Source organism: Dendropsophus ebraccatus, chromosome 8 (genome assembly GCF_027789765.1).
Source record: "Dendropsophus ebraccatus isolate aDenEbr1 chromosome 8, aDenEbr1.pat, whole genome shotgun sequence".
In the NCBI taxonomy this organism is placed as follows: domain Eukaryota; kingdom Metazoa; phylum Chordata; class Amphibia; order Anura; family Hylidae; genus Dendropsophus; species Dendropsophus ebraccatus.
Window position 1 is genome coordinate 86,100,358 of NC_091461.1, and position 144,179 is coordinate 86,244,536.

The following is a 144,179-nucleotide window of genomic DNA, read 5'->3' on the forward strand; positions in this document are numbered from 1 at the left end:
ACTCACTTTTAATGGTTCTCTGTGTGCTCAATGCCATGCTGTGTCTGGTATAATTTTTGGAAGGCTCACTGGCTACCACTTCTACCTTGTTCACTCTGTCCTTACCGCCATGCTGTGTCAGTCTAAATTTTGAGGTGTTTCATCATATGCTACCTCTGTTTTAATGGTTCCCTGTGTTCTCACTGCCATGCTGTGTCAGGCTGAGTTTTTGGGTGGTCCATATGCCTACCTCTGTTTTAACCAGGCTGTTGCACAGAATTAGTCATAATGGTGCCATTAGGCAGCCTCAGAGGCATGCATACATGCTGCCCCTGCTGTTTCCTGTCCATTTCCGTAGTGTTTCCATAAATTTCTGAGATTGACAGGTTTTCACACGACCTTCCCTCTACCGAACTTGAGTCTCCTGCAAAAATGCTCGAGTCTCCCATTTACTTCAATGGGGTTCGTTACTCGAAACGAGCATTTTAGTACTCGCTCATCACTAGTCATGAAATCCTACTTTGGCTTCAATTCTTTGTCCATAAGAATGGGTTTCTTCCTAAACATATATTTTGGTTTGACATATCTTATAAAATGGCACAATAGTGTTTAACATGTTATCTGTGTCAACTTCCCCTTATATAAATATTTATATTGAAATTTACTTTTTTTATAGTAATTTAGTAAAACTTTAAATTACCATATTCAACTTTCAGCAAGCAGTTGTACTGATGCTCCACAATTATGTTATCAATGTAACATCCATACCAATAAATAGTACCATTGAACCTGGGGTACAAAAATAGGTTTACCAACATTATACAAAGAAAATTGCTAAAAATATGGATAATTTTGCTTCCTTGGCCATCATAGGTCTTTATTAAAAATAAAGTATGCTTTTTTGCTTGCGTCTACATCATTTGCAATGAGCTGTATGAGTTCTACTTCTCTCTATACTTTTTAACAACTTCTATGATTCTTCTTTGCAAACTGCCTTTTGTAAGGTTTCTCCCCCTGTTGTCTTTGACACTAAGTGCACATAAAGCCCATCAAGTGGCCTTATCTTTCTTTAATAGCAGCTAAATGGTAGGAAATATCTAATGAAGAGAAAGTTGCTTTACTTTGTAATCTGAAAACAAATCAAGAGTAAAAACAATCCGGTGTCTAAAGCCTCTAAAACTACTATGGGTGTGCTGGATTTTGTGCTTTAAAAATTATACAATTTCTTTTTAGCTACCACAACGCCAGGAAGCGATTTGTTCTAGCTGGCAACAAGGTGACAGCAAGACATCAGCCAAAAAGGATTTTCTGATTGCACAGCACAACCGTAGCAGGGATTATCTACAGCACAAGGAAATAAAATGTGATCCCAGTCTTGTTGGCTACAAACATGATCTACAGTGAGTACAGGCTCAAAAAAATCATTTAGGGTGCATTCACACACGTACATGTGTTTTCAGTTGGATGTTTTTAGGTTTATTTCCGCTTGTTTTGGGGTATCAATCTCACGACAAAAGACAAAACATGCAGCTGAAAACACTGTACGTATGAATGAACCTTTATAACATATGTATGTAGCAAAATGAAGATGGTAATACCAAATGGCCATTGTTTACATTCTTTGAAGTTTAAATAGAAAATGGGTCCTCACAGTTGGATAATGCATGTTTTGTCACAAAGCCCATACCATCTCTATCTAGTTTGACAATGACTTCAGTGTACTCCATTGGTTTGTATGGTCACCAAATTGAAAGAATCTTTGGGATATAGTGTTAACGTGCAGCTGACAAATTTGCAGTAACTATAAAATGCCATTATGTCATAAAGAAGCAGAATGAAAGGGAAACATTTTTCCTGGTTGTTGCATGTTATGAAGGCAGTTCTAAGTGCAACATGGCTCTTTTACCCTCTAGTCAAAGGGATATTCAGGTTTAGGAAAGGCACCACTACTTTCTTGCAAAAACAGCACCACCCAGTGCTGTCTACAGTGAGTCTATATCTCGCAAATGATACAATTTAGGAACATTTATCTAGTTTTCCTTATGACACCACCCCTTTAAGTAAAACCCTGCCAGTGACATCTACACTCAATTTAGGCACAACCCTCTCAATAGATACAGCACATACATGACTGCCTATGTGTCAGTCTTAAGCCCCTATTGCACATGGGCTAAGCTGAGGAGCAAAAGAGCCCTGTCAGCGCTCTCTTGCTCCTCGTTTCCCGCTTTCTGTCTGCTGGTGCTATTACACACGCCAGCAGTGAGCGAGTGAGCGCGAGGGGGGGGGGGGGGAGGGCGGGGAGCTGCAGGGGGGGCTGCCTGGGTGATCGCTAGATCGTCCTGGCAGCCCACAGAAGATAGCAGTGATCGTTGTTATCTTAGTCGTTTGTCTTTCAACATGTTGAAAGTCAACGACAGACAATGATCAGCCAACATTGTTCATGTTGGCTGATCATTGTCTTCTATTACACAATACAAATACAGCCGTTAATTGTTTCGTGTTATAAGGCCTTTAGAAATCTACATCCGATATTAACTGGCATATATTTTTACTATTATTATCCCCTGCTAATGGGGTTGATTATAATAAATGTGGTGTGCAGTGGACAATCCACTTGTGAAGCCCACCAATTGGTTCAAAGCTTGGCGTAAAGGTGTCAAAAAGTTGCAGACTTTTTTTTACACAAAAGAAGAATTGCCCAACCATTTGCTACCTTTTTCCATCAAGCAGCACTGTATGCTGCTTGAAAACTTCCCCCATATGTGTGTACAGTTCTGCTTGGCATAGTTTGCATGCATCATGTTCTGTGTTTTAGTTTTGACCATGTGTCAGTGAGCGTGAGCACATTACCCTACTGCCCCATTCACTTTATCCTTTCTGATCCCATGTGTTACATGGTCACAGGGGTTTTAAAAGGATATTCCACTTAAAATCTTCTCTGCATCAATAAATAGGCAACCACTAGATTTATATACGTGTAATAGCATGTAATTATCGCCTCTGCACCGTTTCTAGGCTTTCACTGGCGACCCTGTTCATGCGTGCTGAAAAGCTGCTAGATGGAATCCACTCTGTCTCACTCCTGCCTCCTTTCCCCTCCCTATAGAAATGTGGATCACATGTTCTTCACCTCTTTAGTGAGCCAGGTTATTGCTTACAACCCTGCCCACTAAAGAGACTTGTGACCACTGACATCACTGTTCCGAAATCTCACTGGGGCTTGCCTTTCCACATGTGCCCATAGCCTTAGAAAACTTCCATACCGTGCCGCTGTGAAGCAACAAAAGTAAAAGTGAGCAGTGCAGGCCACAGGGACAGACACCAGGGGAACCGTGGACAGGCAAGTACAATCTTTTTTAGTATTTATATATTAGTAACTTGGTCTTGTCCCTCCATTGCCTATCACAATCTGTCCCTGCGGCCTGCACTGCTTACTTGCCATCTTCACATACACAAGAATTTAGAAAGGAGCAACAGAGGCATCTAGAAGTGCATAGTCTTGTGCCACTATGTGACTCTTGCCTGCCTTTAACTCACTCTGCTACTGCCCCTCCTCAATCTTGTGAATTATTCTTTGAAGTGATCTGAGGTTTGGCATCGTGGTACAGCTTGGTTTCCAAATACAGAAGCACAGATATTGTCATACGAAAAAACATCTCTGCGTGAAAGACATCAGACTTTGAGGAGACACCATTATTTTATCTCACTACTACTGCTGCATGACTAATATAAAACATGACTCTATGTAGTTTACTAGGAGGAGGACCGCCCCAAGTCTTACTTCTAAAATAAAAAAAGAGGAAACTATATTCTGCAGATATAGTGCTCTAAAGCCAAAGACAGTTAAGATAACAAAGGTTAAAAATATGTGAGCTCGTTGGTCTATGGTGGAAAGTGTAATTCGAAACCATTTCCCAAACCTGCTTCTAAAGCGGAAAGTATAGAGGCGAAGGCTGCCGCTGTGGCTGATTGTACAGGGGTTGGTGGAGAAAATAATAGCCTAGGATTTGAAAATAGCAATTTGACCTCTATTAGTGAAAGCTTTGATATGTGCTTTCTGGAAAAACGGCCAAATCAAGGGGGTGAAACAATTCTGAAAAAGATATTGCAACCAGTCACTAAAGGCCCTATTACTTGGGTAGATTATCTTCTGAACTTGGACAGCTATTGCCTAGTGTAATAAAGACAACAATCAGCCGAAGAGCTAGCAATCATTTTTCAACATGTTTAAAATTCATCAGCCATAAATCGATCTGTGTATTAGGTAATACCCGGTTGACGGCCCATAGAAAATAGTAAAGATGTTATGCTTACCTCTCCACGCTCCCCTGGTGTCCTCCTGCCCTGTCTCTAAAAATTAGCCCTGTCTACAGGTCCGTTTCTGCCATGAGGCAAATTGAGTTTTTTCCTCAGGCAGCAGATTTGTTTGGCAGCAGATTTTATGGAGTGGCCATAGATTATACTGTCTGCTCCACACCACTGACTTCGTTGACTCAATAACCTGCAAATGATAACTGGCTTAGCAGTTGCTCAGTACTACAATTCCCAGAATGCTTTTCCTCAACTGTTCATTGTAATCCTCCCACTATGGCTACTCCCCTCCCCCAGCACTTCTGCTAGTTCTTTGCCCATAGCTGTTTCAGTTATCCCATTTCACTGCAGACTATTGCATTCTGAATGGTAATTCTATACTTGTACTTACTTGCATTGGCCCACAATAAGACTGCAAGCACTCTTGCAGCACACTGAGGGCTTACAGGGCCGGAATGTAAGTATACAAAACATGCAGATTTTAATTTAATGTCTTTTCACCTCTTCACCTCTACAGTAGATTGGGAACGTTTCTCACGGTAACATACTCCCTCTTGGCCTGGATATTCGGAGAAAGAGGGGCTGAAGACTGTAAAAAGCAAATAAAATAAAAAACTTATCAAGAGTTAATAAAATATATTGACTAAGATGGTAGAATTTCCAGAAGGGAAAGAGGAACAAGGCCTCTTTACAAAAATCGTCTTTGCTGAGAGACAGCACAGAATGCAGGTCAGAAAATAGCTCCTGACTCCAGGCTTAACCCCATACTTGATGAGCTGCAAAATGGTTTATTCTAGGGATAGAGTTATTATTATGATAAGATCAGGAGATTCTGTGAAATTATCTTTTGCTAATATTAGGGTGATAGCATTTCCAGAAGTTATTCTTAAAAAAAGAACTGCATTTTAGGATGGGTAAAAATAGCCGAGATCAGCTGGGCTACAATATACAATGTTGTATCCCACTAAATTTAGGTTAGTTTATACTATAGAAGCTTCTTATAACTTGTTAATTTGATGGACTTTAGTGACATTGGTTGTTATTTCCATAGGTAGTTGAGTTCTTCGTCTTGGAAAATCCTTACTTATTAAAAGGATATTGTAAGAATGAGATTTTCACAGATTGTCCCCACCACTGGGACTCTGAACAGTTAGTGGTAATCTGTGAAGAAATCCAGTAGTAAGTGTTCAGATACCACCGCATAGGAAGTTATGCAGTATACAGTATCCATTCAAATCAGTGTGTTTTCTGTGCAATAAAAAATAAATGCTTTAAGCTGGCCAAAAAATTCTGAACACGGAAACTATCCTCTATTAACAGGGATATATAAACAAATGTATTTTTTCTACATAGGGCAGCCCCTTTAAGCAGTTTTTTTTTATTGACATTGTGAAAAAAAGGTTTGTGTGGGGGTAGGAGGGACGTTTTACAACTATCGGCCATTCTTTCTGTTACCGGAAACAGGTTAACCCATTGATAAAAATTTTTTGTTTTTGTTATTTGTATAATATGAAAGTTTTCTCTGGAACCTAAAAGGTTGTGAAGTTAAAGGAGACCCCGACCCCCCGTTAGAGCCCCCTATACTCGGGAGCCTGTCACCCCGGCATGGGGGTGACAGGTCCTCTTTAAAAAATATTTCTAGTCTTAAAGGAACATAATTGTTATGGGAGCAAGATTACCGCTAAAATTAACTGCTAGATCGCCTGGGTAGTGCAAACACACAGTCAGATCGCTAATTGCATGCAGTCATCCCACCTGCACATGTCTGCATTGGGAATACTCTTATTGGCCACAACTTGGTTTTAAACTCACACTTGCACATCATTCACCAGATTATGACTAAGCGCGCATGCGCGAAACGCGTCAATCTATTCGGCCACAAAGCACCAGTTGCTCTGCTGCTTTTTAATATGATTTAATAAAGTATACAACTTTTAACTAATTCCTGGAGTGCTGGACCCACATTTTCTTCAGCATAATTGTTATGGCCCTATTACACGGAGCGATAATCTGCCCAATCAGGTGACTCGCCAGGTTATCTCTCTGTAATAAAGACAATGATCAGCCGAAGAAACCATTACTAACATGTTGAGAAATCATCGGCCCTCGGCTGTGCATTACTTTATGTATAAGCCATGGGTGGCCAAGGGCTGATGAATGTTTAAACAAAAATAATAATACACGTTATACATACCTGTCCATGCTCCCCAGTGTTCTTCTAGCTTCTCCCCGCAGCCACTGCTGGAACTTCTGAGCTAGTTTCTGAAGTGACAGGCCACTCAGCCAATCACTGGAAGCCGGTGTCCCATCTCTGCAAGTGATTGGCTCAGAAGTTCAGAAGACCAGCTCAGAAGTTCCTGCAGCAGCTGTAGGCAGAGGGCAGAAGCTAGAAGAACACCAGGGAGCCTGGACAGGTATATATAAAGCTTATTATTTTATACCTGAGGCAAGGGCTGCATGGCCATGGCTAATTGTGTCCATGCAGCCCTTGATGCGTGATAGTTGAGCCATGTAATAGGCTTTGTAAGCGAGCACTGATCTAGCTTGCTTTGGCAAATTGGCCCGTGAAATATGGCCTTTAAATATGTTTTTTTCTTACTCAAGATTCTTAGGTATCCCCAGAGTGGTAGGGCAGACAAATCTCAGTTTATTGCTGCTATAAGTGGAAGAGCTTATCTGCAAGGTAGTCTCATAATAATAGATGGAGGACAGAAACAACAAAAGAGCTATTGTTCTCTGGATCACAGAGCCAATGACAAGTGGAAAATATAAAGTAGAGAAAGAATGACTAAACAGTAACCCAGCTTTCCCAGTTTTAGCCGCAGTCTAAAAGTTTCTCAACACAGTGAACCCCAACTACCAGCCACTCTTACTTTTCATTCCTCACAGATTCTTTAAAAAATTAAAGGTGGAATCTGATTGGTTGCTAAGGGCAACTGAGACAATTCAACTTTACACCAGTTTGATAAATCTTCCCCTGTGTTACTTCCCCTATGTGTTACTTCCCCCCCCCCCAAAAATAAATAAATAAATAAATAAAAATTCTGAAAAGTACAATATGTCCTGCTAAAAAGAAGCCCTCACATAGCTCTGTCGTAAGAAAAATAAAAATATTATGGTTCTTTGGTTGCAAGGAGGAAAGCACAATTGCCAAAAATCATTCAGTGCGGATGAGTTTTTGGGTCAGCACTTCATTTGGTGCCAGAACATAGATGAGTCAGTATAATGCGGCTCCTGGATGGAGATGGGGTGCAGTGTATGATACTGACTGGTGTGATGCTCCCTGATCCTCTCGGCAATAATGTCGTCAGACTACACCCAAACTGAAGAGTGGTGCTGTTTCCCCGGCTATATCTCCTGATCACGGAGAGTCTTAGCAGCGGTACCTGCTGTATAAAGATCTTCTGACATGTTTGATGATGTGTTAAAAGTTGTTTTTAATGACAGTAACCCTTTATTAAACATAACGATACTCACAGTGTGAACTAGCTCTAAATGTGTGTTCAAACTGTTATTTCTTCCATCAGAGGTATAAGTTAAGGTACTAATGTAAAACAAATTATTCTATTTACTGCTGCTGCTTAAAACTGTGCATCTGCAGGGTTAATGGCCCCTTATGGATATGTTTGGTCTATGCCAGGAACTTTCCTGGTGTGTTCACTGATTGCAGTAAATTACCTGATGGAGCAAGTATAGGACATTCCAATATCACATGTGCTCTATGTATATACACAGCTGGGGGACAGTTTAAAAGCCACTGAAATCAGAAGCAGCAGTCTCTGGGCTGCTTGTTTACAAGACATTTCCCTCCTCTTCTGCCAGTCAGGACACACCGAGAAATTCTATACAGATGGAGTTAATGCTTTCATGCTGCCTGGTGGGTATGAGGAGAAGCTAAGCAGGCATTCCACTGCACTCCACAAAAATGTTTCCCAAAATCAGGATGGAAACTGCCAATAACTATTCCTATTTATTTTCCTTTTTTATATATTGTGGCCATATCATAGAACTATGGAGTGTGGGGGTGTTTTTTTGCTTTGATTAAATCGTGCTGCCTCTTTCCCAAGGAAGGCCACCCCCATTCATCTCCCTCCCGTCCTGTCTCTTTGTGTCTACATAAGAAGTTTTTAAGGAGCTGAAGACATCACAATGGCCTACTGTTTACTAACGTCTGCCTTTTTAAGCCAGGTTCTCCTAGCGAGTAAGTAAGTTTTACACGTATTTTTCCTATAAAACCGGTCATTTGTAATAGCAAACATGTTTGGAATGTATGTGTGTTTAGCTAGACTTTCTAAAGCGATGTGGAGGCTTGTGTTCCCGAAGTCGTACGTCATGCAGTGGGTTATATTGTGTGAACACTTTCTACTCTGTAGGCTGGCTGCCATTAAGTTTCACACATCATTAAATCGCACTTGTGATCAATGACATTGCTCCTTAATGCTCACATATCATACACAGGCCACACGTATAGAAATGTTAAAACATGAAGTAATGTGGCAGACATCTTTAGTTTTCTGAAATAAGAAAGTGCTTTAGTTCACTTAGCTAAAATCTCTCTTCTCTGTAGTCTTTCCGTCAGAGAAAAGTCATGTTACAGGATTACAGAGTTGACTTTTAATGTAGAAGCAAAGTATAATTATGTGTTTTTTATGTAAGTTTCCTTAGATACGTAAACTACACAGGTAAAAGTTATATGTGGGAGAAGCACTGTTTTGCAAGGTAAAGATGCACTCCCACCATAAAGTTTAGAAGCTCTTACAGGGTGCAGATAGAACCAGGATAAGTATATGAACAGTCTGCAGCGATCGATAAAATGCAACTGCTGATGGGTCGCAGCTAGGGCTGTAATTCCCTGATATCTGTGGACTCCACCTGGGCTCAGAAAGTCCAGGTACAGTTTGCAATTCAGAATTACAAGCTTTAGCTGTGGCCAATAACATTAAATATAAGATTGTCCTCATTCTGCGGGTCACTAGCCACCTCAATGATGTATATTGTAGTACAATTAATTTATCCACCTGTGTCTTTATTATCCGTTTATCATCTCCCTTCCAGGCCTGCCCTGGACCAGGTAACTAGCGCTTGGACTCGCTTAAACTTACAATGGGTTATGTGCCCATTTTCTCAGTTTGAGTGAAAGCATCAATTTGATTCTCATTGGAATTAATAGAGTGATTTATATGGGGATATAATGAGAGCTCACAACAAGAGCTCTCTCTATTCACAAAGTCTCCTGGCTGCTATCAGCAGACCAGTTTCTGTGCCTGCTATTTAACCACTTAAATGCTACAACACTGTCAACAACATTTAGATGGGTTGGGTGTGCATCATTGGTGGTACAGTGGCACCGATCAAGATTGTGGGGAGCCAATCCATTCTACAAGCAGCCCGAAGCCTCTTTTAGGCTTCCCTGGCTGCCTATACACAGCGATTGCTATGGGCTGGCCAAGATAATAGAACAATACAGTATATACATATTGCATTGATCCCTATAAGTAATCCAAGGGATATAGAGAGGCCTATTTATTTACAAGACGTCTCCAGGCTGCTATCAGCAGACCTATGTTTGTGCCTTCTATTTAACAATTTAAATGCCGCTGTCACAACTGACAGCTGCATTTCAATGAATCGGCTGCACGTCATTGGTGGTGAAGTGACGCAGATCAAGATTGTGGGGAGCTGATGTATTCTACAGGCAGCCTAAGACCTTTGCTGGGCCTCCAGTGCTGCCTGTACTCAGTGGTTGCTATAGGCTGGCAGCAATCGAGTGCCGAGATAGGGGATCAATGCAGCATATACAAAATATATTGAGATATAAATGCACTGCATAGAAGTCCCATAAAGGGACTAAAAAAATGTGTAAAAAAAAAATCCCATAATAAAAGTTTAAACCACCCCCCTCCCTTTTTTTTACCAAGGGAAAAAAGTAATCAAAAAGATATGTGAGTGGGGTACTGATAAAAAAAACCCCACAAAAATGAGCCATCACACAGCCCCATAGACCTCATAAAATCATTAAAGGTGTCAGAATAGACCACATTTAATCATTTTTTTTAACTCTTTAATTTTTAACTTCTTCAGGACAGCGGACACAACATTTTTGTGGTGCACAACCGCTTGTGGACCTACAGTTACATCCTCAGATGAAATGGGCACAGAAGCTGCCCTAAGGCAGCTATGCCTATGATAGGCATAAAACAATGCAATGCAAAGGAGTTCTGCAATGTATTTTGCGTGTCATCAGGCAATCAGACAGTAAAGTCCCCATTGTAGGACTGTAAAATAAAGTGAAAATGTAAAAAAGAAACCAGTAAAGATATACACACATAATTCCCATCTACCCCAATGCAAATAAAAAATATAGTGCTTAACCCCTTAAGGACCGGGCCTGAAATGGCCTTAAGGACAGGAGCAAATTTTATGAATTTGACCAGTGTCACTGTATTCATTAATAACTTTGGCATGCTATTACCTATCTGGCTGATTCTGAGACTGTTTTCTCGTGACATATTGTACTTCACATTTCTTGTAAATTGGAGTTGATACTTATAACGAATCTTTATGAAAAAATCCAAAATAGCGTGAAAAATTGTGAAAAAATGCATTTTTCCAACTTTAAAATTTTTCTGCTTATACAGAAAATGGTTATGCCACATAAATTATATATTAAATAGCATTAGCAACATGTCTACTTTATGTTGGCGGCATTTATTAAACTATATTTCATTTTTTTTAGACAATAGAAAGCTTAAAACATTAGCAGCAAATTTCCATATTTTCAGTAAAATTTCTAAATCAGATATTTTTAGGGACCTGTTCAGGTTTAGCTGGGTTCACACTATGTATATTTGAGGCTGTATTTGTGAGGCTGTATAGCAACCAAAACCAGGAGTGGATTGAAAACACAGAAAGGCTCTGTTCACATAATGTTGTAATTGAGTGGATGGCCGCCATTTAATGGCAAATATTTGCTGTTATTTTAAAACAACGGCTGTGGTATTGAAATAATGGCCGTTATTTACTGTTATATGGCGGCCATCCACTCAATTTCAACATTGTGTGAACAGATCCTTTCTGTGTTTTCAATCCACTCCTGGTTTTGGTTGCTATGAGGACCTGACATGAGGACCAAATACAGCCTGAAATATACATAGTGTGAACCCATTAAAGTGTATTTGAGGGGACTGTATGTTAGAAAGCCTCACAAAGCACCCCATTGCAGAAACTGCACCCCCCAAACTCTGAAAAAGCACATCCAGAAAGTTATTTAACCCTTTAGGGGAGTCACAGAAATAAAAGCTAATTGTGTAAGAAATTTGAAAATGTTAATTTTCTGTGCAGAGATTTAATTGTAATCCAATATTTTTCATAATTATAAACCTATTAGCAGAGAAATGCACCCCAATATTGATTTCCTCGTTTCTGCAGTTTATAGAAATACCCCATATGTGGCCCTATTGCGCTATTTGACGCAACCACAAGCCTCAGATATAAAGGAGCGCCTAATGAATTTCAATGGCTCCGTTATATTTGGTCATTTTTGACTGTACCACTTCAGGTTGGCAGAGGCTCTGCGGTGCCAAAAACCTAAAAAACATCCCTAAAGGGACACCATTTAGAAAACTACAACCCTCAAGGAATGTAACAAGGGGTGCGGTGAGCATCTGTACCCCACAGGTGCTTCACAGATTTTCCGAACAATATGGCGTGAAAAAAGACAAAAGTATTTTTTACACTAAAACGTTGTTCTAGCATTCAATTTTTCATTTTCACAAAGGGATAAAAGGAAAAAAAAAACACAAAACATGTAGCGCAGTTTCTGCCGAGTACAGAAATACCCCACATGTGGACATAAAGTGCCAAGCGGGCGCAGGACGAGCCTCCAAAGGGAAGGAGCGCCAATTGGCTTTTGGAAGCTGGATTTCACTGGAATGGATTTCAAGGGCCATGTCGCATTTACAGAGCCCTTGTGCTGCCAAGACACTGGAAACCTCCCACAAGTGACCCCATTCTGGAAACTACACCCTTCAAGGACTCTAACAAGGGGTGCAGTGAGCATATGGACCCCACTGGTGATGGGCACAAATGTGGAAAAATGTGACGTGAAAGGGAAAATTTTCATTTTTTCACTTTCACGGCACAAATGTGCCCGTCATCAAGGGGTCCATATCCTCATTGCACCCCTTGTTAGATTCCTTGAGGGGTATAGTTTCCAGAATGGGGTCACTTGTGGGGGGTTTCCAGTGTTTTGGCAGCACAAGGGCTCTGTAAATGTGACATGGCGTTCATCATCCATTCTAGCCAAATCCAACCTCTAAAAACCAAATGGCGCTCCTTCCCTTCGGAGGCTTGCCCTGCGCCCACATGGTGCTTTATGTCCACATGTGGGGTATTTACGGACACGGGGGAAATTGCTCTACACATTTTATGTTTTTTTTTCTCTTTTAACCCCTTGTGAAAATGATAAATTCAAGCCTAGACCAACATTATAGTGTAAAAAATTTCATATTTCATTTTCACGCCACATTGTTCCACATTTGTGCCCGTCACCAGTGGGGTCCATATGCTCACTACACCCCTTCTTACATTCCTTGAGGGGTGTAGTTTCCATAATGGGGTCACTTGTGGGGGGTTTGAACTGTCTTTGCAACACAGGGGCCTTTGAATGCAACATGGCCCCTCAGAATCCATTCCAGCCAAATCCAGACTCAAAAAACCAAATGGCGCACCTTCCCTTTGGAGGCTTACCCTGCACCCGCATGGCGCTTTATGTCCACATGTGGGGTATTTACGGACTCAAGGGAAATTGCTCTACACATTGTGTTTTTTTTTTCTTTTAGCCCCTTGTGAAAATGAAAAAATCAAGACAAGATCAATGGTTTAGAGTAAAAATTAAAAAAAAAATTACACTAAATGTTGGTCTAGCTTTGATTTTTTTCCATTTCCACAAGGGGTTAAAAAAGAAAATAAAAGCAAAACGTGTAGGGTAATTTCCCCTGAGTACGAAAATACCCCACATGTGGACATAATGTGCCATATGGGCACAGGGCAAGCCACCAAAGGGACAGAGCGCCATTTAGAGGCTGGAATGGAGGATGGAGGCCATGTCGCAATTACAAAGCTCCTGTGCTGCCAGGACAGTAGAAACCCCCCACAAGTGACCCCATTCTGGAAACTACACCCCATAAGGAATCTAACAAGGGGTGCAGTGAGCATATGGACCCCACTGGTAACAGGCACATATGTAGAACATGTGCCGTGAAAATAAAAAATACAATTTTTTTTCATTTTCACGTCCCAAATGTGGCCATCACCAGGGGGCCATATCCCCGCTGCCCCCCTTGTTAGATTTCTTAAGGGGTGTAGTTTCCAGAATGGTTTCTAGTGTCCTGGATGCACAGAGGCTTTCTAATTGCATCATGGCATCCTCTAATGGGAATGGCGGCCATATCTATTAAGTTGGGGAAAAGGGACAATTCTAATTTATTTGGGGGTATTAGGCCAATTATTAGTTTATAAGGTTGAAAATGACAGGTGTCCATCAAATTCAACCTGTGTTGATCCAGAGGAAGGCAAAAAACCCTCGTAAGGCAGACGACAATAGCTTCATCACTGGGAAAAAATTCCTTCCCGACTCCATAATGGCGATCAGAATAATCCCTGGATCAACGTGACCCCTGAAATAGGAATAAGGGACAGAATTTAGATAATGTGGATCTCCAATGATGTGTGGTACGCCTTGAAGCGATCCAGTATGCAGAGGCCGGGGTGATCAGGACAGGAGTCACACTGGAAAATGGTGTCCTTCCTGATCCCCCTGTTACGCCACACTCTGCACTTCTTCTGGGGTCTCCTGTTTTCCAGTGTGCAGGACGTCACCTGGAAAATGTTTTCCTGGTGCGATACGGGGTCCTTCATATCCAGAAGTGCTGGGTCCGCTCCATGGCTGCTAAATATTAGGGCTCTATTACTACTTCTGATATTTTCGGATCGTGCCGCAAGCTACAGTAGCTCGGGCAGCGAGGGACCGGAAGAGGGGGTGCTGGTATAAAAGTTTATCCAGCAGTGGGAAGATCAGTTCCCAAACAATCTTCCCACTAACTCCGAGGATGGGGGGGGAGGGGAGGGCATCTGGGGGCTGGATTCGGGTGTCCCTTCCTTCATACACTCTAAGGTTACGTGCACACTGCGGAATGGCGAAGGATAACCCTTTGTGCATTCCGCAGCTGGCACCCACCGGCGGACTGATGTGGGCGTGCGTCTCCGTCCGTGTCATAGACTCCATTCTATGCACGAGCGAATTCCGCTCTCCGTCCAACGTATTCATTCTTTGGATGGACGATGGAATCCGCCCGTGCATAGAATGGAGTCTATGACACGGACGGAGACGCGCGCCTGCATCAGTCCGCCGGTGGGTGCCAGCTGCAGAATGCACAAAGGGTTATCCTTCGCCATTCCGCAGTGTGCACGTACCCTTAATCTGTAAGTGTACCCTGAGGTACTCTCACAGAGTTTGTAGAATTTCACGCCATACCGTCATCTCTTATTGGTACGGTACTGGCGGAAAAGACGTGTCTGGGGGGCAGCGTACGCTACACTACCCCCAGATACGTCATTGGGTGATGAGGATGAGGATGAATGGAGGAACGAAGGATCCCCCCATTCATCCTCACTGGCTGTTTCGGTGTCGGAGGCAATAATAACGTATGCGTCCGATACCGAAAACACGCCGGGGGCCACTTTTATATAGGGATTGGTATATGGGGTATGTAGTGGTGAAGTGTCAAACTTTATTCAATGTAGTGAAGTGTGGTGTAATGTAGTGTTTTTTACGTGTTTTTTTACAGTAAGTATAAAAAAAAAACCTACGCCAAAAATGGTGTTGCTGATAAATGCCGCACTTATGTGCAGCACTTATCAGTAGACCAAGGCAGTAGGATATAGAAAAAAAAACCTACGCCAAAAAGGAGGAGTTGCTGATTAGCAGCGCACTTTCGTGCGATGCTGATCAACACTCAGCGGCGATAGGGTGCGGAAAATAGAAAAAAAAAAAAAACTTTTACTACATTCTGAACATCCCTATAGTGGCTGATACATGTATTACACTTATCAGCCGCCATTACACTTGACCACCATTACTTTTTACAGTAATGGCGGTCGGTGCCGTCCTCGGACAGCACCAACCGCCATCTTTTCCGGGTCATCGGGTCACCGATGGCCCGGAAAGGTTCCGATCGCCGCTATGGGCTAATCAGCCAATAGCGGCGATCGTCGGCATGGGGGGGTTAACAACCCCCCATGCCTACAGGGAGAGATAGCCTGCTATGTATTATAGCAGGCTATCTCCCCCAATCGGGACCCAGCCGGCCGCGGCGCCCTCTTAAGGGACCAGCGTACTGGTACGTCATGGGTCCTTAAGTGACAGTGATCCATGACGTACCGGTACGTCATGGGTCCTTAAGAGGTTAAAGCGCCACTGTCGTGAATTTTTTCTTTTTTTCTTGCAGAAATCAATAGTACAGGCAATTTTAAGAAAGTTTGTCATTGGGTTTATTGGCTGAAAAATGCATTTTTATCATGAAAAAGCAGTTTGAAGCTCTCCCCCCTGTCTTCATTGTTCTCCTATGGAGAGAGCTAAATAAAACACCAAAACAGGACAACAAAGAGTTAATCTGCAAATACATCACCGGCTATCTTCTCTGACAGTCAGCACTGACCTCTCTGAGCTCTGATTACAGCTGTCTCCTTGCCTGTAATCCCTTTGTTCTCAGCTCTCTGCTGTCGGCTAACTCCCTCCTCCCTCCTCCCCCTCCCCTCTCTATAGAACAGACAGGGTTGTGTCTGATGCAACAAGTCACAATTTCCTGATTTTTTGCAGTGGATGGAAAAGAGGAGGGAGGGGGGGCCTAGGAAAAGGCTTTTTAAATGCAGATAATGGCATATTTTGCTAATAAACCCAATTACAAAGTTTCTTAAAATCGCATGGACTATTGATTTCTGCAAAAAAAATAAAATAAAATAAGACAGTGACTCTTTAATGACACTGGCAATAAAACTATCACATAATTAAACCCGTCGAGCAACTGCAGAAATTTTAAAGTTAGAAAAATTTTAATTTTGCATTTATTTGAACATGGGGCATTTTCCACAAGAAAACTGTACAGATATCAGCCACAATTTACAGCTAACCTAAAGTACAATATGTCACAAAAAACCATCTCAGAATCACTAGGATAAGTTATAGCATCACAGATCTATAACCACATAAAGTGAGACAGGTCAGATTTGAAAACTGGACCCTGGTCCTTAAAGCCAAACTTAGCCTGGTCCTGAGAGGTTTAAAAGTAGTAGAATAAAATAAAAGTTATATAAAGAATATAGATAACACCTCAGTTTTATGGCAAATGGCATAGCGGTAACACCCCCCACCCCCATTTGAAAAATAGATTTTTCCTCCAGAGTTCCAGTTGGCACCAATAATTTCAAAAGAATTTTGAATTAAATTTTGTTACAGAGCCCTTGAGACTCCTCTCCATGGTGCACAGCAATTTCTCATCTTCTCCATTGTAGGGGACAGGATCAGAGCTGGGCCATTTGCTTGTAGTACTTACCGGGGACAGTACAAACTCCTCTCTGCTATGCCAAAACATAGTACTTGAGAAAGTAACCCCAACCCCCCCCCCCCCCCCCCCCCCCCCGTGATGATTTACAGTGCAGCCCTATAAATGACATGTTTGCATGTACACAGTCTAGCCTTTCTTTTACCACTTGGTGTCTCACTCTCCTCTATTTCTGTGCACAGCTGAAGGATAAAGGGTTAAGATGTGTGGTTTTTGTCCAATCAACATCTTTGGTGCCTTTAACTTCTTTGCCTATCACACTCTCACACATCACTCTTTCTAGCACTTTTTTCCACCAATAGGAGGTTAGTCACCCCCATATAGTTGGGTTCTGATGGGAGGGTCTTTAATGGATGGTGAAGAAAGAGACAGTCAGAGCAAGTGTTCCTGTTGAAGCTTATAACCAGGGGTAACTGTCACCTGGTACACCTTGCCTATGCCTGGGATAACCATCTTGAAACTAGTCAGGACTATCCAAAAAAACAAAAAGCAAATGAATAGTCAGCACTCCACTCACACTTAGACAAGAAAACAAGAATTAGGCTGCAGTGGAAAAAAGACCTTAAGCTGAAGCATCCCACTGGAACTTTCTCAACCTACTCGAGAAACCTTGAGGGTTTAGCTTCAACCAGTTGTTCAAACCTGGGAGTCGTACTACCAGACCTGACTCTCTGTGGGCTCTTCTGGCAAAAGGCGGTTTTCTTCTTCTTTAGTCTCAACCATGAGTATGAGTTTCTTTTCTACAGTAACACTACAATGTATCCCGGAAGAGTTCTGCTCTTATTAAGCAAGGCCCCTAAACCTACTGTACTCAAGCTATACTTTTCTATCTATCTTACAAGCGCCAAAGCTAAACCTTCTGTGTTGTCTGTCAAGAGAAAGGGCATTGTTCTATTCCACCATGACAAGTGCCCATTCAAAACAACAGCTCTCCCACTCCTTTCCTTTTACCATCTAGCAAACCCCGCCTATTTATGTTTGTGTGTCAGTGTGTGTGTGTGTGTGTGTGTGTGTGTGTACGTACATGTGCATGTGTGTACCTACCCTATGTAGTGTGCCTGTGTGTATGTATATGTGCATGTGTGTATCTACTGTACTGTAGTGTGCCTACTTGTGTGTGTATGTACAATTTTGTGTGTAGCTGGTGGGGCAGGGGGAGCAATCAAAAGTTTGCTGTGGGGCCCGGTCATTTCTAGTTACGCCCCTGGCATTATGTCTTCATATATATACCTTTTACGTGACTTTTCCAAATATATGTGAATTCAGGGTAATTCTTTCAAGCTTTCCTCTCACTCGACACCTACATTTTATTTTTCACTATGGTGGAACAACCAACTAATTTGTATTAGAGATGTCACTCACACTGGGAAAGATCTTGCATATATAGGCCGGGTTCACACAGCGCATAACACTGCCTGTTCTGTGACCCGGCCGTGTCACAGAACAGTCGGTGTCAGTGAAGATCATCCCAGCCGGGACTGCAGTACCGCCCAGATGATCTTCAATTGTGCTGAATTGGGATGCGGGCGCATCCGTGTGCATCTGCATCCCAATTTACCATACCCGACAATGGAGAGTGCAGCCGGAGCCTCACTCTCCATTGTGGGACCTGTCAGGCTTGTACGGCTGCTGTTCAGTCAATAGCAGCTGCACAAAACTGATATTTCAGTTTTCCGTGCGGCCACTTGGAATCCTGGCCGGAGTGTATACTATGTGTATACACCCTCTGGGATTTCCTTCAGAATGCAGTGCATGTAAGTTTTGTATTAATCATGGCCGTTGTTGCAATGGCTGTGATTAATACAAAACTCCCGTTGTGTGAACATAGCCATAGCCTGAAACAAATGACGGCCATTTTGCATTGCAGTTTAAAGAGAAATCAGTTCCAAGTTTGTGTTTTTATTAGCTACATTCTACAAGTCAGTCTTATGTAACTTATTGCTGCAAATTCAAATGGTGCAAAGCTTTCCATTCTGTCTAGAGGGAGGCCGCCTCTCCCACTAGAAGTTCACAGTGAGGATGGGAGATGCAGCCAGGAGGGTGGGTAGCTTGGTTGCCTGGGTAACCATACAACGCTGGGAATCATCCAGCAGCTTTGCAAGAGCAACCTCCACCGTCACACAGCTGCCTAGCTAGCTGACCCCCTTCCACTTACAGCAAAAGTGCATGGTTTAACATATGATTTTTGCTATGGTTTTGTCAAGAGTGTAAATCTTAATGAGGTCATATAGTATATAGCGTATATAGTTGGTGAGCACACATATATAGCTGACTTTGTATTAACCCCTTATATCCTGTAAGCAGTCCTCTAAATAACAAAGTCACTGCTGTAGAGCCAGTAAGGACGGCACCGACAAAAGGTGGAATTGTTTTTATGATAGAAATGCAATAGGCTGCAATCATCACACAATGGCTCTTTTGTTCAGAGAAACCCAGCAGAAGTCATGTTGTAGCCTTATTCCTATGGTTACACAAATGCTCGCTGGGAAGATAATCTGTCAATTGATAACTGGTCAGCATAATCGGTTTCCGTAATCTGTTAAATGCTATCATTATAATAATGATAATAATACTTTTTAAGCGCCCGGGAAAAATGTTAAATTCGTCAGACACAGAGCTTGCGTCCCTTCTTCGCCCCCTTCTTATCCCTCTGGCGGAACTGGAGTAAAAACATCTAACTTGAGGCGCCCTATGAGATAAACTATACTGGTTGAGAAGGGAATACCCCTTTTAAGCAAAGCCATACAATAATGCTCTTGGACCAAACAGATGATGGGTTTACAGGCCATGTTCACACACATTGAAAATTTAGTAGACTGCTCTCACTGTCACCCAAAGGTGCCCACATGTTTTAGAGCAGCGCTTCTCAAACTGTGAGGTGCAGCTCCCAGTCTAGTGAGGCGCAAGGTCCCTGCCTGTGTCAGCACGCAGATGGCTCAGACTCTGGCCCAGGTACATTGCAGAAGATTATAATATGGGTGATCCAGATGGCTGCCCAAACCATCCATACTAAAAATATTCTAAGCTGCAGGCAGTTCTAAGCCTGTGGTCTAGAAGTAAGTGAGATGCGCCCTGGCACAGGTAGCAGGTGGAGGTCTTCACAAATGTCCTGGGCCGAGAGTGTCCTGCAGCCGGAGGAGCCGCAGAGCATGGGAGCCGGGAAAAACAAGTGCCCAACCCTGTCTTACAGCCAGCCAGCCGGGGGGTTGGCTTTTGGTTGGCAATTGGTTGTGCAGTATTGGAGGAATGAAATATTCGTGAGGCACTATTGTGGCATTGTAAGGGGAATTAACTGTTTTTGGGGTACTATTGAGGAAATTAACTAATATATAGGGAACTATTAGGGAAGCATTTATTGCATCAATGTGGTGTTGGGTTACTACAGGTGATGCAGTATTTACAGTATTTCTGCACCTTGGTGCTGATTTGGTACTGCTTTGGGATATTATGTGCACTACATGGTGGTATCTGGCATTGCATAGTAGTATGTCTTTGTTGGTGAGGCCCCAGCATCAACATAGATCACCTGGTGAGGCCAAAAAACAAAAAGTTTGAGAAGCACTGCTTCCAGAGTTAGCCTCTGTGGTTCCCTCCATATTCTCAGACTAGAAAATGATATTCCTCACCACTGGTATTGGGCATTTTTAGCTCATGGAAGCTTTTTGAGGCCAAACTAGCTCCTGTATTGCTGACTCTCCCTGTTATTAATACTGGTGCATCTTATAGTGCTCTGCATCAATATGTGCCATAGCACTGGATCAAAACAGGGTATCGGGAACTTTGGTGGCCTGTGTCGCCCCTAACTGCTACCACTCAAAGGAAACTGTTAAACCAAAAAAGTATATATTTTAATAAAGTTATATTGCAAAGTAATAGAACTTTATTAAAACAAATTGTTACTCTCTGGCAGAGGTGTAGCTAGGCTCTCCTGTACCTGGGGCAAAGATTCAATATATATATTTTTTTATGAAGTTTAGGTGAGCGATAGTTTAGATAAGCGATTCGGTCATCTCTACCAGCAGCACTAGTGTGGTGTTCACAATATGGGATACATAATGTCATATTTACTGTGTACCTGGAATGTTCCCATTTAAAATTTTGTCCCTAAGTTCCTCAACGTAGGCGCCGATGTCTCCGCTCCCTGCTGTCTGTACCTGAGGAGGCGCCGTTGTCTCCGCTCCCTGCTGTCTGTACCTGTGAATTAGGAGGCAGCATTGTCTCCCCTCCCTGCTGTCTGTACCTGAGGAGGCGCCGTTGTGTCTGCTCCCTGCTGTCTGTACCTGTGAATTAGGAGGCGACATTGTCTCCGCTCCCTGCTGTCTGTACCTGTGGAGGCGCTGTTGTTTCCGCTCCCTGCTGTCTGTACCTGAGGAGGCTCCGTTGTCTCCGCTCCCTGCTGTCTGTACCTGTGGAGGCGCTGTTGTTTCCGCTCCCTGCTGTCTGTACATGAGGAGGCTCCGTTGTCTCCGCTCCCTGCTGTCTGTACCTGAGGAGGCGCCGTTGTCTCCGCTCCCTGCTGTCTCTACCTGTGAATTAGGAGGCAAAGCTTCCTGATCTATCTCCAGTGTGACACCCAGTGTAATGTGATTCTATGGTGCCGTCTCCTAATGCAGTAGAGTTGATCAAACCTCGGGAAATCCTAGTTTCGATTGAACTCGAACATTCACAAACCTGCCGCATTAGATTGCTGATGCCTTCCCTGTCCATGGGTAAGGAGGAGAGTACCCAGCTATTACAAAGGCTGAATCCCGGAATTCCAGGCGGTACCCGGGCTGTCTCCACCAATCTAATGCGGCAGGTTCGTGAATGTTCGAGTTCTATAGAACATAGGATTTCCCGAGGTTCGATCAACTCCACTCAGCAGCGGAGACAACAGCAGTAACACCTCCAGTAAGGTTTTCCATCACCAAATTCAAAATAGAAATAATTTAGAAAAATGACAGGTACATGTGCTTTATAGATTGGCATAGGGAACCTTGCTTCACCAGCTGTTGCAAAACTACAACTCCCATCATACATAGACAGTCAAAGCTAAAACTGTGGCTGTCCAGACATGATGGGAGTTGTAGTTCTGCAACAGCTGGAGAGCCAAGCTTCCCTAGCCCTGCAGATACTAGGTAAGGTTTATATAAATGTGATATATATTTGGATAGGGCAGTTATTAAGGGGTTAAGTATGGAATAATGTACAGCCAGACCCCTAAATAGACATTGGACCCCAACTCTCTTTTGTGCCCCCCTATCCCAGACAAGTGTCACCCTGTACCCCTCTGTCCCCCTCCCCTCCCCAGACTGTACACCCCTGATTGTCCTCCCCTTCCCACACACCTGTATCTTCTTTCTTCCTCCTCCATAGTGCAGTGTACATACAGAACCTGCGGTGACATCATAGTCACATGTCAAGGTCCTTTACCATCTCTTTTACTGTACTGTCTCCTGGCTGCTGTTTAGCCCTAATTTGCGCAAAATCGCGGTAAAAACGCAGCGATTTTGTGCAAATTATAGCTAAACAGCAGCCAGGAGTCAGTACAGTATGGAAAATACCTCTTTTGATGAAGTAAAAATCGTCCCCTGCCTCCTCACACTGACAGAGGGCGGGACACTTCAGGCTGCCTCATCCACTGTGATCCTTCTCTCTCTGCTCCCTGTGATGGCAGTTCCCCCCCCCCTGCCTCCCCTAGCTACGGCCCTGCTCTCCGAAATACCCCTTTAACCCCTTAACGACATCGGGCGTAAATTTACGCCCTCGAGCCCTGGTACTTAACGCATCAGGACATAAATTTACGCCCGATGTTTCCCCGATCGCTGTGTGTTCGCACACAGCGATCGGGGAAGATGGCCTGCTATAAATCATAGCAGGCCATCTTAGCTTCTCGGCACGGGGGGACGTTAACACCCCCCGTGCTTACGATCGCCGCTATTGGCTGATCAATTCAGATCAGCCAATAGCGGCGATCGGAACCTTTCCGGGTCATTGGTGACCCGATGACCCGGAAAAAATGGCGGTCGGTGCTGTCCGAGGACGCCACCGACCGCCATTACTGTAAAAAGTAATGGTGGTCACAGTGCCACCGGCCACTGGCACGGCGATCAGAGTCCACAAAAATAGTAAATACCTGCTCTGGACCCCTCAGCTAGGTAGCTGAGGGGTCCAGAGCAGGTATTTGTACATTACTCACCTGTCCCGGGGTCCTGATCGGCGTCTTCCGGGTTCGCGGCGTCCTCCGTCATTCCGTCGGGTCTTCGGCTATTTCCGGCGGTCCCCATCGGCTTTTTTCGGCTCCAGCCTCGTCTTTTTCCGGATTTTGCGCTCTGCTGCCCTCTAGCGGCTGATATGTGTAATACACTTATTTATCAGCAGCTACAGGGATGTTCAGAATGTAGAAAAAGTTTTTTTGTTTTTTTTTTCCAAATTTTTTTTTTCTATTTTCCGCACCCTATCGCCGCTGAGTGTTGATCAGCATCGCACGAAAGTGCGCTGCTAATCAGCAACTCCTCCTTTTTGGGTGTTTTTTTTCTATATTCTACTGCCACGGTCTGCTGATAAGTGCCGCACATAAGTGCGGCATTTATCAGCAACTCCTTTGTTGGCGTAGGGTTTTTTTTATACTTACTGTAAAAAAACACGTAAAAAACACTACATTACACCCCACTACATTGAATAAAGTTTGACACTACACCACTACATACCCCATATACCAATCCCCGTATAAAAATGGCCCCCAGGGTGTTTTCGGCATCAGAGGGATACGTTATAATTGCCTCCGACACCGAAACAGCCAGTGAGGATGAATGGGGGGATCCTTCATTCCTCCTTTCATCCTCATCATCCTCATCATCCAGTGACGTGTCTGGGGGTAGCGTAGTGTACGCTGCCCCCCAGACACGTCTTTTCCGCCAGTACCGTCCCAATAAGAGATCACGGTATGGCGTGAAATTCTACAAACTCATTCAAATTCAAAAACAAATTCTACCTCAGGGTACACTTACAGATTTAGGGTACGTGCACACTGCGGAATGGCGAAGGATAACCCTTTGTGCATTCCGCAGCTGGCACCCGCTGGTGGACTAATGCGGGCGCGTGTCTCCACCCGTGTCATAGACTCCAATCTATGCATGTGCGGATTCCATCGTCCATCCAAAGAATGAACACGTTGGACGGAAAGCGGAATCCGCCTGTGCATAGAATGAAGTCTATGACACAAATGGAGACGTGCGCCTGCATCACTCCGCCGGTCGGTGCCAGCTGTGGAATGCACGAAGGGTTATCTGCCGCGATTCCGCAGTGTACACGTACCCTTAGAGTGTATGTAGGAAGGGACACCCGAATCCAGCCCCAGATGCCCCCATATGCCCCCTCCCCCCCATCCTCGGAACAAGTGGGAAGATCGTTCGGGAACTGATCTTCCCACTGCTGGATAAAGGTTACCACCTGTATGGGGATAATTTTTATACCAGCACCCCCTCTTCCGGTCCCTCTCTGCCGAGCTACTGTAGCTTGCGGCACAATCCGAAAATATCAGAAGCAGTAACAGAGCCCTAATATTTAGCAGCCATGGAGCGGACCCAGCGCTTCTGGATATGAAGGACCCCGTATCGCACCAGGATAACATTCTCCAGGTGACGTCCCCCACACTGAAAACAGGAGACCCCAGAAGAAGTGCAGAGTGTGGCGTAACAGGGGGATCAGGAAGGACACCATTTTCCAGTGTGACACCTGTCCTGATCCCCCCGGCCTCTGTATACAGGATCGCTTCAAGGCGTACCACACCTCATTGGAGTTCTACATTGTCTAAATGCTGTCCCTTATTCCTATTTCAGGGGTCACGTTGATCCGGGGATTATTCTGATCACCATTATGGAGTCGGGAAGGAATTTTTCCCCTGTGATGAGGCTACTGTCGTCTGCCTCACGAGGGTTTTTTGCCTTCCTCTGGATTAACACAGATTGAGTTTGATTGACACCTGTCCTTTTCAACCTTATAAACTAATAATTGGCCTAATACCCCCAAATAAATTATTAATTGTCCCTTTTCCCCAGCTAAATAGATATGGCCACCATTCCCATTAGAGACTTGCCATGATGCAACTACAAAGCCTCTGTGCTGCCAGGACAGTAGAAACCCCTCACAAATGACCCCATTCTGGAAACTACACGCCATAAGGAATCGAACAAGGGGGGCAGCGGGGATATGGCCCCCTGGTGACGGCCACATTTGGGACGTGAAAATGAAAAAAATTGTATTTTTTATTTTCTCGGCACATGTTCTACGTAAGTGCCCGTCACCAGTGGGGTCCATATGCTCACTGCACCCCTTGTTAGGTTCCTTATGGGGTGTAGTTTCCAGAATGGGGTCAATTGTCGGGGGTTTCTACTGTCCTGGCAGAACAGGAGCTTTGTAATTGCGACATGGCCTCCATCCTCCATTCCAGCCTCTAAATGGCGTTCTGTCCCTTTGGTGGCTTGCCCTGTGCCCATATGGCACATTATGCCCACATGTGGGGTATTTTCGTACTCAGGGGAAACTACCCTACATGTTTTGTGTTCATTTTCTTTTTTAACCCCTTGTGGAAATGGAAAAAATCAAGGCTAGACCAACATTTAGTGTAATTTTTGTAAAATTTTTACTCTAAATCATTAATCTTGTCATGATTTTTTCATTTTCACTAGGGGCTAAAAGATAAAAAAAAAACACTAAATGTGTAGCGCAATTTCCTCTGAGTACGTAAATACACCACATGTTGACATAAAGCGCCATGCGGGTGCAGGGTAAGCCTCCGAAGGGAAGGAGCGCCATTTGGTTTTTGAAGGCTGGATTTGGATGGAATGGATTTCGAGGGGCCATGTTGCATTCAAAAGGCCCCTGTGTTGCCAAGACAGTTGAAACCCCCCACAAGTGACCCCATTATGGAAACTACACCCCTCATGGAATGTAACAAGGGGTGTAGTGAGCATATGGACCCCACTGGTGACGGGCACAAATGTGGAACAATGTGGCGTGAAAATGAAATATTACATTTTTTACACTATAATGTTGGTTTAGTCTTGAATTTATCATTTTCACAAGGGGTTAAAAGAGGGAAAAAAAAACAAAATGTGTAGAGCAATTCCCCCTGAGTCCGTAAATACCTCACATGTGGACATAAAGCGCCATGTGGGCGCAGGGCAAGCCTCCGAAGAGAAGGAGCGCCATTTGGATTTTGGAGGTTGGATTTGGTTAGAATAGATGATGAACGCCATGTCGCATTTACAGAGCCCTTGTGCTGCCAAAACACTGGAAACCCCCCACAAGTGACCCCATTCTGGAAACTACACCCCTCAAGGAATCTAACAAGGGGTGCAGTGAGGATATTGACCCCTTGATGACGGGCACATTTGTGCCATGAAATTAAAAAAATGAAAATATTCCCTTTCACGTCACATTGTTCCACATTTGTGCCCGTCACCAGTGGGGTCCATATGCTCACTGAACCCCTTGTTAGATTCCTTGAGGGGTGTAGTTTCCAGAATGGGGTCACTTGTGGGGGGTTTCCAGTGTCTTGGCAGCACGAGGGCTCTGTAAATGCGACATGGCCCTTGAAATCCTTTCCAGTGAAATTCAGCTGGTTATAAAAATAGGGGGGACCCTATGCGTTTTTTTTTTATTATTTATTTATTTAAAAAAACCCGCATAGGGTCCCCCCTATTTTTATAACCAGCCGGGTTAAAAACCAAACGACAGCAGCCTGGTAACACCAGGGTGGGAAGAGCCATTGGTTTAGGCCCTCCCCAGCCTAAATCTTACCAGCCTTCTGCCGCCCGGTCCAGGAGCGCCAATTTTGACGCTGCGGGACCACTGGAACCCGGCTCTTCCCAGTACCCCTGGTGGCATTGGGTACTGGGGTAATAATGGGGGGTTAGTGTTAGCCATTTTATACCGGCTAACACTAGGCCCCAACTTAGTAATGGATTCCGTCTATTAGACGGCTTCCACTACTAAGTCTATAAAGAAAAGAAATAAAGACAAGACACAAGTTAAAAAAATTTTTTATTCAAATAAAAACACCCCCACAAGCCTCATTGACCATTTTATAAAAAAAACAACAACAAACAACCGCTGGTCATCGACGTAGTCCACGGAATCCGACGTAATCCCCAGGATACCGATATCTGAAAAACAAAAAGGGAGAAACACACAAAAAACACACAAACAGGAGCACAACACCCATCATTGTGAGCGGTGTTGTGCTCCTTACAGTATGCAGCATCTTTACAGATCGCTGCTTACAGTCTGGCCCCCAAGGGGTTAAGGGAGGATGTATTGCATCCCCCTTAACCCCTTGGGGGCCAGACTGATGTCAGACTGCACCCATCCCAGCAAGGAAGGGGTTAAGTGACCCCCCTTCCTTGCTGGGAGGGGTGCAGTGCTGAGGAGGGGGTAGGGAGAGCTCTATACTCACCCCAATGTGTCCTCTTCGCTGGTCCGCAGCACAATGAAGTCACTGTGCTGCGGACCGGCTCTTTATATGTGCGCTCAGCGATCAGCCAATCAGCTGAGCGCACATATAATTCTAAATGTTTCTTCTAATAATGCTATTGTGATAACATAATTAGAAGAAACATTTGATGTTTTCATTAAAGTAAAGTGATGTTTAGTACAGAATGCTCTATTGCCGGCAATATGAATTAACGTCTTATGGAGCTTCCTGTACTAATTAATATTTAATTAATAAAACACATTTTCGTTGAAATAAATTCAGTTTCGTTGTTCAATAATTTAATTCTAACGAATCCATCATTGTGCAATTAAATATACTGTCAAAAAATAATTATATATATAAATATACATTTATTTATATATATATTTATTTTAACAGTATATTTAATTGCAAAATGATGGATTCGTTTAAATTTAATTATTGATCAACGAAAGGGACTTTATTACAACGAAAATGTGTTTTATTATTTTAATATATTAACCATGAGAGACATCGGCATTAGTGCAGAGGATCGCAAACCCCGGTAATAGCAATTCATGTAAACTGTTTCCCTGCTTTCCCAGATGCATTACAGAGGTGTTTGCATCACTTTCTTAATATTTTATTTGTTATTTTTAGTTGAACCAGATTTCCAAGTAAATGACCGTATGTTTTCAGCCGCATGTCTATTTTTTCCCATGGCCGTAGTTTCATCCGCACATAAAGTAGACATGTTGCTAATGCTATTTAATATATAATTTATGTGGTATAACCACTTTCTGTATAAGCAAAAAAGTTTCAAAGTCGGAAAAATGCATTTTTTCACGTTATTTGGGTTTTTTTTCATAAAGATTCGTTATGAGTATAGACTCCAATTTTCCAGAAATGTAAAGAACAATATGTTACGAGAAAACATTCTCAGAATCAGCTGGATAGGTAAAAGCATCCCAAAGTTATTAATGAATAAAGTGACACTGGTCATATTCATAAAATTTGTCTCTGTCATTAAGGCCATTTCAGGCTCTGTCCTTAAGGGGTTAATATGCAGTGTTGTACACAAAAAAAGAGATCCCCACAGCAAAAATCAATCTTGGCTCCCCTTTATGATGCTAGGTTTTACCACTGAGGACATAAGGGGACTGTTTGTTTCCTCTTTTACACCGTTCTGTAAAACTTGGGCTGATTCTACACCCCTTTTGCTAAAAATTTCACTTAGTAATGTCCTGAATAGGTTCTCTCCATCTAAAAGCAAAGGGGATGGGGCCCTGTTTCTAACATAGCAGTTGCAAGTTCTGCCTTTGTGGTATTGTGTGTACCCCTTTGCTAACGTCATCGATTCTAAAACAAATTTTTTGTCTCTCCAGGTCTTTCTTACACTCTAAACGTAACTGTTTCACCCTCCCCATGGGCACTGCACCACACAGGAGAGAATGCATCCATATGGTGCTTGGTATCTCAGAAAAGAAAGCAGAACAGCTTGCTGACAGTGCGCTGGGTCTATTCTCCAAGACCGAAAAATGAACAGACTATTGGAAGGATCACAAAACATGGCAATATACAAATTTCTGGTAACTGGAGTCAAAAGGGAGATATTGAAAATGAACGCCCAGGCAGAGGTTATCGGCTTATGTTGATTGACTTACATCCATCTGATCAAGGTAGCTACATCTGTCGTGTCCAGGAGGTAGCCTGGCACAGGGGGCGCTGGAGTGCTGTCTCTAATGGCACTGCTAGCACTAGACTGAAAGGTGAGAAAAGCTATGATATTAATAATATTTAAACATGGTTTTTATTTTCATTTTTCTAGTTTATTAAAGCCTACCTGGTCATTTAAAAGATTTTATAAACCTGCTGTGTTCTGTTAGATTAACTATTCAGAGTGGTGAAAAGGTTTCTCATTTTAACTATATGAGAGGACAGAGCCAGTCACATTGCAGGCCTACTTCTTTTTGTTATGCAATGACATAGTGCTGGACCAAATAGGCTGGCACTGTACTGGGATGATGTACACAGTACAGTACTAGATGGCACGTGATTAAAGAAGGGGTTACAAATGCACTGGTTTTGCAAGGTCCTGTGAGAGCAAAGAGAGAAAAAACAGGATCAGCAGGCGGAAAGCAAGAAAAGGGCTATACCAAACATTTAACTGTTACTGATGCTTTTGCTGACAAGGAATGGGGAGATCACACTGCAGGACTGCAAACATATGAAACGTGTAAACTGCTATTTACACAAGGGACAGCAGTCCAGAGTTTTATGGGTGGTTAGAAATGAGAAGGAAGCTTTAATTTACCTTTGAGGAACAGTTTGGGTCATGTTCAGCAGGCAGACTAGTTTACTTGCAGATACACAGCCCAAGCTTTTTTAAGCTCTCTCCCATGCTCTTCTGCATTTTCTAAAGCCTACCCCCCACTTCCTGTCTTTCATCATGCTATATCTGTTATTAGAGGTAGAATTCCATTGACAACAGGTAGTTGAAAGCAGATTTCAGAGAACTGGGACACCTGGTGGTAAAAATTTCAGAGCTGTTGTTGAAGTTGGTATGATCTGTGATCTGTGCAAAGATCATTGCAGGGAAAGAAGAGGTTAAGCTCAGAATATCATCTACTGTGTCAGGGCTGATCGATATCTTATCTACAGTATATATGGATGTAATCCTGCATGCAGTGAGGCAAGGAAGGGATCTCTACAAAGTAGAATGTCTCAGCATATTATTAGGCTTAGTGGCCAGAATGAAAACTAAGATTGTAGGATTATTTTGTAACATGCAAAGTAAAATAAGTTTAACATAAAAAAAACTTCATATGAACAACAAACCATTTTCTGATGACACGTCCTATTTAGAGTTAACCTAGGATTTCCCGAGGTTCGCTCAACTCTAGTCCTATTTAAGTAAAGGTTAGCTTTGAGTTTATCGTTAAAGTTGCATTTTTCATCATTACAATCAATGTATAGAAAGGGCACAATTAAAATTCTGTCTGATACATCAATTTACTCAATTATATGTCTTTCCATGAGGTTTAGACGTGTAATGGTTTACAAGTGGAGAGCACAAAGCACAGCAAGTGGCGTATTCTTTCCAGTCTGGAGAGCAGGAGAGGTTTTCTATAGGGATTTGCTACTGCTCTTGACTGTCCCTGCCACAGACAAAGGTGGAAGCAGAGAGCACTGTGCCAGACTGAAAAAGATACGTTGCATATTGCAGGACATACAGCAGCTGATAAGTACTAGAAGACTGGATATTTTTAAATAAAAGTGAGTTAAAAATTCCTGGCACTTTCTGATATCAGTTGATTTAAAAGAAAAAAAATTAAGGATCACTGTGGACAGTTCTTGTGTATATTAATTTTATGATGATGTAGAGTTTTGCACATATTTACATCATATTTTTTTTCCTAAATTCCTATGGAGCAAACGATATTGTGCTTGGCATTGAGATATTTGGTTTGGAATTGAATGATGGAAGAAAATCAAGGAAGTGTACAGAAGGAACTGCTACAATGTGGAGCATTAGGTCTAGCTACAATCATATCGACAATTTATAATTATTGTATACACATTTTACTTGTATTACTGTTCATGAATATATTTTTTTCTTTTTTTTTATCACAGTAACTACTTTTGCTGTATTTGAGGAAAAGCAAATCTTCACATGGGCTTTGTTTCAAGGTAATAAACTATTAATAAATCTGCCGCTTAAGTGACAGATGTTCTCATTTAAAGGCTACTTACAGGTTATATTCTGTATAGGATTAACCTGCACAGATAAGTAACTTCTTAAATACATTCTATTAGTTATTTGTGCTAGGGTTCAGTTACAGCCACTTTTTGGTTGTCACATGGCAATGGAGAGCAAGCTTGTCATCAGAACCCTCTTCCTTCCCCTATCACCTCCGCTTGGTGTTAATTAATTAGTGCTCACACCATTAGATTTTTGTATGTTTCCCGCAGTACAAGATGGCCCCCACAACACAGTCATTCACACGACTAGGAACCACCATGAGAGACTAGCTGTTGTGCTGCCTGGTTGCATGACTCCATCACTTACACAAGTGAATGGGGTCACGTTGCGACTCAGAAGCGACTGCCACCCTGCAGTCACAAAAAATCCATGAAATGAAAGTTGCGTGTCCAGGGGTTATCCAGCGCTACAAAAACATGGCCACTTTTGCCCCACTCTTGTCTCCAGATTGGGTGAGGTTTGAAACTCAGTTCCATTGAAATAAATGGAGCTTAATTACAAACCACACCTGAAATGGAGACAAGAGTGGGGCAAAAGTGGCCATGTTTTTGTAGCACTGGATAACCCCTTTAACGTGTAGCCAGCCCCAGCCTTAAGAATATTTTCTAGAATGTACCTTGTTCTAAGTGGACATTGAATCAATAAAAGATGCTGAGAGATTAAAGGCCTGAAGGAGTGTAAATACAGCTATGAATAGATAAGCAACACAATGTATTTAGTTCTTAATAGAAAGTGGAACATAGTGGCTAAAGATCTGGAATATACCTTATAAAATTAAATATATATTTGGCACATTCTTTCTGCATATGCCATAAAAAATCCTTTTTTTTTAAAAGGATTAGGATTAGTGAAATAGAGTAATACTGGTAGGAAGAGAGATAAAATGGGAAGTGGATCTAAACAAAAGGGAGTATAAAAATAACATGTATGAATTCTTTCTGCTGTACAAAGCATTATACCACTGGACTCTGGACTCATAGATTAGTGACACTTCTCTATGAGGCATTCCAATAAGAATGAAAGCTGTTATAACTACAATGATCTATTAGGATGTCCTAAAAGCTCCAATTGGTGTAATGTGTCGGTGTCCCAATACTTGTGTCCATAAAGTGTTGCTGCATTCTTAGGTATTCCATTTCAGCATAGAGATTTTCATCAAGCTGTCTAAGATATCAGAATTTAAATCTCTTTAGGTATGCAGTGACATACATATGGTGCATAACTAGTCTTATTTGGTAAGCTAGGTGACAATCCCTCTATTATATATATAGTAATAGCAACACTATGTGCTAACACCAAGCTTTCCTTTACGGTAAGGCCTTTTGGTCACAAAGATCACATTCGAAAAATTTCTGGTAAAATTTATTTTTGCGCGAGTCCCTGTGTAGCCCCAGCCTAAACAGAAAAAAACTAAGAAAAGATCAAATACATTTTTTTACAATTTGACAAAAGATGAATTCTTAAGAACACACATTTACTTTAGATGGAAATGGAACTGAGAGTTTTCTCAAAGGTAAATCTGTAAACCTGAGAGACGGGTATTATATAATTTGTAGGTTATGTTCTTATTGTTTTTTTCAGATCTTTATTTGTATGCAGTTCTGATCTGCTGTGTGGGTATCTTTAGTTTGCTCACGTTCCTCCTTATTCTTTTGTGTCAGACCATTTTTAAAGGAAAACATTCAAAAGGTGAGAAGCCGAATTTATACTTTATAGTAACCCAGTTTCACCCTGTTCATAAAAACATTCCCTTGATGGACAATCACTGTAAAGAATATGCCCTCCCCCACAACCATTTGTTGCATTGTTCGAGCTTTATGTTTCCATTGTACTATACCAAAACTAAAACAATGTGCAAAACACATATTTCCCACTCTGTACTTTCCATGTGTATTTGCAATCCAAAACCTGGAGAGTAGCATAGAGACAGAAACAGTATAATGGAAAGATTTGCATATCCTTCATGTATTGAATACACTAACATATAATAGCTGACAGAGAGAGGGGAGGATGATTGCAGCATTGCATTGCATGGCAACATATAGGTCACATAAAGGTCAGTTATTTGATGTTCATTGGGAACTAAATAAAGTATACCAAAACTGATATTTAATCATGTCCACAATTAGAATAAATTATAATCCTAAATTCTTCTTTTTTCTCTGCAGTGAAATGGGAATGTTCCGAAAGGTAAATACACACACACACACACACATATATATATATGTGTGTAAAATGCTTCTGTCATAAGCATCTACTGAACCTCTGTGCCTAATTTTAAGGGAACCTGCCACCGAGGACACAGGCGCAGAGCCCGTCCGACCCCCGGGTGCAGCCCCTAATACTTACCCTTTCCTGCAAGTCCCCCTCCTGGACCTGGTCCCGGGGCGGAGGTATCGGCGCCCGAAGCTGAGCGTGCGCTGTATGCTAATCAGCAGAGATGAGTCCGATGCCTATACAGAATGAATGGAGCCCTCATTCTTTATGGGCACTGGACTCATTTCTGCAGCGCATGCGCACCGCTTCCGATGGGGATATCTTCGTCCCGGGACCGGGTCCAGGAGGGGGACTTGCAGGAAAGGGTAAGTATCCGGGGCCCACGTCCCTGGTGGCCGAATCCCAAACAGGTTGAGGTATAGAAGTAAGGAAGTATTACAGCTTGCTGCACTTCAGGAGCTCGGGAAAGCCTCTTAGACTCTTCTTACTTTATAATAAAAGCATTTACCTATGTTCTGGAATCATAGACAGATATATGAAAGTTACCATGTGTTTCCCTGATCTAACAGTTTTATCACAGTGTCATCAATTTGGAATATGAATTGCAGCTGACAGATTCCCTTTAAATGAAAAAATTTAACATTTATGTTAATTAAGTTATACAGTAAAGTAATAATGATTTATTAAAGCAATGTATTTAAAAACCAAAACAGGTACTACTCTCTCTGTAGTGCTCCTCTGAACACAAGAAAAAGAATACAGAATTTGAGGTTAGCTGGGAAGATTAAAATGTGTCCGAAAATATTTCTTTACTGAAAGAGTAGTAGCTGCTTGGAACAAAGATCCAGAGAATGTAGTTGGTAAAGCCCCCATAACTGTATTTATACATGCCCGGGATAAACTTTTATCTATCATAATATAAAAATAAAAAGGAAATAATATAAAATAATAATTAATAATAATAATAAAATAATAAGGACAGACCATATGGACGAGGTGGTCTATTCTAGCTGAGCATGCAGGTGACTGGCGCCTCAGAGTACAAGCTGACAAATCTTTCACAGTCATGATACAATATTCATAATACAAATGTGTACTTTGATGTGTAACATTGTGTTTATTAGGGAATTTGATGGAGATCCCTTTGCTAGTAATCTCCTGTCTTCTGGACCTACAAAAAAGAAAAAAATGAAGAAAAAACAAGAAGAAATTCCTCCAGCTGTTCCTATTAAAGGTAAAAGGGTCATTAATGCACAAACTGGAACATACCAGTTGTGGACCCAGTTTGCTACCCAGCCAGTTTGAAATTGGGCCAAAGTCAATAGTGAAGTCTAAGCTTCTTTTATTTTTTATACAACTCCTGAATGTAGAAGCTGGTCTTAGGGTGAATATCAGGTGATGGGCGGGATTATACAGTTATACAGTTAAGGGGTTTGTATATCTAACAGTTCACATATCTAGTTTCAATACACCTCATCAGATAGCAGTAGATATTCTCCTTATTCCTCGCTTCATTTACATCAAGATACATCAGTAGGGCTGGGTTCACACTACGATTTTGCAATCTGTTTTTTTTTTCCCGTCCGTTTTTGCAAAAAAAAAATGGATGCATTCTTTTTTTAACATACACAAAAAATGCGGTTGACTATGTTTTTGTGTATGTTAAAAAAACTGATGCATTTTGATTCCTTTTCAAAATGGAAGTCAATGGAAAAACAGATGAAAACAGATGCACACAAATGCATCCGATTTTCCACCCTTTTTTAAATGTTTTTTGCAAAAACGGATGGAAAAAAAAAACGGATTGTAAAAAAACTTTGTGTGAACCTAGCCTTACAGTTACATCACTGCATCGCATTTCACAGTATCACATTGTTTTTTGGTTTGGTTTTCTAGGACCACTAATTAGATTAGAAGGGAACTCTCGACGGGATCTCTTACTGGTAAGTATTAAAAATGAATGTAAATAAATGCTCTTAAATAAGTCAAATCTCAGGGAAATATTATTCTTCTTTTCTATGGAAGAAAGCAACTCTCTTTTTCTAATTCTATAAAACCCCTTTAAGAGCATGGCAATGTAGCACTCTAAATTGTGGACCTGTCAGCAGCTCTTTACTGGTAAAAATAAAGGCAGTGTACAATAGGGCTTCTTACCTTGAATCTGGATATATTATTCTACTTCATTGCTCTAGCGATGTGATATAAGCTTTGGGAGATTTATGCAAATTGGGAAATAAAGGTCACAACCATTCCCCTGCACTGAAAGAGCTCAGTACAGTTTACAGAGTGGCTGTTTACATGCAGGCCTTAGGACAAAAATACATAGGGCCTTAGGACAAAAGGGGCTGAGCATTGCTGAGCTTCTGCAGCCCAGGGGAACACCCATTGGGCTTTAGCTTTTATTTTGCATAAAAGTTTACATCTTGACGTTGTAGTGACAGATTGAAATTAGAGTTATATCTTGTGATCAGAGTAAGAAGCCCTGTAGTAGACTGACATTATTTAGTCACAATTAGACACAATTGTTTTTTTTTCTTGATGTCTTGGCTGATTTGCTTGGATTCTTCCCTGAAGTAAATCGTAATTTTACTATTTAGAAAAAGAACATATGTGTGGTTTCCTAGCCCACCCACCTGTGTAGCTGAGTGCAATTTTTAAAAGCAACACTGTAGCTGGAGAACCCCTATAAATGTCTTTAGCCTAAACGTCTAAATATTGTATATACTGAATTTATAGGATTTCATTCCGTTTTCTTTTTTTTTCTTCCCATTAATTCTTAGCCAAAGCTAGTGGAGGAAGGATTAACCTATGCTGAACTGGAAATTATCAAACCTATACCTCCTATAAAGGAATCCTCAACAGGCACAGTCTATGCACAGATACTGTTTGAGAACCAAGAAAAATACCTGGAAAAGTATCTGGAAGAAAAGAATCCATGCATACGAAGCCAACAAGTTTTAGAAGGAAAACCCTTAAAGTCTGGAAACTGGAATCTTGACTAAGGAGATACAATCAGACACTTTTTTTGGATTGTAAAAGATGCTTTATATTATAGCTTTTACCAGTATTTAAGACTATAGTCACAAGGAGTATGTTTTCTCTTGAAAAACAACATTGATACAAAGATTTAGACGGCAATACTGTCCAGATGTGGAAAAGTGGAAGTGTTGAGGAGAAGATAAAATCCTAATATCAGTGTAGTGAGAACATACAATGATTGTCTGCCATGGGAGTGGTGGTGCATGGAGCAATATTACTAGCACAAACATGCATTGCAAGAATTATTAGAAAAATGTAACATCGGAAAAAGTAAAGAATGGACTAAATATGAAAAAAAATCTGGAAGCTAATGTCCCATAGTCTGTGAAGGAAGTAAAGCTGAAAAGACATTTGATATTACAACACAATAGGAACTTTGAAATACATTAACAGTTGTGTTTTAGAATGACATCAATGATTCCCAGACTTATTGAAACTCTATTGGTTGATCTAAAACATGCTGTGCATGCAAGACGACCAAGGATTATCTCTGGAATAGAAGGATTCTGCCAGGACTAGTAGTAAAAATCCTAAAGCAAGGATACAAAGTCGGCTTGCAAAAGAAACATTTGGTGGATTCTCTATTTGCCAAAGCAAATGTTATTACATACTGAATGAAGGATGCCCGAATGTACCAAATGTTAGGTTTCATGTTCTTCACAGAAGATAATCATTAATGGTGCATTAGCATTTACAGTATATCCTATCTGAAACATAAATGTAATTTTTTGCAAAAATCAGTAATACATCTGAATGTATGAAACTTTGTTGTGTTTTTTATTAGGGAAAATTGGTAGCTCACTATTGGATTTGGTTAGGCTAATCCAGAGGAGGGGGGCGGGGAGACAGAGGGTAAGGGTCCTTTTACATGGCCTGATATAGATCACTGTGCCGTTTGTGTGACCATTTAAATCTATTGCTGTCAGCCCCACATCCAGTTTACACAGAGAGAAGTGTGGCCAATAGCAATATATTTTAATGCGACACAAAAGATGAAATCAGCAGATAAGCTGGCGCTTTCCTGCTCCTCCACTGATCGCTGACACTGTTACACAGGCCAAATATGGGCCAAAGGAGCATTTCTAGCAAAGACCCTTACTGATAATGGGCCTGTGTAAAAGGCCCTTAAGACTAAGATCCCACTAGATGGAATTTTTATATAAAATGTCTGCAGCAATTTCATTTATAAAGCATGCAAATGTGAATAAAATCATTTTTACAATGGAAAAAAATACACAACTAATCAATATGGATCCAATAATTTATGAAGGGCTTATTCACAATTTCTCAAAGTTAGGATTCATATGCATTATGTTTCTATTTTTCTATTACATTCTATTTTAGCATCATTACAGAATCAGTAAAAAAAAAAAAAAAGAAAAGAAAAATTTAAGTAAAAAATTATTTAAAAATATGGTACAAATACTAACACAATACAGAACCAAATCAATGTATAAAAAAGATATGTATTGCTCATCCATATTTGGGCCATGTTCACACAACGTATGTTTTATATAAATCAAGGCCATTGTTGCAATTTGCGGGATTTATACAAAACACACGTTCTATTGGAATGAATGAAATCCCGGACGGAGCGTATACACATAGGGGGAGATTTATCAAACATGGTGTAACTGGCTCAGTTACCCATAGCAACTAATCAGATTCCACCTTTCATTTTCCAAAGAACCTGTGAGGAATGAAAAGTGGAATCTGATCTGGTTGCTAGGGGCAACTGAGCCAGTTTCTCTTTACACCATGTTTAATAAATCTCTCCCATAGTATACACTCTGGCCGTAATTCCATCCGGCCACACAGAAAATTTACATGTCAGTTTTCTGCCGCCGGTATTCACTGAATAGCGGCCGCAGAGAACCTGTCAGTACACACAATGGAGCGTGCGGTTACGGCCGCATAATCCATTGCAGCGGTGAATTCGGATGCGGTGCACACGGGTGCGCCCGCTTCTGAATTCAGCAGAAATGAAGATTATCCGGCCGATACTGCAGTATCTTCAGTAACACCGGCCGTTCTGTGATACCTCACAGTATTTTTGCTTAGTATTTTGGTCAGTATTTTGCAAAGGTCATTGTTATGAAATAATGGATGCTATTTGCCATTAAATGGCAGCCATCCACTCAATTTAAAAATTTTCCCACTGTGTGGGAACATAGCCTTAGTATGGAGAGAAATCAGAGCGGCACTCCGTGATATACAGGTGGTGCACGAGGAGGAGCGTAGTCCCAGCACAAGTCGAAATAGGAATTCCAACAACTCAGCACTTAACCATCATGTAGTTTTATTCGGTTGCATAACCATAATCGTGTGAACAATGGAACAGTAGTAATCGTGTGAACAATGGAACAACAGAACGCATTTCAGATGTATGCCTTTGTCAACTGCCTCAGGCATGATTAAGTGGTGAGTTGCCGGGATTCCTATTTCGACTGGAACATAGCCTTAGACTATGTAAGTAGTTCTTTTTCAAAGACAGCATGTGAAACTGCTTAATGGGAGTAGCCAAGTGTGACATGGTCCCAAAAAATGGTTCCAACACAATAACTGCTGTGTCTAAAAAGTAGTATACAACCTCTGCTGTTTTACAGAAGAATGGTTTATCAAATTTTAGGATGCCCTTTCTCATGAATTCATTGTGAACGTTAAACATTTTGCACATATGTGAAATATTAACTATTTTGTGTGATGTGACTATCTGTCTTTCTAGCAAAAATATTACAATTTTGAAAAAAAATCACAAATGTTGAATGTATTGACTAAAAATTACCTCACATAAACTCACAAAAATACTTTAAGGGTATATTCACACGAACGGGCTCGCAGCGAGATTCTTGCTGCGAGCCCGGCAGGTCCTGGCAGTTCCCATACACTACATACTTGCTGCGGTCTAAACGACCGCAGCGAGTATGTAATTCTGCCGCCCTTAACCCCTTCTGCTCCCTCCCGGCTCCCCCGCTGTAAGCATACATTACCTGTCCTTGCTGCACGGGTCCGGCGTCCTGCTCTCCCGTCCGGCCAATCAGTGGCTGCAGCTGGGCAACACACTAATTGGCCGGACGGGAGAGCAGGACGCCAGGACCCCGTGCAGCAAGGACAGGTAAAGTATGCTTACAGTGGGGGAGCCGGCCGGGAGCAGAAGGGGTTAAGGGCGGCAGCATTACATACTCGCTGCGGTCGTTTAGACCGCAGCAAGTATGTAGTGTATGGGAACTGCCAGGACCTGCCGGGCTCGCAGCGAGAATCTCGCTGCGAGCCCGTTCGTGTGAATATATCCTAAGAATCATTTATATAAGTAAAAGCATCCCAAAGTTATTTCTTCATAATTTAACCTGTCAGTTTTGTAAAATGGGGCTTAGTCCTTAAAGTGTCCTTGTCATTTATAAAAACTTTTGATGTACCATGCTGACTTGCCAAAAGTTTTTTGGCCGGGGTCTCAGTGCCGGCTATGTCCCCACCCTCCCACACCCCATTCCCTTTTTTTCAATGCCCTGCTCCCTCCAGGGACCTTCTGCCTATGCCACCTCCCCTCCCAGCTTCTCTCTGCCCCTGTCACATCTGCATCCTCAGTCTGTGTTCAGCAAGCAAACCGAATGTGAGACAGGGGTCACATGGTCTCTGTCTTCTGCAGAGGGAGAGCAGAGAGAGCAAGAGTGAATTGCACCGAGGCTAGTTTTCTTCACTTCCTGGATGTCAAACAACAACCAGTGCAGCAGAACTGTGCAGACATGATAATACATTATCTAGAGACAGTATTTACTGTATTTTTTTAATAGAAAAGAATTTTACATATCCAGAAATTCCCCTTCGAGGGTATTTCTAGTTACTTGGAGCCCCTGTGATCATGGGACTCTTGGTAAGAAGCAGCAAGTTGTGCATATGTGACACGTCTCATTTTTTATTGTCTAAGAAGCGTCTGAAGATAGTGAGGCATAGGGACGTCTGGTGAGCTGACAGTAATCCCTTATCCTTTTTTAACTTAGAATACTCCTTTAAAGTTTAATAAAGGTATAGTGGAAGCACAAGAATGTAAAAAAAACTTTAACTTTTGTTATGTTTTACTAATTTAGAAAAAAAAAATATTTAAAAAAGTGTATATTTATTTTTATTTTTTTTTTTTGGACCGATTAAAACTTTTGACATGTCTCTATGACATGTATAAAGTTTCCTGAAGTGACACTTTAAGCATTTTTTGTTGGCAATGTTCACATTGCAGGGTAAATCACTTTCTGCCACACTGGTAGCTGATAGGAATCCAGGAAGTGAAGAAAAATGGCCTCTGTGCCAATTCACATTGTCTCCTGCTCCCACTGCTCTCACACCTTAGGAGACAAATATTCCATGCCCCTGTCTCACATAGTATGTGTTTGCTAGGCACAGGCTGATGATGCAGACAGGGGGCAGGGCGTGATCTCACAGGAGGCTTGGCTGGATCCCCGAATCCCCTGAGTGATTTACTCACCAGAAGCAGCTACTGCAAGGACTGTGATGAACAGCTGAGGGAAAACATTGCATTCTGGAACCAGTACTACATTCTGGGAACTGCTCAACCAGGAAGTACAGAAACACAAAATGGATTTTTGGTAGTTTCGAAACTAGGATAGATAGGTAAGTAATGTGTTATACTCCTGCAGAAGTTTCATTTTTTTAACCTCTACCTGGAGTTCCCCTTTAACACACTGCGACTGTGCTCTATGTGCATGAAGCAGAGGGCAGAGGGGTTAATGCTGTTTACATTTATTGTGTTAGCCTTATTACATTTCAGCATTTATTGTTTTTTTACCATTTTTATTACATTGATTCGCCTTCACTTATTGATGTCTCCTTGGCTGCAGAGTTTGGAGCAACAAGATTGTTAGCGAAAGGATTTCTCAGTGTAGAAGTCATAAGATTTTTTAGCTTCTTCAGTTTATCCATCTGGCACTTTGCCAGACAAGGACTACACAAATCCTTCTCATTCACAAGATGAAGAGTTTTGACACTTTGGATGGTTTCCTGCTGTTCTTCCTCAGTTTTTTCTTCTGGATTCTGGATAGGGTTTCTCTTGGTGTTAAGCTTCTTCAATTTAGGCAGCTTGAGTATGCTGGGGGGCACAGTAGTAAGATGGTTATCAAAGAGGCCCACTTCCTTAAGCTCTTTTAGATTCCCTAATGAAGTTGACAACATATCAATGCTGTTTAGTCCTAGGTTAAGTTGACGTAAGTTGCTGAGTTGGCTTAGTTCTAAAGGGACACCATTGGCGGTCAATTTGTTATTGCACACATTTAGGTAAAGGAGGTTTTGTAGTTGGCCTATAGATTCTGGAAGTTTTTCTATTTGATTGCTGTGTAAGTCAAGCCATCGTAGATTCTGAAAACGATGGATCCAATCGGGAATCTTACGTATAAAATTTCGACTGAGGTCCATCTCATCTATGTCGGAAAGTTTCAACAAGCATTTCGGAATAGCAGCCATTCCCATCTTAGCAAGATCTAGTCTTCGTTTCCCATCAAATGTGATGCGGATGCAATTCTTGGCTGTTTTCAGGGTGATTTTCTTACCCTTGTTGCCTCCTTTGCCACCTTTGCCTTTTTTCATTTTTCTGAAACAAAATAACCTATTACGTTATGCCAGATATAAATACCAATGACCTAAAAAAAGGGGGAGCACTGGGCTGTGTTTTGGCAACACCAATTTTTGTGCCTAGGGCAGCCCTGACTCAGTATATAACAGGCTGCTCTAAAGGTTTTCTGACAAAAAAAACAAACACACATTTTTGCAGAATTCTGTTAACACACATAAAATCATGAAATGGATGTGGTAATGGTGTGTTCACACCTTCAAAGTTTTTTCTTTGCAATTTATGAAAACAAAGCCAGGAATTGATTTAAAAAGAGGGGAAACCTCAGTTTTTCCTTTTTAACCTGTTCTCTATTTCAGGGGTAGCCGATGCAGCCAAAGATGTGGTTAGGTTGCAGCCCAGGCACTTTCTTTGTACAGGGGCCCTCTGCAGTCTGTGTCCACCACTGCTCCTTTTATAATCTGTTCCTGGCTTTGGCTATGTTCACACAATGTTTTTTCAGCTTGGTTTAAAATTACGTCCATTATTTTGAGTCTAAAATAATGGACGTCATTTAGCTATCTGGCCTCCCTTTCGTGAAATTATGGCTGTTGGTACATTATTCTAGTTTAGGTTACTAACTAGCCTTTGGGTGTGGATTAATTGAAAAGTCTATTGAATTTAATAGTAAAAACGGAGAAAGAACAGCGACGAAAAAAAAACTGTGTGAAGACATCCGGAAATAATTGTCTTGATCATTATTTTGACGTCCGCAGTGATAACGTCCGTTATTCAATACATTGTGTGCACTGGACGTCCTTCTTTCCATTGACTTCAATGCATTGCATTGCATTCAGTAAAATCGTGGCAAAAACTCTATTTCTCTATTTTTGACGTTGTGTGAATATAGCCATAGAGAAGTTTTCCTTTTAATAGTTTTAGTGAACATAGGAAAAAACAAAGTTCAATAAAATTGGCTAAGGACCTGCTGCATGGACTGCAAACTTCATCTGTGCCCGCAGATCTAACCCAAGAGATGACTGTTCTGTTACAATGTACATCACTTCAATATCTATTTATGCCATAAGTCCCTAAGGCATACCTGTTTCTTATGCTTCTGGATAAAAAAAGCAAAGAGGTTCTGTTTCTCTGTGTCTGACTCTGTAGCTTTGTACCTAGACAATTAGGAATTTCATGTGAGATAATAGTAATGATGCAATAGTCCACTGTCCAGTCATTTATAGTGATAGATTATTTGATTGTTGCCCAGTTTTTGGTATTTTTTTTATAGTTGCAGGGGATGGGGCCATAGGAGATACAGAGTTAGGAGTGGCTTAATGTAACATAGGTAAAATCTGCCACAGCTCTCTGTGTGATGTGGCTTCTGAGCACTGGCTCAGATTAACCCTTCACAGGCAGATATTCAAACTGGAAGATTCATTTGGCAGCAGCTGTGTACTGTGAAAAGTAGGAGTGATATAGGGCTAGTTAAGGTAAATATTTTTGCAAATATGTTCATTTAGCAAACGGGCCTCCTTCTCCTGATATGCTGCTCTTTTCCTCCCATTATTCTAGATTACAGAACACCACTCTGCTCTAAAAGCGTCGGTCTGGCTGCTGTAAATAACTATAGAATATATACAGTATTTATATATATACACTCACCGGCCACTTTATTAGGTACACCTGTCCAACTGCACGTTACCACTTAATTTCTAATCAGCCAATCACATGGCGGCAACTCAGTGCATTTAGGCATGTAGACATGGTCAAGACAATCTCCTGTGAACTGTGGCATGTGCCTGTGAACGTGGCATGGTTGTTGGTGCCAGAAGGGCTGGTCTGAGTATTTCAGAAACTGCTGATCTACTGGGATTTTCACGCACAACCATCTCTAGGGCTTACAGAGAAAGGTCCGAAAAAGAAAAAACATCCAGTGAGCGGCAGTTCTGTGGGCGGAAATGCCTTGTTGATGCCAGAGGTCAGAGGAGAATGGGCAGACTGGTTCGAGCTGATAGAAAGGCAACAGTGACTCAAATAGCCAACCGTTACAACCAAGGTAGGCAGAAGAGCATCTCTGAACGCACAGTACGTCGAACTTTGAGGCAGATGGGCTACAGCAGCAGAAGACCACACCGGGTGCCACTCCTTTCAGCTAAGAACAGGAAACTGAGGCTACAATTTGCACAAGCTCATCGAAATTGGACAGTAGAAGATTGGAAAAACGTTGCCTGGTCTGATGAGTCTCGATTTCTGCTTGAACATGACAATGAGTTCACTGTACTCAAATGGCCTCCACAGTCACCAGATCTCAATCCAATAGAGCATCTTTGGGATGTGGTGAAACGGGAGATTCGCATCATGGATGTGCAGCCGACAAATCTGCGGCAACTGTGTGATGCCATCATGTCCAAAATCGTCCAATGGACCAAAATCTCTGAGGAATGCTTCCAGCACCTTGTTGTATCTATGCCACGAAGAATTGAGGCAGTTCTGAAGGCAAAAGGGGGTCCAACCCGTTACTAGCATGGTGTACCTAATAAAGTGGCCGGTGAGTGTATATTGCCATTAGATATAGTGCCGTTTCATCTATTGTTACAGACAGGGCTATAGAGTTGGAGTCGTGGAGCCGGAGTCAGACCTAGTTTTCACTGGAGTCGGAAAAAATGTACCGGCACCGACTCCAGCTATAAAAAAAAATCTTTTACCATTTTATAATTGAGTTTTCATATGAATTTTATAAATGTTCCTCATTAATATAGTTTATGTTCTATCAATCTATATCCTTTATTTATAACAACCAGAAAACCCCTCTTTCTACACATTTAGTTTCTTCAATATATCAGTAATCTGGTCTCTATTTGGCAGCTTGTTTCTGAGCTGGAGAAGTCCATTGTGTGTGTGCTGTTCTCTTCCTGGATGCTGGATGACTGTATATGAGCAGCAGTGTAATATGGAGATATCCTGTGTAATATAGAGGAGGAGAAGAAGAAGCCACAAGTAGTGTAGCAGTAGCCTCTGTCTTCAGTGTGGTGTTTTCTCTCTGAGCGAAGATTGTGTGCCTTACTTCAGTGTGCTATGGCTGCAGCTGTATGTGTGTGCTATGGCTGCAGCAGGTTGTGTGTGTACTATGGCTGCAGCGAGGTGTGTGTGTGTGTGTGTGTGTGTGCGCACGCTATGGATGCAGTAGGCTGTGTGTGTGCTATGGATGTAGCACGCTGTGTGTGTGTGCTATGGCTGCAGTAGGCTGTGTGTGTTTGTGTGTGTGTGTGTGTGTGTGTGTGTGCGCGCTATGGCTGCAGCAGGCTGTGTGTGAGCTATGGCAGCAGCAGGCTGTGTGTGTATGTGGTTGCAGCAGGCTGTGTGTGTGTGTGCTATAGCTGCAGCAGGCTGTGTGTGTATGTGTGTGTGTGTGTTATGGCTGCAGCAGGCTGTGTTTGCTATGGCAGCAGTAGGCTCTGTGTGTGTGTGTGCTATGGATGCAGCAGGCTGCGTGTGTGTTGGAAAGAGGGGCAGAAACTAAAGGGGTAGTCTGGGCATCAGTGAAAAATCCAGGGGGGACAGGGGAGCGGGATCATAATAAAGAAGTCATATTTATCCCCCCCCCCCCCCCCCCAAACTGCAATATGCTCCCAATCCTCTGATGTCACGGACCAACTCAGATCAGTGAGTGAGGCAAGACACAGCTGCAGTCACTGACTGGTTGAGTGGGTTGTTCTTGTGGGGCTGCAATGATTTAGGAATGCGGACACTGACAGAGAGCTGATAAATCTGTGCCTATGGCTAACCCCTATATATCACTATGACTGACCCTTCTATATCACTATGGCTGACCCCTCTATATCACTATGTGTGACCCCCTATACACTATGGCTGAGTCCTCTATATCACTATGTGTGACCCCTCAATATCACCCTGGCTGACCCCCTCTAGATCACTATGTGTGACCCCTCTATATCATTATGGCTGAGCCCTCTATATCACTGTGGCTGAGCCCTCTATATCATTAGGGCTGACCTCTCTATATCACTATGGCTGACCCCTCTATATCACTATGGCTGACCCCTCTATATCACTATGTGTGACTCCTCTATATCACTATGTGTGACCCCCTATATCACTATGGCTGAGTCCTGTATTTTACTATGTGTGACCCCTCTATATCACTATGGCTGACCCCCTCTAGATCACTATGTGTGACCCCTCTATATCACTATGGCTGACCCCTCTATATCACAGGGATCTGGCATTGTTAGCAGTGTGTCTTTGTGTATGGTGAATAGTTAGTTAGAAACATAGAAGATTGTTAGCAGGAAAAGACCACCTGCTCCATCTAGTCTGGTTTTGAGTTGTTCAGGACATGGAGGCTGGAGACTGGCTGCATCCACTGCACACACACAGGAGAAGCTGCTTTATAGCTTTCTGTATTCTCTCGCCCCAGGTCACCCCAAGATCACGTAGGACATTACACGGAAGCTGCTGAGCCAGTTCTACTTTACATTACTTGGACAAATAACTCCCCTGGTCTGACTGGCCATTTATGAAGGAGCAGGAGTCAGAGTGGGGATTAGGGAGTCAGTTCTGATAAGATTCAGGAGTTGGAGCTGCGGTTTACTGACTCAACAGCCTTGGTTACAGGAACTATCCTCTTTGACGTTATAGAATTCCAATAACCTATTGATGATTTTGATGTACATGTATACTGTATAAAACTGTGTGTGAATGGGATATAATATTATTCACTCACATCAAATATCTGTTGTCTCTGATTTCTGCATGCAAAGATTAAAAACAATATAAGGCTATATTCACACATCTTTTTTTGACCCTGTGTTTGGATGCCTGTCACATACGGCCCAAAAAAAAGACGGTGAGTGCCTAACAATGCTGTTAAAAATGTTTCAGTGGCCTCAGGTTAAACTATTATTTTCAATTTTAAATGGCCTTTCTTGGCTACATCAACTAACAATGCCACAGGCGATGCTTATATGTGGTGCATGCTACAGGCAGTGCTTACAGTACAAGTGGGGCATGCCACAGTCGGTGCTTATTTGTGGTGCGTGCTACAGGCGGTGCCTATATGTGGTGTGTTCCACAGGCTGTGCTTATATGTGGTGTGTCATAGGCAGTGCTTATATGTGGTGTGTCATAGGCAGTGCTTATATGTGGTGTGTTGCACAGGCAGTGCTTATATGTGGTGTGTTGCACAGGCAGTGCTTATATGTGGTGCATGCTACAGGCGGTGCTTATATGTGGTGTGTCATAGGCAGTGCTTATATGTGGTGCATGCTACAGGCTGTGCTTATATGTGGTGTGTTGCACAGGCAGTGCTTATATCTGGTGCATGCTACAGGCAGTGCTTATATGTGGTGCATGCTACAGGCAGTGCTTATATGTGGTGTGTTGCACAGGCAGTGCTTATATGTGGTGCATGCTACAGGCAGTGCTTATATGTGGTGCATGCTACAGGCTGTGCTTATATGTGGTGCATGCTACAGGCAGTGCTTATATGTGGTGTGTTGCACAGGCAGTGCTTATATGTGGTGCATGCTACAGGCGGTGCTTATATGTGGTGTGTTGCACAGGCAGTGCTTATATGTGGTGCATGCTACAGGCAGTGCTTATATGTGGTGCATGCTACAGGCTGTGCTTATATGTGGTGCATGCTACAGGCTGTGCTTATATGTGGTGTGCCATAGGCAGTGCTTATATGTGGTGCATGCCACAGGCGGTGCTTATATGTGGTGTGTCATAGGCAGTGCTTATATGTGGTGCATGCTACAGGCTGTGCTTATATGTGGTGCATGCTACAGGCAGTGCTTATATGTGGTGTGTCATAGGCAGTGCTTATATGTGGTGCATGCCACAGGCGGTGCTTATATGTGGTGTGTCATAGGCAGTGCTTATATGTGGTGTGTCATAGGCAGTGCTTATATGTGGTGTGTCACAGGCAGTGCTTATATGTGGTGCATGCTACAGGCTGTGCTTATATGTGGTGCATGCTACAGGCAGTGCTTATATGTGGTGCATGCTACAGGCAGTGCTTATATGTGGTGTGTTGCACAGGCAGTGCTTATATGTGGTGCATGCTACAGGCAGTGCTTATATGTGGTGTGTTGCACAGGCAGTGCTTATATGTGGTGCATGCTACAGGCTGTGCTTATATGTGGTGTGTCATAGGCAGTGCTTATACTGTATGTGGTGCATGCTACAGGCGGTGCTTATATGTGGTGTGTCATAGGCAGTGCTTATATGTGGTGCATGCTACAGGCTGTGCTTATATGTGGTGTGTCATAGGCAGTGCTTATACTGTATGTGGTGCATGCTACAGGCGGTGCTTATATGTGGTGTGTCATAGGCAGTGCTTATATGTGGTGCATGCTACAAGCGGTGCTTATATGTGGTGTGTTGCACAGGCAGTGCTTATATGTGATGTTTGCCACAGGTGGTGCATATTTGACTCGTAAAAATCTTTTGAATTAGCCTTTACATTGGGGCAAAGAAAGCTCATAACAGTACATCAGGGAGTCTGGGATTCTGTAGGAATATGTCAGCATACACTAATTTGCTCTATTAGTCCACACATAGTCAACCTGGTCCACTTCCCGCACATACTGTCAGGGCCGGGACAAAGGGTAGGCCAGGGTAGGCGATGGCCAAGGGGTACAGTATACATGGTCCTGTTACAGTCAGGGGTACAGTATACATGGTCCTGTTACAGTCAGGGGGTACAGTATACATGGTCCTGTTACAGTCAGGGGGTACAGTATACACGGTCCTGTTACAGTCAGGGGGTACAGTATACATGACCCCCACATACAGTATAGCCTCCTGGCTGTCCCCGCATAGCGTACAGTCTATTCTGGGGGGGGGGGGGGGGGGGGGGGGGCGCCATTTGTCTTCTCTGCCTAGGGCACCAAAACTCCTTGTCCCGGCCCTGCATACTGTATATGTTAATTCAGCAGGACTCTGGACAAAGGCACACAGGCTGCAGCATTTTTGAGCAAGCTGTTAAAAATGCTGCAAAATGAACGCATAAAATGTTGCGTGTAAACCTAGACACTAAATACTCATAAATAATAATTTATGAAAGCAAATATACAATAATAACAATAAATAAATAATAAAACAATAATATACAAGTGTCTATTGTGTCTAGCAGGTTGCACAAAATGTATCATACCGTGTGTGTGTGTGTGTGTGTGTGTGTGTGTGTGTGTTTGACAAATTTGGTCCATTTGTACCATTTTTGGTGACTCTTAAATACACCTATCCTAAAGCACTATTGATAAATGTCACCTATGTTGTGGAACTTTCACACACTGCACAGAAAGGGATTTTTACACGCGCCCACACATTTTTTGGGAAGTTTTCGTTCAAATTTTTAAGCCAAAAGTCAACATAAATAGCTGTGTGTGAAATTCTCTTATACATAATCTTTGCTTGTCCACAGGTATCAGATTTGTCCCATTCACAAGTATGGAGCACAGATTCATATACAGGAATCTCTGCATGTGCCATGTGTAAAAAATACTCCACGTTAACTATACACTATGTATACTTCGGGTGATTGTAGTAATATCACAATATTAATGTAACCTTAAAAAGTACCTGGTAGAAGTCTGCATATAGTTGTGAACCAGTGCGACGTGTTCTCTATGCTTCCTTGGATGCTTTATCTTCTTTTCTTTGCTGTTTCTGCTACTCGGTTGCTATAAACATTGTTGTTAAGAGGCTGCTGTAATAAAGGTAACACAGTGTGAATGTAAACAGACTTGAACTGACTTCCCCAAGGAGTGTAAATTGCTGGGACTCTTGATCATTTCTTCCTGTTATGTACATTTTTTTCATTATTTTATTCATATTTTTTTTTTTATTATTTCATATTTTTTTTAATGTTACTGTACAAAATATCTTTTAATGCTCAATCTAGCTGAGTGAGTCCTACAAGTCTGAACATCTATTAAACAAGAGATCTCTCTGAAGCAGGATATCTCCACTAAAGAAAAGTAGTGTATTAGTCTTTCCAGTGCTATGGTCCCTGAGGTTACAATATCAAAGTTACAATATGATAGCTTTTTGGTCAGTATTTCTGTCAATATTTTGGTCAGTATTTGAAGCCAAAATCGGGAGTGAAACTGACAGAGAAAATTATAGAAAGATTTATACAGATTCTGGGGGAGATTTATCAAACATGGTGTAAAGTGAAACTGGCTCAGTTGCCCCTAGCAACCAATCAAATTCCACCTTTCATTTTCTAAAGAGTCTGTGAGGAATGAAGTGGAATCTGATTGGTTGCTAGGGGAAACTGGGCCAGTTTCACTTTACACCATGTTTGATAAATCTCTCCCTTTGTGATTTCAGCCCATTCCTGGTTTTGGTTGAAAATATACTGAGCAAAATACTATGACCCAGATTTATCAAAGGGTGTAAAATTTAGACTGGTGGAAACTGCCCACAGCAACCAATCACACCTCAGCTTTCAGCTCTGGTAAAATGAAAGAGGAGCTGTGATTGGCTGTTGTAGGCAGTTTGCACCAGTCTAAATTTTACACTTTTTGATAAATCACCCCCTAAATGTGTCTCCTTACCTGCCCTGCATGCAGCTGGATGGCTTCTCTGTTCATACATGACTTCCTTTGGAGGAGCACACAACAATATACATCGCTGTACCTCCTCCATAGAACTTACACTGCACTCAAGCAAGGAGCGCTGCCGACCGCAAGAGGTGGCCAAGCCCTTAAATTGGTTTCACTATACTCATTATACATTGAACAGGATGTATCTTGAGACCAGAACTCTCTGAATTTCACCAGTCTGACATTTACCTTACTTATGTAACATGTTTAGATTTTGTATAGCTGTCTGGAACCAAGGGCTATTCAAAAATAAATAAGAATAATAATAATTGGTACTGAAGCCCCTAAAATGTCAACTAAAAGTAGGAAAAAATGAAGAAAAAATAAGCAGATAATGAACCACGTCTTTACATATAAAAGTAAGGAATGCCTAGCAAATGCTGTGAATCCCTTCCTATATAGAGGACATTAGCTTCTTCAGGATCCTGTACAGTAGACAGAGTGCTCCAGAAAAGTAAAATGGCCTGCCGTCATCTGGTGTGTACTGACACAGGTACAGAGCAGTACAGAACATGTAGTACCATACTGTCCTGTAGAGAGGTGCTACTAGACAGACAGACAGTGCATGCACATGTAAGTTACAAGTAAAATGCTCGCTCTGATTGGTCGGATCTTCCCTGCTGATAATTAGGACTGTGTAGCACTGAATGTGGTTTCTAATTACAATGGCCCAGGAAAGACCATTATGTAAAATACTGTAACCCGAGGCCACTGTAACATGTCACATTGTATATTTGTTCCTGTGTTTGTTCCCCTATTAGTCTAAAGAAATTGTCTAGTGTCAAACTGCAGCCCTCCAGCAAGTCTACAATTCTCATCAACTTTGGCTTTAACTGTCCAGGCATGATGGGAATTGTAGTTTTGCAACAGCTGGAGGGCAGCAAAGGTCTAGAGCAAAAGAAGTTTAAAATGGCAACAGAGAGCACCAAGAATTGAAAGAAACACAAATAATGTGCCACAAAGATGTATGGAGTTCATAATAATCAATTACATGAGCCACATAAGGCCCAAAGGGCCAACTAGCACCCCAAACAAGCTCCTTGATATAAAACTTAAAGGACAGCTCGTCACAAAAAGCTTCTGGTGCCCCAACATAATTTCCATACTTACCCTTACTGCAGAGTCTTTCGCCGTTCTAAGTTCTGCTGTTCTGCTGAGACCCCGCTGCACGCCATCTCCTGCACTTCTTGGTTTGGCTGTTCAACACTGAGGCTCCTCCATTCATTGGATCAGATAGCCTACAACAAGCTCAGCCAGTTGGAGCTGAGCAACCTGCGAGTCATCTGGCAACCTAATAGAGAGTGTCTGGTCTAACTGAGGGACATTAGTTAGGCCACCCTCCCTCTGTGAAAGATGTCATTGACACAAGATGGCGCCTGCTGAAGAACCTGTGATCAGATGCTTTTTAATACGTCCATGTGGAAAGGGGCCAGAGGGGGTATAGGAAATTGAAACACAAAATAAAGTTATATAATTTCTAATGTGTTTTAATTGGCTATAAAAAAGATTTTTGACAAAGTTGTCCTTTAACATTTATTGACTCATATAGGATAAAAAATTTGTGCAAAAAACTACATCCAGCACACCAGTCAAGTACTGCTGCCATATCTCAAGCCAAAGGACTAATGCCAGAGAATCACTACAGTAGCTGCAGACTGCTGTAGAAGTAAAAGAACAGGTGCCTGAGTGCATATTAAAAGAAACAACAGCACTGCCCCTCAGAATGGAAAGAATACACCACATCCTGCAGGACATACAGCAACTGATAAGTACTGGAGGCCTCTGTTTTTTTGAATAGAAGTTTGTATAACTTTCTACCACCAGCTGGTTTGAAAACAATTTTTCAGGTACTACACCTCACTATGGCTGTGTAACTGTGTGATAATATCAGCAGAAGGCAGACATCTTGAAACATAGACGGACGCTAAAAATGTTCATGATCATGTAACAAGACGCCGCCTTCTGCCAATATTACATCGCAGGAACTTAGTCCATGTCAGATCTGTCATGCTGCCCATGGCACCCAATCAGAACTCAGTTTTCATGCCCTGGTAATTTTAAACATGGGCTCTGATACATGAGGTACAAAAAAATCTCTAGTGTCGTTTAAAGCAAAACAAAAACAAAACACATACTCACAAAAAAGGAGAGTGTAAATGAGGCCTATTGTCTCTCTTAGTGGGACATTCTAGTAGCTGCCCTTTTCTTACTTTTTAGTTCTTCTGTGTATTTCTGATGAGACCTCTGCCATCACTTTGCCAAACATTTATTCCACTTAAGTACCAGCAGAAGAATAGTTGCTGGGTTTAAATCCGATCTGTGGTATATACGCCTTCTATTTATATATTGTTCTCCTTTGTTATTCAAATATGTTTCTTCCATTTACTCCATTTATCTCGCATATTCCAAAAATACGGCAATAACTTAATTCTTATAAAATTGTCCCAGTAGTGCATTTGTGCTAGGCAAATGAGATTCCAAACTCCGCTGGGGCAAGAAGAAATGTGAATGAATACATTCCTGTGATGTGCTGCACAGTACGGCATAGCTATATAAATGAGTGGACAAATGAAATTATTTCTACATGTATACAGCAATATTAGACAATGGTTCCAGCAATATCTGGTTATACTTATAAACAAATCCGCCATATGAATATTTACTCTACAAACTGGAGTTTTGCATAACTGCCCTCTTTTTAATAGTACATATTCATACTATGTCTCTAGCCTTGTTAAAAGCAGACACCCCCACCCATACACTTACACCCCCACACACTATTTTATATACAAAAAGACAGTATATATATATATATATATATATATATATATATATATATACATATATTCTTCCTGCCTATAAACATGCTAATAAACGTATTAATATAAAATAGTATATGGCAAATCATTTATTGTTGTCTGAATAATCTAAGCTTAAGTTTTAAGGCTGCATCTAATTTATTAAGAAACTCACATACATATTTAAAAAGGACATAAAACAATAAAGATATTACTTTCCCCAAACTGCATTATAGCGGGAGCGAGAGGCTCTGGCCTCCGCCTGCTAATATCAGCAACGCGATTTGTGAGCATAACGGCTCTGGCTGTGTATATATTACTTGTGTTTAATACAGATAATCTCTTTATAGCAATCTGATTGGGTCCCAAGAGATTAGAAGCAAAACTCATAAAGCAAAATGGGAAGGAATGGATACCCACAAAGATACAAAGGCATAAATAAAAATACTCACCTAAAAGATATGCACATGAAGGCAAATGCAATACAACAAACATATACGCAGTGAATATAGGCACATTGGGAGGATGGAAAAACAAAAATGCTTTACTATCTATAAATGTTTGTTAAAAAGATTAACCAAAAAAAAAAAAACTTGTCTGGAATCACAATGTTTTAAAGCGGTTGTCTGGGAAGTAGAAAAGGTCTTACCTGTACTTACTTCCTCCATCTGCTCGCGGCATACCTATAGACATCAGCAATATTGAGCTGTTCCACATACACCTGCCCCCATGTCATCTCACACTACTTCCAAAACAAGCAGAGGCAGGAAGTGAGTATCCCAGACAAACGTTTTGAGCTGCTCTTTTTTTCCCATTTACAAATTTCAGTGCTTTTGAATTCTGCAGAATATATGTAGTGTCAGCCTGGCCTACTGGAGGACCAGAGGATCCTCCGGTAGGCCCCAACAGCTGTGCAGCTGTGATGCAGGGCCATGCCGAGAATCCAGGACACCTGTCCCCGATTACCATGTGAGCACACAATTCAACTGACATGCAAGCAATTGATTGAGTGCAGGTATAGGGCTGTATAGCGCTGTACATGGGGAATATTTACTATATAAGCAAAGCGCAGAGGGGGTCATCTACTATATGGGTCTACACAGAGAGGGGGCCTTAGCTGTATGGGGACTGGACGTGAGAGCCATCTACTACATGGAAGCAGCACAAGGGGGGGGGGCATCCACAGGATTGGGGTTACAAATCTACTATAAAGATACTGCACAGAGGGGGAATATCTACTATATGAGGATTGCACAGAGAGCCCAGCTACTATGTGGAGACTGTACAGAGGTGGCCATCTGCTATAGGGAAATTGCACAGGGGGGTTACCTACTAAATGGGGACCACAGAGGGGGCTATCTAATGGGGCTGCACAGAGAGGTCTAATAATTTATGGAAGCTGCACTGAGGGGGATAATACTATATGGGGCATAAAGGTAGCTTAATACAATATGGGACACAGAGTTGGGCCTACCTATTATATGAGTGCACAAAGTGGGGCAATACAGATGTCGAGTTTGTAAAGAGATGAGGATGGTGCGAGACTGAGAATTCTAAAATCTTTGTCCGGAAGATTGTGCAGAGACAAGAAGTGGCTAGGAGAAGTCCTTAAGATGGTCCAGGCCGGAGGGAGAAGAAAAGAAAAATTGGGTGACTCCAATTAGGTAAGAAACCCCCTATGGTTTACTTAGAGAATACGTCCCCTGTAACTAAATGTATCTGCACTGTAGTCACATATTTGCTCTTCAGAGCCTGCGTAGTTCTGGGGCCTACCTCCATATGGGCACTATATAAGGTGATATTGGTCTGTAGCAGAGTAGTGGCATTAATCAATGCACTAAACAGGCTGCACAAAAGATCCAAGTAGCCAAGGAACGAGAGTTATCATCTTCTGAGTCTTAGCAGACAAAAATCAGCTCTGAAGATAGTGTTAGGAGGTTGTATTACCCCTGTAACTAGAGCTAAAATGTCAGCCCCATTTAGGGGGGTTTCATACACAGCTATTTTTAAAAATACGATTGCATTCTGATGCCATGTCCATCAAGTTCAACCAAGGAGGGGATGGATTCAGGGAAGAGGGATATACAAGGAGGGGATGGATGGAGGGAAGGGGGGCGGATGATGGGTAGGTTCTATACATATGCATTTATGTTATTTTGATCTAAGAACTTGTCTAAGCTTGTTTTGAAGCCCTCTACTGTTTTTGCTGTTACCAGATCCTGTGGTAGATTTATATATTTGAATAAATAAATCATATCTCCCCTTAACATCTCTACTCTACATCTGCACATCTTCTATAGACTGTACTGTACTGCAAAGCTTGGTGTCATCTGCAAAGATAGAAACATTGCTGTTAATTCCATCCTCAATATCGTTAATAAAAAAGTTAAACAGAAGGGGGTACAGTACTGACCCTTGGGGTACACCACTTTTAACCAGAACTATACAGAGTAGGAATCATTGACCACCACTCTCTGGGTACGATTATTAAGCCAGTTTTCAATCCAGTTACAGACTAAACTTTCCAAATTCATAGATCTTAACTTACCCACCAGACGCCCATGAGGGACTGTGTAAAATGCTTTTGCAAAATCTAGGTACACTCTATCTACACAGCTGCCCCCCCCCCCTATCCAGGCTTCTACTCACCTCTTCATAGAAACATATCAGGTTGGTTTGACAGCTTCTATCCTTAGTAAAACCATGATGGTTATGACTTATAATACTATAACCCCCTATATATTTCTGGATGTAGTCCATTATAAGCCACTCAAATAGTTTCCCCACAATGGACGTTAAGCTTACGGGTCTGTAGTTACCTGGGGAAGTCCTAGAGCCCTTATTGAAGATTGGCACTACATTTGTCAATTACAGAACTGAGTTCAGAACTCTGGTGTGTAATCCATCAGGCCCTGGAGCTTTGGTTACAGTGAGTTTATTTAATTTATCTTGTAACATACTGCATGCTCAAAAGGGGTAGTGTCAGGCCACCTCAGCTATTCAGCAGCTGTATCGTTGTCTTGCCTCTGCCGCTGAGTGACTGAGCGAGCCTGACACATCATGTCTCTAGTCCTGTTTAAGACAAGGAAGCGCACAGACACTGGAGAAAGCGAATGCGGGAGCCAGGGAGGTAATTGGATATTATTTCTTTCATTCCCCCCCCCCACACACACACACACAGCATTCTGAAAAAAAAGGGGTCCTGGCCGGAGAGCCCCCCCCCCCCCCAGCCTTCATTTACTACCATTTCTTTCTTTTTTAGATACCAGTATCTTGAGGACTATGTTGGATTCGTTGGACTACGTCGATGACGTAGCAGATTTTTTTTTTATGAAATGGTCAACCAGGGGTGTGTGGTGTTTTTGTTTTTTATAAAAAATATTTACCAATTCTGTGGTTGTCTTGTGTTTTTTTCTTTGCTTTACAGACTTAGCAGTGGAAGCCATCAGTGTGTGCAGCAATGTGTGTTTCAACCGCCAGATGGCTGAATGCCAAACTCTTATGCTCCAGAGTCTAATGAAGTGGACAAGTGGGATTTGATTGACAGCTGGATACATGCTGCCACACTCTCCCCCAGATGTATCTTGGGATCACATTGGATCTCAGCAGTGAGAAGATCAGTGCAATCGCCATGCGCCCCTGCTCTGACGTTCGTTTTGGCGTCTGCCTTTGCCAGCCCCTTGACAAAGGCAGGTGCTGAAATGATCATCAGGGCAGGGGCGCGTGGCAATCCAGGGGATACTGTTATATATATCACTGTTTGACACTTGGGTAATCCATCTTTCTGTGTATTTTTTCACTTAGTCCTTTGCATGGTACACTGGTCATTGTATACAAACTTGGGATTAACATTTAACCCCTTAAGGACAGAGCCCAAAATTACCTTAAGGATCGCACCAATTTTCAGTTTTGCATTTCGTTTTTCCTCCTTGTCTTCTAAGAACTATAACTTTTTCCATCTACAGGGCCATGTGAGGGCTTGTTTTTTCATGAAGAGGTTTACCATAAAATTAATGATGAAACCCCCAAAATACCATGTATGGGGTAAAACTGGGGGGAAAAGAATACAAATTTGCTAATTTTTTTTTTTTGGGGGGGGGGAGGGGGGTTTGTGTTTACGGAATGCACTTTACGATAGAACCAACATGATAACTTTATTCTATTGGTTAGTGTGAACACAACGATATGCAGTTTATATAGCTTTTCTAGTGTTTTACTGTTAGCAGTGTAAGCCGTGTGTGCGGCATTGTGTGTTCCAACCAAGCAGGAATAATATTGCTTTATTTTAATAGATTGGACAATTACACACACAACGTTATATAAATACTTTATTTATTTATTTATTTATTTTTATTTATAAAATGGGAAAGGGCTGTGGCATGTTTTTTTTTAAACTTTTTTACATTTTTAATTTTACACTTTTTAAGTCCCCCAGGGGACTTTAACATTTTTACATTACATTTCTAACACTGATCATTGCTATGCCATAGCATAGCATTATACAGTGTTTATGTGGCAGACTCGATGCACTGATCGCCATCTGACTGCCGGGAAGAAGGTAAGAGACCTCCAGCAGTCACTTAGAACGATTGAGTCCCCCCATTACACTGCGGGGGTCTCGATCGGACATGGACATGAGTACAGCTCCAGTAACTGATGTTTAACTGCAGGGGTTAATGGCGGGCCGCCGCACAATCACGGCAGCCTATCATTAACATTGGGGACCTGGCTGCTGATAGCAGCCGATCCCCACATGCTATGAAGAAAGCTCAATTCCTGAGCTCACTTCATAGCACCACCGGACCTACTGGCGTACTGGTATGTAATGTGTCCTCAAATGACAGGCTCCCTTGACATACCGCATAGGTCCTTAAGGGGTTAAATACATTCTATTCTATATTATACAATTATTTAAATTATACAATTATTTAATTAAAGTTTAAAGCCTAACATTAATAGCAGCAAAACTGCCCATCACCTGATTGCTGAAATAAGCTAAAGCAGGGGTGGGAAACGTCCGGCCCGCAAGGTCCTACGGTCCACCCCTGGCCCACCAGCTAATCATAAAATGCGCCTGCTCACTTTTTCACCATGCTCCTTAGCAGTCAGGGAGCCCGGTGTGGGGGTGGGCAGGCACAAAGCGGTTGTCACGCACCGCAAGGCCACATCCCCTCTCAATCCCTCCACACCCACACCAGCAACTAGCCTCCTTGCCATCGGCCACACAGTGAGTCCAGCAGATATAGGTCCGAAGGGAAAGCATGGGGGAACTCAGGAGCGGGAGTGCGGATTATTCAGAGGCACAGCTGTGGCAGCATTACTCTGTGCCCCTGGCTGTAATGCTGCCACATGTGCCCCTGGCTGTAATACTTCCACATGTGCTCCTGGCTGTAATGCTGCCACATGTGCTCCTGGCTGTAATGCTGCCACATGTGCCCCTGTATATAATGATTCCACATGTACCCCTGGCTGTAATGCTTCCATACGTGCCCCTGGCTGTAATGCTGCCCCATGTGCCCCTGTATATACTGCTGTCTTATGTGCTCCTGTATATAATGCAATAATTGCAAAGAGTCTACTGCATACCCAATGAGTAGCAACATCATCAGTACCAGCCCACGTAAAACGCATCACCAAGGAAAAGCATTTACAGCCATCCCATGAAAGAAGCAGTTCACAAAAAATTATTATTGCCCCCTCCCCGGTAGGATTACTGGCTACCACCTGCACAGCACTACATCGCAACATTGGGACATTTCCCCTTTCTGTGGGTGGCGGGTCCTACCACTATTCGGGAGAGTTACTATACCGCTCTGACCACCTGTGACTACACTAACCCAAGGGACCCTGCAGCAACCCAACAGGACTCCGACCACAGGGGAAGGTACAACTGGCTTTACACTATAGAAGCAGGCATGATATCACACCTGTGTGCCCACCAGGCACTGGCGTCACGTGAGAAAACCCTAAAGGTCCAGCTGTATCTCTGACATCCACCTCAAGAAGTGGTGTCACAATTCCACCTAGGAAGTGACCGGCCATCCCACCGCTATAACATCATCTGGGGGCTCACCACGAACAGGATTGCAGGCCTTGTTGATATTTATTGTCGCTGCCTAAAAACACTGTGTATGGTGTGCGTTTTACTGCTGAAACTTTGTACCCCATACTGCACTGCCTATTCCCATGAAGATAATCACTGCCTTACAGCGCTTATAAAAGTGGGGGAGCCACTAAGGGTCTTTACACCTGGTTTGGTAGATGTTCTATTTACAAAATGAATGTGCTGCCCAGAATGCTATATCTCCTTCAGACCTTTCCGATTAAAATCCCTAACCACTTTTTTCGCCTTATCTCCAAGGACTTGACCAGGTTTATTTGGGCAGGGAAGGCGTCCAGAATCTCACGCACTCTCCTGTTCATACCGAAACACAGAGTTGGCATAGGGCTACTGAATGTCAGAGCCTACTATGAGGCCTCTGTACTACAGAGAGTCTTGGATTGGCACAGAAATGCCAATCTTAAACAATGGGTCCGCTTAGAACAAACTTTCACCACAGTGCCTCTTAAGTCTCTACCTTGGATCCACCTTGCGCTTCTGGGGAACTTATCCCGCCATCCATCTATAGGCCCAACTTTAGACACCTGCCAACGAGTGTTTCCTAGTGCGGATGTGTTCCCTAGACCTTCCCTGCTCTTTCCAGTTTTGGGAAACCCTCAGTTTGACCCAGGACTGTCGGGACCATTTAGGGCGTGGTGGACTGCAGGGAAATACAGAGCGCAGGAGTTTCTTCACAATGACAGGTGGCTTACCACTCAGGAACTATTAGAGGTGAGGGAACCGGTTGTTCTGGGTGCCTGGCAAGTTCGACAACTGTCACACTTTTTGAGGGCTCTTCCAACACCGTCAGGGTTCGCTCGCACCTTGAGGCTATGTTCACACTACGTAAAACTACGGTCGTAGTTCTCGCCGCAGAACTACAGCCGTAGTTTTGAGGGGTGGAACATAGCCTTATTTTCAATAGGATCCCAGCCTGAGCGTACACACATCGTGCACGCTCTGGCCGGGATCCCATGCGGCGCTGGCAAAAACTGACATGTCAGTTCATACAGTGAAGCAAGCGGCTCCGGCCGCTTGCTTCACTGTGGGCTATGGGAAGCCCTGATGCGAGTGCACGCTGATGCGCCCGCATCAGAGCTACGCAGCCGGAAAGATCACCTGCGTAGCTCTGATGCCGTCAAGGAACGGCCGGGTGTTCACGTTGTGTGAACATAGCCTTACGCCTTTTGAAACGATCTGCATGGGATCTGACCCACTGCGACATTCCCTCTCCGTATTCTACTCTATTCTTGCTTCCCCCCTGAGGATTTCCGCCCTCCCTTTGTAGCTAAGTGGGAAGAGGATCTGAATATTTCACTCACGGATAAACAATTAGAAAGGCTGTTCCAATTCGCGCATAAATCCTCTATTGCTAGCAAATTCCAGGGGGGGGGGGGGGATACAAATTGTTAGCTAGATGGTACTATGTTCTCGTCAGATTGCATAGGATTTTCCCGGGGGTGCCCTCTGTCTGCTGGCGTTGTGGAGTGGAAGAGGGCACGTTGCTCCACGTTTTTTGGTCATGCCCAGTGCTACGCCCCTTCTGGGAGGGAGTTCTTAATGCCATCAGCAACAACTTGCAATTTCAAAATCCTAACACTCCTGCTTTCATTCTATTACACCTGTCAAATATCCCTATTAAACGATACAAAAAATCCATACTAAAATTTTTGCTAGAGCCTGCATTCCAGCTCGCTGGAAGTCAAGTGTCCCGCCTACAGTGGGTCATTGGATTGGAAAGGTGGAGGACATACAGAGGTTGGAGAAATTTGCCTTTGCTTAGACGGTCTGGACTGTCTTCAAGGGGTCTCCCGAATACAAGCGACTCCTAGTCATTTAAGGATTTTGGTGGATGGTCCGGGTGCCCTGATCCCTTCTCTTCCCCCTCCCTAACTCCCCCCCCCCTTTTTTATGCTGTTTTTTTGTTGTTTTGTTTGTTTCCGTTTCTCCTTTCTTCTCTTCTCTCTAAAAACAAAAAAGTTTGAAGGCCACATCTGTTTAGTAGCTTTTGCTATCAATACGTTGATGCGTATTTGTTGTTGGTGGTAACTGTAACTATGTGTGCTGCGGTTGATAAATTTTCTTTCCCTTTTTTCTGCACCTTTCAGTCTGTTACCACCTGACTGATTTCGTATAATAAAATCTGATAAATAAAGAATAAAAAAAAAAAAAAAGTGGGGGAGCCATCTTTATCATCTGGAAAAGCAACTGCGCCATCACTACCAAGAAAGCCCGCCAAAATGAGGAAACCGCTGGGAAGACTGCCTAAAAGCATGCCAAAAGCTCAACACCGCCCCCTTGTGGAACCACGCAGCACAGAGTTGTTTCCGGGAGGACCCCTGATGGTGAGACACCTCCTCTCCTCTACTTCTAGAGTGGCCATGATACTGGAGGCTGACGCCCATGTATGTCCCCTGCGCTCCACCGGAAGTGATGACTCGAAAGTGGTGAATCGAAAGCAGCAGGTCTATGACACGGCTACTAAAGCCATTGCAAAGATTGTCGGAGCCCTTGCCAGCTGGTCAGCCACCTCCACTGACAAGCAGCTGGACACTGCCACACCATCTTCCACTCCGGCCCAGCCGCTACAATGACCGGTTACACAGCCGACGGCTTGGGTTGCTATACCCGGAGGTGAGATTGACTTCTTTGCCATCTGAGACCCCAACCAAGACAGTGACCAGCAGAGCCGAAGGGCCGAAACCTTTCTGAGGCGGGACCGCCTCCACAGCCACAGCAGCAGGTGCAGGCTCACAAAAGCAAAGCCCAGCAACTCCTGGACGTGCTAAGAGACATTGGTCTGGCTAAGTAGCCACCCACCAGCACATTCTGGTCTAGTGACGCAGCTACCAGAAAAGTCACTGCATCAGAGCTGGAGAGAAAACTGATCAGGGGCTATGATAAACCCCGTCTTGGTGAAAAGCCCCTGGAGAGACGGAGAGCCACTGTGCTAACTTTAGACAAAGATAAGAGATATGGACATGTCCAGGACTCCTATACTGGTGAGGAGAGTCGTCGGGCCGTATACGAGTGAGTTGTCGGGCCGTAAAGCGGTCATACTTGCCTGGTACCCGCCAAAACTTGAAAGAGGGTGAAATCGTGGAATACACTCCTTATACTTTTGATTGATTCAAATGGGCTGGCGTGAGCACCAGACCAAAACAATATGTCCAGGAACCATACAAACCCACGGCATCACAGAAGTCAAATGAGACCTGGGAACAGTACCACCACAAGAAAGCCCTGGAGGAATAAGTTTTTGTGGCTACAACCACTGTCTCTAAACCTCCACCATTTCCTAAACCAGATGTCAGGCGGAATACCGCTACTGCAACCATTGCTGTCCCTCCTGCAGCAGCTGTTACAGAGGTCATTCAGCAACGTGTTACAAATTCAGCCTCAAGTCACCTACAACGCTGCTGTGACCACAGCTCCAGCACCAGTGACAACCACAGCCTTAACTATGATGGATCAGTGTGTCTGCTGTAAAAGATTTGGATCCAGACATCTGCTTCTGGCTCAGCCCACGAAGAAGTCTACTAAACTGGTTACTCAATGCTCTCTAACCTTCTAAAAGGGTGTCCCCCAAAAGGGACACTGAAGAGGACAATATGCTGTCCCTTGTGCAGTTTGGCTGAGCTGCTCTGTTAAGCCATGTTGAATCCTACAACGTTCCTGTGTGTCCCCAGTTTGCAACATCCCTATTGATGATCTTGTACCCGGCCTAGCCGAGATCCCCTTTCCCTATTTTCCCTTTCTTGTGAGGAAGGTGCCTCACTATTGCTCTCGTTACTGAAAAAGGGACTGACGCATCACAGCACTACTCAGAGTGCATATGAACAGATGCATCCAGTTCACCAAAAGAGTTTTATGGAAAGTTTTATGTGTATATATGCTCTTAAAAGTATTTTTGCTGTAACTATGCTTAATAGCCCACGCTGTGCCTTTATTAACGTTCAGCCTTTTCCTCAAGGTGTTAAGCCATGGATGGCTTTTCTCAAGTGGGGGAGTATGTGGTGTCCCACTGTGGGTGTTGCTATTCTTTACACCCCTCGTAAAAGTCTGTACTTGTCTGTGATTTTGCTATAGCTGTCTTGTTACTGAAGATGACCACGAGATGTCGCTATAGTGTGTAACTTAGGTCTAGAAACTGCACGGCTGAAGTAAACTAATGGGTTATTGTTTGTGTATGTACCAGATTCTGTTGTCCAGTAGGATTTCTCCTTTCTTCTGCCCTATTCTCTCTTTTCTATCCTGTTTCTTTGTTGCACTCTTTCCACCCAACCACAACACAGCACACGCGCTGTTTAGGAAGTTAGTCCCTTGGGTGAGGGGGAGTCTTAGCTGAGCTTTAGAGAAGAAAGGACGCAGCTCAGATAGCTCTTCTCAGTGATTCTACCTAGGCCCTGGCCCTCTGCCAGGTCCCCTCTACAAGTTAGTTCTCAGTCAGTGCCCCGCATGGGTAGGACGCAGAACAGACAGCTTACACAACTCTTTTCCTTGAAGCACCAAACACGCTGTATGATGCACTGCTAAGCCCTTCAGGAGAGGACTAGCCTACAGATAACCTCAACCCACGCCGAGGACTAGGAGTCAGTACAGTGCAGGACAGTCTCCGAAGAAAAATCAAAGAGCTAGGAACTGATCTGGGTGGAGCAAGTCAATGAACTCCATCTCGCAGCGCGGGTGTACTTAGGAACTCTAACCATTCCGCTTATCCCTGGTAACAGGGTCTGGGGCCTGTGTCACCCATCAGTACGGTTCAGCCAAAGCTAGTGGGCAAAAGGCAGTGTGAAGACTATAGGAAAGGTCAAAACACAGGCACAGGTTATTTCTTCTTTTTCTTCTTCTTATACAAGTATTCTTCTAAGCACTCCAACCTCCCGGCAGAGCACATTACTAATTGGGTTGAGACTCTCACGGCACCCTCCTCTCTACTACCTCCTTCTGGTAGTAGAGAGGAGGTTGGTTCTATGTATGTGTATTTATTGGAACTGTATCAAGTGTACCCGAAAATTCGTAGTATTACCTACTGCACATTTACAAAGAGTAAAACAAGTCAACGTTATTACTGGGTCTGATTACTGGATCACCTGCACAGCACTACACCGCAACCTTGGGACATTTCCCCTTCCTGTGGGTGGCGGGTCCTACCACTATTCGGGAGGGTTACTATACCGCTCTGACCACCTGTGACATAATCCCAAGGGACCCTGCAGCAACCCGATAGGAAACCGACCACAGGGGAGAAGGGTACAACCGGATTTACACTATAAAAGCAGGCATGCCATCACACCTGTGTGCCCACCAGGAACTGGCGTCACGTGACAAAACCCTAATGTTCCGGCTGTATCTCGGCCACCCACCTCAAGAAGTGGTGTCACATTCCACCTAGCAAGTGACTGGCCGTCCCACCGCTATAACATCATCCGGGGGCTCACTACATCAGCACATACAGTGCAGCTCCCTGCATATAGAATACATCTTCCTCCTCTACAGACCTGGACCCTGATCCCTGCTCTGCATGAAAGGCAAGTGAAAAGGTGTATGTGTGTGTCATGTGAACATTGTGCATGTGTGATATGTGTATATTGGGTGCACTGTATGTCATACATGTGTGTGTTGTATGTGTGGATAGGTGAGTGTGTTAGTTTTTATTTTTATCATCAAAATGTCACCAGCCGTGTGCCTGTATTCTGCCATATATACTGATAACCTGCCATTTGCCTGTGTACTGCCATCATGTGACCTGCTATGTGCCTGTATACTGCCATATTATGACCTGCTATGTGGCTGCATAGGACATACTTGGCTGCAAAGTAGGGAAGTATCTGGCAACATGCGATCATATCCGGCTACAAGAGGCAAAACTAGCTGCAGAGGATATATCCTGCAGTTGACATACCTGGCATCAATAAACATATCTGACTGCAGAGATCATGCCTAGCAAAAAGAGACATATCTAGCTTCAAGCAGCATCCCTGGCTAGGGACATATCTGGTACGCAAGAGGCATGTTTATCTACCGGTGGCATATCTGGCTCCATGGGACATACCTAATTGCAGGGGCATATCTAGCTACAGGCAGCATATCTTGGTAAAGTGGGCATACTTGGCTGTATGGGTCATACCTGGCTGCAGGGGGTTATATCTGGTTGCAAGAGGCATACTTAGCTACTGGCATATCTGGCTACAGGGTGGGTGGGCATTATTACTGGCCACAGGGAACATAATTATTGGGAAAATGGGCTTCATTTTTGTTTAAAGGGGGCATTATTTGACACTACATTACATTATTACTGGGTTCTACAGATCAGATAATGCTGAAGTTGGTTTCTTATTCAGCAGTTTCCTATTAACAGGATTTTTCTTATAGAAAATTTATATAAATAATAAATTACCCTGAAGAAAATGTGATTGAAAATGGCCCAATGGTTGGCATACAAATGGGCTTAAATTGTGATTTAAAAGAAAAGTTGACTTTGGGTCCCTGATGTTACACTGCCATCACACAGAGAGAGGTGCCCTGCAACCCACCTAGAAGAGTCCAGCTTGGCCCAAAGTGGTTCTGGGTGTAAAAAAACTGGCATCAAAGTGGGCAGACTGGTATTTTTTCCTTAGTTGAATAAATAACTGTTTTCAAAGGGTTAAATGAGTTTGGGCCACTGATCTCACACTGCGTACACACAAAGAGGGATGCCAAAAATCATTTAACCCTTTGAAAACACAAGTTTATTCAACTCACCCACTATAATGCCAGTTCTGGGTGTGATGCAGGGCATCTCTTTCTGTATGCTGGCAGTGTGACCTCAGTGGCCCAAAGTAAATTTTATTTTTAAATGAAAATTTTGTGTTTTCACTTAGCCCATTTTTTTGCCACCACTGGGTACTTTTGGCCATTTTCAACTGCATTCTCTTCAGGGCACTTCACTTAAAGGTAAGTTATAATTGTAAGAAAAATGGCTAAAAAATGAAAAAGAAAAATCCTGTGAAAAACAAAACAAACTTCAGCATCGTCCAGATCAGTCACATTGTTATTGGGGGATCTGATCTGGGAATCACCTGCTGACAGACACTTTATAAAGAGCCTATGGCTGCAGTGTGATATTGGCCTTATTAAGGCAATGTTTATAATCAATCACATCTTTGGGGGTACTGGGCTCGAGCATCTCTTCACATGGGGGTACTTGGCTTGAAAAGGTTGAGAAACACTGGGCTAGAATATACCCCCAGTCCAGAATATACCCGGGCTTAAGTGGTCTAGGCTAGATTATACCTCAGGGTACATTTTGGGCTAGGCCAATCCACACCCCCTCAGGCCCTATTATACCCCCATGAAATCAGTAGCATTGAGTGATATTCACATGGGTTACTTAATTTTTCAACATTTTATTGCGGATTCAGCTTTGTCTTCTAAGTTAAGTGAGAAGCTAACTGTTTCCACCGCCTGTGCCTTTTTTCAATTTTAGCGCTGGGAAGAGGTGAGGGTTTTTTTTTCAGTTTTTATGCAAAATCCTACCCTAGGGTAGTTTTTTTAAGTTGTTTTAGGCAGAAATTGTGCAATAAATTGTACATGATTTATCAAGGCACTTGCATCTAATGATGATTTTTGCACAATCATAAAAATCATAAACTCATTCTGGAGCTGTGATATAAGATTATTTTTATGTCATGTCAGAATAATCTCATTGATTTCTTTGATTATGTCCCAAAGTGTTGGATGAAGGTGGTGCGTTGGATATTGCCTATCTGGACTTCAGTTCCCCATAAAGAGCTGATAGAGAAGTTAGATATTTCCAAAATAGCAATATGACTGCAGCACTCCGAAATAGTGAAGAAATGATGTTTATTGGTTCATGTATAACACAGCTGTGTTATCCATGAACCAATAAACCACCATTTCTTCACTATTCCGGAGTGCTGCAGTCATATTGCTATTTTGGAAATATCTATCTTACACCGGTGGACCGACGTGTGACAGCTGGCACCCGTCTTTATTATTCAAGAGTGCTGCGGTTTTGTCTTATATGATAGAGAAGTTAGAAATAAATTGGACTATCCATAGATAGTTCAGTGGATTTGTTGTTGGCTAAAGGATAGATATCAGCGGGTTGTTAATGGTGTACATTCCATGCAGAGACTGGTTACAAGTGGTGGCCACAAGGATCTGTTCCGGGTGTTATTCTTTTTAATATGTTTGTAAGTGACATAAGAGAAGGTCCATATTAGGACATAGTCAGAAGTCAGAGTGAAGAATCATTTTTACACAAGTCTAACACCTGACCGCTGATTAGGACATAGTCAGAAGTCAAAGTCAAGAATCATTTTGACACGAGTGTGACACTTGACTCTGAGTATTTACAATTAACTTTTGATAACTGACTTCTGATAACTAACTTCTGATTGTCAGGGCCCCAGGGAACAAAGACACAGGACAAGTGGTCCCTATGGCTAACTCCCCCCCACGCTGTCCCTACTTACTGGCAGTGTAGGTTCTAAGTGACCGTCCGCAACTGGGCGTCAGTCCCTGCACTCAAATAAGTGCAAAACACAAACAATGTACAATGACAGTAGACAAGGCAAAGTCACACAGAAGGACAGGACCAAGAAGGCAGCGAGGAACAGAGGACCAAACCAATGGAGGAGGAAATCCAGAGATGCAACAAGGTAAACAGAGCACCAAAAGCCAGAGATAGTAGCAAGATAAACTAAGGACTAAGCAAGGTAAACTGAGGACTAAGCGAGGCACACTGAACCAAAAGACAAAGAAAGGCAAGAAACAAGCAAAGGGATCAGGAAACCAGGAATACAGACAATATGACAAAGGCTGGATCTAGCTGACAGACAAGCTGCACAAAACTATCAAGAGCACAGAGTGAACGGAGAGACCAAGCTATAAGGGAACAGAAGTCCCGGACTCCAAGCTGATAGGTAGAGCAGGAGAAACACACAAGAGAATCACAAAAAGCCAGAAGTGAAGAGACCTGTCAATCACAACACAGCAGAGACAATTAGTGAACAGACCACAGCAAGGAAAGTGCAAGGAGAACTGAGAAAACATGGACCAGATCACAGAAGACATAAGCAAAGAACAGAACAAAACCAGGCACGGACTTAATGCCAAAAGCGCAGTATTTGGCACAGAGGTCGGATCTTCACCGCAGAGGGTGGCACTGATGTCTTTTCAGGCACCATCATGACACTGACTACTGACTTTGACTACTGACAACTGACTTTTGACTCCTGACTACTTATACCTGACTTCTGATCAAATAATGTGTGATATCTGATCTCTGAAATGTCAGTAGTTAAGTATTACAAGTCCCTATTCAGTTTGAGTTTCACTTTCACTTTAATTGCTAGGCAGCCTCTAGCTTGCATTATTCAGGTAACAAAAACGAAGTGATATCTGATCTCTGACTTGTCATAAGTGAGAAGTCATAAGTGAGAAGTCCTGTCTCACTTTTTAATTGCATACAGAGCTGAGTTTTGAAACATTGTATTTGTTTCAGTTTTGCAAATAGCTCTCCTATTGCTGACCTGGAGCAGAAGCACTGACTGAATGTGTAGAGCCCTGAAGCTTCCCTGCATGGAAAATAAAAGTCTGTGCAGGGCCAGAGCCATTTGAGACTGGGGGCCGCACGGCGCCGGTCCCAGTGATTGCATACTAGAGCTCAGTGCATACTGACACCAATGCTCTGTCTGCAGCTGCGGGGATCATGCTGCCAGGGATGGGATGTGTGCAGCTGGACCTGCTGCTCCACAGCTGGATGCTGCTGGCCGTAAAATTTGCTTATCACTTAGTTTTAAAGTAAATCACTGTGACCATCGCCCCATGTGGTCCTCAGTCTCCCATGACAGTAAAAACATCCCTGCACAGACACTTATTCTTCATGCAGGGAAGCTTCAAGGCTCCACACATTTAGTCAGAGCTTCTGCTCCAGGTCAGCAATAGGTCAGCTGTTTGCAAAACTAAAACAAATACAATGTTTCAAAACTCAGCTCTGCAATGAACAAGTGAGACAGGACTTCTCACTTATGACTTCTCACTTAAGTCAGAGATCAGAAATCACTTTATTTTCTCTCCTAAATACTGCAAGCTAGGGGCTGCCTAGCAATTGAAGTGAAAGTGAAACTCAAACTGAATAGGGACTTGTTAACTACTGACATTTCAGAGATCAGATATCACACATTATTTGATCAGAAATCAGGTATAAGTAGCCAGGAGTCACAAGTCAGTTGTCAGGTGTCAATGGTCAGTAGTCAGAAGTCAGTAGTCAAAGTCAGAAGTCAGACGTCAGTAGTCAAAGTCAGAAGTCAGTAGTCAGTTATCAGAAGTTAGAGCCAAGTGTCACACTTGTGTCAAAATGATTCTTCTACCTTCTGACTATGTCCTAATCAGGGGTCAGGTGTCAGACTTGTGTAAAAATGATTCTTCACTCTGACTTCTGACTATGTCCTAATATGGACACTGTAGGTAGGTAAGGTTTGTCTGTTTGCTGATGACACAAAAGTGTGCAATAGAGTTAATATTCCTGTATGTGTCAATATTATGGAAAATTATTTAGCTTTACTAGCTATGCAGTCTAAACAATCGAAACTGCAGTTTAATGTTTCCAAATGACAAATAATGCACTCAGGGAGGAGGAATCTTCTATCCAAGTATCCTATTGGCAGTTCTATGTAGGTAAAGACTTAAGAAGAGAAGGATTTAGGGGTAGTGATATCTGACTAGTAATGAGTGAACATCCCGATGTTCGGTTTGGATCCCGAACATTATCGGTTCGTGTTCGCTGAACATTCACAAACAAATATTGAGCATATAGTAGACGTGTACGTTTTGGTCTACGCACATCCGTACAGATTATCAGGTGCAAAGTGTAAAGTACAGCGGAGCAATTACAAGGATGCTGGATTCTGTCACCCTCCCTACACTGACAATTTCACAATGTTCTAAGCCCTACTCAGCCAGCTCGCCCTCCCTACACTGACTACCACTGCTGCTTAGCTAAATTCAGATTCTGTCCCTGCTCCTTTCACTCTTCCTACTGAACGGCACAAGACTCAGGAAAGCGTTTTTCTAGCATGTACGTAACGTACACAATGGCACTAATCGTACAGCCAATCACAGTGCCAGTAGTGAACATGGCTACTACATTACCTGATGTGCCCTTCCTTCGCCACCTGTTTATTGGCTCTTTCAAATTGGTGGGAGAAAACTTACGCAGTTGCGTGCATTGCAAGATAAGTGTTCCCATGTTTGAATATGTTCATTATGACCAAATTGTTCGTGATCGGCGAGCAAGAACAATTAGTGTCAGGTTCATAAGAACATTTACAAACATGTTCGCTCATCACAATTTCTGACAGCCTTACAAATGAGTTAGCAGTTCAACCAGGCAGTAGGAAAAGCTTATCGTATGCTGGGCTGTATAGCTAGAGGTATAACCAGTAGGAAGAGGGAGATTGTGATCCCGCTGTATAGCGCTCTGGTGAGACCATATCTGGAATACTGTGTCCAGTTCTGGAGACCTCACCTACAAAAAGATATTAATAAAATAGAACAGGTCCAAAGACGGGCTACAAAAATAGTTAAAAGTGTGAGGCATAAAACATATCAGGAAAGACTTAAAGTGTCACTGTCATATAGCTTTCAAAATGTAAATCAACAGTATATGTGATATAAAGCAAGTTCGCAATATACATTCATTTTTATTCATATTTTTATTTTTAATGCTTTAAAACAAAGCTATACTTACCAAAAATCCAGGTCCAGTCTCCTGAAGGCAGCTTTTTAGTCTTGTTTTAGTCTAGTTTTAGCTGATTGGTAAAAAAGAGATCAAATACAGTAATCCCTCAACTTACAATGGCCTCAAGATACAATATTTTCAACATACAATGGTCCTTTCTGGCCTATCATAACTTGAGACCAGACTCAACATACAATTCTACAGACAGTCAGGATCTGCAGCACATGTAAATAACTAGACGATCAACCAATGAAATTGGCCATTTTACTGATAAAACCCCAGTATTAGTATTACTTCATGACTTGGGAGACACTATACTTTCTGTGTATAGACTCTTTGAAGAAAAAATAAATAAAGGCCAGAACACAGGAAGTGCCGTGTGTTCCGTGATAACTAAAAAAAAATATATGAATGAAATGTAAATTTCAAACTTGCTTTATATCACATCTACTGTTGATTTAAGTTTTATAAGGCATAATGACAGTGACACTTAAAGCAAAAAAAAAAAAAAAAACTTAAAGAAAATGCAAGAATTTTTTACATAACACCACACATCTACATTCTCTGTTAATAGGATATGTTAATTTATACATCTGCTTCATGGAACTAGTTGGAAATGACTGTTTATGGTGACAATCAATGTAAATGTAATCTCTGCCTGACGGAAATCTGTTTCACTGGGCAGAAATGTATTAGCTATTCTTTAGTAACATTTGTTATTGATATTCCTGTCGTGTATGGCAAAAATGCTCTGTAATTGATAAAGTAGGTGTTGATAACATGAAAAAAAGTTAATTTTATCCCTGGAACCACCTAAAACATGGAGGAAAGTCACAGTCAAAAAAAACTTTAGATCCTTCCCTATCTCTACACAGGCTGAAGCACAAGTTGCAGATCTAATGTGGTCACTATAAGGCTATGTTCACACAAAAAATTTTAAAGTCAAAATTATGGCCATATTTTTGATAATTACAGCTACAGATAATGATCATGCTCTTTAATTATGGTTGTAATTATCAAAGTACAGTCGTATTTTTTTTACCTTAAAAACATTGAGTGAACATAGGTTTTTATAGTAACACATTTTCAGGCTAATTCATTACATACTACAACACTTTAATGAGCTGTATGTATCAAAGGTATGCAGACAAAGGCAAAGTTTGCACATTGTAAAAATAAGTGCAAATAACGGGCGTTACTTGCCCTAATTTTTACATTGTGGGAACATAGCCAAAAAGTGATTCAGAGCAGAATTCATGCTTTTTAGTTGCTAAGAACAACTTCTCATCTGCACAAGATTTACATGGGAGACCAAATGCATAGGATTTTACTAAAAGTCATCCTAAAACCAAACAAAAAACACTGATAAATTAGAAAAACATACTATAAGGAATTAGAATAAGAAGCTCCAATTCTGACAATGTAGGAGACATACATACATATGTTAATGCTACTTACTATTCCAGAGACAAATAGAATTATTGGAAGCAAAAAAAAAAAAAAAAACAGAGCTCACAGTTATATTCTTAATCACTCACAATGAGACATTTATTTTGCAGCGCTGACAGTAACTATCGTTTATCCATTGCTTTACTGTTAATATTTAGTGATATATTATATTTTGCCTACTGGTTCCAGATTAAACAAAGTGACCAACCTTGCATACATATAGTATATGTGCACTGGCTCTTGTTTGCTTCTATCACTATCTCACAACATAATTGTTCAAGATAATTACATCGCTTAATCCTATCTAAACTCCATTATCGCAATCCTGCACAGCCCAGTTCCAGAAAAGCTCCTATTAATCCCATAATTAAGAAGAGCACAGTACTCCAGGGCCATGCTCGTACGTTCATTCCTTTCTCCCTAAGCGAGCAATCCAGCTGCCCATCTCCAGAGTTTCCCAGTCTTTCCTCGCTCCAGCTAATTAGTAGCTGCCTGGGTGCTCCTGCATCTCCTTATTAATCCCGAGTCCCATAAACAAACAGCAAGAGGAGATTCTGCTGAAGCGGCATGCAATTTAAAAAGCAATAATACACAAATCCAATTTCAAACACAATAGTTTCAGCGTCATGTCAGACCCAGTAACTATCACAGCCCTGAAATTCAATTGCAAGGCTTCTTTCCCAGCAGCAAGCTAAGATTAAATATATTTCTTCTCAATTTAACAATTTGCTGACCCTAAATTAGAGCAGTTTTCAAATACACTTATATATTTTTAGTAGGTGCTTATATGTACATTTAATTTATATGTTTGTATGTGAAAATATGTAAAATATAAATACGCTACAGATATAATAACCATGCTTGGACGTAAGGCTTGTGTTTTCCTGTGGAGAAACTTGAGGCTTAATTTTAACATACTTAACAAAATTTGTAATTTCTCATTAAAAAAAGAAAAAAGAAAAAAAGAAACAAATTAAGGCTATCCTCCCACATAGTTGCTCAATATTTTGCAACCAAAACCAGGAGTGGATTGAAAACACAGAAAGGCTATGTTCACACACTGTTGAAATTTAGTGGATGGCCGCCATTTAATGTCAAATAATTGTCGTTATTTTAAAACAACGGTCGTTGTTTTGAAATAACCTAAGTGAAAAGGATTTACACATACTCTTTGTGGGGCAGGTTTTGATTTAGTCTGCCATTACCAGTGTTGGTACTTCCACTGCTCCCTTTACTCAGTGCCCCGCTAACCATTGCCATTCAGCTGTTGGTCCTCTTCTTTTTCACGTGTTAGCTCCCTGCCCATCTACCTAGGTCTCTGGCTGTGTGTGTGTGTGTGTTTTCTTTAACCTCTTGTTATGACTTTGCATACCTCGGTTCGAAAAGATTTTAAACTAATACAGTGGTGCCTTGGATTACGAGCATAATTCGTTCTGGGACCATGCTTGTAATCCCAATCCACTCTTAAACCAAAGCAAATTTTCCTATAAGAAATAATTGAAATGCAGACAATTGGTTCCACACCCCAAAAATAATGATTTTTTTATTCTGAATAACATGTAAAACAAATGAAACAAACATTTAGAAACAGCAGAATATGTGATATTATAAGTTACTGTACAGTAATGGAAAGGATGGGAAACACAAGGGCGGAGAGAGACTGTAGGGAGCATGAATGAATGAGCAGGACAGATGTGGGCACAGTATAGCAGCACTCTCTGTCTGGGGAGAGAGGGGTTACAGCTATGAAGAGATTACCCCCACAGTCCTGTCCCCTAATGCAAGCCCCAGCCTGAAGTGGATCTGCTATGATTTGGAAGGTGAGGGAGACTTCCTGGGTCCGAGTACAGTGCTGTAGACCCCGCTATGCAGACCATGCCCCTCCCCCACTCCCCCTCCCACCCAGTACAGGGAGCTCTTAAATCAAAGCAATGCTCTTAAACCAAGTTACAATTTTGAAAAACTGTGCTCTTCTTGCAAAACGCTCTTAATCCAAGTTACTCTTAAACCAAGGTACCACTGTATGTGACTGCGGGATTTTAGTAAGAAAGAAAACATTAAACAGGTCAACACAAGTACTATAAACACATATATAAATCCTGGTGTGAAACTGGCCTTAAAGGGGTTATCCATCGCTACAAAAACATGGCCACTTTTCCCCTACTGTTGTCTCCAGTTTGGGTGGGGTTTTGAAACTCAGTTCCATTGAATTAAATGGAGCTTAATTGCAAACTGCACCTGAACTGGAGACAACAGTAGGGGGAAAAGTGGCCATGTTTTTGTAGCACTGGATAACCCCTTTAAAGGAAATCTATCAACTAAAATTTACGTTCCGTTCCACGGACACTGTTAGATATCAATTAGGTGAAGGAGACACATGATATATTTAATATTTCTGTCTGTTCTTCCATTATGAGGAAAAATGCTTTTATTCTCTGGTATAAAGTGTTACAGGGGATTTCTAAAGCTGCTGAAATGCTGCAAGCTAGATAGTCTCCTCACTCCCCTTCCCAAGGAGGGATTTCAACCCTAAACACTCTTCACCAGAGAATAAAAGCATTTTTCTGTTATGGAAGCACAGACAAATATATAACAATGTACCTTAACCTCACAGATATGTAACAGTAGCAGCATTTCGGAACATGAATTACAGCTGACTACTCACTAATATTTAGGGGAGGAACATAGACCAGCAAATTCTTAATAATTGTACTTTGCATTAAGTTTACCTTGCACTGAATATTTTGTTCTCTTTCCTTTTTTTAACAAAATAGTAAACTCTCTATACCTCGGGAACAGGGTAGGGCATAGCAAGACCACGTGTCTACTTTAACGGCCAAAAAGCAGTGATTATACTTTCCCTATAATATGCTCAATAAAAACATACACTCTAAAATAAAAAGCTTTACAACTTACTTTACCAATAAGGATATATTTACTAGTAAAGATTTTATTTTAATTAATTGATCTTAAAGGGGAACTCCGGATAAGAAAAACTTGTTTTCTATTAAAAGTACATTAAAAGTTTTATAGATGTTTCTATATAATGTATTACTGTACCTGTACAATTCTGCCACACTGGTAGCTGATAGAAATCCAGGAAGGGAAGAAATACTGTATGGCCAATCCACATTGTCTCCTGCTCCCTCTGCTATCCCCCCTTAGGAGACAAATATTACATGCCTCTGTCTCACATTGTGTATGTTTGCTAGGCACAGGCTGATGATGCAGAGAGGGGGCAGGGCGGGATTCACCATCTCACACTGGCCAGAAGCAGGTGTTTGAACTTCACTGTGCAAAAGTCTACAGAGAAATTAGGGCTATGATCACACATGTTGGGGTATCATTGCAGTACTGCAGCATCTGCACAAAAATTATGCGGTAACACAAATAGATAATGCTAAACAGCAGAGAGGATAAGAGCCGGTACTGCCAATCCCACCTGCACAAAAAACAAGGTATAAACAGTATATCCTATGTAAGATAGTATCGGATAAACTCCTTATTGTTGGAATCAACTTCAAAGATAAAAGATGCTGCAATGTGTGAACACAGCCTAGATGTTCTGCAACAGCTTTGGGCGGGGAATAGGGAGGGTGGGGGTCTGTGATGGGACAGCTGACGGAAAGCATTGCATTCTGGAACCTGTAGTACTGAGTACATCTGCTCAACCAGAAAATACAGAAACACAAAACAGAACAAACCCCCCCCAAAACAAATGGATTTTTGGTAGTTTCAAAACTGGGATAGATAGGCAAGTATTGTTATATGCTTCTGCAGAAGTTTCATTTTTTTTTTTTACCTCTACCCGAAGTTTCCCTTTAAAAGCTACAGCATATGCACCCAATAGCATTATACAATGAGAAAATACGTATTTAACACACTACCATGTTTTTCCACCTGTAAAGAATGGAGAGGCCTGTATTTTTTTATCGTAGATACACCAAGTGTGAGACAGAATCTATTTTGAAAAATTCCAGATAATCACAGTGTATGATTTTTAAATAATAATTTGCATTTTATTACATAAAATAAGTATTTATATATTCTGACTCTCACAGACCGGTTAGTTTTTCTTTAAGAAGCTCTGCACTTATTACCTGTATATAAAAAACACTGTCTACCCACTCAATCAATCAATCATACTCCAACCTCTCTATCATGGCTAAGACCAAAAAGCTGTCTAAGGAAACCAAGGATATAATTGTAGACCTGCACAAGCCTGACATAGGCTACAGGACAATAGGCAAACAGCCTGGTGAGAATGCAACAACTGTTGGTGTAATTATTAGAAAATTGAAGAAACACAAGATAACTGTCAATCTTGGAAGATATTACCTTGTGGGGTAAGAATGATTCTGAAACAAGTCAGGAATCAGCTCAGAAGTACACAGTAAGAACTGGTCAATGACATGAAAAGATCTGAAGAAATCCTGCAGGGCATGCAAAGGTCTTTCTGCTCAAGCCAGCACATGTCCAAGCCCGAATGAAGTTTTCCAATGGCCATCTGGATGATCCAGAGAAGGCAGGTGGTCAGATGACACCAAAATAGAACTTTTTGGTATAAACTCCACTTGCCATGTTTAGAAGAAGGATGAGTACAACCCCAAGAACACAGTCCCAACTACTCAATCAAACTCAACTCAACTTAAGTCAAAAACTACAGGAAACATCTGGTAAAGTTTACAGACAAAGGTTTCTGTACCAAATATTAAGTTACGTTTTTCTATTGTACTTATTTTACTTCCACAATAAAATGTTTAAAAATCAAACAATGTGATTTTCTGGAGAGAGTCTGTCTCTCACAGTTGAAGTTTACCTATGAAAAAATTGCACACCTCTATATTCCTTGTATGTGGAAAAAACTTGCTAAATCAGTAGTGTATCAAATACTTATTTTCCCTACTTTAACTTTAAACAAATATAATGCTGGACTCCAAATCATAAAAAGTCATCTTTACTATGGCATAGTATCCAAAAACAGGTATATTAGAAAAGCAGTCATATAAAAAAAAAAAACAAGGTGGGTGTCTTAGACACATACCCCAATATATATATATGTATATACTATCGTTCAAAAGTTTGGGGTCACATAGAAATGTCGTAATTTTTGAAGGAAAAGCACTGTACTTTTCAATGAAGATAACTTTAAACTAGTCCTAACTTTAAACAAATACAACCTATACATTGCTAATGTGGTAAATGACTATTCTAGCTGCAAGTGTCTGGTTTTTGGTGCAATATCTACATAGGTGTATAGAGGCCACAGTACAATGTGTTTGCTCATTGGCTCAGAAGGCTAATTGATGATTAGAAAACCCTTGTGCAATCATGTTCACACATCTGAAAACAGTCTAGCTCGTTACAGAAGCTACAAAACTGACCTTCCTTTGAGCAGATTGTGTTTCTGGAGCATCACATTTGTGGGGTCAATGAAACGCTCAAAATGGCCAGAAAAAGAGAACTTTCATCTGAAACTCGAAAGTCTATTCTTGTTCTTAGAAATTAAGGCTATTCCATGCGAGAAATTGCTAAGAAATTGAAGATTTCCTACAACGGTGTGTACTACTCTCTTCAGAGGACAGCACAAACAGGCTCTAACCAGAGTAGAAAAAGAAGTGGAAGGCCGCGTTGCACAACTAAGCAAGAAGATAAGCACATTAGAGTCTCTAGTTTGAGAAACAGACGCCTCACAGGTCCCCAACTGGCATCTTCATTAAATAGTACCCGCAAAACACCAGTGTCAACATCTACAGTGAAGAGACGGCTGCGGGATTTTGGGCTTCAGGGCAGAGTGGCAAAGAAAAAGCCATATCTGAGACTGGCCAATAAAAGAAAAAGATTAAGATGGGCAAAAGAACACAGACATTGGACAGAGGAAGACTGGAAAAAAGTGTTGTGGACGGATGAGTCCAAGTTTGAGGTGTTTGGATCACAAAGAAGAACGTTTGTGAGACGCAGAACAAATGGAAAGATGCTGGAAGAATGCCTGACGCCATCTGTTAAGTATGGTGGATGTAATGTAATGGTCTGGGGTTGCTTTGGTGCTGGTAAGGTGGGAGATTTGTACACGGTAAAAGGGATTCTGAATAAGGAAGGCTATCACTCAATTTTGCAACGCCATGCCATACCCAGTGAACAGCGCTTGATTGGAGCCAATTTCATCCTACAACAGGACAATGACCCTAAACACACCTCCAAATTGTGCAAGAACTATTTACAGCAGAAGCAGGCAGCTGGTATTCTATCGGTAATGGAGTGACCAGCGCAGTCACCAGATCTGAACCCCATTGAGCTGTTGTGGGAGCAGCTTGACCTTATGGTACGCCAGAAGTGCCCATCCAACCAATCCAACTTGTGGGAGCTGCTTCTAGAAGCGTGGGGTGCAATTTCTCCAGCTTACCTCAACAGATTAATAGCTAGAATGCCAAAGGTGTGCAATGCTGGAAATGCTGCAAAAGGAGGATTCTTTGATGAAAGCAAAGTTTGATGTAAAAACAATGTTATTTCAAATACAAATCATTATTTCTAACCTTGTCAATGTCATTTCACAACGTATGGTGGTGAATAAGTGTGACTTTTCATGGAAAATACAAAATTGTTTGGGTGACCTCAAATCGTACTATACTCATAAGAGCAAAGAAATTTAGCCATATGGATTCTATATATCTTAATACAGTTAATGCAAACACAGTGCATAAAATAAAGTGAGTGCGAAATAAAGTGAAAGCTGAGTGCGAAAAAAATATTCCTAAAATGCAAAAGAAAACAAACAAATAAAGATAATACATGATAGTACTTAACCACTTCATGCTGCAGCTAGTTTGGGCCTTAATGACCAGGCTAATTTTTCAAAATCTGACCTGTCTCACTTTATGCTCTTATAGCTCAGTGATGCTTTAACGTATGCTAGCGATTCTGAGACTGTTTTTTCGTCACATATGGCACTTTATTTCAAACTATTTTATTATTTTTTCCACATATAGTAAATCACACCACAAGAAAGAGGACACTTCACATTTCGTGTCCGTACAGAAAAGAATCACATGTAACACTCATAGATGCCCTACATAGATCGGTATGGTAGTGAGAAAGGACACCGTATTCAGCTTACAAAATATAAGGCACTATAGTCATATGTTCCAACTATGCTTCTATGAAAACAAAATAACCCCGCCCCCCCCGAACTCCCCCCACCCCCCCTTCCACAGATGCAGGTACCTAAAACAAAAAGACGAAAACAGATGTTTTACGGTTGGTATTGCGCACAATCGAGTATCAGACTACTACATTTTCAAACGGCCTAATGTTCCAGCAATATCAGAAGTCAGGTACCATTTGGTCCCCCTAAACACCTTCATCAGATCCTTAATTTCCCCATCCGTATAAAAGAGCTCGATAAAACGTCTCCATTTCTTAAAAATTTTTACCGTGCTCTTCTCCTTAAGGGTTTCACACTCCACCCTGTCCAGAAACAGAAAGTGTTTCATCTGTGAGAGGACCTCTGCCATGGAAGGCATGACTGGCTGAAGCCATGCCCTCAATATACACCTTTTGGCCACTAGCAGGAGTGCGTGGAGGGCCAATGGAATACGCATAGAGTCCGAAGCCGAATGGAAGAGAAGAAGCTGTGGCAACATAGGTAGCTCCAATTTCCATTTGGCCCGTATTAACTTCACCAGTTGAGACCAAAAGTTACAAGTATGGGGGCAAGACCATATGCCATGAGTTAGGTCTGTTTTTGGCTGATGGCATTTAGGGCAGGCCAGAAGCCTGTCTGGGGCTAAGGGATGAGGAGGAATATTAAAACCATAGATGGCTCTATGCAACAGCCTATATTGCGATTCTCTCCACCTTTCACTGGGTATCGCCTGGCGTACCGTGGCCCAGCCCGATAAAAATTTTTGGGGTAGATCAATATCATCAAATATAGTGGCCCATTTATTGAACATATTTTCACTCAATGAGTCATTAGATCTGTCCCCTAATTTATGGTATAAATATGACAGAGCTGAGTTCGAAGGCGGAACAGTAATCATCGCGTCCATCTCAGTCAGTCTGGTTAAAGGTGCTAGATTTTTCAGCCGCGAGGTCAAAAACCCCAACAACTGAGAATAGGCTAGGAACTGAGATGGAGGCAACGAAAACCTCCCACAGAATTCCGGGAAAGTGAGGAGTCTGCTTCCCTGGTGGTGAAACAGCTGCTGTACGGTAGGGATGCCAGCATCTCTCCACTTTTGGAACATCGGGTTGTTTCTCCCCTGAGGGAATTCTGGGTGACCCCATGGGGAAAGATACCTGGAAAGTGATTGGGGTAGGCCGTATAATTTCCGCACTATTTTCCATGTTGCTATAGTATCTTTTAAAAACAAGTTATGCTTGACCTCTGGGGGTAGGGCGGCATATTTAGTATGAAGTAAGGCTGACAAAGACCAAGGAGATGCCAATCCCGCCTCCAGAGCCCAATTGGAATAAAAGTTTGACCCCTGGATCCAATCTATACAGTGTCTTAGAAGACACGCTACATTGTATCTTCTTAGGTCAGGAAAATTTATTCCCCCCTTACCCCGGGGTAATTGGAGCTTGGCCATTGCTATTCTAGGCCTTTTCCCAGACCATATATACCTGGAGAAGGCGGACTGCAGCCTGGCTATATCCTCGTGGCGTAACAGCAGTGGGATGGTTTGGAGCGGATATAATAATTTCGAGAAACTGAACATGCGTATCAGGTGGCATTTGCCCAGAAATGATAGTGGCAGTTGTTCCCAACGTCTCAACTCAGAAAGGATTTTGTGAATCAATGGGGGGTAATTTAGATGGTAAAGTGTTTCTGGGGTACGGCCAATGTGTATGCCTAGGTATTTGATTGGTTTGGAGGTGACTTTTATCGGTGTATCATGAGGTAATTGGGAGAGTAGGGATTGCGAGGCCGAAAGGTCCAGCAACTCACTTTTGGACAAGTTCACCTTAAACCCCGAGTAACTGCCAAACTGGTTTAGCATATCATAGAAGATCGGTAAGTCATTCACTGGAGAGGCCAGGAACAGCATCAGATCATCAGCAAATGCTGTTAATTTAGTAGTTACTCGGCCCACCCTGATGCCTTGGACCTTACTATTCTCTACCCACCGGAGGAAAGGTTCCAATGATATATTGAACAGCAAGGGAGACAAAGGGCACCCCTGACGTGTACCCCTCTGTAAAGGGAAAGGTGTAGATAAAAACCCTGAAGTATGTACCCTGGCCTGGGGTTCAGAGTATAAGCCCCTCAAGAATGTCCTAAATGTCCCCGTGAAACCCATGCGGTCCAATACCGTTCCCAGCCATCCCCAGCCCACACTGTCAAACGCTTTTTCGGCATCCAATGTGAGGAGGGCTGGGGAGGGGTGGGAGGCCGGCTTATTCCGTATATTATCCAGCACAGCCAGAACCTTCCTTATATTAGCAACCGCCGACCTCCCCTGAACAAAGCCAACCTGGGACGGAGTGATTAAATGCGGTAAAAGAGTAGCAAGTCTGTCCGCCAACAATTTTGACACTAGCTTTAAGTCCACATTGATCAGGGAGATCGGGCGGTATGCTGTCGGACATTTAAGGTCCTTCCCTGGTTTCGGGAGCACCCTAATGTAGGCTGTGTTAACTTCCCCTGGGATCCTCTCACCCGCTAGATAGCCGTTATATAATGTTGTAAGGCTGGGTGTAATTTGGTCAAGGAGTGCCTTAAAGAATTCTCCCGTATATCCATCCGGGCCGGGGGCCTTATTGTTTGGTAGTTTTTATGGCACTTTATGTTAGTGGCAAAATTTGGTCACTACTTTGTGCGTTTTTGTGAAAAACATCAAAATATCATGAAAAATAAAAAAAAATAGCATTTTATGAACTTTGAAATTCTCTGCTTCTAAAAAAAGAACGTCGTAGCACATAAATTAGTTACTAAGTCACATTACCAATATGTCTTCTTTATTCTGGCATAATTTGGTAAACATATTTTACTTTTTTAGGGTGTTATGGGGCTTAGAAATTTATCAGCAAATTATCACATTTTCGTGAAAGTTTCCAAAACTGATTTTTTTAGGGACCAGTTCTTTTTTTAAATGGATTTAGAAGTCTGGTATCCTGAAAACCCCCATAAGTGACCCCATTTTGGAAACTACACACCTTAAAGAATTAATCTAGGGGTATAATGAGCATTTTAACCCTACAGGGGCTGGAGGAAAGTATTCACAATTAGGCAGTAAAAAAATGGAAAATTAAAATTTTCCAATAATATATACGTTTAGATTAAAATTTCTCATTTTCAAAAGGAACATGAGAGAAAATTGGTAACGCAGGTTCTCTTGAGTACAACGGTACCCCATATGTGGGCGTAAACCACTGTATGGGCACACAGCGGGGCTCAGAAGGAAGGGAGCGCCAATTAGCTTTTCCAATGCAGATTTTGCTGAAGAAGTTTCTGAGCGCCAGGTGCGTTTGTAGTGCCCCTGTAGTGTCAGCAGAGAGAAAAAACCCCAAAAGTCACCCCATTTTGGAAAGTGCACCCCTCAAAGAATTCATCTTGGTGTGTGGTGACCATTTTGACCCCACAGGTATTACAGGAAAGTATTCAAAAGAAGACAGTAAAAATAAAAAACTCGAATTCTTTCAATAATATGTTCGTTTAGTTTGAAATTTCTCAATTTCACGAGGAACAAGAGGAAAAAAGTACCCCAAAATTGGTAACGCAGGTTCTCCTGAGTGAAAAGGTACCTCATATGTGGGCATAAACCACTGCATGGGCACACAGGAGGGCTCAGAAGGAAAAGAGCGCCAATTAGCTTTTTCAATGCAGATTTTGCTGAAGAAGTTTCCGAGCGCCAGGTGCATTTGCAGTGCCCCTGTAGTGTCTGCAGAGTAAAATCTCCCAATAAGTCACTCCATTTTGGAAAGTACACCCCTCAAAGAATTCATTTTGGGGTGTGGTGAGCGTTTTGACCCGACAGGTATTAGAGGAAAGTATTCAAAAGTAGACAGTAAAAATGAAAAACTCGAATTTTTCCAATAATATGTTCCTTTAGTTTGAAATTTCACAATATTACGAGGAACAGGAGAGAAATGTCACCCCAATATATGTAACGCAGGTTCTCCTGAGTAGAACGGTACCCCATATGTGGGCATAAACCACTGCATGGGCACACAGCCGGGCTCAGAAGGGAAGGAGCGCCAATTAGCATTTTCAGTGCAGATTTTTCTGAAGAAGTTTCTGAGCACCAGGTGCGTTTGCAGAGCCCCTGTAGTGTCAGCAGCAGGGGCGTAACTACCACTATAGCAGCCATAGCGGCTGCTATAGGGCCCGCCGCATCAGGGGGCCCCATGGCCTGCTCCTGCAATACACTGGGCCCCCTGAGCCGTCATCATTTGCAGCACCGGGTGGCCCTGCTGGTCTCCTGGGTTTTGCAAATGTACCTTTAACTGCAAGCACTCCTGACCAGAGCTAGCAGTTATGTAGTTATGACTTCACTTGACCGTTTAGTGGTCAGTTGGGGGGGGGGGGGCAATCAATCAAAAGTTTGCTATGGGGCCCAGCCATTTCTAGTTACGCCCCTGGTCAGCAGAATAGATTCCCCCCAAAAGTCACCCCATTTTGGAAAGTGCACCCCTCAAAGAATTCATATTGGGGTGTGGTGACCATTTTTACCCCACAGGTAGTAGAGGAAAGTATTCAAAATTGGCCAGTAAAAATGAAAAACTCGAATTTTTCTAATAATATGTTGGTTTAGTTTGAAATTTCTCAATTTGACGAGGAACAGGAGAGAAAACGTACCCCAAAATCTGTAACACAGGTTCTTCTGAGTAAAACGGTACCTCATATGTGGGCATAAACCACTGTATGGGCACACAGCAGGGCTCAGAAGGGAAGGAGCGCCAATTTACTGGAGCAAAACCGCAGCTAATGGTTATTAGAATAGCGCAGTTACTAAAATAAAATTTAAAAAAATGAGATTACAGGTAATGTGGGGTGGTTACGGACAGTCTGGGGTGGTTATGGGCAACCTGAGGTAGTTACAGGTAATCTGGGGTGGTTACGGACAACATGGGGTGGTCACGGGCAACCTGCTGTGGTTACGGCAACCTGGGGTGGTTACAGGCAACGTGGGGTGGTTACGGGCAACGTGTGGTGGTTATGGGCAACGTGTGGTGGTTACGGGCAACCTGCAGTGCTTACAGACAATCTGGGGTGGTTACAGGCAATGTGGGGTGGTTACGGGCAATGTGGGGTGGTTACGGATAAACTGAAGTGCTTATAGGTAATCTCGGGTGGGTACCTGTAATCTGGCATGGTTACCGCAATCTGGAGGGAGGCATTGGCAATTTGGGGTGGTCATTGGCAACGTGCGGTGGTCAGAGGTAACCTGCGGTGGTCAGAGGCAACCTGCGGTGGTCAGAGGCGACGTGGCGTGGTCAGAGGCGACGTGGCGTGGTCAGAGGCGACGTGCTGTGGTCACGGGCAACCTGCTGTGGTTACGGCAACGTGGGGTGGTTACAGGCAACGTGGGGTGGTTACAGGCAATGTGGGGTGGTTACGGGCAACGTGGGCTGGTTACGGGCAACCTGCTGTGCTTACAGACAATCTGGGGTGGTTACGGGCAACGTGGGGTGGTTACGGGCAACGTGGGGTGGTTACGGGCAACCTGCAGTGCTTACAGACAATCTGGGGTGGATATAGGCAACGTGGGGTGGTTACGGGCAACCTGCAGTGCTTACAGACAATCTGGGGTGGTTACGGGCAACGTGGGGTGGTTATGGGCAACCTGCAGTGCTTACAGACAATCTGGGGTGGATACGGGCAACATGGGGTGGTTACGGCAACCTGCAGTGCTTACAGACAATCTGGTTTGTTGGCAATGTGGGTCGGTTACGGGCAATGTGGGGTGGTTACGGATAAACTGAAGTTCTTATAGGCAATCTGGGGTGGGTACCTGTAATCTGGCATGGGCACCGCAATCTGGAGGGGGTCATTGGCAATTTGGGGTGGTCAGAGGCGCCGTGGCGTGGTCAGAGGCGCCGTGGCGTGGTCAGAGGCGACGTGTGGTGGTCAGAGGCAACGTGCGGTGGTCAGAGGCAAGGTGCGGTGGTCAGAGGCATCGTGGCGTGGTCAGAGGCAACGTGCGGTGGTTACGTGCAATTTGGGGGGGTTACATGTAATCTGGCGTGATTACGGGGAACCTTGGGGGGTTATGTGCAACCTGGAAGGGTTACAGACAATCTGGGATTGTTACTGATAAACTGAAGTGCTTATAGGTAATCTGGGGTGGGTACATGTAATTTGAGGTGGTTACGGGCAATCTGGAGGGGGTCACTGGCAATTTGGGGTGGTTACGGGCAATGTGCGGTGGTTACGGGCAATGTGCGGTGGTTACAGGCAACGTGCGGTGGTTACGGGCAATGTGCGGTGGTTACGGGCAACGTGCAGTGGTTACGGGCAACGTGCAGTGGTTACGGGCAACGTGCGGTGGTTACGGCTGCTGATCGCTTGTACCGGGACCCCACAGGGGGGTCCCCGAACACTGCCCCATGCTCTCCGCTAGGGGGTTAGTTATCGGGGCACTAGGGGGGTCTGATCTAGGGTCTGATGGACACTTATTTCAGATGAAAGGCGGCGGCACCGGTAATCTCCTTTACCGACGGCCGCCGCTATAACTTTAATAGCGGCGATCGTCGGTAAGGGGGGGCGGGGCGTTCCCCACACACTGCCCCAACCCCTCAGCTACCTCCGGTAGCTGGGGGGATGGGGTGGGGGCCTCCCGGCCCCGCTATCTTATTCTCTGCCATCGCCGTAAAAAGCTGATGGCAGCAGAATAAGGACCCTTAGTGACCGCCGTAAAAAGCCGTATCGGCGGTCACTAAGGGGTTAAGGTTTTAGTTAAGAGGCAAATAATTCCAATGTGGATTGCTTCCGCCCATGGTTTCACAGGCTACGACACTGGACAAAATTCCCCTAGACTGAAACGTTGGCAATATCTTCTACAGTGTTTCTTTAGCAAGAAAGAAGTCTTTATCACCCCAATGTGTTACATAAATATACAGTTATGGTATCCTGACATGAAATCTGTTAAAGATTCACAAATCACAAGCCTAGAAAAAACTGAGCCAAAAGAAAGGGAGTGATTGCATGTGAAAAGAGAGTGAAATGAAAACTATAGTGCTTATTATAATAATTATCTTTCATATATTTTCAACATTTTGCATTCATTTTATGTGTGCAAGAGGAAAATTATACAGGCTACCTAACAGCAAATGTGCAGTATAATTAGGCTGCGTTCACACTACGTATATTTCAGTCAGTATTGCAACCAAAACCAGGAGTGGATTAAAAACACAGAAAGGATCTGTTCACATAATGTTGAAATTGAGTGGATGGCCGCCATATAACGGTAAATAACTGCCATTATTTCAATATAACAGCCGTTGTTCTAAAATAACAGCAAATATTTGCCATTAAATGGCCATCCACTCAATTTCAACATTGTGTGAACAGAGCCTTTCTGTGTTTTTAATCCACTCCTGGTTTTGGTTGCAATACTCACTGAAATATACTGACTGAAATATACGTAGTGTGAACGCAGCCTAATTATACTGCACATGTACTGTTAGGTAGCCTGTATAATTTTCCTCTTGCACACATAAAATGAATGCAAAATGTTGAAAATATATAATATAATATCAGTATATGTAGTATAATATACGTAGTGTGAACGCAGCCTAAGAGGCAACTCATATCTCTAAGGAGAAAACATTTCTACATCATCGTAGACTCTCATGGTGAATTGACAAAACTGCAGGGTCATTACAACAATTTGCCCTTTTCAGGGTGCCTTCACATTGTTTTTTGTTTGTTTGTTTTTTTTGGGGGGGGGGCACCACAAAAATGGCTTTTTTTAACCATATATGTGAATATGTTGTTTTGTGTTTTTAACTCTTTTAACTCTAAATCCCTACACACACACACACACACACACACACACTTGCTTGTGCAGGCGCAGGCACCAGACCCAGCACACAGAGTTTTCTGTGGGCCAGGTCGCTGGGGGCAGAGGGGGGCGTGCAGGCAAAGTGGAGAACAAACAGTCTGGTCCCCAGGGGGTTAACATAACCTGTAGGCCAGACTGTACTCCATTAGAGGGGTGAGCTGGGGAGGGTTAACTTACCCTCTGGTTGTCTCTCGGTCTTCAATCAATCATAGGCTGCAGGCATATATATTGCTGCAAGGGAATATACCTGGCTGCTCTCATAACAGTGTGGTACTTGACTTAAAAAAAAGGTTGGGAAACACAGTTGTAGATGGTAAACACGGCAAAATAAAATTGTACCCCAAAGCAGGCCCTAATACAGCTAAGTTGCCAAAAAAAAGTTCTTGTTTCAATAGTTCCATATGCTGCTTATGTAATGCACATATGTGCATTGTTCTCTAAAGCAAAATACACATATATTGCCAAATTGATGCTATGACTAATATAATATAATGTAAACCAGACAATTCCTTTATAGTACAACATTACATGACTAATGCAAACATCATTCCTACATGTAAGGAAACATATTAGAAGAGATAAGTTGAATATCCCTTTTAAAATTAGACTGGATTACATCTTCCACTTTTACGGATTTGTCTCAGATTATAACATATATATGTGTTTATTCCAGACAAAACTGAGCTGCAATACTGGATACATAGACAAAAGAGAGGGGGGGGGGATGTTTTTGAAGGGAAAAAAAAAATCTTCTTTTTACTTCTTTTTGCATTCTTCTTTTTACTAATTCTGGAGAAATCCCTTTAAGAATCTGTCCCCATATGTCTTATGAACATAATAGATCATTCTGCATTATATATCAATGCCTATTATTCTGCACTGATTTATGAAATAAATAATTCTAATAAATTATACAAGTTAATATATTTATATAAACTAGTTCACTGTATGATTTCACATTCTACAAACAAATAAAAAATAGAAACTAGAAAATCCAAATAGCTATATAGACATCTGAAATTTGTAGTATTGAATATTGACTATTGTAAAGTTACAAGCTACAGGGAGTGTTGTGATGTCACAGATGACATCACAAACAGAGAAGTATACAGTATGACATCACAAAGAGAGCAGTGTATACATGGCAACACAGAACAGGGCAGGGTCATTTCACTACTTTGACTCCTTGCTGGAAGGACTATACAAGAAGTACAGTGTCAATTGGCTCCTTTCCTCTGACCCCATTCAGAAAGTTTTATGGAAATTGTAAAACAATAATGAAGAAACCAACCATCATGACAAAGGCCATTAGTTTTTTCAGGTCAGCGGCCCTTAAAAAACAGTAGAGGCTGCGTCATCATCCATGATGCAGAGGTGAAGAAACAAAGGTAAGAGACTTTGGGTGGCATTTATTAAGTTCAGCGTTTTTTATGCCGGACTTATAAATGCCCCCGCAGCTCCGGCGCTACGGAGATTTATGTAGAGGCGGACTGCCTCTACATAAATCCTGTGCGCGCCGGTGCGCACCGCCGAAAACCTACGCCAGCTAAGGACTGGAGTAGGTTTTCGGCGTACATTTGGGCGGAACGGATGGTAAATCGCGCGGACTCTGAGTCTGCGCCCTCCGTTCCGCCCACTACACGCCCCCTTTCCGCCCCCCCCCCCCCCCGGCGTACTCGGCGGAAAGTGCCGATTTGCGAATATTTTATTCGCAAATCGGCCATTTGCGAATTAAAAAAATACGCAAATCGGCACTTTCCGCCGAAAATCATCCGTTCGCCGGATGATACATGTGGCCCTTTGACTCCACTTACAACACTGCAGAAAGTGGAGATGTTACTGCTGATGAGAAGAGAACACATCTTGCACATGAGGGGCTCACACCTCAACGCCAAAATAGACCCTGGGTTGATGATGCTGCAGACCCATTCCTTTTCCACCTGTCACCTACTGTTAAAAGGAGAGGCTAGACAGAGCCATGGAAGTTGAGCCCTCTTTAACTATTAAGACACTTAAAATGTAGGAGAAGAAAATGGTGCAGCCTCATGAAGATATCATGAAGGCATCTAGCAAAGTTTCTATAGCCACTCTACAAAGAAAAGCACCAAACTCCAAAGACAGTTAGCCTGGTACATTTCCACCAGCCAAAAGAGCTGTGCCAGAAGCTTTTATGATCTATCTGCTAGAGATGTAGGATGCCTGGCGCTGGGAACACCACAAGTGGAGAGGCCTGGTTCCTGAGAACAGCAGAACATGAACCACCTGTCTCCAGAGCTTTTATCTATTCTGAAGAGCACAGGCTTTAGCAGCATGCTGGACAATGACATCATCAACATGGTACAGGAGCTCCTTCACAAAGTCTCTGGACTTTGATGGCCTACAGCCTGTTGCCACTCTCTTTGTGCCAGGGTACAATATAGTAAGGAAAGCTGTACAAATCCACTACGATGCAGAATGCACTGGCTGACAACCTGCTTAAAAAATGGTGACATCCTGGTGGCTGACAGCATCAATACCAACAATCTGTCTCTATCTATCTGTGAGCAGATAAATAATACCTATGGCAATGTGATCTATGAACCCCTGAAACACCTAAAATTTCTTAATGTAGGTTAGCAGAGAAACAGCTAAGACTGTGGGGTATACGCTATAGCGTTTGCCTTTGAGCTACTGGCAGATGATGGTGACCCTACAGCAGGGGCGTAACTACCACTGTAGCAGCCATAGCGGCTGCTATGGGGCCCATTGTATCAGGGGGGCCCATGGCCTGCTCCTGCAAAAGACTGGGCCCATTGAGCTGTTATAATTTAAAGCACAAGTTAGCCGAGCAGGCCTCCCGGAATCTTTTAACCGAAAGCCCTGCAGTTATGACTACACCTCACAGCTTAGTGGTCAGTCGGGAGGGGGCCCAATCAAAAGTTTGCTATGGGGCCCAGCCACTTCTAGTTACGCCACTGCTCTACAGCAATGTACCATCATGAGATGATGAGAGATCATTTAATATCATGTCTGCAGAGCGGCAGGTTCAACGGATTTCCTAAAATAGGGCAAAGAATGACTCCATGGGGGACATTTATGAAGTCTGGCGTTTTTTACACTGGGCTTACAAATGTCCCCGCAGCTCCGGAGCTCAGGGGATGTATGTAGATCACACAGAGCCTGTCCCTGCAAAAATTTTTAAACCTACGCCAGCTCCAATGTCATATTCTGGTCTGAGGATATTAAACAGTTTAGGGTTGAGATTTTCCAGGATGGTGTAACCCATCCCCCACCCTTCCCCTAAACAAGGTAATTAATAAACATATTGAAAAGGAGTGGACCAAATACTTCCCCATGTGGTACCCACTTGTAACTGCGAACCAATTTGAGTATGTTCCATCAACCACCCTCTGAGCTCAAAATTCCAGAAAAATATGGTATAAAGTTCATCTGTATAGGATTATATAGTGTTTTCTTTTTATTTTAGATAAAGAGGTGTGTTCTACCTTGAACACCTGTCGGGTCTCTATAAGTAGCATGGTTCTAAATACAACACAGATAAGAGGAATATAATGACCAGTAGTGGCAAGGAGTATATTGTGTAGGTGGATTATATGTAATATTCTGATGCTCCATGTTCCATCATAACCTGTTATATTTTGTGTAGAGCGGGGGTGTTGCTGTGTCCCCACAATACATATGAGATGCAGCTGGAGGTGACAAATCTACTACAAGCCAATGACATGTTGGCCACCATGTCAAGATAAACTGTCAAAATGAACTGAAAGAGGCAGATTCCGGGCTTGGTCTCCATCTTAAGAAATGGAAGTGTTAGGATGCGAGTCGTGCGGCCGGCTTCCAGCGCTGCCGAGGCGTGGCTCGGCTGATAGAGACACTGACGGCATCCTTAGTGATAAGCAGGGCCAGTTGCTAGGGGCACACTAACAGCGTCCCAAGCAGCCGGCCTGCTGTTGTAGTGCTGCGGCGCTTTCTTTTGATGTAGCAGTGGCCGGGGTTTCCCCTCCCCTGGCTGATCGGCATAAGGTGTCAGCCAGGGAAGTACTGATACTCTTTCCCCTATAAATTTCCTCCCCTGACATTATTCCTTTGCCTGATATAGAGCCTAGTTCCTAGTGCCTTGATCTAGCGTTACCTGACCTTTGTATTCTGTGGATTCTGACCTTTGGCTTTCGTGACCTCGACCCCTCTTCTGGATTCTGATTTTGTACTTTACATAATAAGCAAGTTTATTATTTAGACGCAATCAACTACAGACATTATTCTATATGGTGTGTGCCGGCCAATTTCCCGTTGACTTTAATGGAGCACATTTTTATATTGAAAATACGGCAGTATTTTAACCTTGAAATTATGGTCCTATGTTACCTTTATTTTACAGTGTGTGAACATGCCTAAAAATGTGTAAAAATTCAATAAACGTAAAATAATAAAAAAAAGTAAATATTATTATCATCTTCTGAATGGTAAAACCAACTTGTTATATATAATTTATGGTTAATGCCATAGAAAATCGAATGTACCCAAAATTGTATATATTGTAAAAAGGAAACAATAAGAATTGGGCATAAATTTTGTGTCACCATTAACCCAGAGAATATTGTATTACTTTGGGTATATTCACACATACTGTATACAATGCAGATTGTATACTATGTAGATCAATAGAAATAGCTGAACACAACATACAATCAGCAGCATATAGAGTACATATAATCATACCCATATACTCTAGATCACTCAGAACCACAGGTGGTACACAGAGCAGGTAGAGGGGGTGCATATGAGAGTAAAAAAAAAAAAAAAAACTTGTTTTTGGCACCGTCACTCTTTACTTCACCTACCTTAGTTTCCCCAGCAGCTGCGGCTTCCTAATGGGCAGTGATTGGTCCTTAGTGAAATCTCCAAGCCTGCCCTCCTCCAGCTCCCCCCCACCTCCTTAACTCTTTCCTGGTACAGTGCCCACCACACAGTGTCTGACTGCTGGCTTCATGGGGAAATATTTGGAGACATACCCAACTACAAAAGGGACATATATATGGCGAAAAAGGGACACATCTGGCTGCAAAGGGGACATATATATGGCTGCAAGGGGATATGTGGTGTGGTACACCCCGGAGTGGAGGCGACACGGACGGTCACTTGCCAAATGGTGACGTGTGACGCCAAGTCTATGGTGGTTGGCCGAGATACAGCTGGGCCCAGTGATATTTTGTTGTGACGCCAGTGCCGGTTGGGCACACAGGTATGAGGGCACACCTGCTTTTAGTTTAAAGGGCTGGTTGCACCTTTTTCCCTTGTGGACAGTGACCTGCTGGGTTGTTGCAGGGTACCTTGGGCTGTTGTCACGGTGGTCCGGAGTGGAGAAGTGACCCACAGAAAGGGGAGATGACGCGTGTGCTGTGTTGGTGCTGGATGTTCGTGTGCTGTGTTGGTGCTGGATGAGGAATCACAGAGTCTCTTTGTTATAAATCAAATCTGTTTTACTCTGAAAATACTTGTGTGCAGCAGGTCATACAGCTTTACATTGATATAAGACTTTACACTTCATAGGTTGGGATCCAGAACTGTAGTGAGTGGATAGGGAGTAATACAGTCGTGTGGACCCAGTTGCGTGCTGAGAGGTATATAGAAGAATGAGAAGAGTAGAGAGGAGGATGTCATGAGAGTCCCAACCCAAGTAGTACTGTGCTCTACCGAGATGTTGGAGGTAGGGGTAGAAGAATACTTGAGATGAAAGAGAGAATACTTGTGCCTGTGTTTTGACTCTTGGTTTTTCACACCACCTATTGCCCAAGAAGTGTTGGGTGACACAAGCCCCAGACCTTGTTACCTGGGATGAGCGGAATGCTGAGGGTTCCCTGCTTACACCCACGCTGCGAGATAGAGTTCATAGGTTTCTAGTAACTTTGCTCTATCTGGATCAGTTCCTAGCCTTGCTTTGTGGATACTGTCCTGCATTGTGACTCTCCTTGTCCACGGCAGGGTTGAGATGATCTCTGACTTGTCCTCTCTAGTGAAGGGTTTAACACTGCATAGTGTTAAGTAAAGTTACTTGAGAGGAAAAGATTAGCTTCATGTGCCTGAGTCTGCTTCTAGACTGCACACTGAGACTGGGAACCTGGCAGAGGGCCAGGGCTCAACTGGACTGCTACATAGAGCGTGCTCTACAGAATCCAGCGACAAAAGACCTCTACACTTCCTCTACCCATGTAACTTCCTATCTACAGCCCCTGTAAGGTGTGCTGTGAATGGGTGAAGAGTGCATATGTAAGAAGTAAAGAGAGAAATGATAGGACAGAAGAAGAAAACATGCTTCTTGGTCTACAGATCATGTGACATACAAACAAACGATAACCCTTTCAATACTACAGCTGTGCATCACCACTTACATACAAAAAGTACAGGCTTTTATGAAGGGTGTAACTACTAGCAACACCCGTGGTGGGAAACCACAGATATACCTGCCCGCAAAGGAGTATATATATATATATATATATATATATATATATATATATATAGTTGCAAGAGGATATACCTGCCTGCAAAGGATTATATATGGCTGCAAGAGTATATACCCGGTTGCAAGGGTACATATCTTCTGGCTGCATTGTGACATATCTGGATACATGTGGCATACCTGGCTAAGGGGGCAAATCTGGCTACAGGAAGCACTGTATCTAGCTACAGTGTAGGTATTATTACTGGACACAGGGGGCTTTTTTGGGGAGAAAGGGGACATTATTAATGGCCACTGAGGGCATTGTTACTGGGAAAGGAGATTTATTATTGGGGAAGGGGGCATTATTATTGGGGAAGAGGGATTCATTGGTCCTCAGTCAACCTCAAAGAGGTGAGGGGGCCTCTGGGCCCTGCTAATTGATGGATCCAGTTGTAGCTGCGACCCCTATAACCACACCACTGATTTCAGACCTAATAAATTCAGAAGTGGAAGGTGTCAGACAAAATTTATTATTGTTAATGTGAATAATAGGTAAAGTTTTGAATAAATGTAATAGTACATTATGGGCTTTTTGAGAAAAAAAGAGAAACACAGGCGCTCATGTGCAGACAACAGGAGTATTCTTGCACACTGGAATTGCTGCCACTGATCCCAACCGGATAGGAAACAACTGGTAATGATAAATAGTGTAACGCCTGGAGTAGTGGATCCACTGGACCGTCACCAGCGATGGCACTAACCTCACCAGGGAGCGGAGTCTAAGGGGCCGCTGGTTTTCACCAGAGCCCGCCACAAGGCGGGATGGACTTGCTGCGGCAGGCGACCCCCAGGTTGCTGGCTTGGTTGCTAGTGACGGCAGGCGAGGCGTGGCAGGAGCAGTAGGCAGGAAAAGGTGCTGGCAGAGGTCTGTAGGTTTAACCGCAGGTGACTGTCTGAACACAGGAGCAAAGTGTAACAGAGGAGCAGGAACCAGGAACAAGGACTAGGGACCAGGTAGCGGACAGGAATCAGGAACAAGGACTAGGGACCAGGTAGCGGACAGGAATCAGGAACAACAGGGAGCTGGGCCAAACGCTATGGGAAGCATGTAGAGGCTCCAACACCTGGAAGGGGGCAGAGCTGGAACTTATAGGGGAGTGATTGACATGTGGACCAATTAGGAGCGCACTGCCCCTTTAAAACTGAGACAGCCAGCGCGCGCCCTAGGAGGCGGGGACGCGCGCCGGCCGGCACAGCGACGGACAGGAGCGCGGTGAGGTGAGGCGCCCCTCGGGGCCAAAGCAACAGCAGCGCCGGGTCCCTGCATATGGCTGCAGATGTAGGAGAGAGGGTGCGGCGGCGGTCCGGAGTACGGGACGCCGCCGTGGCCCTAACAAATAGGACAAAGAAGAAAAAAGGGGGATCTTGTATGAGGTGCTACACCAGAGAATAAAATAAAACAAAAGTGCAATAAATTATTTATTTATTCTCTGGTGTAGAGCCTGATACAAGATCCCCTTTTTTCTTCTTTGTCCTATTATGGGCTTTTTGATAAACAGAAGATATGTTTGTAATTTTATAAAGATATGTAGCTGAATAAAGAGCCCATCCCAAACCCAACTCTGTGGTACCGTACTTTTACGCTCAAATTCTGGTCTGTCACACAATACTTGGAGGAATATATACAGGATGTTTAAAGACTAGTGTGCATAAGGAGACCCTTATTCCACGGTCTTCTCCTGTTTGGCAGAACTCTATTGTCACAGGGTGGACTGGAATTAGGAAGTAACTTGTTTGTAGCAGCTTGACTCTAGGTTTGGAATAGGGACTACTTCACACAATGCCTAGCTAATGTTTTCATGAAAAACCATGGGGGCAAGCTATGTGACCAAGGCATCACTCATCTGTTATATAGAATGTACAAACATTAACACTTAGGGCTCTATCACACCAAAAGATTTCTGACAGATTTTTTCAGCCAAAGTCAGGCACCATAAACAGAGAACAGGTCGTAAAGATAAGACTGAGAATTCTCCTCTTTTCAAATCCATTCCTGGCTTTGGCTGAAAAAATCTGTCAGATAATCTGTCAGACATGTTTTGGTGTAATAGGGCCTTTAAACCTCAGAGTTTGCAACAACATAAGTATGGCTGTAATCACACAATCCGTGCAAGAATCCACTAGTTACTAAAAAACACTCATGTAAACCAAAATGATATTGATAAAATGTATGTCAGGGTGCAAAAAATGAGCCCTTACACATGAGCTCCATAGAAGGAAAAATGAAATGCCATAGGGGACAGAAGAACTTTTTAAGCATATCTACCTTACAAAAAAAAAAATCTGCTTTTATTTAGGTATCATTGTAATTGTCATTGTAATCACGGCTGTGTCAGTTTGGTAGTGTACTGCTTTGACTATTCCGAAGATCACTGCATTAAGCCATGTTCCAACAGTGTAAGACACCGGCAGTTCCGTGACCCAGCCAGGTCAAGGAACAGCCGATGTCAGAAAAGATCATCCCGGCCGGTACTGCTGTACCGGCCGGATGATCTTCACTGCCGCTGAATTTGGATGCGGGCGCATCAGTGTGCCCCCACATCCGAATTTCCCGCTGCTCACAATGGAACATGCGGCCGGAGCTGCACGCTCCATTGTGTGCACTGACAGGTTCTCTACGGCTGCTATTCAATGAATAGCGGCCGCAGAAAACTGACTATGTGTATACACTTCGGCCGGGATTCCATAAAAAGCAGCACTATGTAAGCTACGTAGTAATCACAGCCATTGTAACAATTCGGCAACAACGGCTGTGATTATTACGGAGCTTGCGTAGTGTGAACATAGCCTTATAATGTATTATGATGCAGGGATTCCCATTAGGGTTAAAGTGTCCAGTACGTTATATGCAACCAGCACAGGAACTGTATATCACAGGCTGCACATAGATGTGTGAACCCGGCCCCTTGGTGTCCCTGTTTAGTTATCAGCTTGTTGCCTAGAGTCCCAACCACTGCTCTCAGCTATGAAAGCAGTGGCCGTGCTAAGACGACTGTTGGGTGGTTGAGACCTTGAGGAGCAGTAAGTTTAGTTTTAATGTCCTCCACAGTCTCCCACTGAGGTCACACAGAGTGTCGGACTGGGGAAATGATCCTTGGGGCCCACCAAAGAAGAATCGGTAAAAAAACGATATACTGACCCGGCCCTATCCTGGATTCATCTGGATCTGTGATAACTCCCTTGTGAATGACATGTTTTCAGTCGAACTATAAATCTCAGAATACCCTACAATTATGAAGCTTTAATGAAGGGTATGTTGGGAGTTGTAGTTTCAGACAGAACAAACCTTTAATAATTGTTTGTTGTGCAGAAGCTTTTGGCGGCCGTAATCTGTTACAACCATCAGCCCTAAAGGTCCAGCACTATATGTCTCTACAGTGGCAGCTCATATGTACAACAACTCCAAGCATATCTTGAGGGATGCAGACTATCAGTAAATGCTGGGAGTTGTAGTGCTTGCAGCTGTTGTACCTGGAGGATTCTTGGTGTATTGTACACTGAATGCTTTGTGGGAGATCAGAATGCATAGTAATGTGGGGGCTCAGTGTGTGGAAGTGACCCCAGAACAGAACTAATATATATATTATCACCATACTGTACCTCTAAACATACCATCACAGGGGATGTATGTAGATCACACAGAGCCTGTCCCTGCAAAAAATTTTAAACCTACGCCAGCTCCAATGTCATATTCTGGTCTGAGGATATTAAACAGTTTAGGGTTGAGATTTTCCAGGATGGTGTAACCCATCCCCCACCCTTCCCCTAAACAAGGTAATTAATAAACATATTGAAAAGGAGTGGACCAAATACTTCCCCATGTGGTACCCACTTGTAACTGCGAACCAATTTGAGTATGTTCCATCAACCACCCTCTGAGCTCAAAATTCCAGAAAAATATGGTATAAAGTTCATCTGTATAGGATTATATAGTGTTTTCTTTTTATTTTAGATAAAGAGGTGTGTTCTACCTTGAACACCTGTCGGGTCTCTATAAGTAGCATGGTTCTAAATACAACACAGATAAGAGGAATATAATGACCAGTAGTGGCAAGGAGTATATTGTGTAGGTGGATTATATGTAATATTCTGATGCTCCATGTTCCATCATAACCTGTTATATTTTGTGTAGAGCGGGGGTGTTGCTGTGTCCCCACAATACATATGAGATGCAGCTGGAGGTGACAAATCTACTACAAGCCAATGACATGTTGGCCACCATGTCAAGATAAACTGTCAAAATGAACTGAAAGAGGCAGATTCCGGGCTTGGTCTCCATCTTAAGAAATGGAAGTGTTAGGATGCGAGTCGTGCGGGCCGGCTTCCAGCGCTGCCGAGGCGTGGCTCGGCTGATAGAGACACTGACGGCATCCTTAGTGATAAGCAGGGCCAGTTGCTAGGGGCACACTAACAGCGTCCCAAGCAGCCGGCCTGCTGTTGTAGTGCTGCGGCGCTTTCTTTTGATGTAGCAGCGGCCGGGGTTTCCCCTCCCCTGGCTGATCGGCATAAGGTGTCAGCCAGGGAAGTACTGATACTCTTTCCCCTATAAATTTCCTCCCCTGACATTATTCCTTTGCCTGATATAGAGCCTAGTTCCTAGTGCCTTGATCTAGCGTTACCTGACCTTTGTATTCTGTGGATTCTGACCTTTGGCTTTCGTGACCTCGACCCCTCTTCTGGATTCTGATTTTGTACTTTACATAATAAGCAAGTTTATTATTTAGACGCAATCAACTACAGACATTATTCTATATGGTGTGTGCCGGCCAATTTCCCGTTGACTTTAATGGAGCACATTTTTATATTGAAAATACGGCAGTATTTTAACCTTGAAATTATGGTCCTATGTTACCTTTATTTTACAGTGTGTGAACATGCCTAAAAATGTGTAAAAATTCAATAAACGTAAAATAATAAAAAAAAGTAAATATTATTATCATCTTCTGAATGGTAAAACCAACTTGTTATATATACTTTATGGTTAATGCCATAGAAAATCGAATGTACCCAAAATTGTATATATTGTAAAAAGGAAACAATAAGAATTGGGCATAAATTTTGTGTCACCATTAACCCAGAGAATATTGTATTACTGTGGGTATATTCACACATACTGTATACAATGCAGATTGTATACTATGTAGATCAATAGAAATAGCTGAACACAACATACAATCAGCAGCATATAGAGTACATATAATCATACCCATATACTCTAGATCACTCAGAACCACAGGTGGTACACAGAGCAGGTAGAGGGGGTGCATATGAGAGTAAAAAAAAAAAAAAAAACTTGTTTTTGGCACCGTCACTCTTTACTTCACCTACCTTAGTTTCCCCAGCAGCTGCGGCTTCCTAATGGGCAGTGATTGGTCCTTAGTGAAATCTCCAAGCCTGCCCTCCTCCAGCTCCCCCCACCTCCTTAACTCTTTCCTGGTACAGTGCCCACCACACAGTGTCTGACTGCTGGCTTCATGGGGAAATATTTGGAGACATACCCAACTACAAAAGGGACATATATATGGCGAAAAAGGGACACATCTGGCTGCAAAGGGGACATATATATGGCTGCAAGGGGATATGTGGTGTGGTACACCCCGGAGTGGAGGCGACACGGACGGTCACTTGCCAAATGGTGACGTGTGACGCCAAGTCTATGGTGGTTGGCCGAGATACAGCTGGGCCCAGTGATATTTTGTTGTGACGCCAGTGCCGGTTGGGCACACAGGTATGAGGGCACACCTGCTTTTAGTTTAAAGGGCTGGTTGCACCTTTTTCCCTTGTGGACAGTGACCTGCTGGGTTGTTGCAGGGTACCTTGGGCTGTTGTCACGGTGGTCCGGAGTGGAGAAGTGACCCACAGAAAGGGGAGATGACGCGTGTGCTGTGTTGGTGCTGGATGTTCGTGTGCTGTGTTGGTGCTGGATGAGGAATCACAGAGTCTCTTTGTTATAAATCAAATCTGTTTTACTCTGAAAATACTTGTGTGCAGCAGGTCATACAGCTTTACATTGATATAAGACTTTACACTTCATAGGTTGGGATCCAGAACTGTAGTGAGTGGATAGGGAGTAATACAGTCGTGTGGACCCAGTTGCGTGCTGAGAGGTATATAGAAGAATGAGAAGAGTAGAGAGGAGGATGTCATGAGAGTCCCAACCCAAGTAGTACTGTGCTCTACCGAGATGTTGGAGGTAGGGGTAGAAGAATACTTGAGATGAAAGAGAGAATACTTGTGCCTGTGTTTTGACTCTTGGTTTTTCACACCACCTATTGCCCAAGAAGTGTTGGGTGACACAAGCCCCAGACCTTGTTACCTGGGATGAGCGGAATGCTGAGGGTTCCCTGCTTACACCCACGCTGCGAGATAGAGTTCATAGGTTTCTAGTAACTTTGCTCTATCTGGATCAGTTCCTAGCCTTGCTTTGTGGATACTGTCCTGCATTGTGACTCTCCTTGTCCACGGCAGGGTTGAGATGATCTCTGACTTGTCCTCTCTAGTGAAGGGTTTAACACTGCATAGTGTTAAGTAAAGTTACTTGAGAGGAAAAGATTAGCTTCATGTGCCTGAGTCTGCTTCTAGACTGCACACTGAGACTGGGAACCTGGCAGAGGGCCAGGGCTCAACTGGACTGCTACATAGAGCGTGCTCTACAGAATCCAGCGACAAAAGACCTCTACACTTCCTCTACCCATGTAACTTCCTATCTACAGCCCCTGTAAGGTGTGCTGTGAATGGGTGAAGAGTGCATATGTAAGAAGTAAAGAGAGAAATGATAGGACAGAAGAAGAAAACATGCTTCTTGGTCTACAGATCATGTGACATACAAACAAACGATAACCCTTTCAATACTACAGCTGTGCATCACCACTTACATACAAAAAGTACAGGCTTTTATGAAGGGTGTAACTACTAGCAACACCCGTGGTGGGAAACCACAGATATACCTGCCCGCAAAGGAGTATATATATATATATATATATATATATATATATATATATATATATATATATATATATATATAGTTGCAAGAGGATATACCTGCCTGCAAAGGATTATATATGGCTGCAAGAGTATATACCCGGTTGCAAGGGTACATATCTTCTGGCTGCATTGTGACATATCTGGATACATGTGGCATACCTGGCTAAGGGGGCAAATCTGGCTACAGGAAGCACTGTATCTAGCTACAGTGTAGGTATTATTACTGGACACAGGGGGCTTTTTTGGGGAGAAAGGGGACATTATTAATGGCCACTGAGGGCATTGTTACTGGGAAAGGAGATTTATTATTGGGGAAGGGGGCATTATTATTGGGGAAGAGGGATTCATTGGTCCTCAGTCAACCTCAAAGAGGTGAGGGGGCCTCTGGGCCCTGCTAATTGATGGATCCAGTTGTAGCTGCGACCCCTATAACCACACCACTGATTTCAGACCTAATAAATTCAGAAGTGGAAGGTGTCAGACAAAATTTATTATTGTTAATGTGAATAATAGGTAAAGTTTTGAATAAATGTAATAGTACATTATGGGCTTTTTGAGAAAAAAAGAGAAACACAGGCGCTCATGTGCAGACAACAGGAGTATTCTTGCATATTAGGTGGGGCAAAAACGCACTCCCCTAGTGGATTTTGTACTGAGGGCACAACACCTAGAATCACTTTTGGAAAAATCAATAGATGCTCGCCTGGAATTGCTGCCACTGATCCCAACCGGATAGGAAACAACTGGTAATGATAAATAGTGTAACGCCTGGAGTAGTGGATCCACTGGACCGTCACCAGCGATGGCACTAACCTCACCAGGGAGCGGAGTCTAAGGGGCCGCTGGTTTTCACCAGAGCCCGCCACAAGGCGGGATGGACTTGCTGCGGCAGGCGACCCCCAGGTTGCTGGCTTGGTTGCTAGTGACGGCAGGCGAGGCGTGGCAGGAGCAGTAGGCAGGAAAAGGTGCTGGCAGAGGTCTGTAGGTTTAACCGCAGGTGACTGTCTGAACACAGGAGCAAAGTAAACAGAGGAGCAGGAACCAGGAACAAGGACTAGGGACCAGGTAGCGGACAGGAATCAGGAACAAGGACTAGGGACCAGGTAGCGGACAGGAATCAGGAACAACAGGGAGCTGGGCCAAACGCTATGGGAAGCATGTAGAGGCTCCAACACCTGGAAGGGGGCAGAGCTGGAACTTATAGGGGAGTGATTGACATGTGGACCAATTAGGAGCGCACTGCCCCTTTAAAACTGAGACAGCCAGCGCGCGCCCTAGGAGGCGGGGACGCGCGCCGGCCGGCACAGCGACGGACAGGAGCGCGGTGAGGTGAGGCGCCCCTCGGGGCCAAAGCAACAGCAGCGCCGGGTCCCTGCATATGGCTGCAGATGTAGGAGAGAGGGTGCGGCGGCGGTCCGGAGTACGGGACGCCGCCGTGGCCCTAACAAATAGGACAAAGAAGAAAAAAGGGGGATCTTGTATGAGGTGCTACACCAGAGAATAAAATAAAACAAAAGTGCAATAAATTATTTATTTTATTCTCTGGTGTAGAGCCTGATACAAGATCCCCTTTTTTCTTCTTTGTCCTATTATGGGCTTTTTGATAAACAGAAGATATGTTTGTAATTTTATAAAGATATGTAGCTGAATAAAGAGCCCATCCCAAACCCAACTCTGTGGTACCGTACTTTTACGCTCAAATTCTGGTCTGTCACACAATACTTGGAGGAATATATACAGGATGTTTAAAGACTAGTGTGCATAAGGAGACCCTTATTCCACGGTCTTCTCCTGTTTGGCAGAACTCTATTGTCACAGGGTGGACTGGAATTAGGAAGTAACTTGTTTGTAGCAGCTTGACTCTAGGTTTGGAATAGGGACTACTTCACACAATGCCTAGCTAATGTTTTCATGAAAAACCATGGGGGCAAGCTATGTGACCAAGGCATCACTCATCTGTTATATAGAATGTACAAACATTAACACTTAGGGCTCTATCACACCAAAAGATTTCTGACAGATTTTTTCAGCCAAAGTCAGGCACCATAAACAGAGAACAGGTCGTAAAGATAAGACTGAGAATTCTCCTCTTTTCAAATCCATTCCTGGCTTTGGCTGAAAAAATCTGTCAGATAATCTGTCAGACATGTTTTGGTGTAATAGGGCCTTTAAACCTCAGAGTTTGCAACAACATAAGTATGGCTGTAATCACACAATCCGTGCAAGAATCCACTAGTTACTAAAAAACACTCATGTAAACCAAAATGATATTGATAAAATGTATGTCAGGGTGCAAAAAATGAGCCCTTACACATGAGCTCCATAGAAGGAAAAATGAAATGCCATAGGGGACAGAAGAACTTTTTAAGCATATCTACCTTACAAAAAAAAAAAATCTGCTTTTATTTAGGTATCATTGTAATTGTCATTGTAATCACGGCTGTGTCAGTTTGGTAGTGTACTGCTTTGACTATTCCGAAGATCACTGCATTAAGCCATGTTCCAACAGTGTAAGACACCGGCAGTTCCGTGACCCAGCCAGGTCAAGGAACAGCCGATGTCAGAAAAGATCATCCCGGCCGGTACTGCTGTACCGGCCGGATGATCTTCACTGCCGCTGAATTTGGATGCGGGCGCATCAGTGTGCCCCCACATCCGAATTTCCCGCTGCTCACAATGGAACATGCGGCCGGAGCTGCACGCTCCATTGTGTGCACTGACAGGTTCTCTACGGCTGCTATTCAATGAATAGCGGCCGCAGAAAACTGACTATGTGTATACACTTCGGCCGGGATTCCATAAAAAGCAGCACTATGTAAGCTACGTAGTAATCACAGCCATTGTAACAATTCGGCAACAACGGCTGTGATTATTACGGAGCTTGCGTAGTGTGAACATAGCCTTATAATGTATTATGATGCAGGGATTCCCATTAGGGTTAAAGTGTCCAGTACGTTATATGCAACCAGCACAGGAACTGTATATCACAGGCTGCACATAGATGTGTGAACCCGGCCCCTTGGTGTCCCTGTTTAGTTATCAGCTTGTTGCCTAGAGTCCCAACCACTGCTCTCAGCTATGAAAGCAGTGGCCGTGCTAAGACGACTGTTGGGTGGTTGAGACCTTGAGGAGCAGTAAGTTTAGTTTTAATGTCCTCCACAGTCTCCCACTGAGGTCACACAGAGTGTCGGACTGGGGAAATGATCCTTGGGGCCCACCAAAGAAGAATCGGTAAAAAAAACGATATACTGACCCGGCCCTATCCTGGATTCATCTGGATCTGTGATAACTCCCTTGTGAATGACATGTTTTCAGTCGAACTATAAATCTCAGAATACCCTACAATTATGAAGCTTTAATGAAGGGTATGTTGGGAGTTGTAGTTTCAGACAGAACAAACCTTTAATAATTGTTTGTTGTGCAGAAGCTTTTGGCGGCCGTAATCTGTTACAACCATCAGCCCTAAAGGTCCAGCACTATATGTCTCTACAGTGGCAGCTCATATGTACAACAACTCCAAGCATATCTTGAGGGATGCAGACTATCAGTAAATGCTGGGAGTTGTAGTGCTTGCAGCTGTTGTACCTGGAGGATTCTTGGTGTATTGTACACTGAATGCTTTGTGGGAGATCAGAATGCATAGTAATGTGGGGGCTCAGTGTGTGGAAGTGACCCCAGAACAGAACTAATATATATATTATCACCATACTGTACCTCTAAACATACCATCACACTGTTACTGACCATATCATCCATCATCATGATAATACTACTACTCCTTCATCCTCCTGCACCTCCATTATCATACTACTACCCAGGGGCGTAACTAGAAATGGCAGGGCCCCATAGCAAACTTTCACATTGGGCCCCCCCCCCCCCATGATTTTGGCCTGCATCTTATTAGGGCCTGGGATCATAATCATCATCATTATTCCCCCCCCCATCATCATCATCATCATCATCATCATCATTCCAGCCCTTGCCCCCCATCATCATCATTCCACCCCCCGCCCCCCCCATCATCATCATCTTTCCCCCCCTGCCCCCCCATCATCATCATTCCCCCCCTGCCCCCCATCATCATCATCATTCCAACCCCCGCCCCCCATCATCATCATTCCCCCCCCTGCCCCCCATCATCATCATCATTCCAACCCCCGCCCCCCCCATCATCATCATTCCCCCCCCTGCCCCCCATCATCATCATCATTCCAACCCCCGCCCCCCCCCCCATCATCATCATTCCCCCTCCTGCCCCCCATCATCATCATTCCAACCCCCGCCCCCCCATCATCATCATTCCCCCTCCTGCCCCCCATCATCATCATCATTCCCCCCCTATCATCGTCATTCCCCCCTGGCCCCCCCATTATCATCATCATTCCCCCCCTGCCCCCCCATCATCATCATCATTCCCCCCCTGCCCCCCCATCATCATCATCTTTCCCCCTCTGCCCCCCCCATCATCATCATCTTTCCCCCCCTGCCCCCCATCATCATCTTTCCCCCCCTGCCCCCCCATCATCATCATTCCCCCCCCCGCCCCCCCATCATCATCATTCCCCCCCCGCCCCCCCATCATCATCATTCCCCCCCTGCCCCCCCATCATCATCATTCCCCCCCCCGCCCCCCCATCATCATCATCATTCCCCCCCTGCCCCCCATCATCATCTTTCCCCCCTTGCCCCCCCATCATCATCATCATCATCATTCCCCCCCTGCCCCCCATCATTATCATCATTCCCCCCCTGCCCCCATCATCATCATCATTCCCCCCCTGCCCCCCATCATCATCTTTCCCCCCTTGCCCCCCCATCATCATCATCATCATCATCATCTTTCCCCCCCTGCCCCCCCATCATCATCATTCCCCCCCCGCCCCCCCATCATCATCTTTCCCCCCTTGCCCCCCCATCATCATCATCATTCCCCCCCTGCCCCCCCATCATCATTCCCCCCCTGCCCCTTCCCATCATCATCTTTCCCCCCCTGCCCCCCCATCATCATCATCATTCCCCCCTGCCCCCCATCATCATCATCTTTCCCCCCCTGCCCCCCATCATCATCTTTCCCCCCCTGCCCCCCCATCATCATTCCCCCCCCTGCCCCCCATCATCATCATCATTCCCCCCCCTGCCCCCTCCCATCATCATCATTCCCCCCTGCCCCCCCATCATCATCATCATTCCCCCCTGCCCCCCCATCATCATCATCTTTCCCCCCCTGCCCCCCATCATCATCTTTCCCCCCCTGCCCCCCCCATCATCATCATCATCATTCCCCCCCTGCCCCCCCATCATTATCATTCCCCCCCCTGCCCCCCATCATCATCATCATTCCCTCCCTGCCCCCCCATCATCATCATTCCCCCCCTGCCCCCCCATCATCATCATCATCATTCCCCCCCCACACACACACACACAGTGACAGGCAGCTATTCAGCAGCTGCAGCAGCAGGGATACCTCTGGGGCCCAAGTCACTTGCTCTCCGTCAGTCCGCCTCAATAATGGCGCCTGTGACTCCGCCCCCCTCCCCCACGGTACGGCACAGCAGAGAGGACCTGCGTGCGTGCGTGCGTGCACTTACGTGGGGGAGGAGACGGCTCAGCAGTGACTTCGGAGGCGGCCCGCCGCCCCGGGGACTAAGCAACATGAGAGGCGGCCGCGGGGACAGAGGCGGGGACAGATGCCGGGGCGGGCCCCGTACGCATGGGTAGGTGCGGGCCCGTCCATAGTTCAAATACAGAGTCCAGACAGTTTCTCCCCGGGTGGCCTAACCGGGGAGAAACTGAACTCTGAGAGGACACAAGGACTAGCTGGCCGGGCCGGGCCCCTTGATGCGGCGGGCCCCGTAGCAACCGCTACCGTTGCTACGGCGGTAGTTCCGCCACTGCTACTACCCCTTCATCCTCCTGCTCTTCCATCATCATACTACTACCCCTCTCATCCTCCTTCTCCTCCATCATCATACTACTACCCCTCTCATCCTCCTGCTCCTCCATCATCATACTACTACCCCTCTCATCCTCCTGCTCCTCCATCATCATACTACTACCTCCTTCATCATCCTTCTGCCCCTCCAAGATCATACTACTAGCCATTCATCTTTTTGCCCCTCCATCATCATACTACGCCCTTTATCATCATACTACTACCCCCTTCATACTCCTGCCCCTCCATCATATTACTACCCATTCATCACCCTCCTACCCCATCATACTACTACCCCCATCATCCTCCTGCCCCTCCATCATCATAGTAGTACCCCCCTCATCCTCCTGCCCTTCCATCATCATAGTAGTACCCCCTCATCCTTTTTCCCTTCCATCATCATAGTAGTACCCCCTCATCCTTTTGCCCTTCCATCATCATAGTAGTACCCCTCTCATCCTCCTGCTCCTCCATCATATTACTACCCATCCATCCTCCTCCTACCCCATCATACTACTACCCCTTCATCATAGTAGTACCCCCTCACCCTCCTGCCCTTCCATCATCATAGTAGTACCCCCTCACCCTCCTGCCCTTCCATCATTATAGTAGTACCCCCTCATCCTTTTGCCCTTCCATCATTATAGTAGTACCCCCTCATCCTTTTGCCCCTCATCAGCATACCAGTACCTCCCTCATTATTTTCCAGCCCCTCCATCTGTATTTAAAACAACAAACAGATATACTTACCTCACCTGTAAGGTTCCTCTTGTGCCCCAGCGACTCCTCTCCCTGCTCTGCTTGAGTGAGAACAAACGCAGGAGGGGTGGGGCTTCCAGCGGGGGGCGGAGCTTCACTGGACTACCCAGGACATGGTTTTGCCGGGGCTGTCTCCTCAGAGTCGGGCAGACCCGGCAAAACCATGTATTTATCCTGCTGCAGCTGGGAGGGTGATGCTGCCCACTGAGGACAGGCAGCATCATCCCATGGCTGTCTGGGGGCCCCAGCTGCTGGACAGGCAGTGGGAGTGGGGGAGGGGCCCACCGGAGGATCCTCTGTTCCTCTGGTGGCCCAGTCCGACACTGGTCACACATGTCTTCAGGGCTTAGATTGTCCTTGGAGACATGTGTTACCTCAGTAGGCAGCACAGCCAAGCTAAGCTGATTCAGCTCAGTATTGCTGCATCCCAGCCACTTATACTTGGACCTACAAGATGACAAGATGAATACCATTTGCAATGGCTTTTATTGAATAGCCAGCAGGTGCCTTTGCCCATTGGGTTTCAGCTTTGGGCTGATGCTCCATAAAGGACACTGGCCCAGATGGGAATAACCCTTTTAAGATGTGGTGGTGACCTGAAACATCTTTTAAAACATAAAGAGGATACAAAACTGTTTGTGGCCTTGTGGAATGAATTTGGAGTAGTGGTGGTTACACGCCTCGCTTATTATTGTAGTGCAAATAAAGAGGTCCCCATGGACCCTATGGTGTAACTGCAGGTATCCGACATCTCAATTGCTTGGTCGGGACTTCCCAATTTTTTTGCATGATAATTGCACTTGGGCGTTTTTTGTTTTTTTTATCATTGGGGTTTTACCTCAGCTATACATAGCTATATAACAGCTATATAACAGTGGTTAAAGCCATCGAAGAAGTAATTGATTGGAGATCATGGTTTGGGGTACTGACATTGCAGTTTAGTGAATTCTATATTAAGGAGAAGAATGTCATATTTAATAATGTGGTGGAGCCCAAATCTGATAGGATGTATCTTAATTAGTGTGTTATAAGTAATTGGTGGCAGATGTGTACATAACAGCGTTGGAGGCAATGGGGGAGATTTATCAAGCAGTCCTATAATAGGGATGTTATTTGTTGTCCATAGCAACCAATCACTGCTTAGCTTTCAAATACTCATGAGCCCTGGTAAAATGAATGCTAAGCTGTGATTGGTTGATATGGGCAACAAAGAACATTACTATTGTAAGACTTCTTGATAAATCTTCCTGAAAAGCTCAGTATGTACAGTACCTCTGAGAGCTTATTTGTATATTCAATATGGCGGAATAAAAGACATGATTTTCATGATACAGGTGCTATCCTTTATATTTTCCACTCCTTCATCCATATATTTTCTCCTCCATTAGTTGAAATTAAATGGAATCTTTTTCAACCATACATATAAATAGTATGTGTTTTCTTTTGCTGTGTGACTATGTATGATGACTACATAGGGGAGTCTAGTATATATGATGGTTGCTACAAAGTGGTGTCCATGATAGCTGTATGGCAGAGATATACATCAGCGAGTCTCCCAACATATAACCATAAAATGTGGTGTAAAAGAGCCTAAGACATGCTGTGGCCTACACATTACCTTGTCCAGTAATATCCTTCTCCTGTGTGCTGGTCCTCCCCTTCTCTTTGTCTGTCTTATCTGTACTATAATGAAGAGGGGAGGGTGAGAAGTGTGGAGCTGGGATTGAAGAGCACCCTTGATCCAGGGAGCAATAGTGACAGTTGGGCCCAATGGACCTGGTGAGACATCTCCACCAAGTGTAGCATGAGAACCTGAGGCCAGAAACAGTGTCACTGCAAGAAGACAGAGAGAGTAGTAGCTGAGGTAAAGTGTCTATTTCCTTCCCAAAGCCAGGGGCGTAGCGAGAGGGACATGGGGGGCAGCTGCCCTGCAGAGACCAGGGGGGGGGGGGCGCCAGCACAGAGAGCAGAGGGAGAAAGATCACAGTGGATGAGACAGCCTGGAAGCGTCTTGCCCTCTGTCAGTGTGGGGAGACAGGGGGGATTTTTAGTTGATCAGAGGTATTTTCCATACTGTACTGTCTCTTGGCTGCTGTTTAGCTTTGATGTGCGCAAAATTGATGCGTTTTTACCGTGATTTTGATCAAATCAGGGCTAAATAGTAGCTAGGAGACAGTAGTGTACTGAAGATGGTGAAGGACCTTGACATGTGACTATGATGTCACCGCAGGTCCTGTGTACTATGGAGGAGGAAGAAACAGTCTAGGGAGGAGGGTGAATGGTGGCCAGTCTGGGGAGGAGGGTGAAGGATGACAAAACACAACAATCACTGAACTCAGGGAGAAAAGCGAAAAAATCCAATAGAGTACTCCACAGTCTCCACAGATTGTCCCCTACAAAATTTGAATATGCAAAGAAGGGGTCCGTGGAGCCTCAGTTGCGAGTCTCAAAACACAGGAATAGCCAGATATCCCTCTCTCCAGAGAAGGAATCCCGTTGCCAAGTGGTGCCACCTAGTGGGGAGAGCACCAAATTACCCTGATTCGTAGTCCCTCAGGTCCTCACTCTGTTGCGAGCTTTGGGAATAGGGAAACACCAGGGTGGCCCCTGTAAGTCAAAGTCTAACTCTGTGGCGAGTATAACAACATAAGACAAGGGTTACCAAGGCTAGGCATCCATCCACAGACTGCAGTTTCAGGGTATTTGCCCCTCGTCAGTGTGGAGTAGGATTCTGGCTACCTGGGGCAATGAAAAATAGACCAACAAAACACAACAATCACTGAACTCAGGGAGAACAGCGAAAAAATCATTATGATGACGTCACTTGCATACCAATGATGTCACTGACGTCATCAAGATGGGGCACGGCTTTACTGCACTGCTACAGAGGAGAGGGTAAAGTATAAGATACAGACTGCTAAGGCTCTATTTATGAGGATAAAGACTGCCTTTGCAAGCTGTATTTTATACTTTACCCACTTCTCTGTAATGGTGCAGTAAGTCCGGGCGCCATGTTCATGACGTTACTTGGCACCGCTGAAACGCAAGTGACGTCATCAAGATGACGGCACCCGGCCTTTACTACACCGCTAGGAAGGATTAGGTAAAGTATAAGATACAGACTGCAAAGGCAGTCAATGTCTTCAGAAATAAACTAATAAGCTCAGTCAGGACAGACATTCGCTGTATAGCACGAGATCGCTGTGTATTGACAGAGCGGCGGGCAAAGGCTAATGGGAGCCCTTCCCGCCTCTGTGCATGCTGGTAGTTTCCTGTCACGCTCCGACTCTTTTGAAAAGAGCCGGCGTGTGACCGTGAAGGAAAATTTGAATAAATAAAAAACGGGGCAACAAAATTAACTAATTATATTTACAAAAAATTTTCAAAAGTAAATTGAATTAAATGGAGGAATAAAAAAAATAAGAAGGACAGGCGACAAGGACATTACTGAAGTAATTTTAGCGGGTGGGGCGATAATTAGAAAATGTGTTATTAACGAAGATGGCAGGAGACATACTTTAAGCTTTCTCACTCAGCATTCTTCAACATTCAACATTCTTCCGTCACCATCCTTCCCTGATAGGATCACAAAATGTCCTAAGTGTCATACCCCCCTAACTAATCTGTGGCATGGAGTGTGGACATGCCAATCCACAGTCTCCTATTGGACCATGATAATTTCGTACATCCATACCAATTATAAGATTAAACTAGATTTGGCCCCGAAAGTGCTCCTGTTTCACCAATTGAGAGCCCCCGAAGCAGCATCTGATAACAGAGTAATACCCCAGTTGGTTCATATCACCTTACTGGTTGCCTTATGGTGTTTATTCACTAACTGGTTATTGCCCACTGTACCCGATATTGCTATGGTAGTAAAACAACTGAAAGTATTTTTTGGTGTTGACAAGATAGACACAGAGAGGCATAAAGACTCTGGAACTAAGAAGTTTTTTAAGAAATGGAGACCCTTTATTTTAAAACATTATGATTTACAAGCAATCCACGACATTGTTAAACCATTCCAATTCACAAAATGGTATTGTACGCAGTCGCTGAAGGGAAATTTGGGAGCTTCGCAACTTCCATGATACATTCCATTTTACATTGCTTTTGTTGTTTCACATTTTTGCCTGTTTTGTGGTGAAGCCACAATCTTGTTTTGTGTGCTATGCAGTTATCATGCCGTGTATGGCACTTTATGTTTCTATGCTCTGTTTTATATGAAAATTTAATAAAAATATTTGGAAAAATATATATATATAAGAAGAATCGTCTGTGATTGGTTCTCTTAAATGACTGCCCTCTCCAAATATAAATCATATATATATAAACCTTACCTACTAGCTGCAGGGGTAGGGAACCTTGGCTCTCCAGCTGTTACAGAACTACAACTACCATCATGCCTGGACAGCCAACGCTTTAGCTGTAGAGCCAAGGTTCCCTACGCCGATCTCTAATGCACCTGTATCTGTACATACAGGGACCATCAGACAACAATGGATACAAGTAATTTTTCTAAATTATTTCTGTTTTGAATTTGGTGAGGGAATACCTTACTGGAGGTATTGCTGCTGTTGTCTCCTCTGCTGAGCATACCTGTGCATTAGGAGACGGCACCATAGAATCAGATTACACTGGGTGTCATGCTGGAGATAAATCAGGAAACTTTGCCTCCTAATTCACAGGTATAGACAGCAGGGAACGGAGAAAACAGCGCCTCCGTTAAGTTACCTAGGCACCAAATTTTAAAAGGAAAAATGGAAGTACTTTAGAAAATGATGATTTTATCCCATTGCTGCCTGATAATCATTCTTCCAGGTACACAGTAAATATGACAATATTTATCTTATGTAGTGAACACCACACTAGTGCTGCCAGTAGAGATGAGCGAACCGCTCATCTAAATAAAGCGAAGCTCTTTGTTGGATCAGTGCTCCGCTCATCAAGCCATCTGCTTTTCAACGCTGCTCCACTCCCTGCCTCTCCATTCCAGGTGCCGGGGAAAAGCTGGATCCAATATTGGGAAACTGGGAGAAGTTTTCCAGGATTGTATCCATCTTTTCCCAACACTCTGGGAGAAGTGGCAGGGAGCAAGTTCATCTGTCCAGGAATTTAAAATTGTCTGGCTCCACCCTTCGAACACTTCAGGTCTCTTTCCTTAAGTCCTCCCCTAAGTTCCAGATAGTAGTGGTGCATGACCGCAAGTGAGGAGGTTATGAGATCACACTAGTTCAGTTCCAGCTGCTGTACAGCCTGTCTGCAGTCTCCTTCTCTTGTTCCTGGTCCCCCTTGCCTATCCGCCTGCTTAGATTGTCTGACCTCCCCGGCCTGCATAAACCCTACTTGGCATGTAAGCTATCCCTATCCTCATAACATAATGTAAAAAAACCATAGCTGTATCACGCATAGCTGCTGCTATGGAGACCAGAGGTTTAAGGGTTACTCCATTGCATTTATGAAATTATATTAGTTTATAATATAACTTAATTAAAATATTTATATATATATATGTATGTATATATACGGACAACATGGGCACCCTTGTGCCTAGTGCGCACACAAGAAGGGGGGGGGCACCAAATTGAATCTTTGCCCCGGGTGCAGGTGAGCCTAGCTACACCTCTGCCTACTTCTGTCATATCTACGCCCCACCCCTGTATGGGACAGTTGACATCTGCCTCATTAAGAATTTTTGCCTTCTTTCCCCCCCCCCCCCCCCCCAACTGCATATCAGAAATATAAGAGGTATCACAAAATATCTTACACCATGGTCTTTTAGTGCCTAATTTTCAATTTGCCCAGTGTTCCGGCCACATCCTTTCGAAGATACCAGGTCGTGTCCTTAAAGCGGACCATTAATTGTTGAATTTCGCCATGTGATAGGAAATTACAAATAAAAGTTTTCCACTTTTTAAAGAAGCCTCTTGTCAGTTTCTCAAGCGAACGCGAGACTTCCATGTGATCGAAATACATGTATTTTTTAACCTGAAAGATAACTTCTTCTATTTGTGGCATTTGATGAACTAATCATTTGGCTAGTAAACATCATTAGGCGACCAGAATAAACACATGATAGAGAGCAGCCAATTTGCCTTCTCCAGGGGAAATATGGAATAACAGTGTCAGCGGGTCCAGAGGCACAGATATCCTGAGTTTGCTCAGCAAGAGTCCTTTCAGAGAAATCCAAAAGTGTCTGGACAAGGGACATGTAACTAGTCCATGGACCAAGTCTGTACATCTAGTGTTGCAATTAGGAGAGGCTTCAATACGATCTGGGTTCGCTGGAGTCTTAGGAAGATTAAACCCATAAGTTGCATGATGTATAATTTTGTATTGAGTTTCTTTCCAAGTTTCATTTATGACTGCTTTACGTACTACCAGCCAGCCTTCTATAATAGGTTTGGAAAAAGTAGGACTCCCAGTATTTGAGTGTCAGAGTGTATCTGAGCTTCCACCTTTATAGCGTCATCTATAAAATTTGATTGATAGAAGGACTTCAGGTCTCTACATTGTGACCGTAAAAAGGACACCACTTGGTTATATAACAAAAAAAAGTGACCCGGGCCCAGGGAGTATTTTGCCTGTAATTCAGCAAACTCAAGGTATCTGTGCTCAGAGTCATGCAGGATGTGGGAGACTTTGGTGATGCCCTTTCGCATCCATTCCTGAGAGAACCAGTTTCTGTTTCTCGCCTCTTTCTGTAGTTCAGGGTGGGACCAGATTGGCATTTCTTTGCCTATTGCATATGGCCATTTCATATCACGCAGGCATGCTTTCCATGCTATAATGGTATCAGGTAACAAGGTACATTTCTTGATGTGAGGGGGGATAGCTGGCAGTTTAGTATATAATAGGGCTGGTAGTGGCCAGGGGGAAGCAACTGCTTCCTCCAACTTCACATTAGAGAAAGCTCCTCCGCCCCTCATCCAGTCTATACCATGTCTGAGCAGACATGCCAGGTTGTAACTTCGGACATCCGGGAAGTTCAGCCCCCCCCCCCCCCACCCATCCCTAAATAATGTCCGTTTTTTGAGAGCTATTCGGGGACGCTACCCTTCCCCCCCCCCCCCCCCATATAAATTTTGTGAATGCCGAGTTGATTTGTTTTATGTCCAGATGTGTGAGTAGAACAAGGATAGTCTGCATAGGATACAATAGGTGAGAAAATGCAATTATTTTGATAAGGTGACATCTGGACATAAAAGAAAGCGGCAGTGATTTCAATTGGGTCAGTCTCTGAAAAATAGACTGAAAAAGTGGCGGAAAATTCAACTTATATAAAGAGCCGGTTCCCTACCTATATTTATCCCTAAATATTTCATGTGTGCACGGGAGATGGACACTGGTACATTTAACACAGACGCTAGGAGCCCCCCGGGGCCTCTGGAGAGGTCGAGAACTGTACTTTTGACCACATTTACCTTAAAACCGGAAGGGATGCTGAAATCCTCTATGATATTAAAAACTTGTTGTAGGTCTGTCTGCGGCGTCTCCAAAAATAACAGAAGATTGTCCACGAACAGTGCGGTCCGGACAGGGACACCCCCACCTCAATCCCATGCAACTCAGGGTGATTAGCCAGAACTCTGGAGAGTGGCTCTATAGCCAGGTTGAAGAGCAAGGGTGATAGGGGGCACCCCTGTCTGGTTCCCTTCTCTGGAAAAAAGGAAGATGATAAAAACCCCAGGGTACCCACCCTAGCTTGGGGGGAGGAATATAGAGATTTCAGGTAGTTCATAAAAGCTCCCCCAAAGCCCATATGTTGTATCACCTGCCACACCCACTCCCACCGCACATTATCGAAGGCTTTCTCAGCATTGATGGATAATATGGCAGGGGAGGGTTGAAGCTCAGGGCGCTGTTGGACCTCGTCCAGAACTGAGATTGCTTTCCTAATATTAGTAACTGCTAACCTGCCTTTTACAAAGCCTACTTGATTATGGGAGATAAGGCGTGGCAAGATTTGTGCTAGTTGGTCTGCCATGGCCTTGGAGGCTATTTTAAGGTCCACATTTATAAGCGAGATAGGCCGGTACCCTCCCGGACTCGACAAGTCCTTCCCTGGCTTAGGTAACACCCGGCAGTATTCATATCTCGGGATACTGGGGAGCCTTGCTGAAAGGAGTTGTATAAGGTCAGGAGGGTAGGGCCTATCTCGCCTATCAGGAGCTTGTAGAAATCCCCGTATACCCGTCAGGGTCAGGCGCTTTATTCGGCTTCAGCTCCTTGACCACTTTCCCTATTTCCTCCAATGAGAAAGGGGCATTAAGCAGCTCCCTATCTTCTTCTGTCAAGGAGGGTAACCAAGAGCTACCCAGCCAGTCTCCATCTGAAGCGATTGAAGGAGAGACGTCTTTATAGAGATCTCCATAGAAATCTCGCAGGATCTCATTGACCTTGAAGGGGTCCTGATGAGCCACACCCTTTTAATCCTTCAGGGATTGGATATGGTGAATGGCATGTGGGCCCCTGGCCAACCTCGCCATCAGCCTACCCGGTTTGCTCCCATATCTTTAAAGGAGTGCATCAAAGTGTGATCTACATGTATACATATTTTCTCTCATCTCCAGCCAATGGAGGGGGAGAAGAAGAGAAGGAAAAGGGGGAGATAAGGGCAAGAGCAGGGAGATAAGGAAGTACGCTATGAAGAAGGGAAACAGTGGGGAAGGGAGGGGGGGCGGGGAGAGGATATGGGATACGGAATAAAGGAAGCAGGGATAGGGAAGGAAGGGGGCAGTAGGATATGAGGAGGAGATATACACTGCATGTGGATGGCAGTACTAAATTAGGATAAAGCATCAACTTCCATTGCAAATGCACGTATTAGAGAGAAAGGCAGGTATAACTAGATTGCAGCCAAGGTGATTCTGACCCGTGTCTCTATAGAATACTGGACTACATGGCTTCACGCCCAGTCCTGCCCTCTTCTATGAAGAGGTAAGTTATAGACTGGACCGTGGTGTATGCCGTGATTTGCAGCTGCGGTCACTATCACATTGGAAAAACGATCCGCTCTATGCGGGTTAGATTTGCTGAACATGTGAGATCTGTCCGGACAGGAAAGGGTTGCCCCAAGTTAATTGAACATATGCGTGTAGTTCACAATGGGGATACGTCAGACATGCGTTTTCTAGGTCTGTGCATAGTAAGATACTCACCAGCAGGAGGAGATAGACATGCAAGCACTGGGTCCTCTGGGATTGAACGATCGGCTAGAAATGTATAGCATGACAAAATAGGATAAGTTCATATTTATGTGAAGCAACAAGGTAAAGAATTTTAATGTGTCTGTTGTCACTTGTGTAATGAAGTGTATTTATGTGATTTATGTATTTATTTGTATATACGCTTGTAAGTGTTTGCACTATAAAGGAGGGGCAACGGAGTGACGTAGTAGGCTAAGACAAAGCGTGCATCAGCTGAGCACGCGAAACGATCGTCGCCTGTTTGTACCCATCCCAGTGACCAGTGATGAAATAAAGAAATGAATTTTGCAACTTATAATGGTGAGTGCCACTGTATTCTTCTGATTGCTGTGATTTACTAAGAGACTGTGACTCTCAGTTGAGCACCACCACATTATTGCAAATACGAGCCCACCCCATGTTTTTCCAAGTCCACCTGCAACCGGTGTTGATTGCCATAAGCTAGTAGTGCCGAGGCTATCTCCAATTACAAGCATCTGTGGATGTTGTGTATCTGGACTTTTCAAAGGCATTTGATACTGTGCCGCATGAAAGGTTGGTCTACAAAATGAGGATGCTGGGACTCGGGGAAAACGTATGCAAATGGGTAAGTAACTGGTTGTGTGATAGAAAACAGAGGGTGGTCATTGATGAAACATATTCAGATTGGGTTTTAGTTACTAGTGGGGTACCACAGGGGTCAGTGTTGGGTCCACTTCTTTTTAATATTTTTATTAATGATCTTTATGAGGGGCTACAGAGCAGAATCTCCATTTTTGCAGATGATACTAAACTGGGTAGAGTAATCAGTACAGAGGAGGATAATATCATATTACAGAGGGATTTGGAGAAGCTAGAGGCTTGGAGCGGTGAAATGGCAAATGAAGTTTAATGTGGATAAATGTAAGGTTATGCACTTGGGCCATAGAAATAATAAATACAGTTATGTGCTAAATAATAAAACACTGGGTAAAACTACTTCCGAAAAGGACCTGGGGGTATTGGTGGACAGTAAACTCAACTTTAGTGATCAGTGCCAGGCAGTAGCTGCCAAGGCTAATAAAATAATGGGATGCATCAAAAGAGGTATAGATGCTAAAGATGAGAACATAGTTTTGCCTCTTTATAAATCACTAGTCAGACCACATATGGAATACTGTGTACAGTTTTGGGCACCGGTATATAAGAAGGACACAGCTGAACTAGAGCGGGTGCAGAGGAGGGCAACAAAGGTCATTAAGGGAATGGGTGGGTTACAGTACCAGGACAGGTTATCACGCTTGGGGTTATTTACGCTAGAAAAAAGACGTCTTAGGGGTGATCTGATCACAATGTACAAATATATGAATGGACAGTACAGAGATCTTTGTAGTGGTCTTTTTACTCCTAGGTCTGTAACCATGACAAGGGGGCATCCTATACGTCTAGAGGAAAGAAGATTTTATCATCAGCATCGACGCGGGTTCTTTACTGTACGAACGGTAAGACTGTGGAACTCTCTGCCACAAGATGTTGTCATGGCCGATTCATTAAATAAGTTCAAGGGAGGCCTGGATGCTTTTCTTGAACAATATAATATTACAAGTTATGGGCATCAGATTTCCGGTGATACGTTGATCCAGGGATTGTTCTGGTTGCCATTGGATTCGGGGGGGGGGGGGGGAGTTTTCTCCCTGTGGTGGGGTGGTTGTCGTCTCCCTAGTGGGGGCTTTTGCCTTCCCTGGATCAACACAGTAGGGTTTCCCTAGGTTGAACCTGATGGACTCTTGTCTTCTTTCAACCTTATTTACTATGTTGCTATATAATAATGTTGAAATGCATCAACGTAGTTCATACGCCAGAGTCACTATCCTCAGGCAGATGTCCCTGTGGTGCCTCTAGATCTCTGCTCCATGGGGGGCAGGTTCCACGGGTCTGGTATGGGAGAAGTCGGATCCAGGCTGGCCCCCGCCACAGGGGACTGGTGCAGAGACGGTGCCTCCGAGGGGCCCTCTTGTCGTGGGGAGCCGTTGTGAGATCTTGGTGTCGTAGATACTCCTTGAGGGCTTCCGTGGCATCATCAACACTTGTAAAAGTAGAATAGGATCCGTCCGCATGAAACACCCGAAGTGTAGCTGGGTACAAGAGTGCGCATTTGCTGGTCTGGCCCCAATCTATGGGCCCTTTCAAATTTACATGAGTGGGTGTTTCACATAGGTGAAGGAGATCCCTTTGACTCACAGATTCTGGGACCCCAACAATCCGGAGATTATTCCTCCTAGATCTGTTCTCCAGATCCTCTACTTTGTCCCATAGCCGCTTGTTTTCAGATTCCACGGCTAGGATCTTGGAAGTCACAGTGTCCTTTTTGTCCTCCATCACGTGCAGCCTTTCCTCCACGGCTGCAGTCTCCCGCCCTGAGCCGCAACCTCCCTCTGTGCCTGTTGCAGTGTACTGGGGATCGCTTTAGTCACCGACTCTTGTAAGCCAGGAGTAATCCTTTTAGCCACCTCCGCTGCTAGGGCTGCATAGTCAATCGCCAGCATGTACACATCCTCCTCTCCTCCCGAGTATTCTCTCTTGGATCTGTCCTGAGACCCTGCACGGGATGAGGCAGGTGACGGCGTCATGCTGGCGTCCGCCCTGTCCAGTTGGCGCAATTTCCTGCCTCCGGCTTCTGCCCTTTTTTTGTAGGAGCCGGTGCATGGTGGTGGGAGGAGTAAGGGGGGACCCCCTAATCCTCCCTCCGGTCGGTTGCGGGTGTGTGGGCTGCGTTCTGGTGGGACCCAGGAGCGGAGCGGGGCCGAGGCACGTCTGTACAGCATGGCGCCGGAACCTTTGCCTTCTTCTTTATTAACACTGTAGGTTGGCATAGGTTGGTCTTTTATCAACCCTTTTCGAATATGTAACTATGGAAGTTGTGAACTTGGCAACATGGACCCATGGCGCAAAGAGGTATTAATTTACTCAGAGTTTGGCCTGTTTTCTATTTTGATAGGCATACTAGGATTACTTGTTGGTTATCTGAAATGCAAATCCTCTAAAGACCACTTTGAACCTCTGTGCGCCTCAAAATTAGTTCCCCTAATGCAAATGCTGCTGTAAAAATTGTTGTTTCATAGGCACTGGAGCATGTATTAATGACAACAAAAGTTTTTTGAGTATGTCAGGTGATACTGGTACAGGCCCTCCATATGTTTTCTATGCACTCCATATCATATACACATACTGTATATTATTTGTATAAGGTGCAATATGTGTCACTTTGACATCTAAAGGGGATACAGAACCCAACCTTAAACCGTCAGATAAAATGCCTGCCTCAAATGTTCTGTTCTGTTATACTATTTTAAACAAAATTGCCTTGTATCTTAATTTGTAGCCTTATTTAAAGACACAAAACAGGGGGTTATACCAGATTCTAAAAGCAAAGGTTCACATAATTTTGTCACACAAATATTTCATATTGGATCATAATAATAATAATAATAATAAATTTATTTGTATAGCACCAACAGATTCCGCTGCACTTTTTTTTTTCTATGCATACAGTACAGAGGTACATAACACACAGTTAAATTAGAATAAATAAAAACATCATAATAGATAAAAATAACATAAAATACAAAGTATAAACGAGACCTGCTCGTTGCAGCTTACAGACTATAATTTGGGTTAGCACCAGGCATAAGTGCTTTATTTGTCCATGGTCCAGCCATTGTACATAGTTAGAAATACAGGATGAGCCAGTAACAACGCCAAAATCTGATTGCAAGTAAACATATGAAGTGCAGGAACCGTCAGATATAAAGCAAGGGAAACAACAGAAGGGGGAAACAAGTTTAGGGAACGTTATAGGCGAACCTGAAGAGATCTTCAGGGCATGCTTGAAACTGTGGGTATTGGGTATGAGTCTGATGTGTTTGGGTAGGGAGTTCCAGAGAACTGGTGCAGCACGAGAGAAGCCTTGGAGGCGGGAATGAGATTTTCCTTAATATATATTGACCATGTCTAACATTTTGACAAGTGTAAAAATGTAATATAGCTTTAGATAGGACCTATAGGAAAATCAGCATTCAATCTTTTGAGAACTAAAGTGTCCTATATCTACCTTATTAAGTGGCAGATTTTGATTTCTACAGGTGGTTGAAGTAATGGATCTTTAGGTAATGAAGGAATCAACTTTTTGCATAGCTTTGCACACAAAACAGTTTAAATACAGGAAATTAACCATTTTTGGCTGAATAATCTGCCCTCTAGGTTCTCACATCTCTTCTATGCCGTAATAGGAGGGAAAGAAAATTTTAAAGTGTACTGTACCTATCGTTTAAAATAGTTACAAATTTTTCGTTAGTATAGACCATAGCAGTAAATCTATTAATTCAATGTCTTTAAAAATTCTTTAGTATTCCTGCCTAAATCGCCAATTCAATTGCCCATTGCCATGCTTGTTCCCTACAGTAAGCAATTCCTATATTAGCTTTTGTTAGCCTCATTCCATCCACCATTGTACCTCACTGCTGCCTACAACTTTTTAATAATGTTGCCAATATCACGCTAGGTAAGTATTTATAAAACCTCAACTCTTTGCTCCTAATAGTAGCCCCTCGCCTACTCTCCCGCTCTGCCGTTCTCCCACCAGCATTCCTGCTCTCCGTCACACCCCTCACCGGCTCGCCTGCCGAATGGCTCTCCCGCTCACTGGCTCATCTTCCCAGTTGCTCTTCCGCTCTCTGGCTCATTTGCCCACCGGCTACCCCACTCTCAGCACGAATGACAGAACAGGACTTTGACAGACCTCCTGTTGTCCCGCCAGCAGATATAGGTAGGATAGTCACAGCACTGATTGGAGAGTGAATGTGAATCACTAGATTCTATAGCTAATTCTATATAGCGTCACAGCTGCTTATGGTATAGATGTCTCTTTTACTCTAGCACTAATAAGTTTGTGTTACTATTACTCTGGCTTGAAGTGAATGGTACTGGAGGAAAAACTGGCTCTGCTATGCTGCACTGCACTGCACTCGTCTTCTCTTGTTCGATCAGGGATCCTCTGGACTGTGACTAGGCATGCACCTGTTCAGGGCTTTACAGGAAGGCGATGTGCAATGGGGGGCATCATTTTTTTTGGTGGTCAAAAGATAGGTATGCTTTGGATATGTTCTTATTCCCTTCATAGCTAGTAACATCAGTTTACTTAAGATCCCCCCCCCCCCCTTCCTCTCCACCAGACCATAGCACGAGGGATGGAGGAAGAGTTTTGTGGCCTTTTCTTGCAAGTGTATTTCAAAATAACACGAGCAGCCTTTTAAGTGTTTGAATGCATCGGAAGAAGCCACAAAGGTAGACCCCAAGGTTGGGCTCTGTCTTGGCACACCATGAGCTGAACACAGGTTTGTAATGCCAGACAATTCCCAAAACTCTCTTTTTAAGTGAAAACTGAACCTGGAATAAAAGTAATTAAGTTTTTGAAGAAAGAAAAAGCTGTACTGTGTATTTCAAGGGACTCATAACCCTCATTGCCTGAGGGCTCAGACAGTACACTTTCAGGAGTCTAGAAAAGGGGGAGTGACAACCTCTATTGAAAAAAGTAATTTGGAAGACATATATGATTTATAGCAAATATGTATACTAGTCTTATAGTGACATCATTATGCCAAGTGCTTTGTTGCTCTCTGCCACCGCACACATTCCAAATTTTGCCCTGAGGTCTGTTTATGTATCTTTGAAAACTAATTGTGGTTATTCTGGCTGATCGGCTCAACGAGCATTTTAATTGATTTCTGCTGGTCTCTCCCACAGAGAGACGTCTTCCACGGCTGAAGGTTAAATGCATTGTTATTGGTTTTCCCCTAAATATGCCAGTTTATTAGATCATTAGCTACTCAGATGTAGTGCCCGCCATCTGGAGCTGTGAATTGAAACATCACTTATGCGAGAATGCATGAAATTGAGGCGCCTGTCTTCTCTATCTCTGCCATGCGGATCACTGTACGGGAAAAGTGAAAAGACATTACTCATGCGCTGTTATTCCTCATCATGTCAGACTAAGACATCTCCGCCGGGTACTGACACAATTCCTGCCTGAGGCTGCTCTTACATGGTCAGAAACTAAGACAAGCTGAGACGTGAAGATGGGCAGTGGGTTAGCTGTCATGGTGAGGTGATGGGAATCTACATTGCTTAATGGGAAGTAAGCTTAGTACAATGGATGTGATAATGACGTACTCGTTGTAACCAGAAGCATAGGTGGGGAAACTGATATTTCACTCCTGAGCACCTCAACAATTACTAACACTGGTTTATTTGCATCTTTGGTGAAAAAAATGCATGTACTTATAGAGAGAATAGCCTGTAATAAAACCACTCATGTAGTGCCAAGAGATGTGTCATAATGTGCTTCAGTGTGCAAACCAGGCAATATTAATCTATCATCACGTTATGATAAGACAACAATGAATGAAAGAATTATTGAGGTGGGCAAAGCTGTATATCAGAGGTTTCTAATCTGTTTTAGTTTAAGACCTTTACTCTTACACTTACGCTTGGTTTAGCCATTATTAGGTATAAGATAAAAGAAGGTTGATGGTTGAACAAATGCTAAACCATTGTCTAATGAACAATTGCTGGCACAGCCATGAACCTTTTTTTGGATTTTATAGTTATTTATCCATATTGGATTTTATAGTTATTCAAACTGCCTATGCATTATCAATGATAGCAGACAAAGAAGGGATGATCTTTCTAGGGATATTCTTTCCTAATAGATTGTGGAAGAAAGGCTTTTCTTCAATAAAAGATATTTTGTCCAGCTATCAGCCCAATGGTGTCCATAAACCTCAATAACTGCAGGCCGAAGTTTGGATGACAGTTACTTCTCCTGGCCTCCCTATTCCCATGAACATTTGCCCCATAGGGAGGGGAGTTGTAAGCCACAGCCAGACAGCTCTGGTGCCAGCTTATCCCTCTAAAAACAAAAGTGGTGCCTTTGTGATGTCACATGGCAGGGTGGTGTTGTAATTCACACTCTTTGCTATGGTTTCAGTGATGCAAAATGCAGGGATGAGACCTCTGGACACTAAGATTCTGCGAAACAAAGAAAAAAAATCTCACATGATACATGTGGACAGTATATGATTACAAAAATTGGCTACAGTTCTCTTTAGCAATGCTCTTTGGGCATCTTGCCCCGTCCAGCCCTCTCATCCCCACAGCTGCAATGCTCCAGCCATGTAACCACCCCTCCCCTCAGAAGACAGCACAAAGCAGGGGGCCGAACAGAGTCACCTGAAAAGGAAGGGCTATCTGCCCTAACTGTATATATATGATAACATTTTGAAAGAAAATGGCACTGGGACAACAGTAAAGACTTCAGTAAGAGAATATAAATAGAGATGAGCGAACCTCGAGCATGCTCAAGTCGATCCGAACCCGAACTTTCGGCATTTGATTAGCGTTGGTTACTGAACTTGGATAAAGCCCTAAGGCTATGTGGAAAACATGAATATAGTCATTGGCTGTATCCATGTTTTCCAGACAACCTTAGAGCTTTATCCAAGTTCAGCAGCCCCAGCTAATCAAATACCGAACGTTCGGGTTCGGATCGACTCGAACCCGAACCCGGTTTGCTCATCTCTAAATATAAACTTATGGTGGGAAGGAAAACAGGTGAAGATGGGGTGATAGAGGCCAGAACATTTATACAAGCTTTTACACAATTATATAACATTGTAATAGCTTTTTAAAGCCAAGTAAAATATGATCACCTGAGTACCCCCTTAAGTGTTTCTAGTAATGTTAATGTTGCTAGGAGTGATATTGCTATGCAGATGCAGATACAGTCCAATTATTACAAACTCTGCTGTAGAGGAGCATTTACAGAGATTTTAAGAACTGTAGTGTAGTGTACTGAAGAAGACTTTACTCACAGTTAGGTGGCAGCACGGTCCCACCTGAACAGTGCATGAAAAAAAGATAGCTATGATGTACTGTAAAGCCACTAAGCACTAACTCTTATGGTGACTAACGGCAACAAAAAGTTACGTAATGCATGAGAGTTCTTGAAAAACGATCCTTTTTTGACTAGCCAATTTCCCCTGTCTAGAATAGGAACAGGTGCTTGAGTAGAACCTGCCTCTCAGCGTGGACGGAAGGTGATCTTGAGCAAAGCTTTCTAACTCCACATAATACCGTGAATTCACCATGCTCTTACCTAGAGCAAAAGCAGGAACTGGAACTGGTTGTAGAAAAACTTGCTAGTAGCAGGGTAACTGGCACTGGATCAGGTCCATGCGCCATGCATAGCAGAATCTTCTCTTCACTGTGGTCTTGACTTTCTCCCAGGTACTTCAGACTTGAGCAGATTGGGTCTGGAGCTTTGAAGAGGTAAAGATATATTTCTTTGGCTAGGGCCAGGTTGACTAGAAAGTTCCTCAAGGGAAAGAAGACTAGATTTAGCTTTGCAGGGAGTGGTTGTCACCTGGAAAGAACTCCTATCTCAGGGCTCACTTTACAAGGAAACTGCCTGCAGGAGTGTCATGTGACTGGATCTTCTGTAGATCTTCTTTACATGTGAATGTTGGGTGTAACAAATACGCAATATAACAAATAACAATGTTAACCCTTAATTAGGGCTGTCTTAACAGCATTATGGGTCCCTGCGCGGAACTGTGCAAGTGCCCCCTTCCACACACCAAACGCTGCAAACAGTGCAACCTCTTGTGAACACTTTTCCTGAGAGCTCTCAGGATATACACGGTTTTACCTTTAGGTTAAAACTGAACTTTTATTGGTCTGTATTAATAAGTATATTGTGCAATGCAAATAAAATATTGCTGCCTCTTACACACTTTTATGCAAGAGTATCAGCCGATACCTCTATACTGGCGGGGTGGGCTTCATAATGCGGTGGAATCACACTAGGTCCCAGCCGGGGTGTATCAGTGTATTCACACCAAGTATGCTCCTGTGGGTTCCTGGTAACACCAGTTGCAGAACTCCACACTAAGTCTGGTGGGACAGGAGTATACTTAATACAGCAGTTACAACAGTGCAACCTCTCCCACCTTCCCAGCCACATCTGAAGCCATCCTACTCCTTCCTCCAGATCGCCCCTAGCCAATGCAATCACTTACAACAAAAAATGCACATTATACGCATAGAGATGACTTGCACACTCACTTCCCTGCACAGCTCTAGGCTATACTCTCTCATTGCTTTTGAGGCCCCACCGGGAACATGCACCCATGATGATCACATAATTCTGTGGTGCATGGATCCGTTTGCCTTTCGTCGCAGGGATTTGATAATCTCTAGTAAAAATTAAAAAAAAAACTAGAAGGCAGATGCCAATTTCCCCATAACAGGTGGATACATTTTGTCCCAACTCCAAATGTGACAATCAAAACATATCTAGTAGCCATAATATATAAGATTATACTTTTTCAAGAAACACATCCAGGTACAGTAAACATGTTTATTGAGTCAGCTATGACAACATCATGTGCCATAGAGTTCCATAACTTTAACATATGGAATCCTAGTCTGTGATTATGGTGAAATCTTCTTTAATCTAATTTAGAGGATGCATGGTTACATGCATGGGTATAAAGATAATGAGAAAGATCTCTGTTCTGTATATATATATATATATATATATATATATATATATATATATATATACTGCTATGTCTCTAAGACATCTTTTTTCTGTGGTTTTTGTCATAAGCATCTATGTCTCTTTTGATGCATCCCATGACTGGCACTGATCATTAAAGTTACACTTTCTAGCCACCAATACCTTATAATACAGACCCCAGTATCAGGCCTCCAGCATAATACAGACCCCATAATCAGAACCTAGCATCAGGTCCCCAGAGTATTACAGAACCCTGACACAGACCCAGGTATCAGCCCCCCTGCATAATACAGACACTATAATCAGACCACAGTATCAGGCTAAAATATCCCTGTATCAAGTTAGTAGTAGTAGTAGGAAGAACCTTCAGGAATAGCTGGCATGCTGGGGCACAAAACCTGCTGTTCTCACCTTGCACTGTGTATTTAATCATGTGGATGAGATTTGTTAAAATTTTTACCCGTAACTTTATCCGTAACTGTAGACTACAATGTGTTACTTGCTGGCATAACCATTTTACCAAAAGCAGTATTACCAATAGTATCAGTATACAAGAGACAAATATCACCACATCATAACAGCTGCCATTACCATCAAACTGTTATTGGATAAGATACTATACTTAGACTAATATCTCGCCAAAGAGTGATCAAATATTTGTAAATACCAGTTCTACACATGCTCCATAGACTTTACAAATGATGACAGTGCACAGCTAGTTACTCACAGGTGAATAGTTCACTTTCTCCCTGGCAGTTAGCCCCTAAGTAGGTAGAATCCCCCATGTGTGCAACCGCCCCAATCCGTAATATATAAAAAACATATATTTAAAAAAAAAAAAAAAACACCCATACTTCCCTTCTGCTCATCCCACCGCTCCCTGCTCTGCAACTGCACAAGAAATATCATTGAACTGAAATCTTAAGCATCAAATGCATAGCATGAAATGCTTTGTGGGTTAAGTACATATAACTGTTCCCTAGGGGTTCACTCACACTTCCATATGAAACTATTGATAGTTTTTTGTTTTTGGTAAAAGCAGAGGCCTAACTAGGGCACATTTTGGTTCATTTTGGGCTCACCTGTGACATTACTAGGTATGCCCTCCACTAAGAACACTAAATATACACACACACACACACACACATACACACATAAATTATATATAATTTATTTATTTTTATTTTTTTTTTCAAAATAATAATAATCATGCGCTTTTGGTATAGCACATTTAACACTAAATAGCTATATGAGCAACCCTTTTTTTCAGCATTACTTTTATGCAAAATAGTAAATATATGGTAGTATTTTATTGATCATAATTTTCTAGTATCAATACGGGCTGTATGTACAAAGTATAAGTTTTAGTATTTGTGATTTCAATTAAATAAAATATTTTTTAATTTAAAAAAATGCATCTTTTTGCATTTTGCAGCTGTGCTTTTCCCATCAGCAAATTTTGGCACATTTGTAACTCCCCACCTTCTAAGAGCCATAACTCTTTTTTCCTATATGCGGCAGCACATGAGAACTTGTTTTTTGCAGGACCAATTTAAAATTTTGTTTTAAAAAAGGTAAAAGGGTGGTTTTAATTTTTTATTAGTGGAGGGACTTTTATATATATATTATTATTTTTTTTCATTTACAAGTATTGGTGTTTTTAGCTGTTTTTCCTCTTGCATTTATGTTAATATTGTTTTACCTTTTCTAAATTATTTGTGAGGTGCAATCTATTTTTTACAATCCAGTTGCTGTTGTTTCTCCAAAATACTGTGTGGAAACATAACCTTAAAGCGTCACTTTCAGCAGTTTCTGCCCAGAGAACCTGCTGATATGCCCTAGAAGCTGCTTACCTTAGCAGCAGATCACCGTTCTTAACGTTGTCCTCCTCCCCCCCACCCCCCTCATTTCTCCGGAATCCCCTATGCAAATAAGGTGCTTAGGAGCATTTGGGGTGTCTCCCTCCTGCACCTTATTTGCATAGGGGCAATTAGGGGATTCCGGAGGAATGCAGGGGAGAAGAACAGTGATCTGCGGCTAAGGTAAGCAGCTTCTAGGGCATTTCAGCAGGTTCTCTGGCAGAACCTGCTGATAGTGCCACTTTAAGTATGGTTTTCTTTATGGACTCAGATTCACTGTCTTATCAATAATTCTTACTCTAGGCAGGGGTAGGCGATGGCCTAGGGTGCCAAACGACACGGGGCGCAGTTTGGATGGGTAATTAATCTAAACAGGTCATTTTTTTCAGGCAGCTTGGCAGGTCCTGGAAGTGTATCAAACAACACAGAGCACAGGTCCTGGAAGGGTATCACAGAGCACAGGTCCTGGAAGTGTATCACACAGCACAGAGCACAGGTCCTGGAAGGGCATCACAGAGCACAGGTCCTGGAAGGGTATCACAGAGCACAGAGCACAGGTCCTGGAAGGGTATCACACAGCACAGAGCACAGGTCCTGGTAGGGTATCACAGAGCACAGGTCCTGGAAGGGTATCATAGCACAGAGCACAGGTCCTGGAAGGGTATCACACAGCACAGAGCACAGGTCCTGGTAGGGTATCACAGAGCACAGGTCCTGAAAGGGTATCACACAGCACAAAGCACAGGTCCTGGAAGTATTCCCCGCTCATCATTCATTATAGTTCAGTGGGGGCGCTCTTATCTACTGATCTACTTCCAGGACCTTTTGCTGAAGTTTGCCCGCCTCTACCGCTATGTGTAGGTGCTGTTCAGGGCCAGCTTGCTGCTCAACATGCTTATGACCGAAGGCGTTTTGCCTGCAGTCACAAGAGGCCGATCTTCCCTTGCGGTGTTGGCACTCCAGTGACGTCAATCTGCTGAAACCACAAGGGGAGAGCAGCCTCTTGTGACCTCAGGCAAAACGCTGCCTGTGGCCAAAAGAGTGCAGAGGGGAGAGAACACGCGGCCCAAATGAGTGTAAGTAACAAGGGTTATATACAACTGGGGGAGCACACAGGGGTCTATATATAACTGGGGGAGCACACTTGGGGTCTATATACTACTAGGAGAACACACAGGGGGTCTATATACTACTGTGGGCAGCACACAGGGGTCTATATATAACTGGGGGAGCACACAGGGGATCTATACACTTCTGGGGGAGCACATAGGGGGTCTATATACAACTGGGAGCACACAGGGGGGTCTATATATAACGTAGCAGCACAAAGGTGGTCTATATACTACTGGGGGCAGCACAAAGGGGTCTATATAACTGGGAGCAGCACATAGGGCAGTACACAGGGGGTCTATATACTACTGGGGGCAGCACACAGCAGTCTATACCGGTGCTTCTCAAACTTTTTCGACTGGAGCCTCACCCAACAGACCAAGGCAATGCCTGGGCCTCACCAGACTGAACAAGAGTCTTCAAATTTATTTGGAACAATGCTAAAGCCAGAATAGCTAAATCTATTATGCACTATCACAAAAGACTGGGAGGCCTCTCAGTTCCTCATTTTGACAGGTACTATAAAGCTGCTCGTATTGCCCAACTTTCCGTGATCTCCGCCCGACAAAATGCACCCCGCTGGGATCACTTGGAATCAGCCTTGTTGGAACCCTACTCCTTGAATGGCTTACTATGGTCCACCGGTCTTCTCCCACGAGAACTGAAAGCCAAGTCCCCATTAACGCACCATTCACTGATTCTCTGGAGAACCCTCCACTTTGAGTACAAATTGCAATTAAACCCCTCCCCTATGCTAGAAATACTTCGCAATCCTATGTTCCCCCCTGGCCTTTCCCCCTCAGAATTTCGGTGGTGGACGGAAAACCATCTGACCACCCTCAAGAAGTTTACGCAACACTCCATATTAGTCCCTTTAGATTTCGCCAAGACCACCTCGTTCCGCCCTCAGAACTGTTTAGACTACGCCAAATTTACCATTTTCTTGAATCCCTCCCGTGGCAAGGCAACACTAGCACCTCCTTCTCATCATTTGAACACATTTGCCGTTCTGACTCAACTGGGAAGGGGATAATCTCCGATCTGTATTCCACATTCAACTCCCCCCCCCACAGACCAAATTACCTTTCATGATCAAATGGGAAACTGATCTTGCTCTTACACTATCCCCAGAGCGATGGCATCATTGCTGTGAACAGATCACTAAAGGAAGCCGACAAGTATCCCTTATGGAATCCTCGATTAAGGTGCTACTTAGGGTCCATTATGTGCCCAGCCTCCTTCATAAATTCTATCCCCATGTGCCACCGACCTGTTTCCGTGGCTGCTCAGATACTGGCAATACACTGCATACTTGGTGGACCTGCCCTGTGGTCTCTAGCTTTTGGGATTGTATATTGGTAATTCTCTCCTCCCTGCTTCACAAAGCCCTCCCTAAAAGGCCATCAGCACTCCTACTAGATGACAAATTTCCCTCCACTAATTTCAAACAACATAAACTACTCCAACATGTCCTTATGGCTGCCAGAATCCATATAGCGGCCAAATGGAGATCTCCCACACTGTCAGTCCAGGCAGTTGTTGACAGGGTGAATGTAATCATGCTCTATGAAAAAATTGAAGCCACCCATACTGACACACTTGAACGATACACCGCAGTCTGGCAACCATGGCTAGACTACGCAACCACCCCATCCCTACTTTCAACGCTCCGTCTAGCTTCCTAGCGATGGAATCCTCCGTACCTATGCATGAGCTGAACCCTCCACTCCCCCCAAGGGACTCTATTACCCTTCATGTTTAAACCCTGCAGGCACTTGAACGACCTTGTATGCTAATACTGTATATCCGTTTGTTTGTTTGTTTTATGTTTCCTCTTCCTTGATCTTGTGTTTTCTTCTTCCAAACCTGGAGGAGGTATCCAATGTACTTTATCCCCCCTGCGTGGGGCGATTTTGCCTTGATCCTGTTTATTGTATGCATTAAATCTTTCTCAATAAAAACTTTGACACTAAAATAAATTAATAATGTTGCTAAAATCAAGATTTCTGCAAACAGCAAAAGGACTGTGTAGATTATAGTTACTTTGTGAAAACTGCCTCCTCAGCTGGGCCTCACCAACAACTAGTGGGCGCCTCACTGGTGAGGCCCACCTCACAGTTTGAGAAGCACTGGTCTATACTATATTGTGGCTGCACAGAGGGGCCTTACTACTATACTGGGGCACAGGGACACCTTAAAACTATGGGGGCATAGAGGGATGTAACTACTATATAGGGGTACAGGGGACCTAACTTCTGGATGTGTTGGAGCCTAAAATGTTTCTCTGGCAGACTCTGGAGAAAGGAATCACAGTCAGGGGAGACTTCAAGCTGGCCCACGCTGGATGGAGAGAAAAAGAAAAAGTCTGATCAGAGAAGACGTCCCCTGTGAGTCACTGGATGTAACTGCACTCTGCTATAGGGTTGTAGTAATAGTGGTCATGGTGTGGCAGTGTTATGTAATGGTATCATTGGTGATATCTTACTGTTTTGTTCAGAGTAGTTTGGAGGCAATATGTAATCACTGTATGGTAGTAAAAGTGTTATAAGATCATTACCAAATGTATTGGGGTACTTAATAAAGTGTGGGGGCACTTTCAGGGCATTATACTGTGTGTGGATCACCATTTACCTTCTCTGCCTAGGGCACTAAAACTCCTTGTCCCAGCCCTGGTTGAGAAACATATGCTTGTGTATGATGTTATTGATGTTGTACACTATAGGTTGGCCGTTAAGGGGGGTTACCCCTTATGAATCTTAGTGGTGCAGTAGAATTCAGCTTTTTGTGGATTTATGTGTTTAAATTCTGCTCTCAGTTTCTCTTCTCTTGCCTTGACCAAGATCTGCTGCAGTTCAGTTTGATATCTCTCTGTAGGATGTTCTTTTAACCTGGTGTAACAGGCCTTATTCCCAAGGATAGTAAGGTACATTTCACGATACTGATCTCTAGATGTAATCACAATATAGCCTCCATTAAAGGAGAAGTCCGGCCAAAAGTATTTTTTAATATGTTATTACATAAGGAAAGTTAGACAAATTCCTAATGTACATTAATTATGGGAAATGCACATATAGTGCTTTTTCCCTTAATTTAGTAGATTAGGCAGTCTTCAGATTCTCAAAAAAAAAAAAGTTACCCCTTCCCTCCCCGTGCTGCCCTGACCCGCAGATGATGAGGGAGTAGTACCATGGCCGATGATGGTGATATGGATCGGCAGCGGTGATATGGATCGGCAGCGGCGGCAGGGGGGGGGCTGGGGGTGGTGATGGGGATTGGCCCTCTCCAACACAGGAGCCAGAAGCAACAAACTCTGCAAGCTAAGTACTTCTATATTGTATTGTGAGCGAGTTTTGGAGCGTGCGAGTTTTTGATCTAAAGTGTGTTTTTGTCTCAAGTGTGGGACTTTAATATTCTGGGACTTTAGATTCGGGGAGTTTTAGAGGAAAACAAATTGTTTATTTGCTTTTGAACACATTGTTTGCTTTTGTTGCTTGTTTGTTTTTTCTTTCTTTATACATAATATCCCCATATAAATGAGCGCCATGTTTGACAATGCGGCCCAATGTACATCTTGTGCGATGTATGCAATCCTTGATCAACCGATCGAGGGTGCATACCATTGTGGGAGATGTGTGCATGTTGCTGGTTTGGAAGCCCAGATCCTGGATCTAAATGAGCAGCTGCAACGATTGAGATGCATTGGCAAACTGGAAAGAGGTCTGCTTCTGACTGAGCAAGCACTCCAAGGGGTAGATGGGGGAGAGTGTGATAGCATGGAGGTACAGGAGGAAGAGGCAGCTAGTTGGGTCACAGTTAGAAAAAGGGGTAGAGGGAAGAGTGTGAGGGAGGCCAGTCCTGATCTGGCACACCCCAACAAGTTTGCCAAATTGGCGGATGAGGGGGATGTTGATTCAGGGGTGGCATTGCTGCAGCAGGACACTGCCTCTGAAAGCCAGGGGGGTGTCTGCTCCACTAAGGTGGGAAACAGGAGTTCAGGGCAGGCCAGGCAGGTACTGGTAGTGGGGGACTCAATTATTAGGGGGACAGACAGGGCAATCTGTCACAAAAACCGGGATCGTCGAACAGTGTGTTGCCTTCCTGGCGCTCGAGTTCGTCACATCGCGGATCGGGCTGACAGATTACTGGGAGGGGCTGGCGATGACCCAGCAGTCATGGTGCACATTGGCACCAATGATAAAGTTAGAGGTAGGTGGCGGGTCCTTAAAAATGATTTCAGGGACTTAGGCAGGAAGCTTAAAACTAGGACCTCCAAGGTGATATTTTCCGAAATATTACCTGTACCACGAGCCACACCTGAGAGACAGCGGGAGATTAGGGAGGTAAATAAGTGGCTCAAGAGCTGGTGTAGGGTAGAGGGGTTTGGGTTCATGGAGAACTGGGCCGACTTCTCGGTCGGTTACAGGCTCTACGGTAGGGACGGGCTGCATCTCAATGGGGAGGGTGCAGCCGTGCTGGGGGAGAAGATGGCTAAGAGGTTGGAGGAGTGTTTAAACTAGGGACCGGGGGGGAGGGCAACTACAATATAGTAAGTAAAGACAGAGTAGATGGAGAGCTGGGCCTAGATTATGGAACTGGGGGTGGAGCGGCGGGAGGGGTTAGAATAGTCACTAGTGATAAAAGGAAAGGGAATATGGACAAATATATTAAATGTATGTATACTAATGCTCGAAGCCTCACTAATAAAGCTGAGGAATTAGAACTCATAATGGTTGAAGAGAAATATGATATAGTGGGGATAAGCGAGACATGGCTGGATGAGACCTATGACTGGGCCGTTAATATCCAGGGTTATAGTCTATTCAGAAATGACCGTAAAAATAAGAAAGGGGGAGGGGTCTGTCTATATGTTAAATCATGCCTTAAGCCTATTCTGCGGGAGGATATATGTGATGATAATGTGGAGTCTCTTTGGGTAGAAATAAGGGGAGGGACGAAGAATAATAAAATTCTTATAGGAGTGATTTATAAACCGCCAAGTATAGTGGAAGAATCAGAAAATCTTCTTATAAGACAAATAGATGCGGCAGCGAAGCAGGGGGAAGTCATTATTATGGGGGACTTTAACTACCCAAATATCAACTGGAAAGCAGAAACCTGCAGCTCCAGGAAGGGAAGCGTGTTTTTGGAAATAGTAAAAGATAATTACCTTTCCCAACTAGTAGAGAAACCAACAAGAGGGGGGGCCCTTCTGGACCTGATCTTAACCAATAGGCCCGACAGAATATCAAAAATAGAGGTGGGGGGTCACCTAGGTAATAGTGACCATAACATAGTAAGTTTTCAATTATCCTTCAATAAAATGATTAGCAGAGGGGCTACAAAAACATTAAATTTCAGGAAGGCTAATTTCCAAAAACTAAGAGAGGACCTTGGGAACATAGACTGGGACAATGCCTTCAGAAATAAAAGTACACAAGAGAAATGGGACATATTTAAGAGCATCCTGGGTAAATCGTGTGAACGACACATACCATATGGGAATAAACGTAGTAGAAATAAGAGAAATCCAATGTGGTTAACTTCAGCTGTAAGGGGTGCAATAAATGATAAGAAACAAGCATTCAGACAACTAAAACAAGAAGGTAGTGAGGAAGCATTGAGCAACTATAGACAGAAGAATAGAATGTGTAAAACACAAATAAAAGAAGCAAAAATAGCAACAGAAAGAAGGATAGCCAAAGAAAGTAAAACAAATCCCAAAATGTTCTTCACCTATATAAATAACAAAAGACTTAAAACCGAAAATGTTGGTCCCCTCAAAAATAATCTGGGTGTAATGGTGGAGGGGGAAGAGGAAAAGGCCAATCTACTAAATACATTCTTCTCTACTGTATTCACAGAGGAGAATCCCATAACAGACGATATGACTAGGGATAATGTTAATCCTCCCATAAATCTCACCTGCCTAACACAACAAGAAGTGGGGAAACGCCTTAAAAATATTAAAATCCATAAGTCACCGGGCCCAGAAGGTATCCATCCTAGAGTTTTGCAAGAATTAAATACTGTGTTAGACAGACCGTTATTCCTATTATTTAAAGATTCTATTACGACAGGGATTCTTCCACAGGACTGGCGCATAGCTAATGTGGTACCAATATTCAAGAAGGGGTCAAGGAGTGATCCTGGAAACTACAGGCCCGTAAGTCTAACATCTATAGTAGGTAAAGTATTTGAGGGGATTGTAAGAGATGCTATACTGGAGTATCTTAATGAAAATAATCTTATGACTCAGCACCAGCATGGATTTATGAGGGATCGGTCCTGTCAGACTAATCTGATCGGCTTCTATGAAGAGGTAAGTTATAGACTGGACCGGGGGGAGGCTGTGGATGTTGTATATCTGGACTTTTCAAAGGCATTTGATACTGTGCCGCATGAAAGGTTGGTCTACAAAATGAGGATGCTGGGACTCGGGGAAAACGTATGCAAATGGGTAAGTAACTGGTTGTGTGATAGAAAACAGAGGGTGGTCATTGATGGAACATATTCAGATTGGGTTTTAGTTACTAGTGGGGTACCACAGGGGTCAGTGTTGGGTCCACTTCTTTTTAATATTTTTATTAATGATCTTGTAGAGGGGCTACAGAGTAGAATCTCCATTTTTGCAGATGATACTAAACTGGGTAAAGTAATCAGTACAGAGGAGGATAATATCATATTACAGAGGGATTTGGAGAAGCTAGAGGCTTGGGCGGAGAAATGGCAAATGAAGTTTAATGTGGATAAATGTAAGGTTATGCATTTGGGCCATAGAAATAATAAGTACAGTTATGTGCTAAATAATAAAACACTGGGTAAAACTACTTCCGAAAAGGACCTGGGGGTATTGGTGGACAGTAAACTTAACTTTAGTGATCAGTGCCAGGCAGCAGCTGCCAAGGCTAATAAAATAATGGGATGCATCAAAAGAGGCATAGATGCTAAAGATGAGAACATAGTTTTGCCTCTTTATAAATCACTGGTCAGACCACACATGGAATACTGTGTACAGTTTTGGGCACCGGTATATAAGAAGGACACAGCTGACCTAGAGCGGGTGCAGAGGAGGGCAACAAAGGTCATTAAGGGAATGGGTGGGTTACAGTACCAGGACAGGTTATCAAGCTTGGGGTTATTTACGCTAGAAAAAAGACGTCTTAGGGGCGATCTGATCACAATGTACAAATATATGAATGGACAGTACAGAGATTTTTGTAGTGGTCTTTTTACTCCTAGGTCTGTAACAATGACAAGGGGGCATCCTCTACGTCTAGAGGAAAGAAGATTTCATCATCAGCATCGACGCGGGTTCTTTACTGTACGAGCGGTAAGACTGTGGAACTCTCTGCCACATGATGTTGTCATGGCTGATTCAGTAAATAAGTTCAAGGGAGGCCTGGATGCTTTTCTTGAAAAATATAATATTATGGGCATTAGATTTCTGGTGATACGTTGATCCGGGGATTGTTCTGGTTGCCATTGCAGTCGGGGGAGGGGGGGGGGGGGGGAGTTTCTCCCTGTGGTGGGGCGTTTGTCTTCTGCCCCATAGGGGTTTTTCGCCTTCCTGGATCAACACAGTAGGATTTTCCTAGGTTGAACCTGATGGACTCTTGTCTTCTTTCAACCTTATTTACTATGTTACTATGTTACTATGTTACTCCCCCATTATCTGCTCATACTATGAACACATGATGGGAGGAGTAGTACAGTGTGTATGTGTCCAACAGCACCGAGCAGGGAGGGAGGGGGGAGACAGTTAGATGCACGAGCACCTCTCTCCCTCCCTGCTTGGTGCCGTCCATTTGGGGAGAAAGTGTCTTTGCTCCCCAAAAGTATTCCATAAATGTATTCCATCAATAAAGGATAGTGTACTGCACTCTAACACTACATTACATACAGTTCCATAGACTTCTACATATAGTGCACCTTCTGCTGGACACTCCATATGAATTACACCTGATTTGTGACGTCACAGTTTTTTAGAGAATCTGAAGACCTGATCTACTAAATTAAGGGAAATAGCACTATATGTGCATTTCCCATAATTAATGTACATTAGGAATTTGTCTAACTTTCCTTAAAGGAGAAGTCCGGCCAAAATTAATTTTTGATATGTTGTTACTTATGAAAAGTTATACAAATTTCTAATGTACATTAATTATGGGAAATGCACATATACTGCTATTTCCCTTAATTTAGTAGATCAGGAAGTGTTAGAATTCTCTCTGAAGAAGTGACGTCACGACCCAGGGTGTAATTCCTATGGAGTGTCCAGCAGGGGGCGCTCTCTATATAGAAGTCTATGGGACTTTATTGTTTCTATGGGTTTCTATGTAATGTAATGTAATGTTATGTACAGTGTGCTTTATTGAATGAATACATCTATGGAATACTTTGGGGAGCAAGTGTCCCTGCTCCCCAAAGTATTGCATAAATGTATTAATTCAATACATTCGGATATCACAGTAAGCCCGCCGATCCGCCGCATTTCCGCCGATCCGCCGCATTTCCGCCGCACGCCGATCCGCCGCATCCCGCCGATCCGGACCATATACATTGAACTACAGCTCCCATCATCTGCTTCTAGTATGAACAGGTGATGGGAGCTGTAGCTGGGTAATGGATATGACATGCCGCCGGGCGCAGGGGGGAGCCGCTCAGTACACAGCAGCGCTCCCCCCTCCTCCTCCTCCTTCCGTGATAACTTCCGCCTATACCAATGCTGAGTCCCTGCCTGGCCGCCGCTCTCCGCTCTCATATACCGGCTCCCGGCATCAGCGCGGACACCAGGATGCATCGGGAGCCGGTATGTATGGGGGGAGAGTGGAGAGCGGCGGCCAGGTAGGGACTCAGCATTGGTATAGGCGGAAGTTATCACGGAAGGAGGAGGAGGAGGGGGGAGAGCTCCTGTGTACTGAGCGGCTCCCCCCTGCGCCCGGCGGCATGTCATATCCATTACCCAGCTACAGCTCCCATCACCTGTTCATACTATAAGCAGATGATGGGAGCTGTAGTTCAATGTATATGGTCCGGATCGGCGGGAATGCAGCGGATCGGCGGGCTTACTGTGATATCCGAATGTATTGAATTAATACATTTATGCAATACTTTGGGGAGCAGGGACACTTGCTCCCCAAAGTATTCCATAGATGTATTCATTCAATAAAGCACACTGTACATAACATTGCATTACATTAGATAGAAACCCATAGAAACAATAAAGTCCCATAGACTTCTATATAGAGAGCGCCCCCTGCTGGACACTCCATAGGAATTACACCCTGGGTCGTGACGTCACTTCTAAAGAGAGAATTCTAACACTTCCTGATCTACTAAATTAAGGGAAATAGCAGTATATGTGCATTTCCCATAATTAATGTACATTAGAAAATTGTATAACTTTTCATAAGTAACAACATATCAAAAATTAATTTTGGCCGGACTTCTCCTTTAAGTAAGAGTGAGGCAGTTCTTCAAATAGGGATTGAGCTGGAATAATACTTCACTTATATGACTGCACAAGACCATCAACGTTCTCAACAATCATGGATTTAATACATTTTGCAAATACTTTCTTCCCAGTAGAAATTCCCAAGTCTGTGGTTTCAAGGAATCAGCAGCAACCACAAGAGACAAAATAGCGAAAAGAGATCAGTTCCATGATCAATTTATGGAGCCATGAAGCTGTTGAGCTTCTCATGTCTGCAACAAAAGCTATTCCACTGTACAAATCCCGCTTTAAGTCTGCTGTCTGGCTGGATGGCAAATATGGAAAATTTAAATCGGATGACGTTTTGTAACGCCCGGAGTAGTGGATCCACTGGACCGGCACCAGCGATGGCACAAACCTCACCAGGGAGCGGAGTCTAAGGGGCCGCTGGTTTTCACCAGAGCCCGCCGCAAGGCGGGATGGACTTGCTGCGGCAGGCGACCCCCAGGTCGCTACCCCTGGCTTGGTTGCTGGTGTCGGCAGGCGAGGCGTGGCAGGAGATGGCACAGGCAATAGTCTGCAGATGAGAGAGCACGTGACAGGCTGGACACAGGAACAGGTGGAGTGACAGGGGAACAGGAACCAGGAACAGGGACTAGGGACCAGGTAACGGACAGGACACAGGAACAACAGGGAGCTGGGCCAAACGCTATGGGAAGCATGTAGAGGCTCCAACACAGGGGACAGGGCATGCTGGGATTTATAGGGGAGTGATTGGTGCAACTACCAATTAGGAGCGCACTGCCCCTTTAAATCTGAGACAGCCGGCGCGCGCGCGCCCTAGGAGGCGGGGACGCGCGCGCCGGCCGGCACAGCGAGAGACAGGAGCGTGGAGAGGTGAGGCGCCCCCCGGGGCCGAACGTGTAGCAGCGCCGGGTCCCTGCACCGGGACCCCGGCAGCTGCATGAGATGGGGGGAGGTCGCGGCGGCGGCCCGGAGCATGGGACGCCGCCGCGGCCGTGACAGTACCCCCCCCCTTTGGCCTCCCCCTCTTTCTAACCTGCAGGAACCTTTTGATGAGATCTTGGTCCAGGATGTTAGCCTCGGGTTCCCAGGACCTCTCCTCAGGACCAAATCCTTTCCAGTCCACCAGGAAGAACCTTCTCCCTCTGACAGTCTTCATGGCCAGAATGTCCTTAACAGCGTAGACGTCGTCAGAGACGGCTTGAGGAGCAGAGAACGAAGATCTATCGGAGAACCGGTTCAGGACCACTGGTTTTAAGAGGGAAACATGGAAGGAGTTCGGAATCCGCATAGTGGGGGGTAGGCGGAGTTTGTAGGTGACAGGGTTGATGCGTCTTAGCACCGAGAAAGGACCGAGGAATCGAGGGCCCAACTTGTAGCTGGGGATCTTGAGTCTGACATATTTGGCCGAGAGCCAGACTTTGTCACCTGGGAGAAAATTCGTGGCAGGTCTCCTCTTCTTATCAGCCTGGTCCTTCATGCGTTCAGAGGCTTTGAGTAAGGACTGTCGAGTTTGTTCCCAGATCGATTGCAGGTCAGATAACAACTCCTCCACGGCTGGGACTTCAGAGGATGGAGAGAGAGGCAGAGGAGGACGAGGATGATGCCCGTAGACCACATAGAAAGGGGACTTGCCTGTGGAAGTCGAGTCCAAGTGGTTATAAGAGAATTCTGCCCATGGGAGTAGATCGGACCAGTTGTCTTGGCGGCTTGAAACAAAATGGCGTAGGTAGTTGCCCAGAATCTGATTGACTCTCTCCACTTGCCCGTTGGTTTGAGGATGATAGGCCGATGAGAAGTCCAGCTTCACTTGGAGTTGCGAGCATAGGGCACGCCAAAATTTAGAGACAAATTGAGAGCCTCGGTCGGACACAATGTGAAGAGGAAGTCCATGCAGGCGAAAGATGTGTCGGAAGAACAACTGAGCCAGACGAGGAGCAGAGGGTAGACCAGGAAGGGCCACGAAGTGAGCCATTTTAGAAAAGCGGTCCGTCACCACCCAAATAACTGTATTGCCCGCAAATGGAGGTAGGTCAGTGATGAAATCCATCCCAATGTGGTGCCAGGGATGATCCGGGACTGGCAAGGGCAATAGTAGGCCGGCAGGTCTTAGACGGGGAGATTTATTCCTGGCACAGACTGCACAGGAAGCCACAAAATCCTTGACATCCTGGAGTAGATTGGGCCACCAGTAGTGACGGGAGATCAATTGCCCGGTCTTTTGGGCTCCTGGATGCCCGGCTACCAAAGAGGAATGTCCCCACTTCAAGATGCGTTTACGGAGTGCGGGGCGCACATAAGTCTTCCCGGGAGGCAGACTCTGCAGAGCAGAAGTGGCAACTGGTACTAGGCGGTCGGGAGGTATTATGTGACGAGGAGATTCCTCTTGCCCCATGACATCGGATGCTCGGGATAATGCATCGGCCTTTAGATTCTTCTCGGCTGGACGGAAGTGGATGGTATAGTTGAACCGAGAGAAGAAGAGGGACCACCGAGCCTGCCTGGGATTGAGGCGTTGAGCCGATTGGAGGTAGAGGAGGTTCTTGTGGTCCGTGTAGATGTTAACCGGGTGTTTAGCCCCCTCTAATAGATGACGCCACTCCTCCAGTGCCAACTTAATGGCCAGGAGTTCACGGTCCCCAATGGTATAGTTCCTCTCGGCAGGGGAGAAAGTCTTAGAGAAGAACCCACAGGTTCTGGTCTTGCCTGATGTGTCCCTTTGCGAGAGAACGGCTCCTGCGCCCACAGAAGAAGCATCGACCTCGAGAGAAAACGGCCTGGAGACATCCGGGCGGACTAGGGCAGGAGCGGAGGCAAAGGCAGACTTGAGGCTATTGAAGGCTTGTTCGGCCTCTGGAGGCCAACGTCTGGGGTCCGCCTTCTTTTTAGTGAGAGCCACAATGGGTGCGACCAGGGTAGAGAAGTGAGGGATGAATTGCCGGTAATAGTTGGCGAAGCCCAGGAAACGTTGGATAGCTCTAAGTCCCACCGGGCGTGGCCATTGAAGGACAGCTGCGAGCTTGGCTGGATCCATTTGTAGGCCCTGATCGGAGACGATATAGCCAAGAAATGGAAGACTGCGCTGATGGAAAACACACTTCTCAAGCTTGGCGTATAGATGATTGGCCCGTAGTCTTCGTAGAACCTGACGCACTTGTGCCACATGAGTCTGCTGGTCCGGGGAGAAGACCAAAATGTCGTCCAAATAAACAATGACGCAGACATAGAGGAGGTCTCGGAAGATATCGTTCACGAATTCCTGGAAGACCGCTGGGGCATTGCATAGGCCGAATGGCATGACCAGATATTCGTAGTGCCCATCCCTGGTGTTGAAAGCGGTCTTCCATTCGTCTCCCTTACGAATTCGGACCAAGTTATACGCTCCCCTGAGATCCAGCTTGGAGAAGATCTTTGCTCCACGAAGACGGTCGAATAGTTCCGGAATAAGCGGAAGAGGATAGCGGTTTTTAACGGTCACCTTATTTAAACCCCGATAGTCTATGCATGGGCGGAGGGAACCGTCCTTCTTCTGAACAAAGAAAAATCCGGCGCCAGCTGGAGACGTGGATTTGCGGATGAAGCCCTTTTGTAAGTTCTCCTGGATGTAGGAGGACATGGCCTCAGTCTCGGGCACAGAGAGAGGGTATACTCGACCACGTGGAGGAGAAGCCCCAGGAAGGAGGTCTATAGGGCAATCATAGGCCCGATGAGGTGGTAGTGAGTCCGCCTCCTTGGCCGAGAAAACATCGACAAAGTCTTGGTAGTCCTCCGGTAGCCCGGATAGAGGCTTGACACAAGCAGGTGACCTTGTAGAGCACTTGGGTTGAGGAGATCTCAGACACCGGTTATGACAGTCCTGACCCCAGCTGAGAACCTCCCCAGTTCTCCAGTCCAGCTTAGGGGTATGGATTTGCAGCCAAGGAAGCCCCAGCAGGAGGTTGGAAGAGGAATGGCGCAAGACATAGAAGGAGATCTTCTCCTGATGTAAGGCTCCCACCTGGAGGACTAGGGGTGCCGTCTGGCTGTACACCGCTTCGGTAAGAACCTCCCCCGTAACCGAAGAGATAGACCGGGGTTGGGCTAGCTGGATCACGGGTAGCCGCCATCTTTGGACCAACGAAGCAGAGATGAAACTGCCAGCAGAGCCAGAGTCGATGAGGGCAGTAGTCTGGAAAACTTGCCCAGAGGGTGTCTGGATGGAGACGGGCATAGTCAACCTTGGAGAGGTGGCATTCACACCTAGGGAGGCCTCTCCCACCGGACCTAGGTGCGGGCGTTTCCCGGGACGCTGAGGGCGTTGGGGACATCTCTGCCGATAGTGATCCGCGCCACCGCAATAGAGGCAGAGATTCTGGTCCAGTCGACGGTTCCTCTCATCAGTCGTCAGGCGAACACGTTCCACCTGCATAGGAACCTCTGGAAGCGACTGGGACATAGGAGCAACAGGATTCTGGAACACCGGTGCCAGCCGAGGATGGCGACGGGGCAGACTCAGACGCCGTCCTTGCCGGACCTCCTCCTCTCTCTCGGAAAACCTGGTGTAGACTCTGGTAGCCAGTAGAATAAGATCGTTCAAGGAGGTAGGCAGATCCCGGGCAGCGAGCACATCCTTTACTTGGCTGGACAGGCCCTTTTTAAAGGTGGCAATCAGCGCGGCCTCATTCCAGTCTAGTTCCGCAGCCAGGGTGCGGAACTGGATGGCGTAGTCACCAACGGAGGAAGTCCCTTGGGATAAATTGAGGAGAGCAGTCTCAGCCGAAGACGCACGGGCAGGTTCCTCAAAGACAGAGCGGAACTCGTCCAGGAAGATTCGAAAATTGGCAGCAACTGGATCATTACGGTCCCATAGTGGCGTGGCCCAGGCCAGAGCTCCTCCCTCCAATAGGCTGATAATGAAAGCCACTTTAGAGCGCTCGGTGGCAAACTGACTGCTTAAAAGTTCGATGTACATAGTGCATTGGGTCAGGAACCCTCTGCACAACTTGGGGTCACCTCCATATTTACTTGGGAGAGCCAGTCGTAGTTTTGAAGAGGCTGCCGGAGGTGATGACTGCTGAGCTGTGGTATGCTGTTGAACGGCTGCAGTCAGTTGTTGAATCAGCTGTGACTGTTGC

At 43.7% G+C, this 144,179-nt stretch overlaps 2 protein-coding genes across 4 annotated transcripts; one reads left to right on the forward strand and one right to left on the reverse strand.

Annotated features, from left to right (window-relative positions):
• Window positions 1-8,160: 8,160 nt before the first annotated feature.
• On the forward strand, window positions 8,161-37,639 carry VSTM4 (V-set and transmembrane domain containing 4). The gene is made up of 8 exons (XM_069979263.1): window positions 8,161-8,491; window positions 28,731-29,114; window positions 30,979-31,035; window positions 32,690-32,797; window positions 33,277-33,298; window positions 34,450-34,559; window positions 35,222-35,268; window positions 36,106-37,639. The coding sequence occupies exons 1-8, from the start codon at window positions 8,440-8,442 to the stop codon at window positions 36,325-36,327; spliced, it is 1,002 nt and encodes a 333-aa protein (XP_069835364.1). The 5' UTR covers window positions 8,161-8,439; the 3' UTR covers window positions 36,328-37,639.
• A 3,091-nt stretch (window positions 37,640-40,730) lies between these two features.
• LRRC18 (leucine rich repeat containing 18) lies at window positions 40,731-109,620 on the reverse strand. 3 transcript variants are annotated; one of them, XM_069979266.1, is made up of 4 exons: window positions 109,454-109,620; window positions 49,530-49,653; window positions 43,021-43,093; window positions 40,731-41,960 (listed from the first exon to the last, which is right to left on the reverse strand). In XM_069979266.1, exon 4 carries the CDS (start codon window positions 41,954-41,956, stop codon window positions 41,171-41,173), a length of 786 nt encoding a protein of 261 aa, XP_069835367.1. In that variant the 5' UTR covers window positions 41,957-41,960; window positions 43,021-43,093; window positions 49,530-49,653; window positions 109,454-109,620; the 3' UTR covers window positions 40,731-41,170. The 3 variants fall into 3 exon arrangements, with proteins under 3 accessions (XP_069835367.1, XP_069835365.1, XP_069835366.1); XM_069979264.1 differs by having other exon boundaries at window positions 49,530-49,656; XM_069979265.1 differs by lacking the exon at window positions 109,454-109,620 and adding an exon at window positions 50,510-50,578 and having other exon boundaries at window positions 49,530-49,656.
• Between the last annotated feature and the right edge of the window lie 34,559 nt (window positions 109,621-144,179).

Coding starts and splice junctions, on each gene's coding strand:
- VSTM4 (XM_069979263.1), top strand. CDS start 8,440: ATGGCCTACTGTTTACTAACGTCTGCCTTTTTAAGCCAGGTTCTCCTA. Junction 8,492..28,730: donor AAGCCAGGTTCTCCTAGCGA/GTAAGTAAGTTT, acceptor TTGTCTCTCCAG/GTCTTTCTTACACTCTAAAC. Junction 33,299..34,449: donor AAATGGGAATGTTCCGAAAG/GTAAATACACAC, acceptor TGTGTTTATTAG/GGAATTTGATGGAGATCCCT.
- LRRC18 (XM_069979266.1), bottom strand. CDS start 41,956: ATGAAAAAAGGCAAAGGTGGCAAAGGAGGCAACAAGGGTAAGAAAATC.